The following is a 144,179-nucleotide window of genomic DNA, read 5'->3' as shown; positions in this document are numbered from 1 at the left end:
AAAAAATACGTGTTTTAGTTAAACCCTTAACTTCAAACCCAAGTCTTTAAGAATTGTATCTTAAAGACCTGTGTAAAATTTCTTGAAGATCGATTGAGAAGTTCTCGAGGTATTTTACCAACCGCACATCTCCAAAACTATTACTCGGATCAACTTGAAAATTTAGTACAAGAGGTGTTGTAGAATTTAATCAATAAAAAAAAAATCGATTTTTTGAAACCCGTAAACCTATGTAACTTCTTAAACTAAAATTTATGCTCTGAGCAAATCAAATCCGATAAAAAAATTACCAAAATAGCAGCGTTTTTAAAAAGAATAGGTTTTACCCCAAATTGTGCTCGTTTTTGGCTTACCAAATTCGAAGTTTGATCAGTTCAAAAAATCGATATATTTTAAACTTTACACTGGGTGCGCCTCTTAAGATTAACTTGAATTGATTGCACATTTACCTTTAGCAAATTTTAAGTTCGCGGAGGCGTATACGTAACTATATGCCTGTACATGTACATGTACCCAGGAAAAGAGACATGGGTTTTTTACGGATTTCGTTTAAAAGGAATATAAAGTCTTATGTCCTGACTTATGATTTAATTAAATTTTGTTTTTTTTTCTTATTTTTTAGTCTAGCCTATAATGCATGACTTTTGGCGTTTGAGGAATAAAAGTGTTGCGGGTTTGAGTAACGTTTGCAAAAATTAATTAATGATATCGTTTTTGTTTTGTTTTCTATTAATTGATATGCTGTTAGGCATCTATCAAAAGCTGAAGTATCAAATTATTACCATTAATTAATTCCACTAAGCATTATGTAGTCTTCTATATATATTTTTTGCCAATTGATTGATATTGATACTCGTATGATATGTTTTACGCAATTAATTATTATTTTTAATTAGAAAATGTAGCATTTAGTAACATTTAATTCCGCTCATTGCATTGGCTAATTTTTAGCACCATTTCAATAACATTACAAAAATCCAAACACTCAAATTTAACACACCAGTTTTTAACGTGGGCGCTCTCCTTTAAATTCCAGTAGTATATCCAAAAACTTAACGTTTTCTTGTTACGATTGTTTATATTTGGCGTTGCAATACCTCAGATTTCATTATTGTGCAAACACGACAGTCGAGCTGATGAGCCACTGCAGCCGCTCGAAGAAAAATACAATTTCGTAAGTTTAAAGTGGTTAAGAGCACACAACTCCACTCGGCAGTGAATGCAACAAAAGTTGATATGCCACAATGCACCACTACAGACAACAAGGTGTATGCACACAGTGATCAGGAAGATTGCACGGGACGCCGGCTAAAGAATAAAAACTTAAAACGTTGTTGTATACCGACAAAGCAAATGTAATACTTGACAAAATTTGAGCAAGTCTAGATTTCGCAGAAGTGTGTTGCAAGCGCAAATATTGAAATGCCACCTACGATATTGAAAATCCGTCTAAATATTTACAATATCTGTACAGTTACTCTTACGAATAAATACATTTCGAAACTCTATTTCTACACTACAATACGAGCGCTGGCAAGAACTTCCTTATTTACTAAGGAGCTGGCGAAGCAAATATTTGAATATTGACTTTCATTGTTATGTGCATTTTGCGCTTGTTCACATTCTTCAAGCATGGAAGTGAAATTTCTGTTTCATACTAAAGTGTCAGACAGTAAGTATGAAATGTGATAAGCTCCATTGAAATGCATTTAATGCTGCGCTGAATGCGTAAAGTAAATTGTTTTTCAATAATTTAACACAAGAACCGTTGTTGCATTGCGGAAGGCAAATTCGAGGAAAATCTTTGAAAAGCAAACATTTGAAGTTTAATTTATGATTTTTGTTGCTGGGTTAGCTTCAAAAACTTTTCAAAAATTGTTTTAGGAATTGTACGTTGATGGCAGTCAGGAACTGACTACCAGCTCGAGTTCCTTCCGGTTAAGTGGAAATTACCGTCAGCTGGTGTAAACTGTTTTTAAATAACTCCGTCGAAGCGTTCTACCCTTACTTTCGATTAAACTCGTACTTTTACAATTTTAAGAAAAGAAAAGGAATATAAAATTGTGGAATAAAAAAAAAATTATCTTCCTGGATTACAACCTATGTTTTATGGGGTTACATGGGTTTCCTCGGGTGAAAACAGAATTTGTTCAACAATTTTTTTATCTTTTATTACAATTTTTTATTATTAGAAATATATACATTTAAAAAAATTCTGATATTTTTGAAAAAAATATTTTAAACTCGGTCATTGCGAAGCCATTTCCGGTGTATCCTCCGAAAAAAGACGCGTTCGCTTTGGTAGCATAACTCTTTACGGGATCACCTAAAGTGAAAAAATACGTGTTTTAGTTAAAATCTTAACCGAAATGGACGAAGGAAAAAAAAACTGATAATTGAATTTTTGGCAGACAATTTTACAAAAAATGAAAATTTCAGTAAAAATTTCGCAACAATTTTTTATTTCAAATGGTTGTAATCGACAAAAAAATCTTTCGTTCAAATCTTTAAGAATTGTATCTCAACGACTTGTGTAAAATTTCATGAAGATGAGAGCGCACAAGTTCTCACGACTGTATCGCCGAAACTATTACTCGGATCAACTTGAAAATTTAGGATAATATTTTGGAAGTGTTGTAGAATTTAATAAGACAATAAAAAAAATTAGATTTTTGGAAACCGGTATACTCATGTAACCCTTTAAGGAAGTCCAGTGGCGTAGCTACAACTTCGGGCGCCCGGGGCCAAGGATGCTCTGTCGCCCCCCTTTATCTACCTACCTACAAGTTTCTTGAGGTGGTTCGAACAAAAGTGAATTTTTACAAAATATCTTCGATATTAAGTATATAAAATTTAGGAACTAGAAGCCACGCAAATTCTGAAGTTTCAAAATTCTCACAATACGGTTTTTGAGGAAATTGATAGCAAATTTACAAGACATCTTATTAAAAGCCATAGAAAAACCCATTTTCGGCCTATATCTTGTACACTTTTGACACAATTTGCAAAATAAATTTTGTAAAAAAATTTGTTGAAGTATTTTTCTGAATATTAAAAAACAGCGAAGATTATTTTGCCGCCCCCAAGACGTTGCGCCCGGAGCGACGGCCCCCTTCGCCCTCCCTAGCTACGCCACTGAGGAAGTCTTAATACGTGCATAATAACTATCTTTTTACATGCCTCTAAATTACTAAAAACATATTGTTACTACTTTTGTAGAGCATAATTTATGTATAAAACAGCAATTTATTTAAAAATCATTAGTACACATCATAATGACTCAACTTTTCTCATCCGCATAATAGAACTCACAAGGCTTTCCTTTCTGTTCAGCGTAATTATACAATAATGGTCTATCATTCAATAATGCAATGAAGTTGCTTAAGTAATCGTAATCGATTAAAAGTTTTGCCATTGACAGCTGCTAATTAAATGAGCGGCGATTGGGCCGTCGTGATAAAGTGCAAACAATTGCATAAGTGTAATAGATTTGTTTCTAAGTTCTAATTGAATAATAAACTCATTTTGACACCCTGTTTAACTTATGCATATAGAAAATGGTTGAAACATGGAAAGAGGTATTACTTAAATGTACAAAAAAGTGATGACTTCTTGGCTCGTTATTTCGAACTCTGCTCTCCTGTCAAAGAAATTACTTTGGAAAGCAACAACACAGTTGTATATACAAGGTAGTATGTGGTTACCGCATTAAAATGGTAGAACGTAGGATTATATTTATTTGATTATACTAGTATTTGTCATTAATGCCAGTGGTTTGTTCGATTCTTTTATTCCTTTTCAACTATTTTGAGTTTTGAAAACAACAATAAAGTTGTGTTGCTAAGTAAAGTGTAAGATAGCATGTTGAGACGTCATGAACGCATAATGGCTTGCCATTCTCTCATCATTTCATTATAACAGGATATGCGATTTAAACCAGTTTGGTCTTTGACTGATCGCCTTGTTGCCCAGCTCAGTATATGTAGTGGAAGAAAGAATGTTGAAACGTTATCAAATTGAAATAATTGCTTGTTATTAATTCTCCATTTGATTATAACACTAAATGCCATTTATACCAGTTATGTGTGCCATTTATACCAGTTGTGTGTTCGATTCGCCAGCATCCACTGATAATGGAGTATGTGATCGTCTAATTAAAGTGTTATGACATAACTTTATTTGCTATCTTTTTGATTATACCAATATAAGCGCTTTATACCTGTTGTGTGTTCGATTCGATATTCTAAAAGTCTTGACGAAGTCTTGCAGGTAAAGAATTTAAAGGAAGTCAAATATTTCGATCATAATGTCATATACATATATATGTATATACCCTTACTTACATATATGTATAACCAATTAGCATACTATACCTATGCTGACCTCGCCACATAGCATCTCAATTGAGACAGGGCAGCAGACACACATTTGGTCATAAGTTATTATGCATAACATTTCAACAGTACTTGTTTGTATTTGCATAAACATGTGAATGCTATTAATCATATATATTACATGTATATACCTATAAACATATGTACATGCAAACTTTTCGATTCAACGATTTTCTGACACTTCGCAAATTCGTTTATCGTCACAACCATTTAACTCAACTCAACTCAACTCAATTCAGCAATTTTCTGGCTGGCTTTCGTATAACAGTCGAAGTGTTGAAGAGTACATGCACTTGAATTCTCTTGCTTCTGACATTTTTTTGGTGCAGAAAGTTTTCACGCGTGTTTGTGTGTGAGTTTTTATAGCTGTAGCACGTTTAATTTCATTAGAGACGTCACCCACCGGAACAGACAATGTCACGTTCAAGACTCATTAAAACTTGCACGCAGATGTGCGACTTCTCCACAGTCCAACAGTGGTGTCGCGAGGCTGGGCACTGCGGTTGCTAAAAATGAGATGTTCTTATACACATAAATATATACACATGTATATATATATATATACATATGTATGCATTTAGGTCTATGGTTTGGAAAAAATATGTGATTGCAGACGGAATGTTGACGCCATTTTAATGACTTGCATTACTTACGTATTCAATTTTATGCCGTCTGGCATAATTAACATACCCTTGTGTATGTATATATTCATGCAGTTCGAAATTATCCGCCAGCCTTGGAGTAGTAGTGCCTGCAATTGCATATTTCTTGTATGACAGCATCACATTTATGCTGAATTTAATTCAGATATAATATGGATTCTTGATTTAATTGAAAAAATATTTTTTTTTAGTTTTGTAAATAGTCCGAACATTGGTTTCTTAAATTTCGCTAGTATTTTTAATTTTCTCTAAGGAATTATTTTTTCAAGGGTCCTAAAGCTCTCAATTATTTAAGTGACCATTTTTTTTATTACTTTACCACGTCACGTCATCCACCCATTTTGTCAAAAATCTCCAACAGAGGTCGAGGTTGTTGCTTTATTTAGATCCATATTTTTATACTCTTGTAATATGTTGCTCCAGAGTATAATAGTTACCTACCTAACGGTTTTTTGTATCACTTTAAAATAATCGAGTTAGATATAGGGTTATCAGGGTGATGAGACGAGTTGAAGTCCAAGTGACTTTTTGTCTGTCCGTCCGACAATCTGTGCTTAACTTGAGTAAAAATAACGACATCTTGATGAAACGTGAAACAATCTTGGTGAAGACGAGTTCTTAGATGGGTGTAATCGGACCACTGCCATGCCCACAAAAAACCTTTAAACGAAAACCTATAAAATGCCATAACTAAGCACTAATTTAAGATATAGAACAGTAATTTGGAACAGACTATCGCAGTGGGATACAATTGTTGAAAAAGTGAGTGTGGCCTAGTCATCTAATAGTTTAAAGTACATATCTCCAAAATCACTAAAGCTACAACAACCAAATTCGCCTACAGCAAATGTTATAAGGACTTCTACCGACAGTGTGAAAATGGATGATTACCTCGCCTACTCTCCATATTACGGTACCGATAAGAACTACTAAATTTTACCCTCGATATGATATAAGAGGGCTTTAAAGGAATCGTGGCCAAAATTGGGCAATGAGTGTGGCGCCGCTCCACTTTGCGTAGTGCATATACCGATTTCAACCCAATTTGGTCCTTGACATTGCTCTGTTATTTTTATGTTATAGTGTGAAAATGACCTAAACCGAGATACCACCACGGCTACTTTCGACATTATAAAATTTTCAATTCCATTTGATTCTTTCACTTTACAGTTTACAAATCAAGAAGGAATTGATATATCAGCACAAAATTTTGCACGAATAATGTATTTAAGGTGTGCCGACTTATGATTAAATCGAACCAAAACTGTTCAATCCCCTAGGTAACGAATATGTGGACCTCAGTATCTATAGTGTACTTTTTCGCGGTCTCTCAATCATATTTCATGCTTGCCGCCAGTCGATTCCGTTTTTATTTGATTTTCTTTGTATCATAACTAAAACAATCGAATTTCAAAAACTAAATAAAAAAATTTTCTTGGAAATTTAAATTAAGTACCATACATCTTCATCCAAAGAGTATCACATGTTCGACCAGCCACCATAATTGAGCAAGCATGCTGGATATTAATACAAGTATAAGCTCCACAAGTTTACATTCATCTATTCAATGCCTTCGGAATTTACCGTTATTCTTTATGCACATTAAATTCGCATTGAACTGGAACAAATGTGGCATGGAGTAATCTAATTGTGTTTTATGTATGTTTTTACTTTTATCTGTTGTTCGCGCAGCAGCAGGCAAGTAGCCAAATCACGTCTGTCTCATAAAATTTATTATTCGGTTTCGGATTTGGCTTATTGCGCCCATAAATGGTGTGAATGCTATCAGGTTTTCAAGCATTTCTAGCCATTTGAAAAGACCGTACGGTAAATTTCCCAAAAGTCAGGCGACTGTGAAGTGATAAGTACTCTTTGGTGAGTGTTAAACACACTTACTTAGAAAAGGTTGAATTCTCAGTAATACTTATGTATGTATATATGTATGTACACCTACATATGTATGCTAAAAGCATTGGCAAAGTGCGGGCATTTTTAGATATATAAATCTAAATAAACATTAGTTTTATTGAAGTTATACTTCTTATACGACGCCGGAAAAGGTTGCGATAGATTCTGGTTGCGCAACCTTCCATATAAATGTAACGCTAGGTTGCGCAACCTCGCTCCATCCATATGAATGTAACGCAACCTTGTCTGCATAACCAAATCATACTTAAGTCAACTCAACCTAAGGCCGCGGCCACGCAGTAAACGACTGAGCGATGAGCGGCTGAGCGATGAGCTGCTGAACGACGATTTTGAGCGACGTGAGGCTTTTTACTGAGCGACTGTTGTTGAGCGATTAGTTGCTAAAATGCCGTTGTCAAGGGCTGTACAACGTATATTACTGCTTGAAAATAGATATTATGTTTATAGAATCTTGCTACGTATAAAAAAAAGAAAGTATGGTGTTGATCCTATAAACCAAACAAGATGGAGGTTCGGTGAATTTAATCATTTATATCAAAATCTACGTAAATTTCCAGATAGATTCTTTCAATATGTTCCATGTCCGGTATTTGTTTAAAATTACATTTTGTATTTCTCCTCTGACTTCTAATTTTTCAATATTGTTAAACTGCCGCATAAATGGCAAGAAACTTTTAAAAAACTGAAGATCATCATCATCTTCTTCCTTATTTTCTATCTCAGCTTTTAAAATTTCCATTCGCTCCTTTTCAATTTGATTCAGATTCAAACTCGCTTGTTTTTCCCTTTCTTTTCTTTGTTTTTGGTGGCACATTTGTAGAGCAACTGGTGGAAACAGAAGTGCTGGTTTCAGGCATATCAACTGTTTTAAAAACAGAGTCTTCTTCACTTAGTAGATCGTTAATCAAAGTCGAATAATTAGGATTGCGACATTGATATTGCTCTGGTTCCAAAAGATTCCCATCCATAGGATCCGGAACAACGCTTTTTTTAATGAAGCTCATCAAATCATTTTATCATGCTAATATGTTAACAATCAATTTTTTTTATGAACAAAAAACACTCACCAGAACAACCACATATTTCTCCCAGTTTTTTTCATATGTTTTCAGTGATATTTTTATTTTTGAAGTCTTTGTGGCTATCCTGCCACAAAACCGGGTAGCTTTGCACCTCAGAAATAAGCATTTCAATGTTAGATTTTTCCATTCTTTCTGTTCGTCGCTCAGCATTCAACTGAAAATTAGAACATGTTTTAATTGTTAAGCGACGTCGCTCAGTCGCAGAAAAATCGCTCAGTCGCTCAGTCGCTCATCGCTTACTGCGTGGCCACTTCAATGGCATTCCATATGTTTTAATTTCGTCGCTCATCGCTCAGTCGCTCATCGCTCAGTGCGTGGCCGCGCACTAAGGGTCAATGGTGGTGTTGGTGGTAAGCGCCTAGACTGTCGCGATGTGAACACTGGTTCGAATCTCAACAAAATTTTTTTTTAAATTTTTTGCTTTTTAACATCGTATACTATACTAATAAATATTTTTTTTTTATTGTTTAAATGAGTTAATCCTTCCCCATCCTACCCGACAAAAACTGGCGCACCTTAAGGGCGAACACACATCACCACACAACACCAAAACAACTCACCACACCTGTACCCACTAAACGAAAAGGATGGACAGCAGGATAGAGACACATTCGACACAATTCGTTCCTCACATTCCGACCATCAACATTCGTCAAACACTCATCGCTGAGGCAAGTTCGCACATCAACTTTCTCCGACAAGACTTTCGCTACTACACTGCGCCGCGTCGACACCCCGTATATACTCATATTGACACCGATCGGAACAACCTTGCGCGCTTGCTCAACTTGGAATAAAATATCATCCGGATACTGTTTCGTCCGCTCGCCGTGGGCTTTACATTTAGATATTTTACAGATCTTGTAATTTAATGTAAAATAACAAAATTATCTTTGTTAATTAAATTAACTTATTTAAAATAAAATAGAGAATTTTTCTTGCCTCCGTTTAAACACTTACTAATAGAAAATAAATTTATTACAGCAATATACATATACATAATATGTATATACATATACATAATATTGCTGTGATAAATTTAATTTCTATTAGTAAGCAAAAAATTAAAAATAATTTCTGTTGAGATTGTAGCCCGTGTTTTAAAAGGAGGGAAAACAGTACAATATTATCGTGAATACCGACCACGAAAGAAAGCAGAGCGGGAAAAGGAGAAATTGGAAATGATAGCTGGCAGCCAACCGAGGAAGAGGAAAACAGCTGAGGAATATTAGAGAGCGCGTAAAAAGATTCAACGTCTGCTGTTTCATCAATCTCTGCGGGAGCATCTATAACTACTGATGAATCAACGATCGTCAATTCACCGATAACTGCTGAGCTTTCAACGCGTGTTGATGGATTACAAAAGATATATGGTTACGCTGCATATTCCCTTCCGCAACGAAGAGACAGAACTTCTTTCCGAATTAAAATTCCTTCATTTAGACTTTGCTTTATAAAATGTGAATTTAAGTTTTCTTTCATAGAAAATGTTATGCATTTCTGAACACCGCTAAGAAGTATAACTTCTTCCGCGCGTAGGGACTCCACGCACCTTTTTTATTTTAATTACTACATTGAGGCTCAGTACTTGTTAAATCTCAAGAAGTTTCTGTTGGAGGTTAAATCGAGGATCACCAAAAATATACCACAATGAAGAAAAATGTTTAAATACGTCTTTACAGTTTGGCTTTTATTTCACGACTGACTTATGCTTACATAGAATACAAAATGGAAGGATGTCACTTATACAGAGTTGTATTATTTGGTAGTACGATCTATTCGAGTTGTAATATATAGTAACCGAGAACATTTTCATCAGTTTCCATACTGCACATTACCATATCTCAATTTATATACAAATATTACATATACATATATATAATAAATATATATAACTTTGCAATAAATCTCTGTTAAATTCTTTAAAGTTTTTATATAGTTTGTTATATTATCTTTCGAACAAAATATTCTATTAAATATACATAAAATCCCGTTATAAAGAATCTCAGTTTGACATGCCTGCCTTCAATTGTAAACGCAGAAAATAAGTTTCGAATTTCGGAGAAAATACCTCTAATATTTTGCTAATATACTCAATGAATAACTTTTTCCATTCCATATCATTAAAAAAAATCCTTTCCAAAACACATACATATTTAGTTGGCTCTAATTTATACGCTGTTTTTCGGTATTTCAATTTTCCTAAAATCTGTTAATTAATTACGCAAATAAATTATTACTAACGGTGGCATACTCACATCAAATTATTCAATTAAAATGCAACATAAAATATCGCTTAGAGTAGAAAACGTAATAAACACGTGTAACCGCCTAAATGTATGCTATGTAATTATACGTTTTTTGTATAAGTACGAGTGGTACAACATGCCGATTTGCTTAGCACAAATATTATTAGAGACATTAAATTTTACGCCCGAGATGGTATGAGAGTCAGAGGTAAAAATTAGACAGTGAACACCCACTGCGCCCACTTTTAGATGAATTTACATATGTATGTATGTCAAGATCCGCCCGACCAAGCCGACCAAGTATGAGCATATTTAATAGCGAAATCCAATTTTGGACTTTAGAACTTCTCAAACTAAAAATATCAATTATGTTTCATTTTGAGGCCGGTCTTCGCGAAAAAGATGACAGAGATGCCATTTGCACTTGCAGAGTTGAAAAAACGGTTCCTTGTGATTTCGATAACTACCAGATAAGGAGTAAGTGAATCTCATGTATCGATGAAGCGCTTTGAGCCTCTCACAAATCTTCAAATTCGATTCGACTGAAATCTTGATACCCAATAAATTTTGTAGCTAAAACCGAACAAATGAGGAGAAAGTGTGGAGATATGCCTTTCTTTTCTCTTTGTCGTCATCTTTTAGTTTCTTTAACTATTGGTGTTGATTAACATTTTTATTTTCACCGAATATTTATTGCATAATCTCTGCTCTAGACATATTCTGGACGTGGAAATACTCGTTGCATATATGGGAAAGAAATGTAGTCGACTGTTAATTTCACTGCTGGGCTTATCAGAATCTGAAGGTAATAACCAAATGTGTTTACAACTAATTTAATTACACAGCGGTGGTTTTGGAGTAAGTCAAACAAAAGTTGCCCGAAAGATCTTAATACATATAATATATATGTATACAATTGTATATATAAGTATTATTGCATATATTCATGCTCATCACGCAGCTGGGTCAAACTGTGGCTGTAAATGACATGAAAATGTCACTTGATACCAAATGGTATTGCGATATTGTGATCCACATTGTAATTTTCCAAATTTCGCAACAATAATTAGCTGGAACTGTGTTTGAGAGATTTGACAATTTAAGACTATTTGAAATTTAACTGGTTGGGCTCAGATGTCCGATTTTGCTTATTTTACTTGCGCAGTGTTAAATGAAGAGAAGGAAGCCTGTGGTGACTCATTGTACTTTTTACGTTAGGCCGGCTTTGTCCATTTTTTTTTTGTTCCGAAAAGATGCGTATGCACATACATATTCACTAACTTACCAAAAAAAGTTAATTTTGTGAGTATTTCAATAACATTGCGGTTTTTCTTGTTAACAAAACAAACAAAAAGCAATGGAAAACATGTAAGGAAAGGTTAAGTTTGGATGTAACTGAACATTTCATACTTTTGCAGCTTGCAAAGGTCAAAGACAGGGAAATTCCTTCAGGTGCTGTAAAATTTTTGTATTAAGTGTCGACTTTAGTATCGATCACATTTTATATATTTATGCCAATATCACATACTATTAACATGACACATACTAAACAAATGTTCTCTGGATTGCATGAAGCACCTAACACAGCATCCCCAATCTTTCGGATGTTCGAAAATCTTGATATTAGTTATATATCTATATATATCTATATATCTATATATATAAAAGAAAGTTACACCATTTATAACTCAAGAACGGCTGAACCGATTTGGCTGAAAATTGGTGGGGAGGTAGCTTAGAGCCAGAATAAGGACATAGGATACCTTTTATCTCTTTATGTTAGAATCCAATACAACTCATAAATACAAAAATTATATTTTAAATCATTAGCATTTGTTCAAAAATCATATTTGTAAGAATCAATTGAATATATGCGTACAATTTTAAGCAGATTCGTCCCCAAAACTGATACAATTGCTAAGTATTAGGAATAGAAGAAAAGAACTGCAACCAAATATGCAGTGTAATAGATTATAACTGGCTCAATAATCAGGCGCTGAGTACGTACATCTCCAGCGTGCATTTTCCAGCCACCCTTTGCTTGGTTGCTTTTTTTATTATTTTATTATTATTTTTTTTTTTTCTTTTTACTGTTACGCACTTAGTTTTATATTGTATGTATTTATCTACTTATATGTATTTCGGCAATTCACTGCAGGTTTTTTTGTTGCCGGAATTTTTTTTCTTTTGTCTTATGTGTGTATTTATTGCTTTATTTAGCATTTACTTGGTTTGCTTACCGCAGTGTTTTACTGCACTTTTTTTTTAAGTTTTGTCACCACAATTCGTGTATGCACATTTAAAAGGGTACCCTTTTTATGTAGGATAAAATAAATTTTTGTTTTATTTCGACATTTTTATGAAGAAAATTACAATTTTTAATATTACAAATGTTAATAAAATTATATGTTGACGAGCGGGGCGGCGAGGATCCTAATACGGCTTGCCGGCACTGGCGATCTATTTTCCGCAGGATCGTAGTCGAATGTATAATCGCGGTAGAGCAGCGTAGATGTCGACCCGGCGCAGTGTTTAAACGAATCTGTCTATAGCGAATGTTGACGTGCGAATTGCCCCTTCCATCCCAATGTCCATCCTTTTTCTTGAGTGGTACATGTGTGGTGAGTTGTGTTGGTGTTGTGTGGTGATGTGAGTTCGTCCTTAGGGTGCGCCAGTTTCTCCCGGGTAGAGTGGGGGGAGGCTTAACTCATTTAAACATCCTGGGCCCCCTAGGCGAATATTTTGCCTAGTATTAAATGTATGTATATGCGATTTCATGTACATATGTATGTCGACGCACTGCTAGTGATGTAGCATGGCGACCGTCGGATATTTGGTGTTGGGGTTCTAATCATATTTACACCTTTGTGTAGAAACGGCTTTCGTTCGATATGAATTTTAATATACATACGTTTGAGATAAGCAACTTTATTTTGCGGACGACATACCGGTTTAATATGCTGATTATTTATTTTACTAGCGGTTATTTAAAATTTCTTATTTTATGGATTTGGTATATACATATTCTTTGCTTTTTTTGAAATGGTTTTCATTTATTTTTATATTTATGAAATATAGCGACGCCACGTCTTACTCAGATATGGCCAGAGTGCGTGCTCTTTAGCCTTGAGTTTGAGCTGTGGAATTAGAGGGTTCTTGCGAGAGAGTGGCCGGTTATTGCGAACGGCTTCATTAGAATAATAGTTTTTTAAGTGGTATGTTCAAGTTGTACAACAGACTCTCACCAACTACCCTTATGAGAAGCGCTAATGTAGGTGCGATAAGAGCTACCTTTGCTTTTGTTAAGTCTAGGTGCGTCACTGTATCGCATTGGGAGTATGGTGATCCCTTGACTTCCTTTTGATATTGTATGTATTTTGAAAATGTATAAAAATGTCGATTTTTCGACTTTTTGATACTATTGTGAATATTTTATTTTTAGTACGTACTAATTTGGCGTTTAGTACCCCACCTCCGCTCTAGGATTTGTTCAGAATTATTTTTTTCATTATTGGCGAAAGCCATCTTGGTTGGACGCGAGTCGTCCGGAGTGGTCATTGGCCTTCGCTGTTGCTGCCGTTTTGAACGTCGTTTACCCCCGCGGTTGCGTGGGGCAGAGTGTCGCCCGGTCTCGGGGCTGGTGATGCGGTGCAGCATAGTGTGGTGTGGAAGCATACACATTTGGCACACATAGCCGGACGTACACTCTTGTGTGGTATGCGTAGGCGACAGGCAACTCAGGCAATGGCCATGAGCCCGGGCAACCTGCTGGCGTTGCTGAGGTGGCATTCCTTTAAATATGTTGCAGTGTGGCAACCTGTGCGAACGACAACATAGAGGACATCTGATGCGAGGTAGCTCATTAGGTTGCGACGTCGGAGTTGCTCGAGTGGCACTGCGTGCAGCGGTGGACTGCGTTGTTGCCGTGATGGTTCGCGGCGCTGGTGTTGGGACAGCCCCCGGGCGGGGAACGTGGACAGCCGAACGGATGGTTGGCATTGGTGCTGTTGCCGCATCGATATCCATATGTATCTAGAGAAGAGTTATCATCATTAGATATTGGTTAAATATAGTGGTGAACTATGTTGCCACGTGGTATGGCATGAGTGAGATGCAGAGGTTTGCATCCTTTTATGTTATTTTTGGTTTTAATATATTATGGTTTGGCATGAGTGGGTCGTCATGTGGATCGACCCTTTTATGTTATTTTTGGTTTTACTAAATTATTGTTTGTGGTATATTTGGCGGTTTTTTTCGGTTTATTGTCGGCTTTTTTTTTTTTTTTTTTTTTTTTTCGGTTTACGGTTTATATATCGGTTTTTTCGGCTGTTGGCAAAAAGCATAGTTTAACGACCGGCCTGGTTAGTGTTCCAGTTGCGGAGATCGACTACGCGAATATGACCGTCGGAGCTGTAGTAAAGCTTCTCTATGCGGCCAAGCCGCCATTCGGTAGGGGGGAGACAATCGTCATTGATCAAGACGCAATCTCCAAGCTGAGGCGCCTTTTCTGGTGTTTTCCACCGGTACCTTCTGTGGAGGTCCTTTAAATAATCTTCTTTCCATCGGTGACTGAATTCATGATGGAGAATTTTAATTCGTTCCCATCTGTTTAATAAGGAGAGCGTCTCCACGCCAGGCTCAGGTGTGGCCAGGATGGGCGCTCCTTTAAGAAAGTGGCCGGGAGTTAGTGCTGTGAAGTCTGAGGGATCTTGCGAGAGGGCTGCGAGAGGCCGTGCGTTGAGAACGGCTTCAATTCTAGTTAAGAGTGTCGTGAACTCTTCATAATTGAATTTATAAGTGCCAGCTAGCTTCTTGAAATGTGATTTGAAGCTTTTTACGGCTGATTCCCATAAACCACCCATGTGTGGAGCGCTTGGGGGGATAAACTGCCAATTGATGCCTTGGGGAGCATATTTTTGAATAATGTCAGGTGAGACTTGTTTCATAAAATCCACAAATTGTTTCTCTGTGGCTCTTTGAGCTCCGATAAATGTTTTACCATTATCGCTCATGATTTTGGTTGGAAAGCCACGTCGTCCGACGAAGCGAGCAAATGCCGCGAGGAAAGCCTCCTTTGTCAGATTGGAACATAGCTCAAGGTGTACTGCTTTTGTCGTAAAACAGACAAAGACAGCCACATAGCCTTTCATCAGGGTGGGAGACCTTAGCATGGACGCCTTTATTTGAAAAGGGCCAGCAAAGTCGACACCTGTAGTGGTGAAAGGCAGAGCAAAGTTACAGCGTTCCGGTGGAAGTGCTGCCATAATCTGCGTTCTCATTTTCTGCTTGTGCATAGTGCAGACCTTGCACGTGAAAATGCACTTCTTGATTTGGGGCTTAAGGCGGGGAACATAGTACTCTTGGCGTACCATATGTTGCATGAGGCGATGTTCGGCGTGTAACATGAGTATATGGATATAATTGATGAATAATGTGGCAAATGAGGATTTCTCTGGTATTATTATAGGGTGGCGTTCATTATATGTTAGGCTTGAATTTGCAAGCCGACCATTCGCACGAAGCAGACCTTTCGTGTCTAGAAATGGATTTAATACTAAGAGTGAGCTCCTTTTATCAATCGGCTTCAGTTCTCTTAATAAGGATATGTCGCGGCTGAAATAGCGCGTTTGAGTTGATGTGATAAGGGCGATTTTTGCCCTTTGCAAGTCTTGGTGCGTCAAAGTATCGCCTTGGGGATAGGTTGCCCCTTTAACTTTATACTTGAGTCGCTCTATGAATCTGAGGATATAGGCGACTACTCTGAGTGCTCGGGGGAACGATGAAAATCGTGCAAGGATGTCAGCATCATCCATTGTAGTGTGATAAGTGGCGATTTTTCGACCTTCTGGGGCAATTATGTTGCGCATGGGCGATTGTGGCCAAGAATCGGGAGATTCTGTTAACCATTGGGGGCCATTCCACCAAAGGGTGGAGGTGGCGAGATGCAGAGGTTTGCATCCTCTTGTACCTAGATCCGCAGGATTGTCAGCACTGGCTACGTGTCGCCAAGTGGCTGCTCCTACTAGGTCAAGTATTTGAGACGTTCTGTTGGAAATATATGTTTTCCACGCATGTGGTGGTTTTTCCAACCAGGCTAGAACTATTTCGGAATCGGACCATAGATATACCTTGTATGTTGCCATGTTCAAGTGGGTCCGTACCATGGAAACTAGCTTTGCTAGTAACAGAGCGCCACAGAGTTCAAGTCGTGGTAGACTTATGGTTTTTAGAGGCGCAACTTTTGCTTTAGCCACTAGTAGGTGGCTTGTAGTTGCAATATCGCTTTGGGTGCGCACATATATAGTGGCACAATATGCCTTTTCAGAGGCGTCGCAGAAGCCGTGTAGTTCCACCTTGTATTCGGGGGAATAGTTTACCCACCGTGGAATTTGTGTCTGCGAAATGTCTTTTAGGTTATTAGCAAACTGGGACCATCTTTCTAAGCGAAGAGGTTTCACTTGTTCGTCCCAGTCAGTTCCGTCTAGCCATAATTCTTGGATCAGGATTTTCGCTTGTATCATAATTGGCGAAAGCCATCCTGCGGGGTCGAAAAGTTTTGCCACAGAGGAGAGAATTTGGCGTTTTGTAGTGGCGGATAATGCGGATATGGACTCACTCGTGTATGAAAACTGGTCCGATATCGCATTCCATTGGATGCCCAGTGTTTTTGTTGTACTTTCCTTTTCAAATATAAGGAAATTAGTATCCAACAAATGGTCTTTAGGAATATTTTTTAAAATATTTGGGTGGTTGGCTGTTATCTTTTTTAATGGAAACCCTGCGGTATTGAGGGCATTTATTACCTGTGATAAGGTATCGTATGCTAGTGGAAGACTGTGGCTTCCAGACAGGATATCGTCCACATACGTCTGTGTTTTTAACACTTGTGTTGCCAGAGGAAATTCTGACCTTGTGTCTTCTGCCAGTTCGTGGAGTGTACGAATGGCTAAGTATGGAGCACAGTTTACGCCAAAGGTTACTGTTTTTAATTTGAAGTCGCGTAGTGGACTATTGGCAGATTTTCGGAAAATAATCCGCTGAAAATCTTGATCATCTTTATGAACAATTATTTGTCGATACATTTTTTCGACATCCCCATTGAATACGTATTTGTATATACGCCAGTTCAATATGAGGAGCATTAGATCTGGTTGGAGTGTGGGTCCCGTAAATAGAATGTCGTTTAGGGAATTCCCCGAGCTAGTGGTTCTTGAGGCATTGAAGACAACTCGAACTTTTGTTGTTTTTTTCTCAGGCTTTACTACTGCATGATGTGGCAAGTAGAAAGAGTAATATTTGCCTGTTATGATTTTTTCACATGGGCTTACTTCCTCCATGTGGTCTAAATGGAGGTATTCTTCCAAGACACCATCATAATCTTGTTTTAGCTCACCTTTTCTAAGTAGGTTTTTTTCCATACTTAGAAACTGCTGCATTGCAGAGGTGCGAGAGTGACCTAAGGCGAGTGTGTCTGGGAATTGTTGTTTTAGTGGTAGTCGTACGACATACCGACCATTAGCTGATCGAGTAGTTGTGGCTTTGTAAAAGTCTTCACAATACTGATCTTCTGGTGTTGTAATTGAAATGGGGGGGAGTTCCTCTAACTCCCAAAATTTTCTCAATTGTGAATTGAGGTACTCGTTTGAGATTTCCTCAACTTGAGTTGTCAGTGCTGTGACTGGTTCCGCAACTAGTCCACTTAGGACCCATCCGAAAATGGTATTTTGCGCCAGTAGTGTTTTAGAAATTTTTTCAACACCTTCTAGTATAATTTGCGATATGAGATCGCTGCCTAATAGCAGGTCTATTTGAGCGGGGGTGTTGCAGTTGGGATCTGCTAGAGTCAGATGTGAAATCTTATCCCAATGCTTGCTATTTATTTGACAGCTTGGAAGCATGTTTGTTAGTTGCGGTAAGACAATAGCATTTGCTTGAATGCGCTTATCCGCTTGGGGAGAAATTAGGGTAATGGGGCATATTTTGTTAGAGTTTTGTACTACTCTTCCGCCCATTCCCGTAATTTCATAATTGGCTTGTTTTGTTGGCAATTTTAATTTATTTTGGGCCTTAGACGCTATAAAGGACCGTTGGGACCCTTGGTCTATTAAGGCTCTTAGTTTGAACAGTTCTCCTCGATGTTCGATGGAGACAACTGCTGTGGGTAGTAGTACTCTACTATGATTTTCGCTGTGTAGCGTTTGAGTTTTTAATGCCTTGGAGCAGCATGGTGTCTCTTGGCAATTTTGTTGCGTTTCTGTTTCGGGAGTTGCTGTTGCAACTAAACCCGTGGCTTTTTTTGAAAAAGCGCTACTTTGAGATGTGTTGGGAAAATTGTTTATGTGCAACATAGAATGATGCCTTTTGTGGCAATATACGCAGTTAAATTTGCTTTCGCAAGCATTGAGATTGTGTGAGTGGGACAAGCAGTTTGTGCAGAGTCTTTTTGACCTGACAAAGTTGTTCCTTTCATTCACATTCAATTTTTTAAATTTTTCGCAAGCTTTTAGCTTATGCCCTCCGGCTCGAAGGACCATGTAATGGTTTGTGGACCACCCTTTACGCACTCACCGTGTATTTCTTTCCAAAGTATAAAGACACAGATATATTTTAGATCTAACCCAAGAGGCTCGCCACTTCTTTATGTATAATAAATGCACTTTAATTTTTTAACGATTTGCTCACAATGATTTGGAAAAAAGTATAATCTTTAATTAACAAAAGGTGTATAATATTATGTATCAAATTAACGATAATGTTCGGGGAAATATGGTGGATGTTCGCCAAAAGGAAAAAAACGTCTTGATCGGACCGTTTAAATGAGTTAAGCATCCCCCCACTTTAACCGGAAAAACTACCGCATCCTAATGCTACATCTTAATTCACCACAGGATGCCACTACAATACAACACCAATACAATCCACCACACTTGCACCAAACCAACTAACAAAAGCAATGGACAACGGGGTAGCTGGCATTTATTCGTCCTAAACAATTCGACAGGTCATTCGCTACCAACTTTCGTTTACACACAGCGCCGCGTCGTCACCTTTCGCCAGCACCTCCAATCAATTCGATACTTATATACATATGTCCGTTCGATCATACGCGGCGCCACGAAAATCCCTCCTGCGATCCCTACGCGGTCCGGTACGCAACTTACCCGCTTTGTACACCTACGTACCTTCGTCGTACATTAATTAATATAAGTTAATATAAATTTTATATTATGATTTTTTATAAAAATGTAATAAACATTGTATTAAATGATTGTACATTTGAAAGTGAGCATTTTTATTAAAGAATAAAGTGGCTTGTACTTCGGTTTGCAAATTTAAGCAGCAATTTAACTATGGTCCTTCGAGCCTTACCGAAAGGCACCTCGGATAATTTATAAAAAAAAAAAAAAATAAATAAATACATATATACAGTGCCAAAGTGCATAAATGTGTATACACAAATTGTGGTGACAAAACTTAAAAAAAAAACAAGTGCAGTGACCCAAACAGAGACAAAAATGCGGTAGAAAAAATTTAAGAATATTTAAACATAATAAAATAAAAATCAAATTAGAAACAATAAAAAGGTGCAGTACAAAAACAAAAAAAAAAAAAGTGTGCAGTGAAAAAAGCGAAAAAAAGGTGCAGTGACCTAAGCAAAAAAAAACAAAAAAAAAACAAAACAAAAAAAACAAATGTAAACAGTTTCTATAACACTAAATACAAATATGTTAATACATACAAACATATGTATACATAACGAAAAAGTGTGCTGAAAAAAAGAAACTATTAAAAAGTGCAGAAGAACAAACCACAAAAATATAAAAAAGTCCAGTGGAACAAAAAAAAAAAAACAACCAAAGCTGCGGTACTTACAAAACCAAAACAAACTAAAAATACAAAACATAAATCAAAAACAAACACTATTCGGGCGCGAAACCTAGAAACAAACAAAAATGAAAAAAAACTAATAATCGGGCGCGGGCTAAACTTACCTACATAAATGCAACAACACGCACAAGGAGCCAAGCAGCAAGCAGATGGATACATAAGCACAGGAATTGGAACAAAACGAACAGGCATACTATACAAAACGTTTTACCCTACAAAACTAAAGTTAGCGTATTCTGTTCATCTACTATATCTTTATTATGCTTATTGGTGTTTAAAATTGGTAGTTTATATGCACAATTAACGATGAAAAACCATTCCGTTTGTTAGTAAATACGATTAACGAACATTTCGGGTTTAACTTTCGGGAAAACCCTGAAACCTTCTGGCATTATATATATTGACGTATATACTTAAACAAATAATAACTTTTTGCCTATTTATGCTTAGCAATAACTCTTCTGTTGAAAAAAAAACAGTAAGCAGCTTATTGACACACAATTAGCTCTCGCGCCTTTGCAAAAAAATAATTACAAGCATACCTCTTATGTTTCACAAAAACAATAGGCAGGATTGCATAAGCAAGGGCATAAACATAAATTAGAATCGTAACATAAAAAACAAAATAAGAGAATACAAAAATACAAACATATATGTATATAAACACATTTACATTTTTTCAATTCCGTCTCCGCGCTCTCTTCTCAGAGCGAACATACATACATTATATAAATATATTTGTACATTATAATCATACGGCAAAATCTGCCTGTGACACAAAACACAAAAATCTCAAAAAAAAAAAAAACGAAAGTTCAAAGTCCACATTTGCAACTATCCAGCAATACCTCTTGTTCTTTGGCACACAAAAACAAGCAGGATTGTGGACAAAAAGCTAATTGATCTCTCTAACGAGCTCTCAATCGCACAAAACATAAGTACATATATACGCATATAATACAAGTACACGTATTAGGGTGTGCCTAATTACAGAAAATTAGGACATAAGATATATAAATTAATTAAAGCGAAAAAAAAAAAAACATTTTTTTAGCAAGATAATCAAAATTCAAAGCTCTGTTTACCTGAAAGAGTATTCGGTTTCAAGCAATACTCTATTGCCTCATTTAAATCAGTTACACTGAGAGGAAAAAATTTAATTATTTACAGATAAAAAATTAAAATAAAATGGTTAGTGACGACACAAATCAAAACACACCTGGAGCTGCGCGCTCAAAACAGGTTGTAAAATTTATTTCACAAAGTGACAGTTTATTACGATACTGCACTAGATTTGCCTCTTCACCGATTCACGAAAACTCGGAATCGTTATTAGAAGTAAAAGGCCAAAATCTTAAAAATTTCTGGACACGTCTCCAAGCTGCGTATGACGCAATTCTAGAATCTGACGAATCAGATCTTCCGGAAAATTTTAAATCCTCGGCTTGCTCCAAATACGAAAACTGCTTAGACCAGTACGAGGAAACGAGAGCTATGATCTCCGATCAATTGAGATTAATAAAAGCAATTGCACCTACTCCACAACCGAGAGTAGAGCTGCCTCCAATTCAAAGCCAAGAGGCGAGTTCCGGCATCCACCTCGAGGTGCCGCCATGTGATACAGAAACATTCTATGGAGGTTATGAAGAATGGCCGTCCTTCCGGGACATGTTTACAGCCGTTTACATCAACCATCCAAAATTATCACAAGCGCAAAAATTGTATCACCTCAGATACAAAACAAAAGGTCAAGCAGGCGAAATAGTTAAACAGTTCGCATTAAATGACGACAATTTCAATTTGGCTTGGGGAGCTCTAAAAGCTAGATTTGAAAACGAAAGAATACTGGTCGACAAGCAAGTAACGACACTAATGAACTTGCCAAAAATTAAAAAAGAAACAAGTGTAGAATTCAGCAAACTAGAATCCACTGTTTCTAATTGTTTGTCGGTTCTATCGACACTTAATTTTCCCACAGACAGCTGGGACCCAATTCTGGTAAACATTTGCACCGCCGCATTACCAGAAAAGTCGTTACTTCTATGGGAGCAATCGCTCTCATCACGAAAAAAGTGCCCAACGTGGCAACAAATGAAAGATTTTCTCACCACCCAATATGAAATTGCGGAAAGGTTAGAAGAAAAAATAATAAAAAATAAGAACATTAAACACGACCTCAATGTAAGCTTTAATAGACCCCAAGCTAGAAGCAAAAGCAAATCAAATATAATTTTTAACAAAACACAAACGTTCACATCCGAACAGAGAAAACATATGTCGTGCGAACTATGTAAAAGAGGGCATAAACTTAAAACTTGCGAGAAGTTTAAAAAATTAAACATTAACGAAAGGAACAACTTTGTCAGATCAAAAAGACTCTGTACAAACTGCTTGTCCCATACACATAATCTTAAAAATTGCAAAAGCAAATTTAACTGCCTATATTGTCATAAAAGACATCATACAATGCTGCATTACAGCACATATCCCTCACCTCAAAGGAGCGCATATACAAAAAGAAACACGGGTTTAATTACAAAAGCAAATACCGAAAGCCAAAATACTAAAAATTGCCAAGAGACACCATGCTGTTCAAAGGCACAAAAATCTCAAACGCTGCACAGCGAAACACAAAATGGACTAGTCACAGAACTAGTCACCACCATACCAACTCAAGTTGAGTATAATAAAAACAAATACCTTAATTCACAATTAAGTGAACTGCAAACGTTAAGAAAAAATAAAACTATAAAAGATCAGTATTGTGAGCACTTCTCTAAAGCCACAACAACTCGATCAAATAATGGCCGGTACGTCGTACGACTACCACTAGAGCCACAATATTCCAACACTCCACAAAGTGGTATAAAAAATAAAGTTAGAGTTACCTCTGACAGTCCCTATATTAAAAGGACATACAAATTTTCGGCCCCGCAGGATGGCTTTCGCCAATAATGAAAAAAAAAAAACATTTCTGAACAGATCCTAGAGCGGTGGCAGGCGAGTAAACGCCAAATTAGTGCATACATAAACACAGAAAATATAACACAGTTGTATCAAAAAGTCGAAAAATCGACATTTTTCGTAAATGTTCAAAATAAATAAAATCTTAAACAAACTTAAGTTTCAACGAGCACCAAATGCCCAACGCGATAGTGTGACGCACCTAGATTTACAAAAACCAAAGGTCGTTCTTATCGTTCCTACATAAGCGCTCCTCATAAGGGTAGTGGATGGGAATCTGTTATCAAATTTTGACATTCTACTTCAAAAAAGTAGCTAGAAATTACCACAATACATTTCGAAATGAAGCCGTTCGCAATTCACGGCCATTCTCTCGCAAGATCCCTCTATTGGCACAGCCCTAACTCCAGGGCTAGGGAGTACCCATTCTGGCCACATCTGAGCCAGGCGTGGAGTTACTATCCTTCATAAGCCGAGAATAAATAAAGTCCAAACATTGCCGATAATACAGAAAAGGCATATAATAAACTACCGGTATGCCAAACCGATAAATAATACATGTAAACAACCGCTAGTAAAATAAATAAAAGCAAACAATTTTTTTTACTAAAAATAAATCGTCAAAACACGCAAAACGAAATTACTACCTCAAGCACCACTATTTACGAGATATAAAATACAAATTTATATTAAAACCAAAATAGCTTATTACAGCTAATATTCTGCAACCTCGGCTACTTCGCCAACAGTAAGCTGAATTACATGTATCACCTTATACAAAATACTAGGCAAAATATTCGCCTAGGGGGCCCAGGATGTTTAAATGAGTTAAGCATCCCCCCACTTTAACCGGAAAAACTACCGCATCCTAATGCTACATCTTAATTCACCACAGGATGCCACTACAATACAACACCAATACAATCCACCACACTTGCACCAAACCAACTAACAAAAGCAATGGACAACGGGGTAGCTGGCATTTATTCGTCCTAAACAATTCGACAGGTCATTCGCTACCAACTTTCGTTTACACACAGCGCCGCGTCGTCACCTTTCGCCAGCACCTCCAATCAATTCGATACTTATATACATATGTCCGTTCGATCATACGCGGCGCCACGAAAATCCCTCCTGCGATCCCTACGCGGTCCGGTACGCAACTTACCCGCTTTGTACACCTACGTACCTTCGTCGTACATTAATTAATATAAGTTAATATAAATTTTATATTATGATTTTTTATAAAAATGTAATAAACATTGTATTAAATGATTGTACATTTGAAAGTGAGCATTTTTATTAAAGAATAAAGTGGCTTGTACTTCGGTTTGCAAATTTAAGCAGCAATTTAACTACCGCAAAAATTCGGCTTTATTCCGATTAGAGAGCACTTAAACACTTCTCAGAATCAGATGTTCGTTGTTTTGGTTGTTTTTGTTGGAGGCACCTACTTTACTCATTTCGCCTGCTTTCAACATAGCAAATATCTTTTCAACGGTGGATTTCCCTGATGCAGACCCCAAATTCAACAGTATTTTCCCAAAAAAAGCAATGCTTTATTAACACACGAAATGCTTTATGATCCATTTTTTTGTAAACTAAAACAAGTTGCTTCACATTAATGCTATATCTCATTAACTAATAATTATAATCCAACTAATAGAAGTCATATAGATGGTAGTAGTAGTAGTATTATCTATGTATCAGCCACAGTGAAGCGTGGACGGGTACTCTAGCATAGCTATAAATGGGGTCAAGTTCATTTTCATTTCATTGAGATAACTCATATATTGTGCGGTATAAAGTCACCTAGAAGTACGAAAATCTTTATATCAGGTACATGGGAACTCAGGAAAATATTGAAGGCATTAAAGGTAATCCTGTTTTTAACCTTCGATTCATTAATAATAATTAAACTTCTCGCTTTTTACATCTCTCTTGATATGTCAATAGCTCTATATAAATAAATACATATATCTGCAAACTTTACAGCTTTATATTGCTAATAACCATCATAGATACATTACTGTCAGAATTTAGCAGATAAATGTACTTGAATAATAATTTTTTTTCCAATGAAGTACTTTAATATACAATTTACTTATACAAAAATACATACATATTTACTCATGCATATTTATCTCCGCAATAATGTTTCACTGCTGCAAAAAAGTTGTTTGCTCAACTTGACATGTCATTTTAACTAGACCACTGAAGTTTGCGATTTAAATTCCCCGAACATTTGTTAATTAATTACATAATTATTAAAGGTGTCATGCACACATCACATTATACAATTAAAGTTGAGCAAAAAACACCGTCGAGAGTTGTAAATGCAATTATCACTTTAAATCGCCTAAATATATGCCACGCATTTCTACACTTTCTCTCTACCCAACTTGTATGTGTGTAAAGTTCGTCGAATACGTTTACATAACAGTTCGATTGAAAAGTTTCCGGCTTACCATAGTAAAACACATTCTTTTGACAAAAATCGTTTCGTTTTTTATTTCCCTCAAAAGTGCTACACTGATCATAGCGACAATGCAACTTTTCGATATAATTTTTGTAGTACGATTTGTCCTTTTCTACAAAATTCGGTCTTGGTTTCGTCGATTACCTCTTCATTTTTCCCCTTCAAAAAGCAATATTTTATCAACACGCGGAACTCGTTTCTACCCATTTTTACAATAATAAAACTTACTTTTCACAAAATTCACAAACTAATGATCCGACAAGCGTCAAATTTATATTCGTACCTTTCAAGATTAGGGTTAACTAAAAATTATGGATCCACATTTTAATAGCGCCATCTATATGTCAGAGCGGGGACTTTTCATTTGAACTGTTGTTCATTTCATATTGCATTGCAGTGAAACCACAATTTAGCAAGAACTTTACAACATCAAACGTATATTCACGTAGTACATCAAATTTTTTTGGACATCTATTGAATAAAAACTTATGCAGATCTGCCTTTTCAATTTTTTTTTTTGTTATTGGTTTTTTGCATTACTTAAACTTAATATATATGTATGTGATATTTTTTTCTTGCTTTTAAAAACGATTTTTGTATATACTTTATCTGAGTTCCAAATTGTATTCCTTTTTGGCCATTCGGAAGGTATTTGAAGGGCACCACATCTCGATAATCGAAGAAAACTTTCAACATAACCTTGATTTTTGACCTGCGTTGATGTCTTTTTTTCGGCTCAGCTTTGCCACGATATTCCGCCGAAGACCTATTTCCAGATCGTAAGCATAGATCTAAGACTTATCGCCATCGACCCTCTTTGTATAATTTGTGGCAATCAAAAACACGTCCTCGCGACAAACAATTATCACCGAAGGTCTTTTCCAACATTCTGAATTGAATAATTTCACTCATAGTAAAAATCATGGGATGCACTTTATGTAGTTCATATAATGACAAACGTATACTAAACACTAGTGATTATTTTGATGTGGCCTTTGGCACAGATGTCACTGACAGTTATACCAACCTAGAAAAATAATGTCAAATATATTTGGTTAAATGAGCTTCTGCGCCCCCTCTAATACCCACCACACATACACACCACATTTTCACCACACACTACACACACCATACTCAACACATTGGCATCATGCGCATCATTTTTTTCATCCCACACTACATACCTCATTCTCAACACATCGGCGTGATGCCCACCACAGTACAAAAACTGCGATATTACTTGCATTAAATCTCTTGAAGTCCCCCTTACACAGGTATACTTAATGCAACATTAGTTTCGGTTTGCCACGCCATTTAGAAATTAGTTGCACCAATAAAAATAAACAAGAAATTACTATTGATTTGATTTAAATATGCGCACAGGCTTCAAAATCTATATTACTTGGCAAATAGTTTCATTCAATCTAACAACAATATGACGCTTACTATTGCAACACCTTTGCTTTTATTACTTGCACTCATAGGAATGCTGTTAATTCAGCAATCTGTGGTAAAATGATATTGCTGAAGTACTTGTAATTATGTTTTTATAACACTTTATTCTATTCGCAGGCTGGAAACTGCCGAGGGCGCGATTGGGATCCATCATGCAGAATATAATTTGGGAACAGCTGCTCACATAATAGAATTTTTAAACAAAACAAAATGTGGCAAAACGATCTTTTTACGAAAATAAATGTCTACCGGTTACTATGATTTAAAAATAAAACTATTGCAAATATATTTAGGATGGCAGTTAATTAAAAAAAAAAAAAAGGATTTAAACACAATCATTTCGGTAACGAATTGTTTCAATGTTATTGATCTTAGATTACCAAAATGGCTAATAATATTTCGTCTTTTTTGGTTTATTATGTTATTATTTCTTTTTATTATTGACTTTTTGTTCATTTTGTAGTAGATATTTACATAGTACTCTGATCAAATTGAAAGATGAATTTTTAATTTATATTACTGTAAGTTGGTAGCACTGTTAGTAATATCTGTGCTAAATTTCACGTCAAAATATTTATTGGTATTTGAGATAAGCGTCATTTTGGCTCTTAAAGTGAATTCTTCGATTTTTACTATATCTGAATTTATTGAACAAAGAAGTGGGATAATGAACCATCTTATACTGCATTGGTTATTCGAGATCATTCCGCCACATTTTCAACTAATATCCTGCCGCAACCACCGCATTCGCCTGATTTACCTTCGTGTAACTTCTGGGTATTCAGCAAATTCACATGACCACTCCAAGTACATCGTTTTGAGGATATAAAAGCTGAATCGAAGAAGGCTCTGATTGCCATCGCGACGAAGGATTTTTCCAAGTGCTATGATGACTGCAAAATTCGTTGGCATAAGTGTATTGCAGCGGGAGAGGATTACTTTGAAGGAAATGAATTGGACAAAATTCACCTTTCAATTTGATCACAGTAGTATTTGTGTGTGCGTAACAGACATAGATGGTATATAATAAAAAATCTATGAAAATTCCATACAGCCTTACTTAAAAAGCCGAATATCTCGAGAAGTATTAATGATAGAGATTTTGACCTCGGAATCGAGGAAATAAAATTTCCTAAAAGTTTGTCATGTACATAAATTTTTTCTATAGCTGTTGTCATTTACGAGATATATACAAAAAATTGCGAATTTTGTGGAAAAATCAGGTTTAGAGCCCCGTACTGGTGTAAGTTTCGACTTTGTAGCAATGGACACTTTTGTAGAGTGTTCAATTCTGAGGAATATGTGTCTAAAGTTAAAGCGATGCCATAAAATGCCTCTGAGCTATAGAAATTTAAAGATAAAAAATCACGATTGTGGTGTATTTTCAATGGAAAATTTTTACATGCCTTAGCCTTAGCTAATATTATATTTAGGAGCTCAAATTTTCAGGGATTTTTTTAAGGGTATTTCCAAGGAAATTTCATGATGGTATTGAAAAAGATAAATAGTTCAAAAAGAAAAAAAAAGACACCCTCATATATATACATATATTTATACAGACATATAAACGAACCGATCATCGATTTTGAATTGTCGAAGCTCTATTCTATATAAGAGATTTTTGTAGTATAAGCAGGGGTCGAATCGTTACATCCGTGAACGTATCACTCGTCACGTAAAAGTCTGTATTTCGTATTATGACATACATGATCGTAACGCTTACATACGTGATCGCAACGCTTCTATCGTAATCTGGCATGATGACACACGTGAACGAGTATATAAACGTATCCGTTCGTTCGAATCGTCGTTCGAACCCAAACTACCAATCGTAATATACAAATTTATGGAAATGTGAGCAAAATTTTTTTAAACTTTAAGTTTTTTATAATTTTTAGGAATAAAGAACATAAACAAGAAACCAATGAATGGAATATCTCATTAAAAATAAAAAAAAAATTATTTATCTGATCAAATTTTTGTATTTTAGTTGCCAATAAAAATAAAATTATCTACAAGGATAGGGATACATACATTTTTGAATTAAAATTATTTATTTGGTCGATTGCGGTGAAGCGGTTCGCTATCCCATTGTCCATTTCTTGTGTGTGATAAGAATCGCAATTTTTGAGGGTCGTAACTAATTGTAAATTTTAGGCAGATGTTATGTAATCCCTCACAAATGTTAGCAAATCTTCCACTTTTGTGGGCTAATACCTTCCTCTCTTGTCATATCTTCAAATACTCCACCGTCTTTTTAAGATTTCAATGCTTTGTTCAACGATACATCTACAAAGAAAATTTTATTAATGAGGATTCATAACTTTTTTTTTATACCTACGCTATTGCTACGATCTCCTAGCTACCTCCGCACTATTTTTGTATGCCCATTACTTTCACTAGAGCTCAAATAAAAGAACAAACATGAAGTCATTTTGATATTTAATTAGCTTTTGTTAGTTTATTGAAAATTTCGCAACAGTTTTGACAGTTCCACATCTATTGTGACCTAAAAATACGATCCGAAGCAATGTGGAATTTAAAAACTATTGTGAATTGAAAATACATTACGATCCGTTTGCTATCGTATGTCATAATGCCAATCACCGCATACGATTGACGTATCACGTAATTTTCTTTCGTATGTTTGCCGATCCGTGCACGGATGTAACGATTCGACCCCAGATTTTTTGTAATATTATTGAGATACAAAAAGTTCTCTTGTATACCAGTACATATTGCTTTATGACCTATTAGAAAGAAAGGGTGTGCTATATTTATCCGTTGGTAGTTAAACATTAATCATTTGAAGCCACTGCCAGATTATCTCTTTTTACTATGTTTGCCAAACTTGTTTTAACATCCATCCGTCTACTATATTTGGTTAATACTTGCATTCTAATGACGATTTATATTGACGCGTTGCTTCGTGTCAAGCGTTTAATTAAAAGTACAAATTTACTTATAAATACATATGTACATATGTATGGAATAATATTTCCCCACAGGAAAAAATATGTTTTTTCCTAATTAAACAATTGGCATTTGCGTTTAATTAATTGTATAATTACTAAAGGTGTCATGCACACATCAAATTATTTACTTAAAATTGCGCAAAGAGTGCTGGGTGGAGTAGAAAATGCAATTATCACTTGAATAGCCTAAATATATGCTATGTATTTCTACATTTTGCCTCTGGTCCATTGTAGCTGACTTTTGAATTTTCAAAATCGACATAAAAACATTAAGGAAGGATAAGTTCGGGCACAGCATGACTATTCAATATCCTCGAATAAAAGTCTGGTTAATATTTTCGGGTGTTGGCGCTTACACATTTGAAACACCGGTCTTTTGCGATGGTAAAATATAGGTATAGATTAAGTGGTACTCATGCATCGACAAACTTGTTGAGGGTCTGTTTTTTTCCAGTCATTCTGCTCAGTTTGCCGAAGGCGTGATGTCCATATCGAGAGAAAACTGGACAAATGGGCAGAAAGTGAGTAAATATGTTTTTTTCTTTTCAGTTACTTTGACAATTGTTTTTCGTATATAAAATTATTTTTATTTTTTTTTATTGTAAAGAAAAAAAATCACTTGATACTGCGTGAAAAGTAACTTAATAACGTTATGGCCGCATCAAATTTCCCTTACATACATTTAATACAAACATTAGTTTCGGTTTGTCACGCCTTTTGGAAATTAGTTGCGCTAATAAAAATTATCAAGGAAATAATCTTTGATTTTATATAAATATGCGCAGAGGTTTCAATATCGATATTACTTGGCGAATAGTCTCATTTAAACTATCAACAAAATGGCTTATACTATTGCAACACCTTTGTTTTTATTACTTGGACTCATAGGCATGCTATTCTTTCAGCAATCTATGGTTAGCATATTTGAACTAAGTATATAACTATAAATATAATTTTAAATTAAATTTTTTTTTTCTATTTGACACAAGGCCTGCAATTTTGAAGAGGACCCGGCGTGCGTATAACATTTGAATTTCTAACAGCTGCTCACATAATATGATAAAATAAATATAAATCCGAAATATATTCATATGTGCAATAGTGCCTGTTTTAATAAAAATTAATATTTTTCTAGCGAATTTTAGACTTTTCGATATAAATCTTTCAGGCGATTCTATGGATATAAAGCGATGCAGAGATAGAATTGCACTGGCTTCAGGTTTGCCAACTCCGCCAAATATCTCGAGAAGTATTAATGATAGCGATTTTGACCTCGGAATCGAGGAAATAAAATTTCCTACAAGTTTGTCATGTACATTTGTTCTATAGCTGTTGTCATTTACGAGATATATACAAAAAATTGCGAATTTTGTGGAAAAATCAGGTTTAGAGCCCCGTACTACCCTGCCGGTGTAAGTTTCGACTTTGTCGCAATGGACACTTTTGTAGAGTGTTCAATTCTGAGGAATATGTGTCTAAAGTTAAAGCGATGCCATAAAATGACTCTAAGCTATAGAAATTTAAAGATAAAAAACACGATTGTCGTGTATTTTCAATGGAATATTTCTTTTTACTATGTTGTCATGCACACATCAAATTATTTACTTAAAATTGCGCAAAGAGTACTGGGTGGAGTATAAAATGCAATTATCACTTTAATAGCCTAAATATATGCTTTGTATTTCTACACTTTGTCTCTGGTACATTCTAGCAGATTTTTGAATTTTCAAAATCGACACAAAACAATTAAGGAAGGATAAGTTCGGGTACAGCATGACTATTCAATATCCTCGAATAAAAGTCTGGTTAATATTTTCGGGTGTTGGCGCTTACACATTTGAAACAACGGTCTTTTGTGATGGTAAAATGTAAGCGATTAAGTGATACTCATGCATCGACAAACTTGTTGAGGCCCTAATTTTGTTTCCAGCCAATTTGCTCAGTTTACTGAAGACGTGAAGTCCATATCTAGAGAAAACTGGACAAATGGGCAGAAAGTGAGTAAATATGTTTTTTTCTTTTCAGTTACTTTGACAATTGTTTTTCGTATATAAAATTAGTTTTATTTTTATTTTTTATTGTAAAGAAAAAAAATCACTTGATACCGCGTGAAAAGTAACTTAATTACGTTATGGCCGCATCAAATTTCCCTTACATTCACTTAATGCAATATTAGTTTCGGTTTGCCACGCCTTTTGGAAAATAGTTGCGCCAAATTATCAAGGAAATAATTTTTGATTTTATATAAATATGCGCAGAGGTTTCAAAATCTATAGTACTTGGCGAATAGTCTCATTTAAACTATCAACAAAATGGCTTATACTATTGCAACACCTTTGCTTTTATTACTTGGACTCATAGGCATGCTGTTCTTTCAGCAATCTATGGTTAGCATATTTGAACTAAGTATTTAACTATAAATATAATTTTAAATTAAATTTTTTTTCTATTTGACACAAGGCCTGCAATTTTGAAGAGGACCCGTCGTGCAGAATATAACATTTGAATTTCTAACAGCTGATCATACATATAATATAAATCCCAAATAAATTCATTTGTTCAATAGTGGCTGTTTTAATAAAAATTAATATTTTTCTAGCGAATTTTAGATTTTTCGATATAAATCTTTCAGGCCATTCTATGGATATAAAGCGATGCAGAGATAGAATTGTACCGGCTTCAGGTTTGCCAACCATGTCTAACCAACAGTAAATGCGCAAGTTTACTTGTCGGACATAAAAGTTGGCGCACCCTGTATATATGTGCTCAAGCTGAAATGCATAAATTTCAATAAATTTAGAGTATGTGGCCCAGCACATTGCAGAAACGCTTTATTTTTACGATTATTTACAAAATGAGCTATAAACTGAAGTTGTTTGCTATAAAATCTGCCAACACATCGTCACGTGTAACGGCTAAGTGTGTGTGTGTATAACGTATGAATGTGAATGTACACATTTCTTTCATGCAGGAGGCAGGTTGGCAAGTGCGTATGTATGTATGTGCGTATATAACGGAATTTATGTACTTTCACATAATTTTCTAAAAAAGTTCACTTTAATTAATGTGGAGTACTTTTCGAACTGAAAAAAGTTGAGCAATACTAAAGTAGCACACCACTTCAGCTCTGATTGCGGCAAGTATTATATAAAGTGGTGCGAATTCTAAAAGCCTAAGGGAGAATGTGAAAAAAATAGAGGGAATCAGGCAAATAAATCAGGTTAGATTAGATATTGAGGTTGAGTGCTGCGACTGCAGTGATAAAATGGATCAGACTGGCACAACTCCGGAACCAAAAGTAATTGATACTTGAAGCTTTGAGATGCGCGATTTTTCATCTTGAGTTTTTTGAGTGTATATAGACTGAGATAATATCCTATAATAGGTTAAAGATTGAGTAAATCGACCTGGTTTTCGGCCAACATGAAAAGCAGCAAGTCAAAATGATAACCATATATATTAAAGTATCTCTTTAAATTCGAATATAAACAATAAGCCCTTTGAAGCATATTGAGCAATGAAAGCAAAAGTGTAACAAAAGTCATACTAACGCATTATTCTTAATATGCTATGCTTAAGGTTATTAAATATTGTAGTAATATGCTGCAAATCTCGTAAAATCCCTTAATATGTGATCATTGGGGAAACATCTTGTAAATATGTGAGTAAATAACTTCCTACATGTCATTGTACAATAACAGCATCATGTGATATTACATATGCATATGTCCATGTATAGTATATATGTACATATGTACTTCATACCTGAGTGTAAGTACAGATATTTGCTCCGTTGCATCGTGAAGCGTTTCTGAGCTTCGCTAGTAGGGCTGTGTGCAAGTGCAAGTCACAAGAAAGCGGAAACTGCACTCACCTATAATGGTGGAGCACACGAGAGTGGTTCAAAAAGTACGTAACTAAAATCGAAATCGATTACTACGCAGGATGACGTGACAATAGTCTGCGATCTCGTATTGGACTGAGACAATATGTATCTTCGAAAACAGAATAATTCATCTACTCTAAACGATAGCGCAACCTTGAGACCACTTCACAACAGTGCTTGTCTTTGGCCAAGTGCAAGCCATTGGGGGTTCGGTGTCATTATGTGAACGTTGACGACACTAGAATACACCAGAAATCAATTGATAGTCAAAACAGTGGACTTTATTCCGCGATCTTGCTGCGAAGAAGGTAAAGCCAGCCTAAAAGTTTTAACTATCGCCTGCTGGGATTCACAAGATCTAATCAACATCGATTACCTCTGACTTAAATACATATACAGGGGTTGTCTGGAAAGTAATAGCACTGTGTCGATTTAAAAGAACTTATTGAAACAATCGTTGGTTATAATTCTTTAAAAACTTTCAAAACAGGCTCCTTCTGCACCGTTGCAGCGCTGCCAGTGCTATTTCCAAGCATAGAAGGCGTCACGGAAGGCATTCTCCGGAATTGCCTTGAGAGTCGAGGTGCATGCTGCTTGGATCCTTTCTGTCGTCTCAAAATGCTTGCCTTTCATTGGCATTTTCAGGTAAGGAAACAAAAACAAGTCCAGGGGCGACATCTGGGCTGCAAAAGATTGGGATGCCGACCTTGGTTAAGTAGCTGTTCACAAGAAAGGCGGTGTTAGCCGGGGCGTTGTCGTGGTGTAACTTTCAATCGGTTGCGATGTTTTGTCGGACCCGATTGACCCTTCGTTTGAGTCTCTTGAGGTTTTCCACGTAAAAGTTGGCATTGACGGTTTGTTCAGGAGGAAGAAGTTTATGGTGGACAATGCCTTTGATGTCAAAAACCACAATGAGCAACGTTTTCACTTTGGAATCGCTCATTCTTCGCTTTTTAGGCGAGGATCATCAGCGACCTCTTTCCGGCCCTCCTTACGAGTTCAAGATGTTGGAGCATCGCTTTATCGAACTAAATTTCATTTTGTGTTGCCTAAATACTTATCGCACCGCCCTTATATGCGTGTTTATATCAGAATGTTGTAAAGGGGTATTTTTGTTTATTTTTGTATATTGCTGTAAATACCTTATCATAAATTTAAAAGTTTGTATTACATTATTTTTTGAGCTTACTGCGCTCAAGGAGACGGCACGCTAAGAGGTAGAATTAAACACAAAAATATAAATTTTGTAGTTGAATAAAGAATTTAAACATAATTGTTATTAATAATCCTAAGGCAGATTTTGAAAATGAACATGTGGTAAAATTCTGTATTATTTAGTAAAGTCCTTTCATTTCAAAAACGGAAACCAAAAAGATTTACAAAAATTAACGTGAACTTCATAATTTAGGTCATTTCTTCAGATAAAAAAATTGGTTAGATTCGCAACACATGTCAAAAGCAAAAATATGCAAACCCTTCTTGGAAATGACAAACTGATGCATCACTCCAGTATACGAACTGCGCAGATTATCAAAAGCAAAATTGCAAAATGCTGATACGCATAGGCGGGTGTCTTCTATATTACTATTCAAATGTGTGCATGTCTATTCAAATTGAAGGTAGTGCTTTGCATATCCTTTTCCTAAAATAATTCCAAATCCATACATTAGCCACCTGCTACACGTATTAAGTTCAATTGTTGGGCACTCTATTTTGCCAACTAAATTTATACAAGTTCTGATTCTGCTTCACCACTCACCTTTATACATACAGACACATATACATATATGCAACGGAAACTATATATGTATGTACTATATATGTAAGAACGTAAGCTTACATATCGAACCAAGTGAGAGATTGCACCCATTAAACGATTGAATTTGAATAATTTATGCCAACAAGAGGATTTCGGCAAGGCCATAAATCACGGTAAACACGTTAGATGCTCGTAGTATGTGTTCCTAAGGGTTTACCTGATGCAAACGGAAAATCGATGTGTTCGAATCATGACTGCTGAGTTGGCCCTCGTTAAGAATTTTGTGTGAAATCATTTTTTTTATTTTTTGCAACAGTTTGCAACTTGTAAAACAGTGCATATAACGGTAAAATATACAGAATTACGCATTCGTAAGAAAAACAAAAAAGAATTTGATGTAAGCTTAAGTTATTTTATTCGAACTTTGTTATCGTGTTGGTAAGTTTTTACGCTTAAATGCCTTACACAACATTTCGGTTTTATAATTTTGTTCGGTTAGCAGTTGTTTGCAACAACATAAGACAGGCGCCATACGTAAGTGGATACGATACCGATGTAGCGATAACATTAGCATGTAAGACAGCAATGCCAACCGTGCAAGGACATCAAGCTAGACGGAACGATAATACAAGTAGTTTGCTGCAAGATGCGCTTGACTGAGAACGAACTAGTGAAAGTAAAACTATTGTACAACCAGATCTTCCGCATTGAAATTTAACAGCTACGAAAAATACTAGAAGACTATATTGCGCAAAAGACCATAAATATTTCGCAGAACCATTCTCTCGAAATCTCGCAACGTCGACTCATCAGATGTCGTCATCGTCCATGCTTCTGCGCCATATAGCACGATGGGAATAATGAGCGACTTATAGAGTTTGGTTTTTGTTCGTCGAGAGAGGACTTTACTTCTCAATTGCCTCCTCAGTCCGTGGTAGCACCTGTTGGCAAGAGTTATTCTGCGTGGGATTTCGAGGCTGGCATTGTTGTCGGTGTTAATACTGGTTCCAAGATAGACGAATTATGACTGTCAACAGTGACGTGGAAGCCAAGACAGGAGATATTTCGTCTTGTTCTTGTTCACTACCAGACCCATTTGCTTAGCTTCCAGTCTGGAGAAGTAGAATTACTGGCGTGGTCGTTGAGGTCAATGATATCAATATCATCGGCGTACGTAAGCAGCTGTACACTCTTGTAGAAGATTGTACTTGCTCGATTAAACTCTGCAGCTCGAATAATTTTCGTCAGCATTAGCACGATAGGGAGTCGACTTGTCTGAAACCTCGTTTGGTGTCGAACGGCTCGGAGAGGTCCTTATCGAGCTTTTCGTATTGGCCGCTCTTACATGAGTTGTCCAAAGCAGCTTTGAAATCGACGAAGAGGTGATGTGTGTCGATCCTCTTTTTATATATCTGGTCAGTTGTTGATTTTCCAGACCAAAGCCACACTTATAAGGTCCAATCAGTTTATTGACGGTGGAATTTAATCTTTCACACAACACGCTCGCTAGAATCTTATATGCGATGTTGAGGAGACCCACGGTAGATGGCGCAGATTATGGGGTCTCCTTTTTTATGGATTGGGCAGAGCACACTTAAATTCCATGACTTTGTAAATTTGGAATTTCGTACAACATGTTGTATGGAGTAAACTCGGCTGTTTAGTGTTCATATTAGTTGCAACGTAGTAATTTACTTTAGCGATACTATATTGATTCGAAATACAAATATACAAAAGTTTACTAACACATCGACAAACGTGCTTACACATACGCATATGTTTTGATTAGTAAAAATGCAGACCAAAGCTTTATCTTAATACCACTCAATGCTGTGATTCGACATTTGCTCATTTTGGTTTTGTGTATTCAGGTAACTTTTGATTAACTCGAACATTTCTCTTCAACATTCCCCCTTCGAGGAGAACTGAAAGTGACTTACTTTCATTTATTTGTAGTTTATTCAGCTATTTTGACAAAAAAAGTTACATGAAAAGGCGCACAACAATCACGAAGCTAACTATCCCTGTTTGAATTGCACAATAATATTGGTTAAAAGTATTACAGTTAGATACTTTTTGAGTTTGTCAATGACTGCGGTGAAAAGAAAAATTTCCTTAAACCTCAGAATATTAAGAAGCAAAGTTAATGGTTTCTATTTTCAATGTCTTCCCATTTTATTTATATTTATTATATTCACTAAAATAATGAAAAACTTTGAGTTCAACAAAAAAATGTATCATTTCTCATTACAATAATAAATTCGTTTGAAAAAAAGGAACTGGAAACGAAAAAAGCAAGTGCATTTAAGCAATTTCATTAGAATGTATTGTAAAAAGCGCATTAAAAATATATACATACAAACATATGTATTTAATTATTAAACCCCACTCATTCTCACCCATCAGCGGTTTTCGAATAATCAGAGGTTTCCTTTTATGACCAGAAGAAAATTAAAAATATTTCGTCATTAAAATTTACCCAAACTTCTAAGTGGTGATTGTATGTAGGTGTGGGCGTGTGCGGCAGAGGGAATGTTGCGAATTGTAGCGGATAAAGGAAATTATGAAAATGAATTTTCCAAGCCAGTGCAATCAGGTTGCAGTTGAGTGCGTAAAATAATTTTGATTTCAATTCGGATTTATGACTTTTTTATCGTATGCTTATAATCCGTGAATACAAAAGCAAATGGAAAGTTTGCATTGTTTTGCATTCGGCGGAATTTGGGGCATTTCAATACCTCAGGTGCTTGCCAAAAGTTATTAGTTCAGAAATTTCGTGATTTTAATGAGCTCAACGTTTGTTCCTGCTTACAATAATGAAACGCGAAAAAGTTTTGCAAACTAATTTTCAAATTTAAACTTAATATGAATCACATTTGACTCATTATACCGTAGATTTGCTTACTTATGTTGTTTTTTTTTATTGTTTGACATTAGTACGGAAATTCGTGGCGGCAAATCGTTAGTTATTATTATTAGTTATTGTATATTTGCTATTCATTATTATTATTGTTTATTTTTTTAATAAAAAGTTAATACTGTTAAATTTTTACATTTTATTCCTTTTTCTTTTATAAAACTAACATCAATATTATTACTTTTTTATACATTTTCACAAAATTGATTTTTTCTTTTATAAAAATAACTCTAAATTAATTTTAATATTTTTTAAGTTACTTATTTTCATTTAAAAAAATATAATTTTACTAATTTTTCATTAGGAATGGCACGTACTTTCCAATTATATTTCTCTTCTTCTTCTTTATTTATCTCTGCATTTCTATGTATGTATGTGTGTTTGGCTTTGCGCCATAGTAAAGTTGAATATTATATCCGCATTTCTAAACACAATCAATTAAAAATGTGGCAACACTGCAATGCGCAGTTTCACCAACAAGCTGGTGAGTTCGTACTCGCTGAATCGTACGAATAGGCACAAAGCAACGCAGCAAGTTGACGTTTACCTCAGACGAGGCTATTCGCATTTGACAGTTGCTGAAAACATGGTGTGGAATAAACTACAAAATATTTCTGTAGCGGATAATTTACGCGTTGTGTAAAAATCATTGAAATATATAAATAATGAAAAACGGCTTGCTACTGAAATGAAAAATAGCGCTAGTATAAACGATTTTATGTTACCAAAACAAAGAACAGCTAGTGCTTTAAAATCAATCAGTGCTAAATAAAATGTTTCAAGTAATCGCTAAATCGTATGTTTACAAATTTTCTAGTAAAGTGGAAGTCGAAAAGTAGCTGATAAAAAGCTTAAAAGTGTATTGTGCAATAACGAGAAATGTAAATAAAAATGAAAACACAAATGTGTACATAGATCAGTGGTCGGCATTTCATAGCAAAATTTTGCAAACTAACTTCACACGTACGCTTACGCTCTATCGTTCAGTCGTTGTCGAGCCATCAACGAATTAACATCACGCAAGACCATAGCGCAAAACGAAATATGCCCTGCGAGAAATATTTTATGATTCTAAATGCCTTTGATGCCACGCAATGCCTTTATGTTCCAAGCCTTTTAAAGATAATAGGGAATATATCCTCAAAAGACAATTTGTTAATTTTCATTATACTATTAATTAATAATAAAAATTGCTTAATTTTAATTCCAATTTCTCACTGGGCTACTATTTTTTCGTGCTCACCAACACAGTGACAGATCCTCTCATGCCGACCACTGACATAGATAGTGACTGCGGCGCTACTTTGTTTAATGATTAGGTAAATAATATATATTTAGCAAAACAAATACAAAGTACGATTATTATGCACTCCACTCGAATCAGCTGGTACGTACAAAAAGTGTAGGCAACAAAGTTGCATATGTATAGGTAAATAATGGAAAAAGTGGAGGATGAAAATGCATAGGTTGTCGGTCGGGATGCTGCGACTGCGATACAACATTGTGTTTTGTGTTTTATATTTCAAGAATAGGTGTGATGTGTGGGCTTAGCTGATCTGCATGGATTGGCAGATATTCAATAAAGAACATGCAAGTAAAAACTTTTTACTTCAATATGGCTCCTGTCTGCCCCATTCCATTATATTTTGTTCCATGTCTGCTTATTGGGCATCTGTTAGAAAACTATTATTACTTGCCGGCAAAGTATACATATTTATATGTATGCATTTAACAAAATGGTGCATAATTTATAATACATTAATGATGTAGAATGTGTATTTGCATTTGATTTCTGTAATATAGTATACAAAATAAAAACACAATTTAAATACAAAATGATATGTTAGGAAAATATAGAGGTGGGTGTATTAAAAATAAATGTATAATTATGCACATATAGACGTATTTGGGAAAACGCTCTGAAATTTTGCAAACATACATTTCTCTCCAAAAAAATTCTTCATTTATCGGAACTGTCAATGTCGGACCACTTTATCTACTATGTATATCTGCCATACAAAATAAATGATCAAAAACAAGTGCTTATGTATATATGTACATATATAGAAATCTACTTGACACGATATCTTCACAAATTTGGTAGATATAAAGATTCGAAAATAATTATTTATACTCTTTTTAAGGTTTCCTTTTTATTATTGTTCGATAAATCTTTTTAAATTATCTAGAATGAATTCCTTCTTAAAAACGGTCCTACACATTGAATTCACTCGTCCATCTAAGGAAATTTAAATTTATTTCTTTGATAATTCTATTGCTTTAGCGAATGATAATCCTGCAAGCCAACTAATTGACTTATAAGTTAAATTTCAAAGAGAGCTATGAAAGATTTCTGTTTAAATGAAATTCCCTAAAGGCATAATGATGAAACCAGTAGAACCTTCTGCGTATATGAATGTGTAGGTGAGTTTCGGGTAGTCCAAGTGGTGTTCGTGACTACCGTTAAGTCTGCTGGCTTTGTTGAACTAGCTTAGATTCCCTTCGCACAATAGTCGGGTCCACGTAAATCGACAGAATTCTGCCGCTGCAACAACAACTACAGAAACAATTAGCTTAGATTGTGTTCACACACAGAATTTTTGGTTGCTCTTTATCGGCAAATTTTCTTTTTGAATCGCTCACTGCTTTCAAATGGCGACCCGAGCCTGATAATTTGCGTCGAATAATTCATTCCCTTTCATATTACATTATCAAATTGTTCTACCCTTTATGGACATGGTGCACAAACATATTGTTGGTTAGCTCATTTTATCCTTCATAATTATTAAAATATATCTACTATATTATTCATATGTGTACACAAATTTGCATTTTATCAAAGCGATACATTTCTACTACACCACAAGCAGTACGCTCTCTTCGTCGCCCCTCGTCTACAAAAAAAAAGCGGTTTTATGCGACAAAAGTATCCGTGTGTGAACTCAGTCTTAAATAACAGCCACAATAGGCGTTATTTCACGAGCACCTGCTTTGCAACTGCCAGTACCTTCTGGCATAGACCAGAACGCAGGAGATTGACTGAAATATGTGGCATTAAGCAAGGTTTGTATTGCTGCAATCATACGAATTCTTATTGAACATTGTCTATAGACATACATGGGGTAAAGTTAAAAATAGTAGCGAATGCAAATCGTCAAAGTTGTATGGAAGATACCGAGGTAGAAATATCCAGGCACTTTCTCCTCCATTGTCCAGGTAGTGCATACTTTCGGCGAGCCGGAGAGATGGCTGAAAATGATATGAGCAACCTCAACAAATTTGAGATAGGCTCAAAGCGTTTTGTCGTTTTTTGAGGGTCTTTATTAATTTAAGAATTAAGCAGATAATAGGCTGGTGTTTTGAGTTGTCCAAGTGAGATCCCTGTTGGCGCTTGTAACAGGATCGTCCTTCTAACCTTACTTAACAGTCACTGAGCTTATATTAATTCAAGTCAACAACAAATTAAAAATTTTCGACAGAAATTTAATTTATTATAAAATTTATGATATATGTATGTACATATATGTATATATATATATACTAGAGGACCCTCCTACGTTTTACTGTGGCTGATACATAGGTAGTACTACTAATACGATCTATATGATTTCTATTAGTTAGATTATAAGTATTAGTTAAGGAATAATCGCATTTTTGATGAAGCAACAAAAATGAATCAAAAAGCATTTCGTGCGTTAAGAAAGAATTGGTTTTTGGGGTAAAAATACTATTGAATTCGGGCTGTGCATCAGTGAAATCAATCGAGTCCAATCGATTGTCAGCCTGGTGGACTGCATATTAAGAAACGGTTCTCAAGCGTGGAAAGACAAAAAAATCGGCTGGCAAGGTTATGGCATCAGTCTTTTGGGATGCCCGTGGTATATTATTCATCGAATGATAAATGAGCCAGTTTTAATTCATTGCATAGTGTATTTGATTGCAGTTCTATTCTACCATTCCCAATATTTAGCAATTTTATTTTTTTTCAGGAAGGATCAGTTTGAAATTGTACGCATATACATATGTATTCATCGTTCCCGTTTAAATATTGCATTGCTCTGTGCAATGCTTCGAAAAGATTTCTGTATATCTCAAATTTTTTATCAACACTTCAGTTATGCCGCTATTTTTTATGCCAGACCTTTTGCGATTTTAAATTGCCTGTCAAGATATCCCCTCCAATAGGTAGTAGGTATGAAAAAAATGTTATAGCTATCCATAGATGTATTGAATCACCCAATTTATTACTTAAGAACGAACAACTCTGTCCACAATATAAAAACTTGATCCACAGATGTCGCCTTTTACTTTGGCATCGATTTCTTTAATGCACGTTTAATGCACGAATTTTGGATACTGCGATGGTAGCGCCATCTATCGGTCAAACATTCCAAAATTAACATTTGATTAAAAATACAAAAAATAATTTAAAAAACATTTTCCAGTGGACCAAATTGTAAATCTAAACCATTCTCGAATCTCCTTGAACATACACACAAAATTTTATCAAAATCGGTCCATCCGTTTAGGAGCAGTTCAAATGCAAAGAAGATTTATATATATAAAGATATTTAAATATTTGTTTATTCTTTTTTATTAGAATTTATTTAAGTATTTTAACAAGCACAAACAGTTCCCGCTGAATATTGCTGATTAATTTGTATTTACATATGTACATATAGCCTTCTTTTTTAAAAGCAAGTGTTCAGTAACTAACTTTCATCAAACATTTTTGTGTCTTTTTGCAGAATTTGTTGTCTTGCCGTGAAGCACCGTTATCAGCCGCGATTAAATGGTTTTTCCGTTTTTGTTTTGTTCTGCACGGCATTGTTGTTGTGATGCATTGTTGAGGTGAACCGAGAAATTGCCGTGAATAGTAAAAGCAAACGAACAAATAGGTGCAACACGTCCGATGGCACAAATTAGCAACGCTTGAACTGTGCCCGGTTGATGGCTGAAAATACCAAAACATCAATAAACACACAAACATCCACAATCACAGCCATTCACGAAATTTCGCATATCCACGCAAATATCGACGCATAGGTAGGCGCCCAGAGCGTTTATCATGCTGAGCATTTCGCATACAGAATTTAACATCGCCATCAACGGTGCCAACATCGATTACAACGACGGCGGCGCCGACGACGACGGCCTCGTCAGCGTCAGTGGTTGTGCGGCTGGAATAAGCTTAAATCGCATTTGAAAGAGTGGAATTTTCGCGATACAAGTGGCGACGTGACGGCGTGAATGCTTCGTTAGCAACGTATTTCGGAAAGCGTGCTGAGGACTTAATCCCTTTACCCTAACAAACAACGCAAAACCAACCTGCACGCCCGCATTGTTTCCATTCATTCGACGAAAGGAAAACATCCAAATCCGCCCCACTGTTATTGCCGCTATAAGCACAATTCAGTTTTCCATTATACCCATTTAACCTCTTTTTTATTAGAATTTACTGTACCGTTCGTCTCGACTTAAGCGCCGTCATTCGCATTCGCATTTACAGTTTTTCTTAAGGGGATTTGTTAAAGCAGCAGCTATAGCCAAAGCATTCACTTTAAATCAGTCAGCCGCTAGAACGTTACAACCGCATTGTTGAAACTAAAGTGTTGGTTCGTTCGTTCGTCGCTGCTTCGTTCGCGTGATGAAAGAGTGAAGTGAGGCGTTGATGGTGATGCAGACAGCAGCTGGCAGTCGGCATATTCCGTTGGTGTGGTGATAAAAATCGTACGTGTAGTTCGTGTTGCCTATGTCGGAAGATGCCAGTGGATATGCAAAAGAACGTCTCCGTACAAGTTGATAGTGATTTTGCTTTACTTCTGCCTAGCGGTGTTTACGAGATTAAGAAAATGGAACCACGCTCCAAAATACGAACAATTATCCTATTTTGCCTCTTTTTGGCAATTGCTGGTATTATTGGATTCGGTTACTTCTGCCAAGATCAGGTAAGTGATAATTGTACAGGGACAAGTCTTTTTTTACCGTTAAGTGCATTTAACGACTGCTTTTAGTGTATGGATGTGTGTGAAAGTGTTGACAGGAAGTGATTTAAGTGTGTTCCTTTTGGGCGTCGCTGCAAAATAAAATCGCTTCATAAATATACTTATTTATTTATTTTTTTGTATGAAAATTTATATTGAAATAATTTACTTCTTGCGTACTGTGTTTATACTCTGTGCACATGTGTTATTTATGGCTTCTAAATTTTTAAAATTCTTCTGCGAATTAAGTTTTATTTATAATAAAAATAGTAGTGTTTAAAAATTTCTAAATTCATCAGCTGCTCGTTATACCACTTATTCTTTTGTTTTTGCAATTTTTTTATTGATTTTTAAACATACGACTTATTTATATTAATCAGGAAATACTTTTGTAAACTTTATGCAGTTTTTTGAACGAAACTGAAACACAAAATATTCATAAAATTTAAAAAAATGTAGATTTGGAAATTTAACAAAAAAAGTCAGATTTGAAATGTTCAAAATAGTTAGTAATAATAATACATGGAGTATTCCAAAGTAAACAGGACTTTTTAAATGTAGCGCCCCCTGGTGGCGCCATCTATATGTTGACTGGTGCGTTAGAATCTGCTATATTTTTCAATTGTTCAGTGAAAATTTCATGACATATCATCATTGAAAATAATGGAAATGGAATTGAACATCTCCAAAATAACAATTTATTCCATTTTGACCGAACACTTGGGCTTACAAAAGGTGTGTGTATAGTTTGTTCCGCACAAATTGACTGACGACCAAAAATTGCTCAGAATCTGTCTCATCGATTGACGCTTGTTACCGAATGAGCTAAAACACTCATTCGACATGCTTTTGGACCGTGCAAAAGCTGTATTGAAGCAGAAGGAGACTTTATAATTTTTTAATTGCAACTCACAGCCCTTTTCTTCGCGGAGTGTCACTTATGATGGAAATAATGTATAACTTTTAACTTTTGGAGAGAACTGCGGAGAGTGGATCCACCCCAGATACCTGTTTACCTCTTTTTCAGACATCCCCGATAACAAAACCCACCCCTTGGCAGGATGTGGATAACCTCTTCAACAAACTATTCTTAAATGTTTCAGATCCGATAGTTTCATTCTCAAAATCATATTTTCTTTATGGAACATGTCTAGAATTCTTCAGCGCAAGTGGATTAAATAGGTTCCATGATTTTCCTCGAGAAAAATGGCCTATTTTAAATAATTTTTTTATAATATATATAAGTTTGAAATATTTTATGCAAAGATTAATTTTTTACTAAGAAACTTCGGTTATTTCGTTGTTATTTCCGGGGGTTCCTCGGAAATAAATAAGAAAAAAATATGACTGTTTGAAGTCTTGACCCATGTAACTCCTTAAATACGAGTAGTGTTATTTAGAATGCCCGCTTCCAGCTTTCAAAAACTACAGCCAAACCGAAATAAAATTATACCTTTGTGTTTTTTGACACTTGACACTTCAAGGGTTCATATCCCCATCCGATTTCTTTTTAAACCACTAAAAAATAATAGTGATCACTATTATTTCTCTCAGTGTGTTTCGACATGAGAAAACTTTGTATGAAACTACCACTAGTCGGGTTGTGGACCGACATTGCGCTTATTCATATAACATACATAAGTGGCTTGCACAGAAGGAAGCCTTTGTGTTAATCCCATTAAGATTTGCGCTGATTACTCGTAAGAGTATTATCAAGTTTACGGGAGAGCGAGACAGATTATTAAATCAACTCTTCTCGGCATTCTTTACATTTTTTGTTATCTACAAATATACATTTGTATCTCATGTGCCAGTAAATATCACTCACAGCGATTTTTCATTACTTTGCGCACTTGACAATCTAATTTGTATTCACAATTCGCATTAGCACCCCTCGTATACAAAGAAAAAAAAACTCGAAACAAATTTAAAAACGCTTTCTGTATCGTGCAACGTTCCTCGCGCACAAGTCTCTGTGCCCGGCTGCTACATTCATATGTGCAATTCTAAGTACTTTTGTTGTAGCTAATTTTATAATTGTATTTTCATTTTCCATCCTCTGCACCGCCAATAGACATTTTTAGCCAAATAGCTCAGACTCTTTGGCGTTGTGCAGTTTTCATTCAGCGCACAGTAGTCAACAAATAAAAAATTCCCCTCAAAGATCAGTGGAATTTCTATTTGAAAATTTTCCTTGCCTTTTCAAGGTCTCCACGCAGAAACAATGCTACGCTCTGTAAGCTCTTCGCATGGTTTTTCATGCCGCGTTCGGCTCCCAGTCTACGCGCGCTAACTGCCTTTTGGCTTTGGTGCGGGCAATTGCTAATGGTTTTGCTAAATTTGTAAATTTGATTGCCGAGTAGATCATAAAATTAATTGCCAAGTCAGTGGACAAGTTGCAATGTAGCGTGTGAGCAGGAATATGCGAAGTCGTCAAATTAAAATGTGCGTCACGCAGCGCTGCGCGTCGTACTGATTTGCATAAAAAGACAAACGGACGTCTATTTTGAACTGAGAATATACATATGTACATATGTTTTTATGTATGTGCGAATGAATATGCACACAGATTTGCTGCCGCTAATTGAATATTTTCTGTTTTTTTGCTAGTGCGCTCGTAGGCGCGCATGCCAACACGCGCGTGTGTACATTTGTGCTTAGGTAGCCGTGTACATATGCGGACGTCGCTGCTGATTCTTCTGGCTAATTTGCGATTTGATTTATGGCAAATGAAATGTTACAATTAAATAACATAATCCAATTTGAATTATAGTGTGCGCGCGCACAAACATGCGCCGGCAAAGCGCGCCGTCATCATCCTCCCATATATGACCATTGAATATAGTACCTACTTGTATGCATACATGTGTGTGTGCGTGTGTATGCTTGTACTGCTGTATAAATTTTAATTGAGTTGTTCGGTGACAATTGACGCGCGCGCTGTTCCATTTCATCTTTTCCCTGCAACGCGAACGCCCTCAAGCTGCTGTCGTCGCTGTCGTGAAAACGCGGCAGTTTGTCTCGTTGGTCGAATTATGTCATCGCGGCTAGTCGCGCCACACCGTACGCACTGCACTTGGTGTGGTCTGTGTAAAGCGAGTCGGTGTTTTTCAATATGAACAGCATGTAGAAGGCGAGAGACTGTGAGAGCGGGAGCGGAAGCGGGGCGAAAACATAAAATCATATTTGTATCGTCTATTTTTAATTCATTTATTTTTGTATATTTTATGTTCGTTTTAAATGCTGTTGTTGATGTGCTGGTCATCACGATCAACCTTGCAGGTATACATATGTGTATCTGTTTTATGTATGTATGTACATCAAGTATTTTATTTATGTCCATCAACTGCAATCCAGATTTAGCTTCTATTTTGTTTTCAGTTTCCAACATAAATTCAATAAAAGCTAAACTACATACATATATTCATATATACTTAAGTGTTGACGGTTGTAGAAAATTAAAAAAAATAGAAGTTAGTGCTTTCTAGTTTTTTTAAGAGATAAATTGAGTGGAATCGACTTTAAATTTTCTATTGAAAATCTAAACAATTTAAATCATTAAAACATAATTAGAAATAAATTTTTTTAAATTATTGTTAAAGTTAAAGTTCGTTTATGATTTAATTATAATTATAAATTAATAAAAAATACTAATTAATTAAGTTAATTAAGCAATAAATTAAAAAAAATTATAATAATTATGTTACTTTAATTTTTTTTTTAACAATTTATATATAATTATACCATAAATTAAATAAATTAATGAAAAACAATTAACTTAAGTAGTAAGATTAGTTAATTAAGTTGAGATAAGTTTATTAATTACTGCTTAAATTAGTTATTTTTCATTACTTTAATTAATTTATAATTATAAATAATTTGTTAAAAATGTCAAGTAAATTAATTATTAATTAAATAATGAAAAATAATTATTTTATGTAGTAAAATTAGTTAACTAAGTTAAGTTTATTAATTAATATTGAAATTATTTACTTTTAAGTATTTAAGGGGGTATTCTGCTCTAGAAATCAAATTTGGGCAGTTTTTTGAATTTTATTTAAAAAAGAGACAGGTGAAAAAAATGGCGCATCCTGGTGACATTGATCCTGACTCTCCTGGGGGTCTGAAAAAAAATCAAAATAAATTCTTAATCAGTAAGGAAACAATTTTTTTTTGGAAAATGGCGACTGCCTGAAAATAAAAATCATTTTTTACGCTTTTTTTTTGAAATTCCTGAGTTTTTTTTTTAATATTAAAAACAAAGGATTAAGGATTATATAAAGATAAAGGATTATATAAAGAAGGTTCACACAAAATTTCAAGTAAATCGGTTGTATAGAACTTGAGATAATGCCGTGTGGAAAAAAATAGTTTCGAAAAAAACGCGTTTAAAAAAGTGAGTCTACCTACCTAACGGGCTAGGTACTGCGTCACTAAAGTAACTGTAGCTCTTAAAATAATTTTAGTTTTTAAAATTCCCTTATAGGATATGTTCTTAAGGGTCTAAACTTTAAATATATGAAAAAAAAAATCGAATTTTTGAAAATTCTAGAGTAGAATATCCCCTTAAATGAATTTATAATTATAAAGAAATTGTCAAAATATGTTAAGTAACATAATTATTAACAAAAAACTGCCGTTATAAGCTAATACCTTCGTTCTCAAGCCGGTTTGTAATTTTTTGGTAAATAATAATTAAATCACAACTTAAAGACAACTACATTTGTATAATAAAATTTAAAACCACTATCTTTTAATTGAAATATAATCAAATAAAATTAATTGCATTTTTTATAATCAAATAAAATTAATTGTATTTTTTTATAATTAAAAAAGTTAATTGTATGTTTTGTTGAATTGCTATTATTATTAATTTCTTTTTTATTACTATTATTATTATGTTTGATATAACATTTTTTTATTTTTTTTTTTTAAGACAACTTCGAACTTGTTTCTGAGCACTTATTTGTCGCTAATAAATTATCAATTTTGTTTTCAATCCGGTTTTTAATTCGCTCTCCACTCAATGAGTACACACAACACAGAAGATAGTCATTAAAATGCAAATGTGCTCAGACATACTTACCTGGTTGTCGAGCTGCTTCACTTAATTAATATAATAGATTTAAAGTAGCTGTCAGAAGTTTGAGAAACAATCAAATTAAGCAAGTAAGTAAGCAAAGTACCATAAAAATTTAAGTTGAATATTTTCAAGAGTTTAGCGCGGATTTGTTCGCCACCCGCTTACAAGTTCATGTGACGGCTGTTCTTCGCATTGAAATAGAGATTCGACTTTTGTTTGAAAATCCATCTACAAAAAAGATCAAGCTGCTTGTTCGACAGCTATGTGAGAACATATGTTCGCCATGTTTTACATAAGTATGTAAATTTTAAGTATTTTATTCAAACCCTTTACAGATAGCATTGCCTTGAGGAAACCCAAAACAAACATTTCATTCTGACAAATCTCTTATAAGACAATGTGTTTAACATGTGTTGGTAAAACGCTAAGCTGGAAAGGATTCATAGAACATACATATGTATGTGTAGATATAGTGAAGAAGCCTTGTTTGCAGTAGATTTTTGTAGCATAATTATGGGCAAGGCTTAAGATGTATTGTATTTGAATCGCTTGAATTTCAATTTGTCCATTCTTACTTGTTTTTGTGAATAAGCTAATAGTACAAATACCGTGGTCTAACCTTCAAAAGAACCTTCAAAAGACACGTGACCGACAGTTCATAGCTGTTGAATATTTGTTACTTGAGATATAGCACTTTGAATAATGAATGGTTAGAAGGAAAATTCGTAATAATGAAACTTTATTGGTGAAGCGCGTAGCCTAGCAACTATTTCTACATGGTTTCTTTAATGCCATACAAAACAGATGAGTACCACTGGCGCCTATATCGAAAGTAATGTAATTTTTTTCTAGACATTTGACATTTTTCTCTGTTCACAGACCTTAAGAGGATGGTCTTTGCAAAGAAATCGTCTTGACTGAGGCATTTCTTTTAATTTCACACTCAAAACGCTTTCAAAATCGTTTGAATTATGCTGAAGAAAGTAACATTTCAAAGAAAACATACTGTTTTGTTATTATTCTTAAGAAATATTATCAGCACGCTCACTTGCAACATAAAAATAATAAATTTGATTAAAATTTTTATTGCCGTACATTTCCTGCAGAAATTTTATGTGGCGAAACCAGAGAATTTCTAATTGTACTTCCCCATACGCGCATTACACATACCTTCCTCCCCTCGCGCGCATTTACATACATACATACTTACAACTGCACTTAACATCATTACGTTTTCTAAACATACAACACAATTCCTGGACAAAGTCATGCCGCTGTGCCGCCAAACAATTGCCGCTGCATGCGTGAGCTGCAAACCAAATCCCTCGCCGCAATCAACACAACAGCAAAGAGATGTTGTTTAATGGCCATGCAAATAAACACGAAGATTAAATTCAACAAATAATGGAAAATACAGCAACAATAACAACAATGGACGTGTGCAACAGCAAAAAGAGCGAGGGAGGAAGAAGAAAAAATTGAAAGTGTGTCGATAACCTGGCTAATCCTGCCAACACTAGACTGTCTCACTGCTTTGTTTTGCCTCTACATTTACCTGTGTGTGTGTGTTGGCCTGTGGTTTAAAAAGGTTGCCAACTGTCGAAAGTGGCGTGAAACAAAACACATCACAGAATTTAACAATAGAACACATCCATTGCCTCGAATTACCTTTCACACTCGGCAATGCGACAGATCTTATCGAGCGCCGGAGAGAGCAATGCCAGTGCAAATACAAATACCTATGCTACCTATGCGCCTACATACACACACATACATACATATAAGCATTTATAAATATATACATATGTGTGTGTAAATATGTAAATTTGCGAACATTCGTTGTAATGCCATACAAGTGTTAGGTGAAAATTATCACATATGACCACTTACAGCCACGCATATTACTAACATACATATATACATACATACGTATGTATTTGTATATGCACATGTGTGTGTGCGTCTGTCAGCACGTGCGTGCATTGATAAAATGCTAAAACAGCAAACGGCAGGAAACCAACGCGTGACAAAAATTCTTAAATCACACGAATTCAGCTGGAAAATCCGACAACTCGACTCGAGTGGCCTACCCGAAGCATTGGGCCAAAGCAAAGCAAAAATATGTCTATATGTATATGTGTGTGTGTGGATGTAGACAGATATGCGAGTGCCAATGTAAAATGAAAATGTTCAATAACTGTAAGCGTTTTGTGAAAGCACACACACTCATATATGTATGTATATGCATTTGGCAATGAGCAGTTGGCCAACATGTTAATTTGTGTGTTAATTGCCAAAGAGTGCCATTTATGGTGAACAGGAAAATAACTGTATGAATGGCGAGAATGGTAATGGCATTGAACTCACATTGCAAAATGTTTTCAAATGTTTTCCATTCAAAATTACATGCATATGTTTGTATACAGCATATAACTGTAAAAAAAAATAAAATAAAATAGCTAATAGTGAAAAATAATTATTTGTAACGAGACATTGTTACTTCTGAAATGTTGTCCACAATCAGAAAATAACAATGAAAATGGCAAACGAAGTCCCAAATGTCCAATCGTCATGTCATTATAATGAATCCGAATTTTTGTTTAAATTATTATTATTAATTAAAATTGTGACTACAAAGGATTCACCTATCAATGAAAGGAGGAAAATGCGTCGGTGAGCAGTTTTGCAAGCGGTGGAGAGAAAATCTGTAATGAAAACCATTTGTACGGATCTTATGGTCTTATGCCACAGCATAATGGAGTTCGTTACTTTTTCAATTTACAAACATCACACTTCAACCCCGCTTGTAAGCGACGACATTCAACCCACTTGAGTAGAAAATTTTTCAATAAATATAGATATTGGTGTTATGAAGCGTCTTTTGTCACGCATTCGTCGTGCTCGACCACAATACCGTGAAGCAGGGTCCTGGCACCTGTTGCACGATAATGCGCCGTGTCATTGATCGACGCTGGTCACTGATTTTTTGACAAAAAATTCCATATTAACCATTAATCACTCACCATACTCACCTGATCTGGCCCCCTGTGATTTTACCTATTTTGAAAACTTCATTTGCCCATGAAAGGACACTGGTTTTAGGACATTTCAGCTATCCAAACGGCGGCGACCGATATTCTCAAGACCATTCCGAAAAATTACCTTAAACACTCATTTGAAATGCTAATTGACCGGGATAAACGCTGTATCGCAGCACAAGGAAACTACTTTGAATAAAAAAATATAACTTTTCAAAAATATTAATTTTTTGTTGTTTTTTTTAACAGTCCTTTTTCTTTCTGTTTGCTGAATATTGAACGCAGGCCGCAATACGTCGCAAGAACCAAACCATTATTTTGGGTATAATGAACTAACACCTGTCAAAAAAACCAAATCTGAAAAAAAGTATTACCTCATTGATAACTACACGTCTTAAAAATCGCGCTTTATTCATAATAAGCCATTAACAGTTGAAGCACGGAAACTTCTCGGAAAACATTACGTGTTTGCTGCACCGATCAATTTAAGATCAATAGACCACAACGAGATTATGTACATAGCTATATGTAGCAAAACTCATTTCGTTGAAAATATTTTTGAAGTGTTGCCACCTATTTGTATATTTTTACTCAGTCATATTAATCAAGTTGATGACATGTTTACCATGATTTAATTATGTACTGTTGTTTTTGGACTATCGACATAAATTTAATAATTGAATCATGATGCTAACATATTCAGAAAGTAAGAAAGAGCGAGAGGAATTTGGTGCAGATTTAAAAACCGATGAAGGATTTCTTACAGGACGCTGTAGGCTGCACAAACATCTGCTCAGGATAGGAATGAGTTCTGAAGAAACGTCTCGCTTTTTTTAAGTAAAGCGCGAGACACATGGTGACTAGGAGGAAACTTGCGTATCTAGGACTTATGCAGCTGAAGCGAAATCAAGTAAAAACCATCAACCCCTGAAGAATTCCAGATTCTCTCTAGATGAAGTAATATGAATAGAGTTAGATGGCACAATGGACCAATGGTCACAGTACACATCCGCCTACAACAGAAATAATTTGAAACATACTTTGGAGACTTTGAACGAATTTATCCGCAAACGTTAATGCATTGAAAAGTAAAGCCACAAACGAATTGAGGTCAGTTTTCTCAATTTTACAATGCGATTTGAGATTGCAGATTTCCTTAATTCCTCAGTTTTCTCTTTGATCAGCCTTCTCGCAGATCAGTCGTCTCTTTGAAAAATAAAAATAGATTTTTTGGAAGCATCTTGTAACTTTTACTACCGATTGCAGGAGAAAAATATAATAATTTCAATTACAATGACAATGACAGTGACAATTTATAGTTGTTATAGAGCGTAAGGAGCAGGCTGGTTTCAGACCCCATTGCTCATGTGTCGATCACATCAATACTTTACGAGTGATTGTAGAGCAGTCGGTAGAGTGGCGAACTCCTCTCTACCTTTGCTTTATCGATTTTGAAAAAGCGTTCGACACGCTCAAACATGATGCGATTTGGAGAGCCCTAATGTGCAAAGGAGTTCCGGAAAAATTAATTAACCTAATAAAACAGCTGTACTCAGGAGCTAGTTGTCGAGTAAGGTGTGGAAATATTTTAAGTAGCGGCATCCAAGTTAGGACTGGTGTCAGGCAGGGGTGCGTGCTATCACCCCTTTTATTCAATTTGGTATTGGATTTGGTGATGCGACAAGCGTGTGCGACTAATAGAGGAATATCTTGGGGTTTAAGCGGTAGCCTTGAAGATTTGGACTATGCGGATGATATATGTGTGTTGTCGCATAAATATTCGCACATTTCCGTGAAATTTGAAGCTGTCAGTGATCTCGCCGCACAAACTGGACTACTTAAAATTAATATAGCGAAGACAAAATTCATGCGCATCAACACAACCGAAGCGCCAAACCTACAGATCGCAGGAACATGCCTCGAAGAAGTCGACGAGTTTTGCTATTTGGGTAGTATCATATCTAAAAACGGAGGATCAGCAGCCGATATACGAAACCATATATCCAAAGGTCGCGCTGCTTTCGGGATGTTGGATAAAGTCTGGAGATCCACACATATATCCATACGTACGAAGCTAAAAATATTCGACTCAAGCGTGAAATCCGTTACATTATGTGGCTGCGAGACGTGGAATATTGCAGCGAATGGTTTACAACTGCTGCAATCCTTTTTTAATCGATGTCTTTGAAAAATTTTGCGGATATTCTGGCCTAACGTTATTAGCAATACTAACCTCTGGACCGTAACCAAACAGCTACCGGTCCACATCGAAATTCGACGTCGTAAATGGAAATGGATCGGCCACACTTTGCGTAAACCTCACGACGACATTAGCAGAACAGCGCTAGATTGGAATCCGCAAGGAAGCCGAAGGCGTGGAAGACCAGCCAACACCTGGAGACGGGAAGTCGAAGCAGAAGCACAGAGAAGTGGTTATTCTTGGAGCGAAATTAAATTTATAGCTGTAAATAAAATGAATTATAATTTGTTTATTGAGGCCCTATGTTCCACCTAGGAACTACGGGAAAATATATATATATATATAGAGCAATTAAAACTTTGACCAGCATGCGACAGGCCTTAAGCATCTTCATTTAAGTCAAACATATAGTGTTATGAAGGACTTTCGCAGTATTAGCCTAGGGTTGAGTTTCGGGAAAGCTGCTACGAATTTCTCTGGCTTCCCCGCTTTGTACCTACCCTAATGTACCCAAATACCAGCAATATTACTAAATAATTTATCAGCTTGTTTATTTTTCTTCTTTCCCTTTTTGTTGTTTTTATTTTTTGAATAATCATGTGGCAACTCAAGCGGACTGCAAAACAATGAGCAGATATGCCAGCAAAAACTGCATTCCACCCGCACATTTGCTTGGCGCATGATTCCGTTTTAATGCCTAACATTTTGCCATTCACACACACATATATACCTACATATCGGCCACATGTAACCATGTTGCAAATGCATATATATGGAAATATCGCAACCAAAATTTTCCTCATCTGCAATCCCTTACCCCCCTTAAATGTAAATTTTACATCGATTTGCTATGTGTCAGCCGTTATTTACCCAGCTATTTACATACACATATACATGTACATAGTTATATACATACATGCATATGTATAAGTGCTCGCCGACATCAACGTCACACCGCAGTAGTAAGAAAACAGCATTTTAGAAATTTGCAAATTTTTTACTTCCAACTGGCTCGCTTGGCAGCGTTTTTATGTGGATTTTGGCAACAGTTAAGGATTCAACCGCAATTGCTTGCGCCTCACTCACACGCGGCATAGTTGGACGTTATGCACTGCGTGGTCGTATGTCGCATTGTATGTGTGTGTTTTCGATAAACTAACCGTCTGGAAAATTACGAAAAATTGGAAGGTAGCTAGTAAATAAACAAAGAAAAATAATAAATAATCAAAAACAACAACAAGAAAGTCACGCGCGTCACATGATTCTCCTTGTTGTACAATCTGTCGATTAAATGTTTTGGATTTATTTGTTTCTTCTCGAAAGGTGCCAGAAAAATATAGTATGATGACTCAATTATTGAATCAGCAGTGCTACAACGGTTCTTCACTTTATACGCTTTTGGGTGTTTTTCTAAGGTACTATATGGCAAATTCGAACCAAGCTAGCATTGATCCATCAATATAACTTCTTTTATGGGCTCAAGATACCTAAGCTCGCGCTGCATTCCTCGTTTTTCAATCAACTGCTTTTACCCAAGTTTTCCAATATCCATGTAGACAGTTCCAGATTTCATTTGATGACAAAGAGTCCGAGTTAGTATGCGATTATTTAGAATGATTTCTTGTGTCAGGAGTGCACTTGGATCTGATGACATGGTTTACCCGGAGGTGAACCTAATCCCAGCATAATAAATTTTCTTTGCCTAAAAATTCACAGATTGTCCGCAGTCTATTTGTTTTAAAAATATAATATATGTGTATATGTATATCCATATCTCAAATAAAAATTCAATTGAAGCGAAGATACGGTTTTTGATGAACATTTTATTATGGCGCCATCTAGTGAGGAACATTTTTCAACCGCCAGCTCTTTTCCTTGGCATTAATTAAACTCGGAAACAGCTATGTGGGCTCAAGTATAAGTATGCCTTTCTTGCGAGAGGAAGTATTGATAACTTAAGCTTAAAGATCAAACATTATCGGTTCTGAGTACTCAGCAACAGTAATAAGTACGTAGTCTTCTTAAATGCGTCAGCGACATCTAGTGAAGAACATTATTTAGTGCTTGAAGCGCATTGTAAATCAACCAATTGAATTAGGGAGGTACATAAATCTTTCGAGAACACCCTCACATGTCCCGAAAGTTAGAGTAGACTTATTAAAAAGCAAAAAATTATGCTAAAAATCATAAGAACGATGATTATTAAGCTATGAGGATATTAATGCTACGACAAACTCTAGGTCTCTAGTAGTTATTTGGATTATATGGATATCCTGAGATTTTACAGGCTTAATTTAAGGGGTTACATGTGTTTACGAGTTCCAAAAAATCGATTTTCTTTTATTGTCGTATTAAATTTTACAACATCTCAAGAATATTGTCCTAAATTTTCAAGTTGTTCCGAGTAATTGTTTCGGAGATACAGTCTTGAGAACTTGTGCGCTCGAGGTTAGCTGGGCTAAGTGCTTTCGCCTTTAAGTACGTTATTCTCAAACCTGTGTTTTTGAAGACGTTTGATAAAATTTCTCGAGAACTGCTCAACCGATCTTCATGAAATTGTACATAAGTTTTTGAGATACTTCTTAAAGCCTTGGACGAAAATTTTTTTCGCGAATTTTAACTGACATTTTCAATTTTCTTTGTAAAATTGTCTGCCAAAAATCCATTTTTCAGTTTTATTTTTCCAATTTCTAAGTTAAGGTTTTCACTAAAACACGCAGGACATACAATCCAATCTTACATTATACAAGTTCTTTCATTTAATATTTTATGCGGTCAGTTTTGACAGTCTGCTATCTTCTCATATTACGAGCAACCAAATGAGAATCCTTTCGTAAATTCCGTTAGCAGCATATTATTGTTGTTGCTGTATTGTGCAATCACCCATTTGCCAGTGCTATCAACATGGCGGTCAGTTCCGCCAGCACCCGAACTGTAATGTGATAAAGAATTTTAATTGGCCATTAAAAATATGAAACCATTTCGGCTTTCATTAGCCGGCGAACGAATATTTATGGCTTGCAATGGCGCGCTCGTTTGTAACGCCTGTGGGTGTCGGCCGTTTTTTGTGTGCAGTCAAAATCATTTCCACACAAATTCACTGATTTGCTTTCCATTTCCATGAAAGGCCAATAAATGGTTTGCTAATTTAGGCAAATAATTGCAAATGAATAATAGAGATAACTATTTTCATTGGAAATCATTGCCGTCGATTTGTAATTTGGCTCGTTTATAGATGTTCGCAGCCTGTGATGTAGTAAATAATTAATGTGCAGCGAGTTGCAAAAGTGTTTCGTGTTTCCGACGTTTTGTTATCAATTTGAATTTTGCATATGTGCAATAATAACGGTATTGGTAGTATATATACATATACGGTGTTTTGTAAATAATTGTTTTGTTTTTTGCAAAGAAAAATCTGAATTATACGCCACTTAAATTCAAATGATTAAATTCATTTGCTCTAATCAAAAGCTCTTTGTTTTGCTTCCACGCCCTTGCGCCGCAGTAAACTCAAATTATTTGCATTTTTGCCTTAATTTCGCAATATTTAAATATTTTTCTGCTATGCGCGCCGCAAAACTTAACAGTGCTGTGCAGCCTGAATGAATATTATTTCAGATTATTTAGAAAGCAAATACTTTCATTGTACTTGTATATAAAATACTCCGTTGTTAGTTTTGTTGATTTATTTTCATTTAAAATTTTGAAATATGGCAGTGTTGTCAGTGGGAAGCAATGAAAATATACAAGCACATGTTTTTAAATAATTACAGCTATTTCTGTGCTAGAAAATTAAATTATTAAATTCTTCACATTTTTCAAAATATTAAAACGAAATTGAGAATTTATAAAAATAACACAAAACATACAAAAAATTTTACAAAATTTTAATACGATTAAACTTGAAGCGTTGATTTTTTTGAAATTTCCAATAAGTTGATTGCATTGCACTGCTGCGGTAATTTAAATGCACTGATAAAATGGCCGAATAATTCATAAATAGTTATATACATAACAAGTTTTTATTCCTATCGAATTTCAAAAAGGTAGGAGTCTCTCACAAATATGTTACGTATATGCTTTCCAAATTGCCGAAGGCTTGTTACAGATCATGCTCATTTAACGTTAAGTTGGTTGAGCGCAGAAAAAGAGAGAGAGAGAGAGTGTGGGATAGAGAGTGTAAGGAGAGTGAGACGATAAAGTGTTGCGTTTTATTGCCGTTGAGTATATTTTCAGGCAAATATTTCCTCGATAACATTAGGAATTAGACAACTAAACAGGTATTTCCTCCATAACATTAGGAAATAAACAACTAAACAAACAGGTATTACTTTCTTTACCAAACATAAACGTTAGACAAATGTCAAGAGGGTCATATTTTCGCTCATAAAAAAAAAATTCTAAACTGATTTAGATCTAAATTCGTGATAATTGATTCGGCCACCTCCATCCTTTTCTTCATTTTGACCATTTGAAACGACAACTTTTTGAATGCGCTAAGCATGTTCTGAATTTAGTTCTGACGATTTAGTTACACATTTTGCTCTTTAGTAATAGCTTTCAAAAGAATATTTTAAGCATCTCAACTCATCCACCTTCATTTTTCACCATCAAAAAATTTGGCAGTTATTATCATCCAGAGCATCGCTTCAACTTCCGAAAAAATTGTTCTGATCGGACTACTACAGCATTTAGCTGCCACACAATTGACTGATCCAAGGTCCTTGTAAAGATATTCATTAAATTTTCCACAGATTATTATCGAAGGCATACAACTAACTGATCAAACTGAAGTCCCTGTCATGGTATATTCATGAAATTTCGCACAGATTATTGTCGTAGGCATTGCTACAATCTCCGAAAAAATTGTTCAGATTGGACTACTATAGCTTAGAGCTGCCATACAACTAACTGATCAAACTGAAGTCCCTGTCATGGTATATTCATGAAATTTCGCACAGATTATTGTCGTACGCATTGCTATAATCTCCGAAAAAATTGTTCCGATTGGACTACTATAGCATATAGCTGCCATACAACTGACTGATCAAACTAAAGTCCCTGTCATAAAATATTCATGAAATTTTGCACAGATTATTGTCGTAGGCATTGCTATAATCTCCGAAAAAATTGTTCCGATTGGACTACTATAGCTTAGAGCTGCCATACAACTGACTGATCAAACTAAAGTCCCTGTCATGGTAGATTCATGAAATTTCGCACAGATTATTGTCGTAGGGATTGCTGCAATCTCCGAAAAAATTGTTCAGATTGGACTACTATAGCACAGTGCTGCCATACAAATTGATCGATCAAAATCAGAATAAGTGAATGTTTGTACCGTGTTAGGCTATTAAAAATGCACTACCATCCTTAACCAAAAATTTATTGGGATCGCTTCAACGCCAGAGCACTCGATTTTTTCCTAAGAAATGGTTTAATACTGAAAAAATGGTTTAAAAATACCTGTAAGTACAGGAAAAAATTAAAATAAATTGTGCTGCATTCACTTTTGAGACCATGGTCTGCACATTGTGTAAGAAAAATGAACTAAAAAAATTGTTTAATGCCATAAAATTCACTTGCACTAGTACACCTAAATATTTGCTTTCAATTGCCAGCGCTTAGCAACAAAACTCCAATGGGAAAGTGCGTTAAACCGCATTCAGTGCGATTGCCGCCCTTTAATCTCCAAAGCAGACAGTTAGTAAGGTGTGGCGGTGTGAAACCGCAGACGCCGGGCAACAAAAGCCAGACAAGCTGCTCAATTATTCAAGCACATATAAGCAATACAAAATCGCGTGCAATGCGTGCCGAAGTGCGGCTGCAATTGATTGCTTATACGCCTTGTCCAACCTATGTGTTAAACGTAATAGTCTTATGAAAAGTAATTGTAAAGCTGTAATTACTGAGTTTTGAGCTTTAAAAAACAAGGGGGTTTTAATTATTATATTCTGTAAAAAAGTATAAAATATGAAAAAATAATATATTGTTTTTACATATATTAATATGCTTTTTTATGCTTGAGCGTCGCGCAATTTGTGTGGGTAAAAACATGCCCCAAAAATGTATGCATACTTGTAAGTTTGTATTGTGAACCCTGCTATATGCAAATAAGGTTCAGTTGGTGCCGCGCTTCGTGACATCTTATTTTGAGGGTCATAAATGTGATTTTAATTTGTGCAGTGGCCTTGAGTCTTGTGCTAAAATTTTCCACTTCTTTTGTGAGGGAGGCAAAAATTAATTCATAACCAAAAAGCGAAAAAGAAGCAGCAGCTTGCTAGCAACGCCCGCGTTCCAATTTCATTTGTCTTTTATTTCAACCTTTTTGTCATATTTGCCATGACAATTTAAGCTCCTTACCAAAGCTCCTTTTCATGAGCTGGTTATGTTTACAGTGCCATTGTGCTGCAAGAAAGCTTAAACAAGCATACAAACAAACATTTGTTTCTTTCGAAAATTTTCATTATGTATTTTCAAGTTTGCGTGTCATGCAGCTGTTACTTGGAAGCTTAATATTTCATTAACGGTTGCGTAATTTATAGCATGAATGTCGCCACTGTTGGTTATTTTTATTTATTTGAGCATTTTTTATTTAGAAAAGTTTCACGAAACAATATAAACATGCTCAGTGCGGTAGAAATTCTATGACAACGTTGCAACGTAGCGAAACATGTTCTATGCCGCCTTTTCTCTCATTTAAAATGCGTCCTTGGTGATAGAAAAAACGTCGAAAGAATGCAAAAAAAAAATGAGCGCAGTTAAAAATGTAGTTCGCATGCGTCACGTAGAAAAAAGTTTGCGCTCAGAATTGCATAAATTTTCGTATAAACGCCTGCAAATATGCAACGCAATATGCTGATTGATGTATGCGCGTGTATGCTGCTGCACAAGCGCCGGCAGTTATGGGTATAATACTGGTATTAATGAACAGTGTTGTGCCGCATATGAGCAGAAACTGTTGGATTTTACTGTTCATGAAAATTAAAAAAAAATATATTTTTAAATTTCTGAGTTTGTTAAACTATTTTTAATAAAAGAGAAGGGTTGCCAGCTTATTTTAATTGCGGCGTTTTTCATATGTGCAGTACGGATATTCACAGCAGGACACTATAACAAGCATTATTTGAAGAATATTATTTCATGGAGTTGCCACCTTATTTTAAAATACAATTTGTTCGAAAAAATATGCCTAGTCGAGTTTCCACCATATTTGAAAATATAGATATTTTTTTTTAAATATGCTTTGTGGAGTTGCCACCTTATTTTAAAATATAGATTTTTTTAGAAAAATGTGCTTTCTCAAGTTGCCATCTTCTTTGAAAATATAAATATTTTGAAAAAATATGCTTAATCGAGTTGCCACCTTATTTGAAAATATATATTTTTTAAAAAATTCGCATAGTCGAGTTTATTTTACTATCAGTAAAACCATCTGTATACTTTCTAAGGCATACGTTTACTTAGAAGTTTATACATTGTGGCCACTTTTTTTGAGACATAAAAAGTAAATATTAATATGAAAGTAAAGATTGCTTTACAAGTGTAAAATAAAGCTTAGAAAAGACGGAGCTTTTGCAAAAAAAAATATATATTACAACGTTAGATAATAATAATGCCCATAAATTATCATTATAAAAATTTTTGTGACCTGCGATCTTTAGGTGATAGCATTGTTTTGGCCGCATAATCCAATTTTTAATTTTTTTACAATATATCGTGTATTCATGCCGAGAAAGGCTTATATGGTAATTGAAAGGCTTCTGTCTTTTAATTCTTTAGTGTAATTTTAGCCAATTGTTCCGGCCAATCTGACTTCTTGTTCTAAAATACCTTTTTTGCCGTCAGAATGTGCTCTTTTTATAATACCCAACTCCATATAAAATTATGTTCTACTATTCTAAATTGCCTTTATTTTGCACAATACTGTACATCCATATGTACATATTTAACTAGATATGCGGCTAAGTGTTGGTGGTCGTGCATATGCATGAACTAACACAATTCATATGCTGCTTGAGCTGATATTTGCGAAATCGACGACGCATGCAAATTAGTTGTTGGCCCAACTAGGCAGTGTTGGTTAGCGATGAATATACCTAGAAAGTGTAGATTTGTATGTGTATGTGTGCATGCACTTATTCATATTGTGGGGCTGGGTTTCTAACTGCATGTACCATATACATACATATGTAATAAACGAAAATTACGAAACTTTATTCCAACTAACGTCTCACTCAAGTGTTTGCTGGTAAATTTTTTCATATTTTTTACACTCTCTTAATTTGAGCATGAAACGGTAGGATTTGTAAATCCAGGGCAAAAAGTGTTTTGATTTAAGTTGAAATTTAACTCGGTAACAAATTTTTATGTAAAACCATGGTGATGCTGCTGATATAAACGGTAGTCGTCATCTATTCACCACTGTTCTACTCGCGCTGTTTTTTCTGCTCGTTCAAGAAATTGCTTGTTCTATTCATTACAGGCAGCGGTTTTTATTTCGGCTCGTCTTCCAAGCGTCAAATTTATGCCTAGTTTCGTCTGTTATCAAAATCTACAAATATTAATTTAAAGATCGTTCTAAGTGGGTTATTTTTTTATATCATATGTTAATTCATTGTTGCAGTTTATAATTGCAAGCAAAACGGTGTCGCTCATTGATTCTCATACTTAATATCCTATACCTTAACTCGCCACTATACAAACGAGCATATCCTTTACGCTTGCTAATACAGCCATGTACATACATATATTTGTTTAGGTGAGATTGTGTGTACATATGTATGTATTTACAAAGCCTGCGTGTAACTTTATTTGATATATGGCTAGCGAGAGCTAGCGGTAGTTGGCCAACTAACATGCAGCGTTGTTCCCTAGTGGCAAAATTTCTACATTTGTCGTGTTAAAACACTAACTGCATTGTTAGTTGTGGTGCCTGTAATGACCCGTGGAGCTTTCCGGCGATGTACTCGGCGCAACATTTGCGGCTGCAACGAATTGTGGTAATCACTTTTGTGAACGCTTTACGAGAAATAGTTAATTTGGTCGACCTGTCGCCGTTGGGTGGTTGCGGTGCAATGTTGCGTTTGTGAGTTCAAATACTCGCCATGCTATCGGTTAGAATTTTGAACCAAACTATAGCTTAAAATTAATGCAAATATTATAGAAAGCATATATTTTCTATTTTATTTGAAATTAAAGATATGATAGAGAAAAGTGAACATCGAGTGATTTGGAGTTTAAAAGTTACTTTTTGTATACTTAAACCCAACATATCATGTTCTAAACTACTAAATCAGTCTAAAGACCGTTCCGCAGACGCATGCTTACACACTCTTACCCTGGTTGGGACTTAAGTTAAGAATTTCTCTGATGCGATTGGCTCACAACTGAAATATTTTACCATAGCCAGACAAAAGTTTTATGCTCCGAGCTTCCTTCTTGGAACGTTGGCAGCTCTATTTCAAAATATGCCTAATTTGATGACTTCGAAAATATTTGCCGGACTGCTTTTAAAATCTTATAGAATATACATATATCCAAATAATTAGTCATATCCGTCTGTCTGTACATCTGTCCGTCTATCTCTATGAAATTTTGCACACGTACTTTTCCCGAAAGTAGCTGCTCTTTAGTCGGAACCGCCGATATCGGATCACTATAGCATTTAGCTGCCATACAAAGTTAACGATCGGCATCAAGTGTTTGTATGGAAAACTTTTTCATTTGACGAGATATCTTCACGAAATGTGGCATGTATTATTATCTAAAGCGCCAATGCAATCTCCGAAGAAATTTTTGAGATCGTGCCGCTATAGCATATACTACCCATTCATATTGAACGATCGGTATCAAATTCTTCTATGGAATCCTTTGTATCTGTGATGGGTATTATGGCTTCGGTACAACCGTAGTTAACGTTTTTTCTTGTTTTAAATTCACTTATGGCCTATTCAAGTTAAAAAAGACAAGCATTTCTAATTCAAACAAGGCATGGAAACCCTGCTTAATATTTTACGGGCATCTTCATATTCCAGTGAAAATCAATAAAACCTAGTACCGTATTACGACATAATTTTAATAGCTAATTTTTAAAGAAAAACTCACTTCCGGCACAACAAAAACTTTCTTTTTTTCTTTTCCTTTGGTCCTACGTGTCAAGAAAATCAAATAGAATCAGATAATTATTAAGAATCAAATAATACAGCTAACATAACATACCACTTGTGCATGGGTTCCTAAATTTTAATGCCATGACAATAAAATGAAAGGGCAATCAAGTCAGAACAATAGAATTTATGCCATAAAATTACCTGCAGACAATACTAGTTATTATGAAGGTGCGTGTGTAAGATCTCAGTGTGTGCATAAAGTATGAAGGTTTAATGGGTATGTAGTCCCCGAAAATTTGTTAGGCAAGCACGTTGATGGGAAATTCGAGCGTGACGAACATTCTTAATAGCAGGTGATGAGTAGAGGGCGCATATTGTCCGTTCTTTTCTTGGCAGGTCAAATCGCATGAAAGCGAGTCGAATTATTTTAAACCATAATCATGTGTTTAAGTGAGATGTCTTTATTTTTTATAAATTTTCATTTGCCGAGTTTCGTTACTCTTACTCTATATTTTTGAAGTAATCTGTTTCAAGAGAATAAACTAATTTGAGACAGGTTTCAGGCGCGTGCTTTCAATAGAAACCTTAAATGTCTGTTACCTGCTAAGAGCTGCAAGCCGATACTACATACATATGTATGTAAGTATCATGCATACTTCAAGAGTCAGCTGCTCAACATTTGCCTACATTCGCCTCAAATGTTTACCACATTGTAGCACTGAATGTTATTGCAGCTGCTTACATACATACGCACCGTCTCGTATGAACATCTGCTGCAGCCTTCATATATACATACGTACCCTATATATGTACTTGTGGCTGTTCACTGATCGCATAAAAAATTTACGCTGCTCCAACAAGAAAGAGGCCGGCGCAATAATCATGAAAAATGAGATCAAAAAGTTAAAACGACCGTCTAAGCATAAGAAATCCCGCAATAAAGCATCGAATATAAACTCACATAAAATTGTGAGGCGTTTACATCGTGGCTACATTCAAAAACGCGCACTCGTAAGTATGTACGAGTATGTACATATGTGAATCGGCATATTGAAGTGATCGCTTTGATCGCTAAAGTGGAAGCTATTCATTATCTTCTGCTTTTTTCTTTTCTTTACAAGAAACAAATTTAATTTTCTGTTTTATTTAAATTTTCAAAAATTTTGAGTTCAGAGTTCGAAAATAATAAATTATTTAGTTTTATTTAAGCAAAAATACTTAAATAGAGAAACGTTGCGTTTATGTTAATATGTGTATGTGTATTTATGTATTTTAAATAATCGTTAAGTTGTAAACCTTTAGCACGGGCGTAACAAATTTGAAAATATGGGCGGTAGAGGAGCAGGAAATTCAAAAATATCAGTATTCTGTGAATTTTGTGCCAAGAAAGATCAAGCATGGGCTCCCTCATCCTGTTTACTCAATAACACTTTGTTTAGAAGTGCTCACTAAAATAAATAAATTATATTTTACCTAATCGTAGTCTCGAAATTTTTGCACTTTAATCGAATTTACTCACCTTTCGGTTTCTTTAGGGTTTAAAAGGGTGATCCGAGTGGAGGTACCTTTATCGATAGCCTTGTTTTGACAGATGAGGAGTGGGTCGTATCAAGCTGTCATGTTATTTTTGTTCAACATTGTTTGGAATGTCATCATGGAAAGACTCACGCCTACACAACGTTTACAAATCGTTCAACATTATTACGAAAATTCATGATCGGCTACGGTCTACATAATCGGCTTACTATTATCAACTCCATCACCCAACTTGAGACCCAGTATTCATTATTGGATAATATTTGACCGAATATACCACGTCCAGCGTGCAGTACAGAAAATATAGCAGCCGTAGCTGTGGGTGTACACGAAGACCGTGAATAATCCGGGACGTAGCTGCGGCCAACATTTAAAAGAGATAATCTTCAAAAAATAAATGCCAAAAAATGTTCGAATGATAATAAATATTCCCCATTTAATTAGAAGTTTCTGTGATATTTCTTTAAAAAGATGTTTTAAGCTTTTAAACATTGGACAATGGAATCCTGCGAACCAACGCATAAGACTTTCCCGCCGTTAAAATGTACACTATTCCACCATTTTGGATTTTCGCCATGGCACTTGAGGAATAAAAACATGACTTTATGAACGAGAAAAACACCTCAAATAATACATATATGCAACCGTCGACGTATAAAAAAAAGTTGTCTTGAAATTTCCTTAAACTGTACCAAAAAAATAATGTAAAAAATTCCTTTAAACTTATGCTCGGCAGTATATCGTTAGGTACAACGCTTTATTGAGACTTTTCCGAGCACGCAACAAAAGTTGTGCTTGGTAAGCTTTGAATGGCACCCTGGGTGGCAATGATATATGATGTCTGTGCTGCTGCTGTGCGCCACTATATGAATTCGTGCTTGCTCTTCCACCTTTAAGCGTTTCACGAGATTGGAATTCTGTTGCGAAGGATGCGTTTCTAATTTGGTTACAACCATTTTTCCTTCCTTCTCTTTGCATTCTTGCGCTTTTTACCTCATTTTCTCGCATTGACATTTTACTGCTCGTGCTGGCAGAATAGACGCATTTTAGCGGAAACGAGTGGCGGTTGATAGTCTCATTAGCATAATGGAGTGCGGGAACTTTTAACCTTCCCATTTACGCGTGTAATTGGATGCTTTTTTTGTTTTTGGTTTTGCTTTCGCTTGTTTGCCTTTGCATTCCGCAAGCACTTCTCAGGCGACGCCGGAAAACATTTATTTGCATTTGTGCGGTTTAAAAGTTTAAGTTGCGAGTTTGTAAACATTAAATTAAGATTGACAGCAGGCGAAATCGTTGAGTTTGCTGAATTCATTAGGTCTTTTGTATTTGTTTAAGCGCATTGCGCAGAGAAAAAATCAATTGTTATAGTTAGAGTCGACTGTATTGTGAGGTTAGGATCTGTTGAAACTTGTTTGCACTCCTGAAATAAATCAATTCATCCAGTTTGACAGTTTTGCAGCAAAAATTAGCTTAGTGCATTTGCAAAACATGTATATGTATGTATATAGCGACAATGCAATTCTTTCCATAAAAGAGTTATGTCTAGTTCGAACAATATAAAAAGATGTTTTGACGTTGTTAAGTTAGTGAAAGAATACGTCTTGAGTTTAACAAACATTTTTGAGATTTTTCTTGTAACCGAAGAACTGTCAGTAAAACAATACTATTGATTAGGCTTTCAAAAATCTAAATTTCATGTAAGGCAACACTAGAGTTCTTCGACAGTAGGGACCCCAGCTAAAAATGCTCAACATTCCAGATTTAACAATTATATATTTTCCCATACACAATAATTTGCAAGTGGTTTACAATTATTTAACTCCATGTAGTTTAATGAGAAGGAAGTGCCGCATAGAATGCTAATTCTACATACTCTAATTATAAATGATTGTGAACGACAACAAATTCACAGAATATTTTGTATGCGAATCAACACGTACCTTTAGTTGTTGTGAACACTAATAATTACGCATTCTAATATTGTCTGTGCTCACCACAACCATCATTGTTGTTATTGCACTCTCGAATATGTTTATTTCATATTGTTATTGCCCCAAACGCGTTGTGTCGTTCGAGCAATAATTGCTTGCAAATGCATTCAACATATGCAAGTACGCACTTAATTTATTTACTGAATGGCAGCGTTCACTTCCCGTTCATCCCAAGGGTCGACAACAATTGACAGGCATTGTCTGCTTATGCCCAAGCGCCCTGGTGGAAAATACATTTGCACGTCAGTGTACTAGTGTGTTCTTTGAATAATATGAAATTGTATTCTCTATAAAATTATTAACTCTTGTCGAAAATGTCCATGTAGAAGCAAGAAATTTAAGCGAACAGAGTATTGTGATTGGTGTAGTCACTTTAGATTATATGTATTCGAATATGCTAGTCCATGTTTATACCAGTTTTAAGCAGTTTTTGTTTATATCAGTTCTTGTTATACACCCAATCGAATTTATACCAGTTTTATAATTTTAGACCTTTTTTACCAGTTTGTATTATACCAGTTATGCGTCAGTTACGACAGTTTTAATAGTCCCGTTTACGTTTTTTATACCAATTTTGTTATACCAGTTTATAGTTTTTATTGTACCTGTTTATAAATTATATTTTACCCGCACTTGGTTGAACTTTGAGTGGCGATATACATATGTATGTACATATGTATTTAATTTAGATTTTTTTGTTTTATTGAATTACTTAAATCACTGTACCTGATTTATAACGGTTTAGTGTTTTTATTATACCAGTACTTGTTTTTACCGGTTTTGGTTTATACCAGTTTTGGTTATACATTTAATATGTTTTATACCAGTTTTATAATTGTAAACTGTGTTTGATACCAATTTTTATTACACCAGTTATACGCATATTATGCTAGTTTTACTAATTCAGTTTACGTGGTTTATACCAGTTTTTAATTTTTATTATACCAGTAAATGATTGTACTTTGAGTCACGATATATTTGGTTTTATTGGATTACTCAAATCAATGTATGTGATTAATACCAGTTTATCGTTTTTATTATACCAGTACTTATACGAATTTTTTATTTATTTTATTTTTCATCGGATTACTTAATTATTAAAAATTTACCATTCATGTTTAACTGTTTCTTGTCAACGAATCCATCGTTCTTCTTCGTTCAGTTCTAGATTACACTTTAGTTCAGTGATTCGAAAATTAAAAAATGCATTAAAATACGTGTTTCTATAAGATATCTCTCTCTACCAGTGTGCAAAAATATGTCATAACATCTTTAACAAAAAAAAAATAAAATAAAATAGTTTGGTTAGGTAAAATAAAATAACAAAGTTTGACTGAATCCGCGCAGACTAAGCTGAGAACGATGAAGTCTTAATAATAAATAATTAATGCTTTACTGATTACTTTCCGTAACTAAATTAAATCTCATACAATATTTTCTACGGCTAATATAATACGAGTATGTGTTTTGAATATACAGGTTTCCACACCTCTATTAGCAATATAAACTTGACGTATACCTGTGCACATACATTCAATGCTGGTGTTAAGGCATTTTTATCTTTACACCTATAGTATATATTTGTTCCCACAGCCCGCTTTGACTCTTAAATGCCTATACGATTAATCTCGCTGCCAAGTAAATGAGCATAGAGACGTTGATTTCATCGTCTCACTTAATTTTATTTTTTTTCACGGGCTTGCTCTGTGGCTACAATACAATTAATTAATTTGCGGCATTAATTTTATGAGGGATACTGTAATTGCACAAGTATGCAATTAAGGCTTCCCCAACGCAGAGTAAAATAAACTTGTTGATTTATATACATATGCAAGTGAATATATATGTAAACTTATGTATTTATATTGCGCAGTGCTCGGTATTTTTTGTATTTGTGAACTGGAATTTTCTCTTCAAAATAAATTCCATATTCATATTTCTCACATATTGGTATGCTTGTGATATATGTGATATGACTTATTATCAATATTGCCAGTTATTGAAAATATGTTTTAAAGCTATTTAATTGCCTCTCCTTTCAGGTATGTGCTATAAATCAGTTATGGAATGTGTGATATGTAAGTTAATTATTCAACTTTATTTGAAAGTATTTACATTTATGTACTTTTAATATTTCGCATTTTCAAGAGAAAGCCAACATTATTAAATTCTTGAAATCAGATATTTGATTTATTAAGTGAATAAAATAATAGTAATAATAATGTAATAAGCAAGTCTAGATCCAAACGGTAAACTAATTAGTAAAACCTTAAATTTAATATGGAATTTTTATTATGATTCGAGAGAACACTTATCGAAAGAGCATTTATTTTTTAAAGATTATCTCATTCATCCACCCATTAAGTGCAATTTTTGATGACTTGTTCGAGCATTTCAGCTGGTAACTGGCGAATAACACGCGTGATGTTTTGCTTCAAGGTCTGAATTGAAGCGAAATTGTCCGCATAGGCTTTAGACTTCACATATCTTCGCAGGAAAAGTCTAACTCTATCATTAAGAGCATGAGCTTCAATTTTAGGCATCAAATAGACGGTCATCATGGCGTGATAAAGGTCGCCATTGCCGATTATGTTTTTACCGGCATCCTTTTTGAAGAAATCTAGACCGATGATTCCACAGGCCCACAAACCACATCAAACCGTGGTTTTTTCTGCATGGAATGGTAGATCTTGAATCTCTTCGAAAGTGCTCTTTGCCCCAAATGCGCCAATGTTGCTTGGTTACATACCCATTGAACCAGAAATGGGCCTCATCGCTGAACAAAATTTGGCTCGAAAATGTCGATTTTCTCGGAACTTTGCATGAGCCCATAGAGCAAAGTGATGTCGCTTGGGGGAGTCGAGTGGCTTCAGTTCTTGCACGTTATATTTTGTACGTTTTCAATATAAGATCTTGACGTGAAATGCGTCAAGTCGTTCCATACGTCAGTCCGAGTTGATGCGAACGGCGCCGAATCGATTATCCGCGGTCTTCGTGTACGCTTTTAGCTACGGCTGCCAAATTTTATTCACTGCGTGTTGGACATAGTCTATTCGGTCGAATATTATCCAATAACTAATGCTGGGGCTTAAGATGGGTGAAGGTGTTGCAAGTGAAGGTAATGCAAATGTCAAAAAAAGGCTATTGAAAAACGTTTCCCGTTATAATATAAATGGGCTGAGGGCCTTTACATATTCTTCTTTTAGACAAAGCCATTAGCAAAAGTATTTCAATGTGGAAAAATTGGTTAACGGCGTTTTAAAGCGCGTTACGAAACCAGAGAAAGGTTTTTACAACGTTATCGGCTAATTACACTAGTTTACAGTCATTTTGCGACTGTGATGTTACTTGCTAATTTTGTGTTGTTAAAGCTGAAAACTCTGATAGAACTCTTTTAATAGTTTACATGCAAAAGTGGAACTGTATTGCGATGTGTAGCGAATAAGTCGTCTTCAGACAAACAAATGATGGTTTGAAATCCGGTTTTTAAGCTCCAATAACTTATTAACTCGATTTCGGTGACAGTGAAAAATTGATTTTTGTGATTATAGAATATTGTTGTTAACTAAATGACTTCGCATTTATTTTGTTGCCGGTTTTCTTTCTTTTCTTTCTCTGCTTTTTCAAACTTCTCTCGCCCATAATTCTTGAGAAATGTTGGTGTATTGTCTGTAAGCAAAGCATTGCAAATATTTTGACGCCATTAATTTGCATAAGAATGTAGTATAAGTATATTTGTAGATATGTACATATATAAAATAAGTGTGTTGAACTTTTTGTTTGTTACTTAAAAAGTAAAAAGTTGTTAGCCAAAACAAAAACAAAGAGCTGAAGCACCGCTTAATTATTATTGGCAAAAATTCGAAAAAATCTTAATGACGTTAGTCCAAAAGCGAATAAATTATTCTTGCAATATTAATGAGTATTGGAATGTGTTTACTTTAAATTTTATTAAAATGTTTGTGAACTGAAAGCTGGAATATTACTGTAGGCACCATATACATATGTACATATATTACAAAATAATTCAGTAAAGTGTACATTACTTTAATATAGTATATCTCTGTATGCGTGTATGTCAGCGCATCCTCGTACTTGTTAACCCTCTTTCTATCTCATGAGTGACGTATTTCATTCTCCTGTGACCTGCAACTGAAAGTTTGAGCACATTCTTTGCTTTACAAGCTTCATTATGCTAATGAGCTGGTGGAGTGTCGCTATACTCGTCGTTTTCAGCAGCATATACCTGTAGTCTAAATAGGGCAATGGAATGCACTTTTACGAAAGTTTAATTATACTGGAATAAAAAACTAAATCTCGCGTCTTCTAAATCGAATAAGTAAAGCGTTAATTTAATACCCTTTAAAAATGATGGAGTTTCCTTACAAGAAAAGAATTTGGATCGTTCAGTTTGTATGATAGCTATATGATATAGTAGTCTGAATTGAAAAACTTCTTTAGATATTGTAGCGCTGTCTTAGAAAATAATGCATTATAAAATTTCGTAAAGATATCATATCAATTTAAAAAAAATTTCCGTTCAAGAACTTCATTTCGATCGTTCAGTTTGTATGTCAGACATCTGCTATAGTGGTTTGATCCGAACAATTTCTACGGAGATTGCCTTAGGCAATGTCCCATGCCAAATTTGTTGAAGATATTTCGTCAAATTAAAAAGCTTTCCAGATAGACACTTTATTCCGATCGTTTAGTTGGAATGATAGGTTTCGGCAAATGAGCAACTTTTTAAGTGTATGAGGGACTTGTTCGAGTATATAAAGACATACAGAAAAAGGTGCATGGCTAAAATGACTCATGAAGTGCTGAGTCGCTGATAATTTAGATGTATATTTTATAAAGTCTCATATGTTTTTGTTTTGGTGTCGTCGTCAAAAACTTAATATACCAGGAGTTACAACTGGCAACTGACAACTTCATCGTAAAGTTTGATATTTTTGATGTTATACATACTCACAACGTTTTGACGTACGGCCGCTACTTGTGTTGTCTACAGTAACTTGAAATATTCATCTCAGCAAAAAATGGAATTGAATCGTGAAAAATTCCGCGCTCGTGTTGATTGGTCGAGAGTACTCTCGTCGCTATTTGAAAGTTCAGATCGTAAATGAAAATTTCTAAATAATTGATTTACATCTTTTTAATTCTTAGATTTCCGGATTATTATCATTAAAAAAGTAACATACTAACTTCCAAACTTGCTTCATAATTGATCATGTCGAGCTCTCATAATTCATCGGTGATGATATTAATAAAAGCTCTGCCCATAGAGTTAGTATTAACTCTCAGTTTTTAGCATTCTCTTGAAAGCTCAAACAGCTTCATCATAAGTATATTTATTTGTAAAGAGTGATTTTTTAAGAGCTTGATAACTTTTTTAAAAAAAAAAACGCATAAAATTTGCAAAATCTCATCGGTTCTTTATTTGAAACGTTAGATTGGTTCATGACATTTACTTTTTGAAGATAATTTCACTTAAATGTTGACCGCGGCTGCGTCTTAGGTGGTCAATTCGGAAAGTCCAATTTTGGGCAACTTTTTCGAGCATTTCGGCCGGAATAGCCCGAATTTCTTCGGAAATGTTGTCTTCCAAAGCTGGAATAGTTGCTGGCTTATTTCTGTAGACTTTAGACTTGACGTAGCCCCACAAAAAATAGTCTAAAGGCGTTAAATCGCATGATCTTGGTGGCCAACTTACGGGTCCATTTCTTGAGATGAATTGTTGTCCGAAGTTTTCCCTCAAAATGGCCATAGAATCGCGAGCTGTGTGGCATGTAGCGCCATCTTGTTGAAACCACATGTCAACCAAGTTCAGTTCTTCCATTTTTGGCAACAAAAAGTTTGTTAGCATCGAACGATAGCGATCGCCATTCACCGTAACGTTGCGTCCAACAGCATCTTTGAAAAAATACGGTCCAATGATTCCACCAGCGTACAAACCACACCAAACAGTGCATTTTTCGGGATGCATGGGCAGTTCTTGAACGGCTTCTGGTTGCTCTTCACCCCAAATGCGGCAATTTTGCTTATTTACGTAGCCATTCAACCAGAAAAGAGCCTCATCGCTGAACAAAATTTGTCGATTTCGAACATTTCGAACCGAACACTGATTTTGGTAATAAAATTCAATGATTTGCAAGCGTTGCTCGTTAGTAAGTCTATTCATGATGAAATGTCAAAGCATACTGAGCATCTTTCTCTTTGACACCATGTCTGAAATCCCACGTGATCTGTCAAATACTAATGCATGAAAATCCTAACCTCAAAAAAATCACCCGTTATTTCGGGATTTGCCAACACTAGAGTTGCAATCTGGCAACTTTATCGTAAAGTTTGACATTTTTGATGTTAAATATACTCTAAAAGTTTTGGCATACAAGCGCTATCTTTTCTACAGCAACTTAAAACATTCTTCTCCACCAAAATGAAATTTAATCGTTAACATTTTCGTGCTATTATTTTTCACAAATTTCTACGTAAATTAACTCTTTAAGAATGCAAATGAACTTAATTAAATTTTTGATGGTGAAGCTTCGTCAAGAACCAGTGGTTATCGATGGTATGATTAAATCAAGTGACGTTGTAGAACACTCCAAGATGAATTTCTTGAAGGACGTCCAGAATCAGTTTTTGTTGTTCCGGAAACTATTGATGCTATGCGCAAACTGATATTGCAAGATCGTCATACGATCTATTAGTGAGATAGAGACAACTACAGGCATTAGTGGAACTAGCACACATTCAATAATGCATTAACATTTGAATGTAAAATAACTTGTTCACGATAGATCCCACACAATTTCCCAAACGTTCCAAAAGAGGACTCGTGTCGATTGGTGGCGAGAAATGTTAAAAAAATACGATAGCGGTGCTTCGAAACATGTCTAGGACATCGTGACAGTTGATGAATCGTGAATTTACGCTTATGAGCCCGAAAGTTAAGTACAGTGCACTGCATTGCATGAGCCGAATCCAACAAATGTTGTTTGTGCACGAAGCACTTCCAAGCAAAGGTTTGCCTGTTTCTTTAAAAAAGCTGAACATGTCGCAACCATACCATTAGAACAACGCAGAACAGTAAATTCCGAGTGGTAAAAACCCATATGTTTGTCAGTTGTCGTTCAAGAAATCAAGAAAATCGACCGACGAAGAGGGATCACTCTATACCTCGGCAATGCGAGCTCTCACTTCAACTGAAACAACTGTATTTTTGAGCATACAAAACATCGATTTGATGGGTTATCCACTATATAGTCCTGTGACGTGGGACCGAATGACTTAATATTTTATAGGGGTCCAACATTTTTTTCTAACTGCGTGCTGGGCTTAATATACCTAGCTTAAGCATTAAAACCTAATAAAGGGTTAAGCGTCACAAAAAGCTATTCAAGAATATTTTTCGAAAAAAGTTATAAAATTGCTCATCAGAGGGCTAATTTATAAGCAAAAAAATAAAATTCACATTTAAGGGTTAACATTTAAAAAGAACAAAGTATTTAGTGAAACTTAAGTAAGAAGGCTATACAAATGTTATAACAAAAACAAAGGAAAAATCGACTTTACATGACAACAGTCGGCAATTTAGAAATTGTATGCCGTTAATTCGAAAAGCACAGATAAAGATGCTCGACTTTATTGCTGCAAATAAATGAGTTTTTATGCTCGACGGCATAACTATTGCTTAAATGGTGAAAGTGATGTATCGAGCAGGCATTAATTGATTTACGAGTGTCGAAGCTGCCTGCCAGTTGGAGTTTGACGCTGCGGCGCTAAGAATTCGCAATGAAACATCGCGGCAATAACTGCGTTAAGCTACATTAATGTCGTAATAAAGGCACGCACGTACATGTATGGAAGTGTGTTGCCGTGTATGTGCGCGTGTGCTTGTGTGCGTGAATTGATAGCTAAATTAGTAAACTAATTGGTCGCGCAGTTCACTGACTCAGCGTTTGACGCAATGCCCCCTAGAATGCCCACACGCCGGCTATGGCTGACACTTGAGCAGCGGTAAAGGCGGAACAATGCAAAAACAACAACGACAGGCAACTAATAAATGCGTAACAAATGCTTAATGTAGCAAATTACAACGGCATTTGCAACTTGCTGCAAAAACTGAATAAATGACGAATGATCACTCACGACGCTTGCTGTCGGGTGACAATAAAGTGCGTGCACCTCGCTTTTTCTCGCGCCTTTGAGCGCGAACTCGGCGCTATTAAAATTAGAACTAATGGTCATGAGGCCATTGAACGATTCGCAAGCTGAGCAAATGTGCAACCATTGCGTGTTGTTGCTGTAGTTGTTTGCATTTGTGGCCTCGTGCGTGCAATATTGCCCTGTTTGTATATTTGTTTATACATACGTACATATTTATTTATATTTGCTGTGTCAATGCAATAAGCAGATGTAACTAAACGCATCTAATTAGTTGACACAGCATTCGCAAATACTTCCCGTTTGCATTATTAGTTAGTGTTAGTGTAATCACTCGCTCGCCGGCTTACATCCATTCTGCTACGCTGCTAAAGGCAATACAATTGTTGCACATTGTTTGCTTTGGGGTGGTGACAACAGTTGCGAGCTATTCATCGCGCCATAATTTATGCCGCACAACGCATGACCGCGCTCGGTACAGTCGAGCAGTGTCAGTCCACGTTCTTGTCGCTTCTTCCTTATCATACTGATAACTTGCATATACCTTTGTTAGATACTAGGTACATATATTTCAATTGATTTGCATTCAAGAGGGATTTGGCTTTGCGTTGCATTTATTGCATTTCAATGATGAGTTGGCAATATGTCGCAATCTGCTGGCAGCCCATGTAGTGCTGAATGGTTGCTTGCTGAAAGGGGCTTAGAGTGAGGTAAAGCGACTGTGAGCGTCATTGATATTTCCTCGACATTTCTATTTATAATATTTATATTAATAATTAATATTTTCGTAGTGAGAGATATTTTGAATAAATCTATAAAATCAGTCGGCAAATGCCTCAAAGAAGGTAAGACTGCTCCTTTTTGGGTTCAATGAAGATTAAACTTGAGAACCCTCAAAGAAGACTAAAGAGTGAATTTCCACCATATTTTATGATAATTTAGACAAATGCTTTAAGTTATTAGGCTTTCATAGCGTTTTGCTAATTTATACGAGGTGCGTTGAAAAGTAAACAGGACTTAAAAAAACAGAACAAATGATTTTTTCGGTCAAATCAATTTATTTTATTCAAAATAGTTTCCTTCTGCTTCAATACAGCTTTTTGCACGGTCCAAAAGCATGTCGAACGAGTGTTTTAGTTCGTTGGCCGATATGGCCGCCAGTATGCCGATGCAAGCTTTTTAAATGGCCTCTACGTCTGCAAAACGCTTCCTTTCATGGATAAATGCATTTTTCCGAAAAGGAAGAAGTCGCACGGTGTCATATCAGGTGAATAAGGAGAGTGGTTAATGGTTAAAATGTGATTTTTAGTGAAATAATCGGTCGCAAGCGTCTTTCGAATGTTGGATTCTGAGCAATTGTTGGTCGTCGGTCAATTTGAGCGGAACAAACCGTGCACACACTTTTCGTAAGCCCAAATGTTCGGTCAAAATGCGATAAATCGATGTTTTGGAGATGTTCAATTCCATTTCCATGAATTTCAATGATGGTTTCGACTGATTTTTTATGAATTCACGCACAGTTTTGATATAATTGCCGGTGATCACGAATTTTGATTGGCCCACATGTTGATCGTCATTTATGTCCTCACGACCACTTTGAAAACGTTGAAACCACTCGACGCACTCTACTACGGGATAGGCAATCATCGCCATAAACTCGTTTCATCAATTCAAACGCTTTGGTAAACGTTTTACCAATTTTAAAATAAAATTTAATGTTGGCTCTTTGTTCGAAGCTCATTTTCGCACCGATAACACAAACATACTGACACTTAAAACGCAATAACTTCACTTACAATCAATGAAATGTCTTCACTGGGCAATCGATAAAGATAGCAGATTCAAACGCACCGGTCGACATATAGATGCCGCTACTAGGAGGCGCTAGATTCAAAAAGTCCTGTTTACCTTGGAACGAACCTTGTAAGTTCAAACACAGAAGTTCTTCTTTTCTATGACTTCACAAAGCACTACATACAGGTATAGCAGTCCACGTGCGATCTCTCTGGTTCAACGTTCTAACCTAACATAACCTAATGTTGTCTTTCATAAGCTCTCGCAAGAAGTTTCTTTCGATAACATCTATTCATGAGCCGCAAATTTCTGACCACCGAATGAACATTTCATGTTTCGAGCCCCTAGAAGCCATATTTGTAAAATTAATATATTCCAAAAGTCATCATGCATTTCTGACAAAACATTACCATTACTCTAGTGATAAGATAGTTCCGAGTGATTATTGTGTGAATAACAGTTTCAGGCCGTTCAACCACATAACTAGGAGGCAATGTGGCTCCTTATGTTCTGATGGTTTCTTCCTGTGAATGGTCGTGAAAATTCTTACACGTATTTCTGTCTTTATATTTTTTATTATATCGGATGTCTTCGCCCAACGTTTTTATTCTCTCGCCACATGTTTCAATAATAATAACTTTCACTTAACGGTTGTTTGTAACACCTAAAACTAAGAAAAAGGGACGAGGCAAGTTGAAATCGGAGTGAATTTCTGTTTTTCCGTCTGTCAGTCCGTCCATCCCTGAATCGCAGGGGAGAGGAGCATCTGTGGGGGACAATTTTTAAAAATTGGGTGTGGCCTGCTTTCTAATAGTTTCAATGAGCATATCTTAGAAACAACTAAAGCTATTTCAAACAATTGGTGTGAAAATGTTTTAAATCAGATGATAACCACGCCCATAAAGACATAAAAAATGAATAAAAGCTTAGCTTGGTTCAGCGCAGAAACCAGGAATTTCAAACACATCTAAATGTATTTCGGTATTATATTAATTAATTGCATACCTTAAGTAATGTGAAACTGCTTTCAATTACTTTGCAACTACGGAAGTACTCATTATTTTCCGCAAATTAGTTTCAGTTTCTAGAATAAGTGCCTTTCTAATCTCATTTCACACCGCGCCTCGGCATTTTCCCAACTTAACAACATTTGCGCTTTTGATGGATTTGCTCCCTACACTAGTAGGGCTTACTTACGTGCATGAATTCCTCAACAGCGGTAGGGGAACTTAAGAGCCTAACGTGTTGCTATGTATGTGTGCGGGCGCATTTTCCGGTTTCATTGCAGAATTTTCCCGAGCAATTCCCAAAGTTGAATTTCGTGTTCCAGTTGTTAAATGTAGCAACGGAAAACGTCAACAACAAAAACGACGGAAACGACATTTTGTTAACTGTAAACAATGCTGCTGCAAGCGTGAAAGGATATTGGTGCTTCATGGCTGCATTGCTGCAATGCTGCAATGCTGCCATGATTCTTGCAACCAAAACGCCTGTGGCACTGCAGTCACTTTCTCTGTGTGTGTGTGGCACAGTCACATATAATACAAATATTTGAACTTTTGCACATAGCACGCAACTGTATTTAACATTGTGTTTGTGTGCGATTGAGCGCATTTGCGCTTTGTCACGGAAATGCAGCAATTCTTCTCATTGGGACGCAGTCACTGCATACAATATTTGTATTTGCATTTCCATTGACAATGTTTAGCAATGGAGAGCGAAGCGCTGCATAATTTGGGCAGACATTAAATCAGGGAATTCGCGTAATGTCTTAATCAAGTTTATTCGAATGCGTTACTGAGCCTTCTCTTTTAGTTGACGTTGCTTAAAGAAAATTGTAAGAAAGTAGTTGAGAGTTAGTAGAGTGTTTTGTGTTTGTTGAATGGTTTAGCATTATTGCACTAAAAATATATTTACATACTTTTTTCAAGCAGGAGCTTACAGTAAAGAATATTGAGAAAGTGTACTGAATACTTAAAAGTATCGTACAAATAAAAAAACGTACTCATAACCTCTCTCATGAACCATAATGTTACGTATACCACACGTATCACCATCAGGCTATATTTATGTATATATGTATTTCTTGTAATTCAATCAGTGTTGCTTTTTATGTCAGATTTTCTTTCAGATTTCCAATAAATTTTTCCGTAATTATCTGCATTGTAATTGCATAAAACCGCTGACTCATGATACTTTTAAATTTTGTTGCTCTCAAGTTTCAAGGTTTCATAAATTCTCGTTATGCCTTGTCTTGCCAAAGCATATTCTGCATACTTTTATCTTGCAATTAAGTTCTTTCCTGTCTTGTCATGTAAATTTTCGTACCGCGAAAGTTTGTGTTGTATGCAGTGAAATTTGAGATAAGTTACCGCGTTTCTTTGCTGAAACTCGGCTATAGAAACATTTTGTGTGCATGAAAATTCAACTTAAGTTTTGGGATTGTTTAACGAAGTGTGGTGTGGAATTAAATTTGAATCATAAAATAATGCTTGATATTTATACTCGTAACATATATATGTATGTATATAATATAATTGTAACAAAAAAGTAATTGAAATTATTTTTTTTTCTTTTGCTTACAGGTTTGTAACCCATTTTGTTTACATGAATGAACAAACGACTACAGTTCCTTCAGCCCTTCGGTATGCATGTTTTTAATAAATAAAACAACAAAAAGCATTGATTTCGGCTGCAGCGTAGCTATAATACCCTACACAGGTGCATCTTTATAGCATAAAAAGTTATAAGAGATATTTAATTTTATATTTATCGTTCAGTTTGTATGGCAGCTATATGCTATAGTAGTCCGATTTGAACAATTTCTTTGGAAATTGGAACGAAGCCTTGAAAAATAATTCATGCCAACTTTTGTGAAGATATCTTATCAAATGAAAAAGTTTTCCATACAAGCACCTGATTCCGATCGTTCACTTTGTATGACAGCTATATCATATAGTAGGCCGATCTGAAAAATTTCTTCGATGATTGTAGTGAAGCCCTAAAAAAAAGTCCTTGCAAAATTTTGTTAAGATGTCTTGGCAATTAAAAAAGTTTTCCATACAAAGCCATGAGTTTGATCGTTCAGTTTCTATGGTAGCTCTATGCTATATTAGTCTGATATGAACAATTTCTGTGGAAATTGTAGGGAAACCTTGGCTAATAATCCGTGCCAAATTTTGTAGGGATATCTCCACAAAAGAAAAATATTTCCATATAAGATCCCTTGTTTGATCGTTCGGTTTGTATGACAGCTATATCATATAGTAGTCGGATCTGAGAAATTTCTTCGGAGATAGCAACAATGCGTTAGACAATAACATATGCCAAATTTCTTGAGCGTATCTCATTAAATGAAAAAGTTTTTCATACAAGCACTTTAGTCCGATCCTTTCTTTTAAAGGGTCTCCAGCGTTGCCCTCTTTATTTGGTTTAAAAAAATTAAGTATTAAGTAAGTGCCATTTTCTTTATACTTCCGATGTATATTGTGTATGAATTTCAAAATTCAAACTTATAGTCAGTTCTCACCAATTCCATACATTTCCTAAAGAAGTGGAAACCTCATAAGGCTTCGATTTTAGCACTTTGATGCAACAAAGTGCACAATTCATGTTAGCAGTACATTTCTCGATCAACTGTCTCGCTTTCAGGAAATTACTCGGCCATTCTTACAGCTTCTATGAATTCCATTGAACACGCTGTCACTTCGCACACATGGCAGGTATCATGGGCAACGCTTTGACAGAACGCTTACAGAAAATGAAATCGTCGATATCATTACCGCAGTACGTGTTAGTTGTACTACGTACCGTTAGTCGATGCCATATGCAATATCCTTAGCATTGCAAACGAAGTAATGAGTTAGCACAAGGCTGCAGCAATAGTGTCATATGTGGTTACGGAAAATGGTTTCAATTTTGCATTTGCACATGCAGTACATACATATGTATGTGTATCCGTATGTGTGTGTTTTAATTCAGATATCAAAAAAAGCAAATAGCAAAAATTTTATGAACTGGAAGTATAATTAATTAGGAAGCGTTGAGCTTGACATTTTGCTGGAAGCGCTACAAATAGTAAATAAAATTGAAACCGAAAATAACAGTAATTTCAAATGGCAACATGAGCACACATACACACACTTATACATACATGCCAAGGCATTCATTTAAGAAATTGCACATTTTTCGTTAAAATGAGAATAGTAAAAATGGTTTGTGGCTCATTATGTGTCGCTTCTCCACATACATATACGCACACGCATACGAGCACTGAAACATGATTTATGCGTTGTTATAGTTGGTTTTGCTGCATATATGTACTATGCACAAACATGCCGACGCTTGCAGTCGAGCAAATGGCCACATTTGCGTTGAGCATAACACCAGTCTAACGCTGGGGCCAAACTGCAATAATGCTTGCTGCTCGAATGCTTTCACCCAGCGCGCTGCTACTGCTAACGGTGTTGGCAGCAAAGAGTTGTGGTAATATTTGTGGCAAACAAACACTTTATGGGAAGTGCTTAGCGCGCTGCTTGCCAGCCAACCAGTAGCTATGGTCGATACTAGCACTAGTACATACTAAGTCGGGAAAGCGCAACAAAACGGGAATAAGCAAGCGCGCACAACATAGCGCTGATGCTATTTTGTTAGTTTACCAGAGCTGACATACTGACAGGTACACACACATACGCTCACACTCGCCGGCATGCCTATATAGCGTATATACAGACATATGCACAGGCTGCAGCATTTTCGTGCAGCTTTACCATTACATTATTGCCTCGCCGTCCATTAGTGTAATTCATTTTGTTGAAAGTTTTTGCCTGTCGCTCCATATGCACTCGTATGCGTCCCATATACGCTTATATATTTGCGATATTTCACATTTTAATAAATAATTGCATTATAATGTAAAGTGTAACGATCAAAAAATAGCCTTCATTATTATTTAATAGGTTAGCACTTGTAGAGATTGCCGCGTTGCACTTAACAAGGTTACTCATACGCCACAGCGGCTTTCCCACTTGACCACCGTTCACACATTTTTCTGTTTAATAAAGAGTGCGGCAATACGAATGCTATTGAATTTCTATCCAGACAACAAAAATGCGAGCCTATATATTGATAAATAAAAAAATGGCCTACCTTTCAACGCACACATAAAAATTATTTGGCTTCGTCATCAGTATTGAATTCAGTGATGTTTTTGCAGTAGCCTAAACAGCTGCGTGATTTATTTGCGCTTTTGTCTATTGACATGGCATGACAGTAGCGTACATTTGAATACAATTGTTTACAGCAACGAGAAAATCTGTTTGGTTTTTGTTGAACGGTAGTTTGCTCAGCTTTACTCGCAAATACATAAATTCAGTTACTGCGTTTAGCAAAAGATAAATCGTCAACCGGAAAAAATAAGGACGAAAAATCGAAAAAGGTTCAAACTGTGATTTATGGCTAAACAAGTGAGGTGAAGTAGACTCGTGCCGTCGGAGTGAATACCAAGTAGTGTGGTTTTATGTTATTTATCTGTGACAAGTGATAACATTTTGATGACACTTCATTATTTATACATAATTCTTAATATGGAACCTTATTTTGTATCAATAAAAAGCATTCATTCTTCGCTCTTAATATTGTTCAGCTGAAAAAGATGAAGAGCAAAAAATTTTTTGGGTTGAGTTATACGTGTTCTTATAATAAGCAAATAATTTATCAAAAAGATATTCATTGAAACAATCATATTCAAATGAAAATTAAACTGCAAGCATGTCTTTCCATATTGGCCTGGTAGGTAAAAAATTGTAAAGTTCCACAATACTTTCAGATGAAATTGTATTTTAACTTCGGATGTGGCAAAAAAGTTTTTGAAGAATGGTAAATGGTGACGGGTCGCTGAAATGCATATAATTCGATTTTTTCCGGTGCGTCACAAATTTTAAGTTTTTTTTTGAATTTTTTATAATGAAATAAAACAACAGAGAGTTTCCAAATGTTTACTATATATTAATTAAGCCTGTAGCTATAATTAAGAATTTTTTTTTGTAAAAAAGTTTTTATTGTTATATTTGGACATCAGTCACATTTGTGATGAATCCACCATTAACATTTTAAAAGCAACAAATGGAACCATTTTTGAAACAACCGTGTAAATAAAAATAATTTCCAGAAATACACGTTTAAAAATTGGGGTGTGTAGGCGATGACCTATAAAAACCTTACTTTCTCACATACAAAAAAAAATCAACTTTTTTAAATCGTCAGACGGCATGACGCCCTTCAGGTATATAATTTCCGTATTTGGAGTGAGAAAAAGATTGAAAATACTTTCCTGGCTTCCTTGTACTCGTATTCAAAATGGTTATCTTTGAGAATGCTATAAGTCCATAATTTACTAAAAATGAATCTCAGACTATCGTCATTGACAAGCACTAAATGATTCGGGTTTATGTTTTCGTTCCCTACATTAAAATCAGTCACCTAGCAACTTTATAGCTCTAGCTTTACTGTTTTACCTTATATCGAAAAATACGTCTCTTATTTACAGGCTTATGTAGGTCATATGATACGATTTCGTTTGATTAAGAATTTGTGAGTGTATGTCAAACGACAAAAGGAAACCAAAATTCAAAGTTTGAACCTACGGAGTCTTCATTGGACCATCTTCTCTTCAAAAATCGTATAAAATTCTAACTGTAGAATTTGGTGGTATAATCAGTTCTTTCGTGTTTTTCTTTTTCAAGTTGTATTTGAAATAAAACTTATGTTACAACTTAAGAAAATATCGTTTTTTTTATATAGGGTGATTTTTTAAGAGCTTGATAACTTTAAAAAAAAAAAAAACGCATAAAATTTGCAAAATCTCATCGGTTCTTTATTTGAAACGTTAGATTGGTTCATGACATTTACTTTTTAAAGATAATTTCATTTAAATGTTGACCGCGGCTGCGTCTTAGGTGGTCCATTCGGAAAGTCCAATTTTGGGCAACTTTTTCGAGCATTTCGGCCGGAATAGCCCGAATTTCTTCGGAAATGTTGTCTTCCAAAGCTGGAATAGTTGCTGGCTTATTTCTGTAGACTTTAGACTTGACGTAGCCCCACAAAAAATAGTCTAAAGGCGTTAAATCGCATGATCTTGGTGGCCAACTTACGGGTCCATTTCTTGAGATGAATTGTTGTCCGAAGTTTTCCCTCAAAATGGCCATAGAATCGCGAGCTGTGTGGCATGTAGCGCCATCTTGTTGAAACCACATGTCAACCAAGTTCAGTTCTTCCATTTTTGGCAACAAAAAGTTTGTTAGCATCGAACGATAGCGATCGCCATTCACCGTAACGTTGCGTCCAACAGCATCTTTGAAAAAATACGGTCCAATGATTCCACCAGCGTACAAACCACACCAAACAGTGCATTTTTCGGGATGCATGGGCAGTTCTTGAACGGCTTCTGGTTGCTCTTCACCCCAAATGCGGCAATTTTGCTTATTTACGTAGCCATTCAACCAGAAATGAGCCTCATCGCTGAACAAAATTTGTCGATTTCGAACATTTCGAACCGAACACTGATTTTGGTAATAAAATTCAATGATTTGCAAGCGTTGCTCGTTAGTAAGTCTATTCATGATGAAATGTCAAAGCATACTGAGCATCTTTCTCTTTGACACCATGTCTGAAATCCCACAATATGGGCGCGTGCGCAACGTATGCTTAATATAAAAATACATTTTTTGTATATAATCTAGGATAAGTTTGCAGGGCACCATCCTAAATGTAAGCAACATTTCATAGCCCAGACATGTACCAAGTAAAATAATATTTTGTTTCAGTCACATGTCAAGTTTTCTAACATATTTTTGATATAATCCTTTACAAGTTGATGTGTGATCATCCTAAATGTAGGCATCATTTTATAGCCAAGACATGCACCATGTACAATAATGTTATGAATAAATTTTCGAGTATTTTAAAGTAATTGTGATTGTGATTTTTGAGAAGTATGAAGTGGATGAAGTGAATGTAAGTTATTTTACACATTTCAAATATTTTACGATGGAAGTTGACGCCTTGTTATTATAAGTCCTTGCTTAAAAATATAAAGTTTTTTTTAGTTTTTGAAGCAAATAAATTTATTAGAAGTAAAAGTATATTTATTTATTTTATTAGAACATATTTTTTTTAATGCCACTAAAATTTTGAAAGTTGTCTATTATGAACATCTGCTGGAATATATGTCCTTAACATTCTTTTATACATAAATTCGTCTTTGAGCTCAAAAATATCCAGCCAATCTACTCGCAGCCTGAAGTGATAAAATCAAGCATGCTCCATCCATAAGCACACTTTATTCCAATAATATTCAATACATGCTCTCTTGTAATGGTAACAACGTCTGGTTCACACGCACTTGAGCATGCATACATGCAAGCATTTCAACCGCAATATGAACACCCGAATGCAGTGTCGATAAGTTGTTGTTTTTGTTCTGAGTTTTAAAATTTTATTTTAGAGAACAATGCTTCATAACCGCTTGGCTGCCTTGACTAACTTGTACAGTTGAATGGTTTAGCGGATGTGTGACATATTGAATTGCTGCACGCACACTTGCTTGCAACACAAATTGTGACAGACAAGCCGAAAAGTTTACGCTCAACTTCCGTGCGTCAGCAAATAAATGTAGAGCCATGTGTGCGTATATGCGCATGTGGATAATATCAAACGTGAAACATGTGTGCATATAAGGCACGAGCAGCCTGTCAAAGAAAGGTGAGCATTTCAAAGTATATGTGCGGAGCATATATGTATATGTATATATACATATGTATATGTGATACTTAGAATTTTAAACGGTGCGAGAAAGTGTCTTTGAGTTATGTGTGTGATCAGCATGGGACTTGAAGTCTGCTGCAGTTGAAATATTGCAAGGTCTGCTTGTAAATATATGTGTACATATATATATATATATATATACATTTCATACCATGTAAGTTTGAGTTTGTGTTCGTGCTCTGTGTCACATCGTCGTGTTCACGAGCTTTTGTAGGTTTGAAAAGTATGCAATATTTTACAAGATATTGCCACCGTTCGCTTGCCATCCCTCAGCATTGTCGAACGTGAAGCAAATACAATACCGAACGGAAGGTATTCAGCGCATTTGTTCCATCAACCCACAACACACTCGCACATTCGCTGCGACGACATATTGTCTAACTGCCAACTGTCAACTGCTCGGCTGCTGCTACTTTGTCTTCGGTGCTTTCGCAAAGCACTTCATCTGATTTGCCCTTCTTGCAGCGACGGCGGCACAAAGGCCGTCAGGCCAGATGTTATATTTGTCAAAGGTGGCTTTGCCTTTTCCGTATGTGCTCTACAGTGTCCTGACTTTAGAATGCTTTTGTTCATGTTGTTGTTTTTATATTGCAAACAAAGAAATATAGTATTAGGGGAGAAGAAAATATTTTTATTGTCAAAATAGCTTAGTGATTTTTATTGCGTTGGCGACTGCTGTCACCCAGCGACATACACATATGTGTCTACATGTACTTAGTAAGTGTGTAGAAGTAGTTTATACTTCCCGAGTGTACCGCGTACCCAGTTGCCTTCGTTTTCTTCTTTTTCTGCTAAAGTGCAACACTTAACTTTTTTCTTCTTTTAGTTTTCGCAATCTTTTGTATTTCAAATAGTTTATTGTCGCAAGCAAACATGTCTTCGATATGTTTCAGAGTTCCTCAAAGCAATTAATGTTCTCGCATTGTGCTGTGGTTGAAGCCTTTCGTAAAGGGTTTAGGTATTTTCAATATCTTTCAATATTCTGAATTTATGTTTAAAAAATATCACACAAAACACTTTGTGGGGGAATTTTAAGCAAAAGCTATTGCATATTGCATAATATTATTATATAATTTACTTATTATCTTACTTACTTATTATCTTAAAATCTATATGACCCTTTAACGTCGTTTGCACTTAAATAGTTCTCGCACTCTGCAGAGTTGATTTGTGTTCAGAACCACATCAGTAGAAGGAGTTACTGCCAGTAATTCGTTGTAATGGTTTGCTAGGTCTACTATAATATTTATTTTTGAGTATTATGTCTAATATGGTTTCGCCTTTTCAACGATAATATTTTCCGATTGATTTTGAACAGAACAACAAATTACAAATTAATTCCTCGGCACGTGATATAGGAAAACTGTATTTAATCATGTTCTTATTTTAAAAACAATATCTGCTCAGTCTTAATGCCAGACTATAATTATGTTTTACTAATTCCGATTCGACTATATTGATCTAAACGAAAACTCAATATAATAATTTTTTTCATTCGCAGATACCTGATGTACTTATTATTTTGTCCAGCCATTTTTTCAGTCTTTTATTTATTTGATTGAAATTTAAGTTCCTATTTTAACTATTATTACTAATATTTTTATTTTTGTTATATAAGACATACATATGAAATTAAATGTGATATTATTTTTCTTTAAATATGAGTAAAAGAGAATTTATTAGACTTTGAATGCTACAAAAATTTAAGCAACATAATTTGAGTTCTGCTATTAATTTTTTTATATACAACTTCTCTCGACTATTTTAATTCATATATAATACTTAAAAAAAATTATACAACATAAACATTTTATTTAACATCATCCTGAATGTAGGCAATATTTATTAGCAAAGACACACACCATACTTAATTATATTATTATTAAGTTTATGAATTTTCTGTAAAAATTGAGTAATTTATGTGTGATATGTAATGGGGAATGTATGATCTATCTATATTTTAAATATTTAAAGTTTTTAACTGTAAAACTTTGATATTACAAGTATGTCTTGATAAATATGTAGAACTTCTCTCATTATTATTAGAATTATATAACTATATTAAATTATGTATTTCTTTTAAAGCAATATCTGCTGAGTTTTAATGCCAATTACGCAGACTTTGGTTTCGATTCGACTAGTTTGATCCAAATAATTAAACATAATAAACTTGTGCAACATAATCCTGAATGTAGGCAATATTTCTTAGCGAAGACACACACCATGCGCCACTAATTTTTTTTATTTTCTAATTTACGACTGTTTTGTAAAAATTTAGTTTTTTATAAACGTTTGTGCAATGCCGTTGTGTATTGAATCTATATTTTAAATATTTCTTGATTAACTTTAATATTTTATTCTGAAACAAAATTGGAATTTCTTCTATGATTATCAGAACTAAAAATATTTACTTTAATAATATTTTTGCTCGCCAACTAAGCTGTTGGTTAATTAAATTCCGCCAAACCTAGTTGGTATCAAATCTATGCAACAACACTAACAAAAACAACAACAAAGTAAGCGTATATATCTAGAAAATGAAAGTCATTCAAACATTCGTTCAACCACTTATAGCCCATTTTATTGCATGCTAATAAATTTTAAATGGAAAATCTCAACAACTGTCAGTTTCTACGTCATTTTACAAATTTACATATAAATATAAGCGAGATAATAAATATCGAGTTTAATTTATTCAATTAAATACGCATTGCTAATCGCTTTATTGAACGAGTTTTTCCATTTGTGTGTATGAATTCTCATTATGACGATAAAACGCTCAAAGCTTAGCGAACAAAAAGCTCACACATATACTTATATGGCACAATGCATAAATTCATATGAATTTTATTTGTACTCATGAAGTCAACAATGCTAATATATGTATAATACATACATACATATATGCAGCCGTTTAGTATGATTATACACGTGTGCATACACTGGTATTTATATTTTCCACTTTTTAATGGCGCGCATAAAAATGCCAGATTTATGGTACTTATGGCCGTGTCTAAAGCTTTAGGATTATGAGCAGCATTGCATTTGTGTTTTTCAAAAAGGCTCCCTCGAATGCGCACATTTTTTAATCACAATGAATTTTATATTTCGGCTGCATAAATTTCAATAGTTCAGCGGATTAGATGCGCTTATATGTATATGTATGTCTTTATTTGTCACATTAGTTTTGGCTATTTAGCCAAGCTTGAACGAATCCTATTACGCTGCTTTAAAAATAATTATTCTTTGAAATTTGATCATTTGTTGGTAATCGCCTTTACAAATGTTTTGCAATGTTTTTACAAATGTTTTTGTTTTTTTGTTTTTTTCAGACTGCGATCATTAAGCGTAGGGTACGAATAACTGTGTGCCTAATCTCATAATTTTGGGATTAGAGTCTGAAAATGCTGTGAAACTCGCTAAGAGTACTCTATTTCTTATTGACTAACAATTCGCGGTAGCGTCTGAAGAGATTCAGCAGATTTTTATCAAAGCTTTGATGACAATAATAAGATAATATTTCATTTAAAAAAAATGTTTTCACACAGGAGCTTCTATAATTATCCATATACAAAACCATGAAGAGATATTTGTAGTTGTTCTATCAAAAAATTGAAGAGATCTCTTACACTTTAAGCTTAGGTTACCTTTTATATTTCGGACAGTGACAATCTCGCAGCTAACAACTTTATTGTAAAATTTGACACTTTAGGTCTTATACAAACTCTGAACGTTTTCGCACACGAACGCTATTTGTGTTGTTTACAGTAGTTTAAAATATTCATCTTGGTCATAAAATGGAATTAAATCGCAGACAGCAACAGAGCATCGGTGAACTTAATTCACTTTTTGGCAATGAAAATGAAATCCATCAAAAACCAGTGTTTATCGATGGTATGGTGAATTCAATAGAGGTCGTGGATCACTCCAAGATGAATTTCAAAATCAGTTGTTTCGGAAACTACTGATGCTGTACGCAAAGCGATATTGCAAAATCATTATGTGACCGACTGTCGAGAGAAATGTAAAAAAAAATTCGATAGCGGTGCTTTGAAGCACTTTTATAACATGGTGAAATGCGGAGTATACTTTATATTTACTCGTATGAGTCCAAAAGTATACAGAAGTCGGACGAATGTTTTCAAATGAGCCAAATTCAACGAAAGTCGTGCGCGCTCGAAGCACTTCCAAGCAAGTGGTTGCCTGGTTTTTGGAAAAACTTTTGGGCACTCTAAACATCAATTTGATGAGTCCCTATAGTCCTGACTTGGCACCGAATAACTTCTTTTTATTCTCGTTTTCTTCGTATAGAAGGGAATATTTCGTTTGTTTCTTATAAAAAAATTATTTACCAACTTGGAAATTAGCGAATCGAATAAACAACTGGCATAAAATATATTTACTAACACATAGAGATGCCATAGAACTTGCACTACGAAGTTAGTTTTCTCTGTACAATTCTTGGCTTAGAGCTAAGATAGAGCAAGCAATCAAGCAATTTCCTCCAAGGTAAGCTAGTGTGTCCATCACCTGACCCACTTAGTGCGCCATTCAAATAAGCAGTTTATCGATTGCAACTACGGCAAGTTTGTTTGCCTCTTCGAAACCTAAATCAAATTGTCAATTAATTTGCGAAATTATTACTTGTGAAGACGATTGATTGACTTGATTCTATTTGGCATTACTCAGTACTTTATTTAATCATTTTACTGATGGGTCTTGAATGCACAAGTGCAGTGATTGCTGGTGAGTAGGTCAATGTGTAATTGAAATGCATGCAAATTGCGAAATTATCTTGTATGAAAATAATGATTTAAGATATTTGCAACGTAATCGTTTGCTACTAGCAATTAAATAAATCAAAATTGCTATTTTGTGATTGATTTCTATTTGCTTCGGGGCAGTTTGTACAAAGTGCATACTGAAATACATATATTAAGTAATATATTTGGTATACAAAGTAGCTTGCTGGAAGTGATGGAACTCAGAATGTGTCTAAAACTATTATATCATTATATTATATTAAAAAAATCATAATTCCTTTCATACTTAGTTTATACAATTTTTATCGTCAATAGGTTAGGCTTGTTAGCGAGTGGCAAACGAACGTGGAACACAGCTAAAAGTTTCTTGAAAATGTTTAAGACGTTAAAGCGGTTCTTATACGCCAAATCACACCGAAAGCAACGAAAAAAATATATATTATAATATATAATTATATAAAAAAGTTGTATAATTTTTCCATGAGACTCAAAAGCAAATGGCGGTTGTGCAAATTTCGTTTTTTGACAAAGGAAAAACACGATCAGTCAAATTCTAAGCCACTAAGTAAAAAATTAAGCGAGCTATGTACATGTAAACTTCGTTAGCTCATTCCAGTACGCCTGACGTGACGTCTGACGGGATTAAACTTATGAAAAAAGTAGTTTCTTAATTTTTAAACCTCGAGGTGCAAGCCTCCAAGCGGTAAACATATTTTTTTAGAACTTCAGAGTGCCGGACATCCTAGTACTTGAAATTGTATAAACCACTTTGTTCCCGGTCACTTTGTCTAGGGTCTCTTTCTTCACAGGCGCGGTCCACATTTGCAGACGCTTAAAGCGCTTCTCTCATACTTTCCTCGTTGTACTGCCGACAAAATAACTGAGTTACATTAGCGAGTATTCATTTGACACTCGCTTGTAGGATATCTCCTCCACCCCAAGAATCCATATGTCTACATGTCACCACAACGAAGTAAATAAATAGCGAGGAGTTCTTGCTGTCACAACGTTCGTCGCTAGAATTAGATTTAATGTTCGCAGGGCAATGCCCTCCTTAAATGTGGACAAATGCGCAACAGCCATTGCTTAATGGCGACAATGGTGTTTTTATGGTGCATTTTCTATTATTTGTGTACACTAAAAGCAGCCTTAACGGCATGTGTCTGTGTTGTTGCAATTTAAATGCAATAATTGTTGCAAACACAATAAATTTATGCAATTTAACACATTGCATTTATTTGCCCACAATCCATGAGCACTTCCCGTTTGCTGCAATGGTGTGCGTTGCTGCAGCAACAACTGACAATCATTGTGCGCACTGCGGCCCCGTTTGGTGCGGCATAAGATTGTGGCAGTGTCGTATGCGCTCGTATAATTTATGCCACACAACGTGTGAAAGCGCTAAACTTTTGCACGCAGCGTTTGTCAGGCTCATTTGACAAGCCGTCAATGCCCCAGCGCTTAGTTCCATTTCCAACATGCATTGAATTACTTTTGAGAGGCATTAGACTTGACATTTGGCTTCTAGTATTTGTGCGTTGAAGTGCGGCGTGGTGAAGTGTACTGATGCGCTGTGACGGAGCCAAAGGCGTGCAAATAGAAATACTGTCGGCGCTGTTGCTCAAGTAGTTCGTTGTTCGCTGTTCGCTGTTGGCTGTTGAAATTGCTGTTGGCATTTGGCGCGCAAGCTTTGACACTTGAAGTTGTGCGCGGTGAAATGCTAAAAGCCAATTATGTATTGACAAACACTTTAAATGCGCTTGACATATGTCGCGACATGAAGTTGGCGCATCAACAATAATTTTATCAAAACAATAGCAATTGAGAAATGCCAGTAGAAGTTATGGAAGAATTGCTCTTTAATATACATAAGAAAGAACAAAATGTGGGAGGAAGAATTTAAAATGTAAAAAGTTGTCTAGACAATTCTTAACATAATCGTTACTTGTCAGTTAAGATTAGTTTCAGAGTGGCTCTAATATTTTTATCACAAATATCGAATCCACCAAATCGTTGGTAATTAATATATCTTAATCCTTCCATCCTTAGAATACTGCCTTTCGCGCCACAAAGGAATTTCGAGTTAGGAAATAGCTGATACGATTGCCAAAAGTACCATCTCTCTGGCTACCGAACACTACAGGAACTACTTGAATCTCTAAACACGATACATAATGAAATTTCCGAGAGGTCTAACATACGGATCAGACTGAAATATAATGCCTTAAGTACATGCAAGATCGCCGAGATCATGAGCTAGATCCCCGCAGAAAACACGCACGCGTTTTACTCACACAGTCTGGAAAAAACTGTAGTATGGTTGTTGGCATAAAGGTCACAACATTCTGCCATGGCATTCGAGCATTAGTAACGACGATGCTTGCAGAAACTGCAGGGAAGTAGGCATGAGAGTGATACTGGTACACCTCCTATGCTTCGGTTCAACATTATCTATAAGACGTCCTAGATATCTATCAGCTCGCAGTTTAAGGATGTCCTTTGATAACACTACTTTTAAGAGAGATATCGAGCTATGCTTACTCTTATCAAGTAAATTGAAGGCATCTGTTTCTTTATTAGTGTACAAACCGCTTACGTGGTTTTAGCCGAGTTAAAAACAGCGCGCCAGTCGTTTCTCCTTTATGCTATATGGCGCCAATTCGAGATACCAAGTGCAGCCAAATCCTTCTCCACCTGATCTCTCCAACGGTGTGGAGGTCTTCCTCTTCCTTTGCTTCCCTCGGCGGGTACTGCGTCAAATACTTTCAGAGCTGGAGTGTTTTCGTCCATATGTACGACAGGACCTAGTCAGCGCAGTTGCTGTCTCTTGATTCGCTGAACTATACATCGATTCATACGTTGTTGACATCGTCGCTGCCTCTGCACCATATAACAGGACGGGAATAATGAGTGAAGTAGCACCTGTTGGCAAGAGTTATTCTGCGTTGGATTTCCAGGCTGATACTGCTGGTGGTGTTTATACTGGTTACAAGATAAGCGAAATTATCTACGACTTCGAAGCTATCACTGTGTGACAAGAGAGCCTAGTCGCGAGTGCGACGACTTTTTGTTTGATGACAGGAGATATTTCGTATTGTCCTCGTTCACCCCCAGGCTCCTTTGCTTTGCTTTCTTATCTAGACTGGAGAAAGTAGAACTAACGGTGCAGTTGTTAAGACCAATGATATCAATATCATCGGCGTACGCCAGCAGCTGTACACTCTTTTAAAAGATTGTACTTGCTCGATTAAGTTCAGCAGCTCGAATAATTTTCTCTAGCAATAGATTGAAAAGTCGCACGACAGGGAGTCGCCTTGTCTGAAACCTCTTTTGGTATCGAACAGCTCGGAGAGGTCCTTCCCGATCCTGACGGAGCTTTTGGTATTGATCAACGTCAATGTACACTTTAGTTTTACGGGGATACCAAATTCAGACATCGCGGCATAAATGCAGCTCCTTGTCGTACTATCAAAAGCAGCTTTAAAATCGAGGTGGTGCGTGTCGAATCGCTTTTCATGGGTCTTTTCCTAAATTTGGCGCATGGTGCATATCTGGTCGGTTGTTGATTTTCCAGGTCTAAAGCCACACTGATAAGGTCCAATCAGTTTGTTGACGGTGGGCTTGAATCTTTCACACAATACGCTCGATAGAACCTTATATGCGATGTTGAGGAGGCTTATCCCACAGTAGTTGGCGCAGATTATGGGGTGGCCCTTTTTGTGAATTGGACAGAGCACACTTAAATTCTAATCGTCGAGTATGCTTTCGTCCGACCATGTTCTACAAAGAAGTTGATGCATGCTCCTTATCAGTTTTTCGCCGCCGTGTTTGTATAGCTCGGCCGGCAATATATCATGCCAGGGCCCTTTGTTCTTCAGACGGGTAATTGCTATACGGACTTCTGCTCCATCGATATCGATTGAAAACTCAGGTTCGCCATCTCCTGGTGTTACGCCTTCACTGTCATTTAGAAGGCTGGAGAAGTGTTCCTTCCATTATTATAGTATGCTCTGGTTCTTTAGCAATGGTTAATAGATCACCTCTGGGTGTTTTACAAGAGTATCATCAATTATATTCTTATTATTACCACACATATTATACTATATAGATATATATTCTATTTCAGCGGAGTGTTAACTTAAATAGCATGAAGCTTCTTGAGATATACTGTACTTCAACACGCTATAAATCCTCTATCCTTCAAAGTGATATTAAAATTCTGTGAACATGTTTCACAATCTTATAATGTGTACTTATGTATGTAAATACTGTTGAGGATATGTATGTCAGACGGTACGCTGTGTGTACACATCGTGCTTGGCGAATGGCGAATGTACATTTCGTCATGGTTGACCACAAATTAAATTACATAGCAGTGTGTAAAGCATAAGTCGAAAAGTCAACAGCAATGACAATGAGCGCACGAGCCCAACAAAACGAGGACCACAGCGGCAACCTGCGGGCGGAGTCAGCTGAAGTGGCTGGCGAATGAGAAAACTGTGAGCGGGGGAGCATTGCTGTACACTCAGCTACATAGACGCACACACACATTCGCACGCAAATGTGGACTGAGCAATGGATTTGTTAGGGATTTGCGTTGCTCAGCGGATTGAAAAGGACACATTTTTCAGTCGCCAACGACATGGAAAAATCCCAGTTAATGGCATTAGCTCACTACACATCTACATAGATTGTTTGCTTGGTTGTGTATCGCTAGGCTGTGGGATCTACTAGTATCTGTAGTGCCTTCCCGTGCTTACTAGCCTGCTCCGGTTGGATGTACGTGTGTAGGTGTACATGTGTATGTGAATGGAATAATTAGCGCACTTTCTCCGAGTGTAGTCATCATTGTAATTCTTTAAATGCTTGCTCTCGTTAAATGTTTACCTCGATGTTGACGAGTTTTTGCTATTGTTTGGAAAACTTTTATTAACAATAGGCGTCCGTTAGCTTAATTAGGGTCTCTTAAAATAACACCGAGCACTTAGCGTGGAAAGCGTTAAAAGCAGAGACTAAAAGAGATTGCCATTTTAAATTATTTACACACATTTTAATTACATTACCTATTGTCTGTATGTATTTTTACCCTCAAATATCCTTTTTATGTGTTTTTCTGCTGATTAATTGACTGATTGTCGTCCACCTTTTTAGACTTTGTTTGCCTACGACAGAGTTAAGTACTTGTAAGCCTCACGGCTGAAATCACAATTAATACCTGGGTCGCACAGCAGTGCTAATGCCGCAAGTGCTTCGCAGAATAACTAAAGCTTCGCGCAGTTTGAACTTTTAACAAACGAAAGGGAAAATATAAAGATATATGTGAGTACGAGAGTTACAATTAAATTAGAGCAACATTTATTTGCTGAAATGGAATGGCTTTTCTCAAAATCGCCTGTTTGAAAGGTTTTTGGTTTTTCTTTTCAAATTTGGCATCATCATTGTTGAAATATCTAGCAAAAACTTTTCTCGTTTTTTAAAGTTCTACTTACTCTTCTCCAATAAAACTGATACATATGTATGTACTCCAGCTGAACTTAGACAAGCTTGTTTGGTCTGCCAAGCAAATCCATCACAAGATCATAGTGTGATTAAGTATAACGAGAAAGTTGTTCCAATAAATTTAAATAAGTGTACTTATTTATCAACTGTGCCGAGGACGCAGTCGGGATACTAGTCACACTCTCACATATGTATGTGGCGGTTACAGTACGAGATAACAGCAAATCGGATTTGCTTCCCTAGAAGAGATGACTGCGAGTGTACTTCGACTCTGAGATGGTAGTGTAGGGACTATACATAAATTCTCTCTACTATCATTGTTTAATGCAGATAACCTTACTTTCTAGCCATAGTAAAATTAAGCCAAGGTACGCTCTATCTTCGCCCTGCCCACGCTAAGAATATGATGAAATTTTTGTCAGAGTGAGCCTATGACTAGGAAGTTGAAGTTCTACCACAGTTAATTTGTGATTTGGTTGGACTTAAGCTAGAATATATAATGGTACACATAAGCTAGAATATATAATGGTACATTTAGGTAAATATTTCCTTCTTCTAAGATAATAAAATATTATACAAGGTGCGTTCCAAAGTAAACAGGACTTAAAAAAAAACAGAACAAATGGTTTTTTCGGCAAAATCAATTTATTTTATTCAAAATAGTCTCCTTCTGCTTCAATACAGCTTTTTGCACGGTCAAAAAGCATGTCGAACGAGTGTTTTAGCTCGTCGGCCGGTATGACCGTCAGTATTCCGGTGCAAGCCTTTTGAATAGCCTCTACGTTTGCATAACGCTTTCCTTACATAGGCAAATGCATTTTTTCGAAAAGGAGGAAGTCGCACGGTGCCATATCAGGTGAATAAGGAGAGTGGTTAATGGTTAAAATGTGATTTTTGACTAAATAATCGTCCTTCGAATATTGGATATTGAGCAATTTTTGGTCGTCAGTCAATTTGTGCGGAACAAACCGTGCACATACCTTTCGTAAGCCCAAATGTTCGGTCAAAATGCGATAAATCGAAGTTTTGGAGATGTTAATTCCATTTCCATGAATTTCAATGATGATTTCGGCTGATTTTTGATGAATTCATGAACAGTTTCGATGGCATTTCCGGTGATGACGGGTTTTGATTGGTCCACATGATATAGATAGCAGATCCTAAGGCATCAGTCGACATATAGATGGCGCCACCAGGGGGGACGCCAGATCCTGTTAACTTTGGAAGACTCCTTGTATATACAGTAAGCTTTAAGGTAACATAAACCACTATTCGGTGTGCGACTTCGATAAACAAAATTTCTATTGGAAAGGCACCTGAATGTAGCAAGTTATTCATGTTTTTTGGTTAAAAACTTCGGTGAGTGAATGAACATGACTTTTGGTTTTGCAATTTTTAAATATTTTCTAAAATTGCTCAAATTGTCAAACCACAATTCAAGTTTATGGATTTCCTGAACATTGGAAGTCCCACAGTGTACAGTAATATGAATATGTATTTTATTTTCGTGAAAAAAGGCGTTAAAATGCCACTCACTTGCACCAAAAATTTTTCAGAAATAAAATAGGTAAGAGCTTTCAAAGCGAGTCACCGTAATTATGAAGTAGCTGCAGGCAATTTAGTGTGAAGTTGCAAAATAGTGTCACTTGGAAACGTAAACAAAGGAAGAATGGCTGAAGTGTAGAGTGCACTATTATTGTAGGGACGGACATTGTTATTGCTTGCATTTACCACTCGGCGTGACAGGCATTTTTTCGTTGTTGACAGTCGTGAAAAAGAGGTGCTGACAAGTGCAAAAAAGGAATTGTGTTGGACTGCCGTAAATAATAAATACGAGCACGCTCGCTACTGTACATACACGCATACATATGCACATACAAAGAAGACATCTCTGCACATTTATGAAGTGGCAGCGCTAGTATCTGATGACGAAGCTGAAAGCTTAAGTGACAGTTCGGCAGTGAGTAAACGTCAAATGGCGTCACATTTTTATTGAGTGAAATGGTGTTTGGTTTGTGCAGTGCTTTAATGCTGGTAAGGCTGGTAACACCGCAAATACTTTTTGTGTATAAAACTGTTACTTTTAAACTTCATTTCATATATACATACCAATATATAATTTCATTTCCTGTTGCACACAAGTTTTCCTTGTTACCGCTTTTTGAGTCTTCTGGCCACTTTCCAGTGTGAGTAATTATGGAAGTTGACGCTTTTCGCCGCTTATTTTTGTAACAAAGCGTTAGTGTGTAAATAGAATGTCCACCAAAAAAACAAAAACCAAAAATTGTTTTGGTTGACGGAAGTGACCCTTATAAAAGTTTTACGATCGGAAGTTTAGTGCGCAGAAAAATATTTCACAAACATCGCTTAAGCAGGAAATGTCAAAAGTTACTTTAGAATAACATTAAGTTAAAAGTGAAATGTGTTTTTCATGTTTATTTTCATCAAATTTTAATTGTATTGCGAGCAAGAACAAAAATATTTGTATATTTGTACCATGAGCAGGGTATATTAACGTTGCCACGAAGTTTGTAACACACAGAAGAAAACTTCGGAGACATATCAGTGTGAGGAGCTGAGTCGATTTAGCAAAATAACACGTTTTTCAACTTTCAGAGATTCATATCTTTATCATTCCTTTCAAAAGATTTTTCGCCTACTTCAATGTTTTACTTTTTATTTTTGAAAAAACTCACCAAATAAACAAAACTCACTATGAATAGCTTACTGCCATATCTGGTGACAATTCATCTGCCAACCGTTACATCGGTCAGCTCTTATCTATAACGGCGAGATCAAACAGAGTTAACCTCAAAAATAGTTTTATTTGCTTTGAATCATTCACATAATATAAATTTGTATGTGTGTTTAGTCACATTGTAAGTCATTAATAAATTCTACAAGCGCTATGCATAAATATAATTAATTTGTGTCGTTAATTAAATGTGACGTTTTGTGCTGTAATTAATGCTCACAAAATATTACAACTCAACGCAGCTGAACATTACAGTTATTAATTTGCGCATTTAAATAGATAATACTATCAAGCAGAAAGTGTTGAAAGGAATTTCTGCATGTTAATTAATAACAAGGGTGATTTGTGACAAACACAGGCATACATATTAGGGTGTCCATTATATACCAAGTTTAATGTTTTTTTGCAAACGAAGAAAAAAAAATTCCATGTTAAATATACAATATGGGGATACTAAAATGATTTACGCATGGTTTAAATTACGTCTGTAATAATTAATGTTCTTAGACTTAAATAAATAACTCACTAAATAAATAAATATTTTTTGTAAGTACCGAAACTGAATCGAGGTTGCAAAAAAAAATAAACTTGAGGGAAATAATGGACGCCCTAATGTATAAACATAAGAATGGATTTAACCGCCGGTTATTGCGTGTGCAATTATTTAGGTTCTCTATTTTATTTTGAGTTTAGTGTGAATTCTTGCGTTTCTATGTAATTTAAATTTGCTTCAATAGTTTTCAAAAGGGATCTCTGAATATAAATTCGTTGCTTGGTTTAAAGAATTTTGCATTTTCAATTCTTAAGTGTAATAAGTTTGAGGAAAAAATGCTTAAATAGATTAAATGTGATGTGAAATCTTGGCTTAAGTTATATTGATACATTTTCACTATATTATTTTCAACTACGCTTTCTGTTTTATTGTTGATTTAATGTTTTCTGATTTGCTTTCTCTTTACAGGTGTGTATTGAATATCATTGTCGTGAAAATTGACAACATTGTATTTGCAGTGATGATTAGGCAAGTAATAGTGATAAGAAAAAAATTCCTATGCAATACATTATATGTATATTTTAGGTTTGCAGTTACGTGTGGAATACCTCAGAAATTCTTCTTCTTAAAAAAAAACATAAAACAGATGGCAAGCCTTTTCAAAACTATTTTCTTTTCGAAGCCCCCTGAAAACTTATTAGTTTGTTATTGTTATAATATTTTTGTATTCTAATGATTTTGAAAACAGTTATCAACTTGGATAAAAATTAAATTTAGCCAAGCCTGTTAAATCTTTATAGCTTGTGGTTTTTTCATAACCCGTTATGTATACCATATATTTATACTCTGAAAAGGGTATATTAAATCTGCCGCAAAGTTCGTAACACCTAGAAGGAAACGTCATTTTCTCATCGAAAAGCTTCTCACTTATCAGAGTCGTTGGTATAAGTGCAGTATAGCATATATTTGCTATGTATTGTGAAAAAAAGGCCCGAAATTGTAAATAAAACGCAAAATATTCAATTATTCATCAATAATTATTTTGTCGCCTTCAAAGTGGTCCCCATCAAATGTAATACACACCAACGGGTTTTCCAGTCCTCGAAATAATTTTATAAGCATTTTTTTAGGTTGGCCTTCAGCTCCTTCAGCGAATTTTGTTTTATATCTTCGACCGACTGAAAAGGGTTCCAAGGAGCGGCAATTTCAGTTTGAGGAACAAGAAAAAATCGCACGAACCAAACTCTGGCGAATATGGTGGTTGATCAATAGCATTAATTGCATTTTTGGCTTTAAATTCGATCACAATCGTGGCTCGATTGATGGTGCATTATAATCGTGTAAAAGCCATGAATTGTTCTTCCACAATTCCGGCCGTTTTCGACGGATATTCTCACGCAAACGCCTCAGTACAGCCAAATAGAACTTCTTATAGGCCGTCTGCCACTCCGGGACAAATTCACCATGCACCAAACCACGAATATCGAAAAAAACAAGGGGCATCGCCTTGACTTTTGAGCGGCTTTGGTGTGTTTTTTTTTGGTTTCGACTTGTTTTTTTCCCTCCATTCCGATGTTGACTTGTTTGTTTGTCATACTCGAAAAGCCATGTCTCATCGACTCTTCTTGAATGTGGGATCGGAATTCGTACGATCAACCATGTCCACAGAAACACTCAGAGACAGAGGTAAAAAAATTCAGCTTTATCGGAACGAGTCGTGTTACGCGTTTAATACCTAAAATTTCTACCAAATTTTTCGAACGGACTCTCGAGAAATGTCGAGCACTCTTGCCATCTCTTTTATACTTGCCTGACGATTTTCGAGCACCATATCCTTTCTTTTTTATATTTTCATCAGTTGATTCATGTCTTCAACGATTTCTCGATCGTCTTTGAAGACTTTGTATCACTCGTAGGCTTGTGCTTTGATAAAGTTGAATCACCGAAAGCCTTTTCCAACATCGTAACGATTCCGCACACTAAATTTGGTTAGAAATACAAAATTTTAGACAAATTCTTTGTTCGATATTTTTATCCATTCTAAAAATCTCAACGCACAACTGAGGATTACCGACTTAAGCAGCTGCTGTAAACGAACTGGTTGATAGATCGCGCGTTTTTTCTTGTTTTAGTTATACTCGTAATTTGTCAACAAGTGATAACCTCCTTTAGTTTATTTTTTTTTTAACGCTCCACGTATTGCTCCGTCTCTAATCAAATCGTTCATTATTCAGTTGCTCCGTTCATTACCATTGTAAGGCATTTTGATTTCATCACACAATTTTGTTGCAATTTTGTGCAATTTCACTACCAAACGTGTATGTTTGTTTTTAATGAGCTTAAGCGAGTTACATTAAGTATCACTTAACTTAAAGCGCCTGTAGTTATGCTATAAATTTCAGTATTGTGCATTTTACGTACAAGCTCCTCTTAAGTAGACACTTTAACAGTAAAACGCCAATCAGCTTAAACCCTGGTTAGTGTTATATGTGAAAAACTACGCTGCCTCTCACGCATACAACTTATGTTTCCAAACTTTTTCAAAAATTTTGCAACTCAATATAAACCCATTGAAATTCAGGATTGAGTTGCTCACGTCAAACTTTGCTTGTTACACACGTAATTTATTTACTTATTTTTTCTAAGCCAAGACCAGGCTTACAGCACTTAACTTGGCTATGAAGCTTGTTATGCGCGATATTCTGCTTGTTTAGAAAACATGTAATAGACTTTCAAACTCCACTTTGTGATGTGGCGTTTTTTCACTCTTTTTGTTTTGGTATTTTGCTGGCAACATATTTTACACTTCACTTCATGCGGCGGAAGCAGAACGCAAACTCATTGTTGATATTTACACCGAGTGAAAAAAAGTTTCACACACATCCGTACATACTTACGCTGGAAAACAGTTGCAGGTTGGCTCTAACTTTCATAAATGTGTGTTGTTGTGCAACGTTCCTGTAGTTGTTGTCGGATAAAGTAGCTTTGATATTAGTGCGTATGTATGTATTGAGGCGAGTGTTAAAAGTTTGTCATATTTTTCGTAAATTTTGACATTTGAGTAGGATAAATAACTTTTTATGTACTTGTTTATGTTTCGAAATTGATTCGTATATATCAAAATACAACTACAACAAGTGCTAAATAATACCCACGAATAGCAGTGGTGAAGACGAATTTTGAAAACTAGCAAATTTTGATTGTTTTTGGCTTAAGTTTGAGTTTATTTTACATTTGTTGAGGCGGTTTGTTTTAGCAACGGCTCATTGTTGAGTTATAATACATAAGATTAAATTTTTAGATTCTAATTTTTTTACATAAATAATATATGGTTTTTGTTAATTTAAGCGTATCTGTCTGTCCGATGCTGCCTGCAAAATGTCAACAAATGTAATTTGTAATATAATCGGAAATGTTAAAAAATATTGAAACTTCCGTTCTAGTGACCGCTTCCATTGTGTATATATGTCTGCATATACATAAATGCTTACTATAAATATATGCATTGAACATACAAATACATATACACATATAAATATACATATGTATATTTTTATATTATCAGCTTGTTTATTTACATACATACATATGTACTTACTTCATTGTTTAATGTGTTGCAATCATTTATTTGCTCAAACACGTTGCTCATACGCCCTGTACGCCTGTAAGTGTTTTATTTGGATTTTGAGCTTACTGTCGTCCATACATGGTTATATTGAGCTTATTGCGACTGTATTGCATGCTTTATTATATGGGCCGCAAATAATCCGTTTAAGCCGATAAAATGCTCTGGACTTTCTCACACAGACAAATGTAGATATGTAAGTACATTTATATGTGTTCACAAAGACACTTTATGCTAAAATTGATTGTGTGCTATTGGCTCAGTTGTCAAAGGTGATTGGTTCATGCTGGTATGCTTAAAGATTGATGTCATTGAAAATTTACTTATATAACTGTGCTCAACTAAAAGTACACGTGACAATTAATCAAAGGCTTACACTTGCGTGCACACACATACATACGTACATATGTATGATTTGAGGATTATTGATAGAATTCGTGTAACAAATTCTGTTATTGGTTTTGTGTTGCAATTGAAGTGTCCAATTGGCGGGCAAAATGTAGGTCGCAATTTTTGTCTGAAACAAAAAAATCAAATGGATAATTAATTTTCATTAGTCCTTCTTCTATGTGAACCTAAAAAAACCCGAAAAAAACGCGAAAATCAAAGTTTTTTTAGATTTGAAAAAAAAAAAGTTGCATTTTTCACCAAAAAACCTAACTTCAATTTACTAAAAAAATAGTTTAGAATTTTGTTTTCAAGAACTTTTTAGGTTCACAGAGGAGGTAATAAGATACTGAATCTAATAAGCTTTGGTTTTATACGATTGGTTGAATACTTTTTTTTGTAATTTTGCCCGCCAATTTAGAAAAATCGTAAAAAGGAAAAACCGAGAAATCGCGCGTCAAAGTTTTCGCTTTCTGCCCAATCGCTCATATATCCGCTAGACGCTCGGTCACTATTTCCCTTCTAGCTTCGCAAATACTTCGAATTCCACTTTAAAACTTTGGAGGCATATTCTTAGATTATTTTTAAAGAGATTTAAGCAAAAAAAAAAATAATCGATTTTTTGAAGCTTCTAAAGTAGGCTTCCCCCTTAAAACTATTGTAAATAAGTGTTGCCACCTGTTCAGCACTGTTTGCACATCAAAAGTTCTAAGATAAAGAAATTATTACAATGTGGGTATACAAATATTTTGAAGAGTTGAACAATTTTTTGAGTAGTATTGCCAACAGTACAAATAAATAGTTGAAACTTATTTTTCCAAAAAAAAAAATTTACAAAGTTCGCTGTTTTGTTTAAAATAAAATTCTTCAATTCGTTTAAAGCTTGCTGAACCGCATATTAACTTAGAATTCGAGAAATGATTTCAATGCAAACAAATGTTGCGTATAAAATTATATAATTTCAAGGAATTTAAAACTTCCATGGTTTCGACTCCAATTTTTCAATGAATTTTTTTTTAAGAAATGGAAAATTTAATGTGATATTGAAACTACACTCAAATTACAGAAATGATAATAATTTTTGCTTGACTTTTTAAGTAAGTTTTTTAAAAATAAGTTATAAAAATAATTTTTTTTTCGAATTAGTTGGCAACCCTTTATATATGTTTGTATATATTTCTTTTACTTATTATTTTTATTGATGTTGATCAGTTTTCTTACTAGTTTCAAATAAGTACTTATTATTTTTATATTTTTTAACGCATTTGGCAACATTGCAAAGTCATATTTAACGAAGTTATACTCCGGGAAATATTATTAAAAATAATCGTGTGTATTTATCTAATAGCTATTTTTTAATTCTCGCAAAATGGCATTTTTGTTTGCAGAAGTTTCAAATTTTTACATTGGCTATGTTGCCAATTTTCACGGTTTCATTTATTTGAATATTATTTATTTGTATACAAATTTATCTTAAAATATTTTATATAAAAATATCATTTAAATCAATTTTATTGTTACCCTGTGTTAGAGAATCCAATTGCCGAATATGTGGATTTCGCGGGTTGACAAAAATTTCTTTTTATTTTGCAATTTATTCAAGTTTTTCCGGAAAATATATATATTGCTTATATCTGAGCTTTAAAACTGATAGCCAATCATTCTATTATCTTCCGCTCATATTTATTAGTGACACCATTTCGCATTTCGAATTTCGCATTTGAAATTTCCATTTATCTCTTCTCATTAAATTGGCTCGTTTGTCAAAAGCAAAAACAAACAGAAGCTCCGGTAATTTCTGTGCGAAAGCAATCCAAGATTAAATTGGGTGTGAAAAGCGAAAAAGCAAGCAACTCAGCGCGACCCCCAATAAAGTGCAATGCTAACTTCCTAATTTACACAGTGAACTGAGATGAGAATTTATAACGCCTACATTTAAAGAGAGTGTGTAGTCGAATAAAGCCAAGGAAAAGAGATCTGCGCGCAATTGTTTCGCAAGTCAACCGGAGGCATGCTAATATTGGTTGTGCTACAGAAATTGGGCGTAAATTTTATTTCTACTTAAATTAGGCGAATTTTAAGTAGCTGCTTTTCTTGCGCGCCAACACACACAAACAAACGTATATTTTGCTTTATGTTTGTGCAGTTGTGTTTGCATTAACTGTGTTGTTGTTTGTGTTTGTGTTTGCCTGAAAATGCGCGCGTGTGCTTGCCTTTGCCTCGCCTGTCTCGGGCTTTAATGTTCTTTTGATTTGGAGTTTGTGTTTGTATTTAAGCTATGTTTGACTGGGTACATATGTACATACTTATATATGTATATTTGTATGTATATCTATGCACTCTTGTGTTACAAACGCTTTCCGAGAAGGCGGCACTTTGCAGCGCTATGATCCTTTGTGTCGTAGGTGTCGCCGGCGCTTAGGAAATTAACTACGCGCCTATTTTGTATGCCTACATTTTGCATTAGCGCCCTGCAGGCGCGTTACACTCCATCCACAGTCACACATACTTACACTCATACATAAACACAGAAAATGTATAAAAATTAAGGTTCACTTCGTTCGAAAAGAAGAATCACAAACGCAGCTATGAAATCTTTCCTGACTTCTGCCTCACTTCTGCTGTTCCATAAACGAGTTTTATTCCTGCTGCTGCCACTTTTGCTGACTCTTTTGACTTTCGCTTTTGTGCACTTATAATAGGACTCAAGGCAGTTATGTTTGTATGTTTTAGGTTTGAAAAGGAAGTTAAATTATATTTTTCTAGGGATTTTTTTATGTCAAGCATCGCTTGAGTATTGGAGGTATTTTTATAGTACATGGTGTTAACATTCTGATTAAGTCGCAATTTTAGTTTTTATTTTCACGATTTGGTAACCGATAGGAGGGTTATTATCGAGCTTATAATTCACAAATCTTAGGCAAGCTGCAGAAAATGTTCACTAGGTTTCTCGAAAAACAAAATCGTTGAGAGGTAGGTAGTGTTTCCCGAAAGGTTTTTAAACAAGTTCCGAAAGGTCCCAAACACAATCGGAATTCTATCCGAAAAAGGACTATAGTGATAAACAAACATTTTTAAAGCAAATTGTAGAATTTTCTTGTGCTTGGATAATAACGGGTTTTCAATAAGGACGCCACAAAAGTAGACCTGCAGGGACTGCAGACGACGCCATATTTTCATGGAAAAATATACGATCCAACCACGAGTCGAAATTAGTAAAATTTACTACCGAAATTCGGGGTCAGTGGCCTCAAATTTAAGAGCGAGTTTTTCAATAAAAGCACGGTAAAATTGTTTTTTAATAAAACCAAAACGGTTTGGGATATCAATGAAATTCTTTATCTCAGGGCGTAAAAATAGAATTTCATCGTCAATTTCAATTTAATTTTAGCCTTGACATTGTATCATATAAAGTATGTGAAAATATTTCCAACAACAACGACATGTCTTCCAATTTTATTGTACCAAAAGCTGCAACACGAGATTGCACGCGTTTTAAACGCAACATAAACGCTAATTTATCAAGTGGCAGCCTCACACACCCCACCCTAACACACAATTTACAAAGTGACCCTCTTTTCTTTGGCCAAGAAACACAAAGGCTAGCGAAAGCAAGCGAAACAATAACCAAGATGCGAGCACAAAGGCCAATTGACCTTCTGCAGTGCCAATGTAATAAGTTACAGTGCTGAGAGTGTGTAGTCAGCTGGAAAATATGCAACAGCGGCGGAGAAATAATATGATGCAGTAAAGAAAAGCAAACCAAGCGAATAACCAGCAAAAAACGGAATATGAAAATCGAAAAAATTCAATAGACAATCGACCCAGGGATTACCCAAAAGCTTATGGGTACATATAGTTATACTTATAAGAAAGATCATACCCTGTAGGAACAGCGTGTTTAACGTATTTTGGAATTTTAATCGACTTTCTAGGGTTACAAAGTGCGTTCTTGGGTGGGCTTGAATAGAAAATTATATTTTGAGAAAGTATGTATAATGTCAAAGTAATAAAAGTTTCTCAAAATGCGTATCAAATGTAAGATTAAAAATAGCTTGGAATATACATGCAACGTTCTAGTTCTGAACTGGTTCCACTTTCACCGATGTACCTACTTTCCTACTGGACCTGCATGTAGCCAGCTTATGTTAATGTGTATTTTTTTAGGTTTGCATGTCATGCTTTTCTCGTATCAATGGCATTGTGCGCTACATAACCTTTAACAGATAAATTCTCACTTTCACTTTGAAAGCAAAAGTTTTATGAATATCGAAGATCATCAGGATAATGCAGGCCACTTACCACTGTTACATATGATGCGAATATATACTATGTATGCCTGCAAGTATTAACGGAAAAAATATTTAACATACACTCATGGATATCAACATATACATACATACAGATGTAGATTGACGACTTCCATGTCATTCTCCAATCCTACAGCGTCTCATAAATTCTCTATCATAACTCTCACTGACACGAGTATCCTGTGCAGAAAATAAAATTGGCATATGCTTATTCTTATTTTCTTTTTATTATGTGGACAACTCGTTTATCTTGATGCGAGTATACCGTTGTGCTTGTAATATGACCCGCATGTGGAACTCCACACATACAAACATATATCGGTATCTTTACCCTGTTATGTGTATTCTTACCCAAAATAATGGTGTTGCATAAACGTATAGTGAGTGTGAAGCAATTTGCTTACACGCACACATATGTACATAAGTAAGTGTGGTACGTAAGTTACATATATGTATAGTACATCTAGGGTCTACTCATGATCCGGGTGTAATTTGTGGTTGTCATGTCAGCTTTGGAATATAATCCTTTGAAATCTGATGGCAACTGAAAAAAGGCAAAATAAATGATGCTCCCCCCTACCGGCTGTGAAGCATTTTGGCCATGTAACACATATTCCACCTCAATCTGCAAACATAGAAGCTGCTTACATATGTAAATTTGCGATTTTACACATACGATATTGGGTTATGGCACGCCAGCAGTGCAATCATAAGTACTTTGTTTGGTAAAGATGACGTTGAAGTTTTATTTATGCTGTCAAATAACTTAAAATAATAATACTTCTTAACGACAGCAATAATAAGTGTAAACATTTTATGACTTTATTAAAATTACTGCCAAGCATGAGATTATATCCTTTGCGGATAGTGGCAGTTAGAATTATAAGCCTAAAGGAGGATATCTAGAGATTGTGAGGAAAATTATCTCAAGTTAGTCTAATGGTTTATTATGGGTTAATTTTGCGACCTTTCTCAGGCAATACGCGTTTATTTAGTTTTATATGCAGTAAGAGTAAGAAACTAGAAAATATTTGTGGGCTAAACAAAATGAGAAGTGCACTTCTTCTAAAAAAAAGTTTATGAAAATTGTAATACAAAATCTGTCAGTTGCGTGTTAGCTTTGAGGGACTACACGGGTTTTGAAAATTTAAAAAATAACGGCCAATACTCATCTACTAAACGATGAAATTGGATTTTAGTTGAATCCTTCGTCTATTATGCTGTTCACCACGAGCAAACGTTATTAGCTGACAATGGCTGAATTTCAAAAAATTTTGTATTAAAAATTCCCAAAATATTTATTCCAATGTTGCTCTTTGATATTTTCGAAAGTTATATTATTAAAAATTAATTTATTTGTTACATTAAAAAAAGCGAAAATAGACATTATTTCGGCCGTAAACGTAACCCCTTAACTCTTAGATAGATATTCAATAGCAGAATAGTTATAAACTAGAAATTTGGTGTCAGCTTAGTTCAAAACTTCACTTGTACTATAAATACCTCAATACTTCACCAATTTTAGAAAATTATAAACTGAAGTCTATCAAAGGCAATGACAATAATATTCCGAATTATATGAGACAATACTTCCCTATGACCCGTGATGAAATTAGCTTGAATCACTTTTCTGTATCAGTCTATATGTACATACGCGAACTAATTCCTCAGTTTTCGTGATATCGTCCTGACGTTCTGCACACGTCCTTTTCTCAGCAAGAAGCTGCTCATTTTTAGAAATCACCGATATCGGATCACTATAGTATACATATATCTACCATACTATCAGAATTAAGTTTCTGTATGAGCAACTTTTTTAGTTGACACGAAATTTGATACATATTTTAACTCAAAGTACCGAAAAAATTGTTCGGATCGGATTGCTAAAGCATATAGTTGCCATATAAACTGACCGATCTAATTCAAGCCTTCGCATGGCGCAATTTTTTAGGTTGGCAAGGTGTCGTCACGAAATTTCATGTCGACCATTATCTGAGTTACCACTATGTTCTCCGTATAAATTATTCAGATCGAACCACTATAGCATAAAAAAAGCAGAAGAGGACTCTTACAGCGATAGTACAGTAATTAAAGAAAATAATAGTAGTAAAAAATGATAGGTAACTGAGAAACATTTTCGCACAGGGTGCATCGTGTGAAATGAAATTCAAATATAAAATAAATCTTATACACTGCCACGGTTAAATAAAAAAAAAATATATTTTTTAGCTTGATGCTATAAAAATGACCCTGTGAAGGGTGTAATAACGTTTTTTATTGTATTTATATATTTTTAAATAACCAACATGTGTGCGGTGTATAATTTTTTTCTTTGAAGTCATCTAGATCTGATTGCAAACAATCGTTTTTGCCTTCAATATGGTGGCGTTCCGTGCATTGTGCCACGAAATTTTGTTGTAATCGATCGATTTTAGAAATCGCTTATGATGAAGTTTATACACAAAAACAATTTTACAATTCCCAATCTTTGATTATGTAAGATCAAAATCACCAAGAAGTGGCAATTAAACAGAATACTTTTACTTAAATACTTTCAATTACATATATTCTAAGTATAAAGCATTTTAATGGCAATTTATCTCGGTGGTCCAACTAGATTAATAGCTACTTCATCGTGATTTGATTTTATTCGTTGTAACTGTTTATTTCCTCTTCGATCGACGCGTAAACATTGCAACAAAGCAGCGGCGCAGCAAAAGTAGTTTACATTTGTGTTGATTGCGTATCCATTTGATTTTAAATAGGCCAAAAAGTCAAGTCAACACAACAAAATGTATACAAACGAATTGTGTACACTAACTAATTATATCACTTTGTTTATTTTCGCCCTGATTTTCCACATTTTCACTGCCGCCCCCTCTTTCTGGTGGCTCACAGTCCAGCTGCAGTGTGGCCAACGGGTGCCTGCTGGTATTCGGCTTAATTAAATAATTTATTTTGCTATTGTTGGGAATTAGAGCGCCATACACAGGCCATTGGTGCATTGGTGCAATCGTATTTGGAATTGTGAGCTGACAATGATTAGCAATTGAAATGAATGCTCATAAATTGGGCGCAAGTCAGTTCAAAGCAAAGTGCTGCGACTTGCAGTCTCTGTTGAAGCGCATTTGTGTAAATACATTTGATTATTTCTTATTTTATTTTATTTTATTTTTTAATACAATAATAATATATGTAGATTTCGAAGAGAAAAGCTCACGAGAATGTGCGTAGCTATGATAAGCAAGCTCTTAAGGAAATTTCCAGAAAATAAGAAATTATTTAAATCGCACAATGAACAGCTTTTCAATACCGTAAAAAAGTAAATACAATTGGTTGGAAAATCCTCCGCGTAAGCTCCTTACAAGTACTATGCATACAGGTATTCTTAAGGTTCGCACCTACAAGCTGCAACCTATCGATTACGGGATAAGCTCAAGTAATAAAAGAAAATCGCCAGCATATTTGTAATATTGATACAATTTCGCAATGTAGCAGTATGTTTGTTTGTTCATATGGTATGAAATTTTGCAAGGGCATTTATGTTTGTTTGTTTGTTGTTGTTATTATTGAAATTGCAGCTTATGCGCTGGAGTGTTGCTAGGATTACTCTTACCCCATGCAAACGGGCCGCTCAAATTGCTTCATACTAAACAGTATTTATTTATGTTCTTATCACAACGCGTCAGCGCTGACCACTTGCATCACGTTCGCAGTATGTGCACACACACACATGCATATACATACACAGTTCTATTTAAGCTGTAATAAAATATACTTACGCTACTACATTTTGCTGCCAAGGAAGCATAAATGAAACTTGAGTAAGGAAGCGCTAAGTTCGGTCCAGTCATCATAATGTTTGTCTGTTTGGAAATTCAATAATTGAGAATTTGAAGCGGCCGACGCGATTTTATACAAATTTCACTATATACATAATCTTTATTTTGCCGAGCAACTTAAGCTGCAAATCCATGTAAAACTAAATTTGACCCAGACTGGTCCATATAAACTGCGCGCGCAACCGAATCGATAAAAAATCTTTCCTAAATTTGTATAATCTTCTAAGATGTTCTTGTGAAATTTGATCTCCATACTACTTTGAACAAAAAATAGTAAGAATTTGTTCATAATTTTAAAACTCTTCATTTATTCTACCAAATCTGTGTCGTCCCCCTCAATCCCCAAATCGCCATTGACACCAATACACTTATGCCAACGTTTTTTCCAATCCTCGAAACAGTGGTTAAAATCAATTTTCGGAACAGCTTTCAATGCGCGTAGCGATTCACGCTTAATGTCTTTAATCGGCTCAAAACGGTTTCGTCGGAGCGGTTTTTGAGTTTGGTGAATAGCCAGAAGTCACACGGAGCTTAATCAGACGAATACGGTGGTGGCGACACGATTTTGGTTGAACATTAGCGAAAAACCTCACGAGAAACAATGCAGTACGCAACAGTGCATTATCGTAGTGCAAAAACCAAGAGTTGTCGGCCCAAAATTCCGGGCTGTTTTTACAGCTTCGTGGAAGCGACGCATAACACTCAACTTGTATTCCTTGTTGACAGTTTGGTCGGTCGAAAGGAATTCGAATTGCACCACACCTCGATAATCGAAGAAAAGTGTCAACATAACCATGATTGTTGACCTGCTTTAACGTGTTTTTTTCGGCTTTCAGGTCGTAAGTGTACATCCAAGACCAATCGTCAGTAATAATACTATTCGTTTAATGAGATCATTGTAGTCGGGAAGCATTGTTTCATAGACGAGAACGCGACTTTGTTTTTCAAAAAATTTACTGATTTCGGAACCAATCGTGGTTTTAATTTTCTTAGGCCCAAATGACCTTTCCAAATGGTTGTCATTGATCCTGCCGATATTCCAAGGATACCAAGAAGATCTTTGGCTGTTAATCGTCGATTCTCAAGTACCAATTCCTTCATTTTATTGACATGTTGACCATCAGTAGATGTTTATGGCCATGCTGGTTCATCGTCAACGAGCTCTCGACAGCTTCTTTGAATTGTTTCTACCAAGAAAACTTGCTTTTAATCAAACATAAAGCTATTTGGCTCGCCTTCTTTTGGCTCGAATTCTCCTGGGCCAAAGAGTCTACGTCTATGTCCGTTTTCTTAGTGCATAGTACATAATCTACATGCGAGGCAATTTGTTTTTTTTTCGTTGCTGGCTATCATTTTTTCTACTAGATTTTCCGGATTGAGTTATCCAAGCTTGATTTATAATATTATTCGTGCTTCTTTTCATCGACGGCACTTAAAAACCGTTACGACTTGCGTAATCTAGTGGCTCGCCTCCGTAAATATATGCAGGACTTTCTGTTTTTCCCAATGTGTATAGGTATTTTCGGGAATACTCCTGTCTGGCGAGCATTTGTTAAGTGATTATATATCTTTGCTTAGTTTGGCGATCCATCTTCCTTTGCGCTCCTTTATCCCTAGTTATCTTCTCTCCTTTGTAAGTAGATCTATTGGAATGACCCACTTATCACCAATTATGCGGATTTGGATGCAGTGTGGTATGCTGAGACGACTCTTAGGGCTGCTGTGCTCTGCATCTTACCAAATACTCTTTGCCAATATTTCAAGTTGAATGTATCGGACCATATTTCGCTGTCATATAAAAGAACTGACTGTGTTGCGTCTATGAACAATTTCCTTCTACTTGCAAGCAGATCTTCGGGCTATATCTATAACTATCTAAATTCATTCCCAATATTTTCATGATGATTGGTGACAGCGCTTGTGTAAACAAAACTATAAAACGCTTCTAGTAGGATATTGTGCTTGGGTGTAAAAATTATTCTCCCTCAACACAGTTGTCATACTCTTTTGCGTTGTGACTTGCTATGCTCTTGCGATACGTACACTCATTATTTGTGGTACATACGCACACATTGAAAATTGAAGAGTTTCCCTAACTTCATTTCCGCTTTTTTATTATAATTGGTTTTTTTCTTTTTTGCTCAGATATATATTTTTTCTCCTTAATATGTACATACAGTTTCGTTAGCAGTATGGCCACACTTAGGTCACCAAGCTGACATCTCATTTTTTGAAAACATGTGAGAGTACATGCAAACGCACACTTAAGTGGAATTGGTTTTTGCTTGGAGTGAGGTATAATTTAATAAAGAGAAAGTCACCATTTTACCCAACAACTATGAAAGTGTTCCGTACGCGGAAGTATAGTATGCCAGGCGGTTGATAGAATATTTTATACCGTAAATATGTTTATTTTTAAATAAATTATTGACTTTACGGTAGATTCCGGCATTTTTTGAGTATTAAGAAATACTAATAGTAAATGGGAGGAATAAAATTGCTAAATCATCGTGTGATAAAATGTTCATGTCGTACAAGTAGAAATGTTTATACAACTAACCAGATAATAACGAAATACCTACCCATACTTACTTGTTTCACATTTTCTGATTTCTGACTCGATCAATACAATACAATTAAGTTCATACGATTCATTAAGGACATTATTTCGATTCTAATTGCTAGGCTTCTCGCAATGCTCGAGTCACCAAAGGAAAATAGAAACACTAAGTAGTAAAAAGCTGAAAAACTCTCACGGAAGTATTAAAATAATTTTGCCAAAAAAATATAATAAATGTGCCATCCAATCTTTGAAAAGTAGCGAATCGAACAAGCAACTGTTATAAATCGCATAGCCAGAGCTAGAAATTGTCTAACTAACTCTACTAACACTTTAATGATTTGAAAATCTCTTAGATCGAACTTAATGTTGTTTTCGCTCACACATTTTTCGAAAAGAGAACATAGCAATTTTAATAAAGTGGTGAGCAATGGCGAATTGAATACCAACCATTTATAGTACTTCGTACTTGTTTAAGTTAAAGTTAAATTTATGTTTTTCAATATCTATGTTAGAAGGCTGGGAGGATAGCAAATGGTAAAGTAATAATACACAAATCATTGATATGTATATAAATATTTTTCATTAATTGAAGGCCTAATACGGCATGGAAGAACACCGCACAGACCACCCACAGACAGCTTTTACGACGATTATTAAAACCTGAAACAAAAAAAAAAAAATAAAACTCATCATTTTACGTGCACTTCTAATTCTCTCTCCACTTTAAGTATTTAAATTTTATATTTATTACTCGGCCTCGCATTTAAAAATGGGCGTGACTTTGTTTGCTATTCTAACACTTTCCGTTAAGTGGGTGGATTACCGATTGAGGTGAGATTGTTCGGCGCAGTGTAAACATTTTGCGGCGCTCACAAATGAGGTGAATAAATGATGTTAATTATATTATTTTTGCTCGGCTGTAAAGCGTAAAGTTCAATTTGCTAATACGCCGTTTAAATAAATAATTGGGTGTATTGATAACTTTGCTGGTTACGAGCTGGTTTATTTAAGAGCGATTAGCAGGATTAATGAAGGGTTGAAAAAGTTTGGAGTCTTGTTTAAAAAAAGTCAGGTCGCTAGGTGGCGCTGAGCTGAGGTATTTATAAAGTCTGTATTTATGTTCCGATATTTTTAAATTTTATACGACTTAATATTTTAAATCAAGTGTCTTTATACCAACTTAATTTTGTGTAGCATACGGCAGACAGTTTTATATTTCTCTGAATATACGTTATTTGATATCGCAGAATAACTGAGGCTTAGCTCCATTAGAAGTGTTATAAATAACAGGAAATTGCAAAGTCCCCGGCCTACTACAATAAAAAATGTTTAGCCAAAATTCATTTTTTATTGAATATAGTTCCGTTTTAGGGTACTTAATACACTGATTACAGCAATCCTCCAACTATTTAATACCATTTTTGTGGTACAATTTGTGCTTTGGTTCAATATTATCTCTTCATTCGAAGAAACTCTTTTCTAGCGAACATTATTTTGAGGTCTGAGAACAGGAAATAGTCGCTGGAGGCCAGATCTGGAGAATATGGTGGATGCGATTGCAATTCGAAGCGCAATTCATGGAATTTTGCCATCGATATTACTCACTTGTGTCACGGTGCATTGTTTTGGTGAACTTGTTTCTTTAAATGCGACAATTTCGTTCTGCAAAATGTTCAATAGTCGCTGTTGACCGTCCTTCCTTTTTCGAGGTAAACAATAAAAACTATTCCATGCGCATCACAAAATGCAGACGCCGTAACCTTGCCAGTCGACTGTTGCATTTTTCCATGCTTTGCAGAGAGTCCCGTGCAGTTCACTTGGATGACTGTCGATGGAACTTCGGAGAGAAATGGTGAACCATGTTTCATCCATTATCACGCATCGATGCAAAAACTCGGGTTTATTACGCTTGAACATATCCAATTACTGCTCCGAATCATCAAGTCGTCGTTGTTGTTGGTCGAAAGTGTGAACTCGCGCGGCAATCACCTTGCACGTAGCTTTCTCATATCTAAACATTCGTGACTGATATGACGTACACGTTCAGTTGATATCTTTGCTGTGCCTGCTATAATCTTACAACTTCACTTTAAGGGCACCTAAAATAATTTTGTGTGCTCTCTTGGACTTCCATTGCGTTCTCCGTGTTCGGTGCCAATTTCGCCTCGTTCAAACTCAACAAACCACTTTTCTACGGCTGATTTCTCTGGTGCAGAGTCCAAATAATGTTAATCAATCCAAACTTTGGTTTTTACAGTGTTTTTCCCGCGAAAAGCAATATTTTATCAAAACTCGAAATTCCTTTCCATCAATTTTTTTTTTCAAAATAACAACAGTTGCTTCACTCCAAATGATATAATTCGCCAACTAATAACCTGGCAGCTGTAAAATTTATACATGCCAATTCTGAATGCTAGGGCTATTTGGAAATGATATAGATTTAATTCTAGTAGCACCACCTAAGTGTCAGGCTGGGGACTTTTCAATTGACCAATTGATTACCTACTTTCGCGTATTTCGTTTCTTGTTCACCGACAATTATAAGTAATTTATGTGCTATTCTCTAATAAATACAAACAATTTACAACTGAACATTGTAACGGTTTGTTGACAACAACCAAAATGGGCTCGAAACCGCACGCTGCCACAACAAACGCATACATTTCGGTTACCAAGCAAAAGTAATAAAATAGCAACTTTTAAGCCACAATGGCCTCTTTAAATACCACAAGCATTCCGTTAACTTCTTGTAAGCGTAACGCCGCGCTTCAGTTATCCTGAGATCTTTCCGCTAAATTCTTTAGTCGTTGTTGTGGCATTTTTCGGCATCCTTGGAATTCATGCGCTTCAACACCCACAAATGTGCGCACCCCTCCTAACGCCGTTTCAAAACCGCTTTGTCTGCCAACTCTCACCCATTTCGCTTGAATGCCAAAGTTTGTGTTGCGCGCTTGGGCTTGTTGGATTCAACGGTTGCTTTGGTTGCTTTTAAAATATTTTCGAAGAAATAAATATGTAATGCTGTAGCCTTACACCAGCTTGATTTTTATTAAAATGCGCGCTGGCAGATCTCTATTGCACACAGATTTTTAGAAAATTGCTATTTGTGCCAAGTTTCTATGTGGCTTTGTGTATGTGTGTGTATTTTGACTTGGCCCAATTGTGGTTAAACATTTTGGCTTATATATTTCTCAATCCTCTTTTCGAAAATACGTAATTCTTGACCATATATCGTCCAATGACCCGGCATAACCTGCTGCTCAACCGCTAGCGCAGCTTCTTCGCCCACATATCGGTTTTTCGTAGCGCCCAAATGCCAAATGCCAAAATGTGCTGTGAATTATTTATTTGTGTTGCTAAAAATGTATACATACACATATATTTATAACAAAGTAATATGCTTATGGCCTTTTGTGGTCAACGTTTACCATTTTCTATTTATTTTCCTCTGGCTTCAGTCCAAGTTAACCGAGCACACACACGTCTGCCACATATTGCTGCCTGCTGCATGCAGTATGTCCAAATATTTTCAGTTAACTTGCCATGAAAATTTTTCCCACTCTCGCACCGCCACATGCAAACCTATTATGCTTGTGTGTGTGTGTGTGGGTTTTTTTCAAATTTATTATGCTACCTGCATTTATTATTTATTTACTTGAAATATTGAATGCTTATTTTTTGTTTTCTCTTACAATGCTGCCTTTTAGCCACTTTTCGTATATACTCGTACTAATCTAATAAAATACAGTTTTTAAATTATTTAGGCATCCATTATCTTTATCACCGAAACCATAATATTGCATTTGCATTTCTTTGTGCATTTTTTTATCATTTCATTGAGGCTTTGAGGCTTTGCATAAAACATAGTCGCACATAATATAAATTCAATTTGATATCTAATCAATTCCGCTGCTACATTTTACACCTCAAATGGGCAATCATTGCTCACAAAAAAACCCGTTTGCATCGGGCGCACATTTTCATGAATAAAATCATTTACATTTTAAATGCGCCAGCAAATGGTGCAAGCTTAACGCATAAATTCATAAAGTGAGTTTATATATTCATAACAACAACAACTTCATTTACATATAAATGTAATAAATTCGTCTAAGTTGCATTTTGTTTTTGGGCTCTCTTGTTGATGCTTAATAAAAAGTAAAACACAAAAAATCATTTTGCTTTGAATGTGCAATATTATTGAAAAGGCATCAATAAATGGAGGGTGAAAGCACAAAAAATCATTTTGCTTTGAATGTGCAATATTATTGAAAAAGCATCAATAAATGGAGGGTGAAAGAGGTTATGGAGGACGAATGAGCGCTCAGTATACCCGACAGCACGATGGTAGAAATTGCCAAAAGCACTTTATTTGTTTTCTAAATATGCAATCAAAACAATTTTCCGTTTTTATCATTCAATATTTGTTTATAGAAGTGAAAGTGATTTGAAAATCCAATAGTTTTATGAATTTGTGGTTATAAAATTGGCGGGGGACGACGGATTACCAGCCAAGCTATTCCAATACGGCGGCAAAGTACAGACAAGGTGCATGCATCAGCTTCTTTGCAAGATATGGCGGATGAAAGCAATGCCGACGTTTGGATACAATCCCCGGCACAATGATATCATCATCTGAGGAGTCGGCTTTAGGAGTGTTCGAGAGAAAAGTTTTTCGGAAGACATATGGTCCTTTACGTATTATCAACGGCGAGTACAGCAGTCGGTGGAACGATGAACTACACGAGATATTTGGCGAAATTGACATAGTTCAGCGAATCAGGAAGCAGTGGCTGCGGTGGCTAGGTCATGTTGTCCGTATAGAAGGGAACACGCCAGCTTAAGACAATGAAGATTTTCGATTCAGTCCGCCGGTGGAAGTAGAGGAACGGGAAGACCTTCACTCCGTTGCAGAGATAAGGTGGAGAATGAATTGGTTGCACAAGAGCGCCAAAGAGCGAAAAGAAGAAACGACTGAGACGCTGTTGTTACCTCAGCTATAACCGCTTAAGCGGTGTCTACGCGGGTAAAGTAGGAGAAGAACATTGGCATTTTAACTAACATCACTGTAAAATTATAGATTAGTTAGATCACTATAACAGAGCATTTAACACTTCGGTAAATTTGCTGAAAAAGTGGATTTAGGAGAAAAGTAAAGAAGAAAATTTCTCTGAGAATGCCGAGCGTTGGAACAAATGGGCAAAATCCTCTGTGTGAGTTCTCGTTACAAAGCTTTCCGATACTAAATTACTAGTATTAATAGACAAATGGAAACAGCTTGTGAGTACCAATGAACTTTAGATGTATATGGCGATATCCAAAGAGCTCTCGTGCGATTGTGTATAAGAAAGGGTAATTATTCGGAAGACTTGAAAGGAAATATTTTATTAAAAACGTTAAGAAGTATATTGCCTTATTTTTTGTGTTCGGAAATCACTGAATTATCAAACAATTCTCTAATCAATATATTCATATATGTATGTATGTATATGCCTCATGTACAATCATACATGTTATAAGCTTTTGTTTCTTTGCTTCTTCGCTAAATTTTGGTTCGCATATTTGTTTCGACACTTCTAGCATAGATCATTTATGATATGCGCATACAAATCGCTTGATTACGAACGATTGCTTTTGCACCATTCGGAAAGTTTTGATTTGCATACACACCCACATGAGCGAGCTTATTTATAGCTTATATGTCTTCTTCACTTGAATCTGGTGAATAGTGCCAAAAGCCTCACCACTATGATGCTGTTGATGGGGTAGGCGGTTTTTAAGTTTTTCGTTGCAGCAGAAAGCTACAAATAAATAAAATTTGTTTATAAAATAAAGTTCTCTCTGGTTTTTTTTTTTAAATATATTTTTTTACTTGTTTTCTACTGGTTTCTTGTACCTTGTTATAACCATAAGAATTGTTTTCGAACTTGCTATCACATATGTTTTGTCAAAAAGTTCGTCAACCGTCACAAAGTAATAAATATATCCGCTCAATTTGAATGACAATAAAGTCATTGTAGACCGCGCTGTTTTATGGAATGCAATAAAGTGGAATTATTTGAACAAAGGTGCACAAAAGCTGCAAACAGCAACACAAAAGATTTAAAAATAAATATATATTTTATTTTGGTTTCGAAATTTTTAATTTAACTGTGAAATTCCTACTCAAGTTTTTATACTCTTGCCACATGTTATAAATATATGTATATTGGGTAGTCGAAAAGTATTTTCGTATTTATAATCAAACTTCAACCTATTTTTTTATATTTAAACTAATAAATAAATAGACCAAAAGCTACCATTTTGGTCGACCACTTGTTGCCATTTTTCCATTGGAGACATTATTCCAACAGTGTAAAACTTTCATCAGTGTAAATCGAAATTTCGAAATTTCCAGAATGGAAGTAAGCTAACCATTGTTGTGCTACACGAACTGATACAGCATCGTCTCCGTAAACTTCCCAAATTTCATTGGTGGCTTGCGTGGCATTCTTTGCTTTTTCATACAAAAATTTCAAAATATAGCGAATTTCTTCATTATTTTCACTAATTTTCGAACAGCTGTAACTTTTTTCAACTCCAAATATTAGTTTGTAAAATATCTCCCTTCCGCCTATTTGCCTTTTGAATTTTGCGGCTACATATAAAGCGCTACAGAGCTCGTATTTGGTAATACTTTACATCTTAGAAAGGTCTTGACATAACCTACAAAACGACGCTATGCATGATTAGTTTGGATATTGCGTCCAACAATAGACGTGTAAACATGGAGTTCACTAACGCCGAAATTCGCGCTATTTTAAAGTTTTCCTTCGTTAAAGTCAAATCCGCCTTGAAAGAAGAAACCTTCCGTGAGATTACTTGAGTTTTGTGGGATGGTACTCTATCACTTCGAACTGCGGAGAAATGGTTTCGACGATTCAGAGCTGATGAAAACGACACCATGGATAAGCCAGCCGGCGGAAGACCTGTGACGACGAATACCGATCAAATCATGGAAAACATCGAGTTAGACCGGCATGTGGCATCTCGTGACATCACTCAGAAGATAGGAGTTCATCACTAAACCATTTTAAACCATTTGCAAAAGGCTGTATAAACAAAAAAGCTTGATGTTTGGGTGCCGCAAGATTTGACGCAAAAAAACCTTCTGGATCGAATCAACGCCTGCGATACGCTGCTGAAACGGAACGAACTCGAAGGCCGGTGAATTGTTCCAAACAGTGGCCAAGCCAGGATTGACGGCCAGGAAAGTTTTGCTGTATGTTTGGTGGGATTGGAAGGGAATCATCCACTCTGAGCTGCTCCCATATGGTCAGACGCTTAATTCTACCATCTACTGCGAACAACTGGATCGCTTGAAGCAGGCGATCGACCAGAAGCGTCCAGAATTGGCCAACAGGAAGGGTGTTGTATTCCACCAGGACAACGCCACACCACACACTTCGTTGATGACTCGTCAGAAGCTACGGATGAAAGGTTTTATCGCATCCACCATACGATCCGGACATAGCGTCAAGTGATTACCACCTGTTCCTTTCCATAGCGAACGCCCTTGTTGGTGTAAAGTTGAACACAAAAGAGGCTTATGAAAAGTGGCTGTCCGAGTTCTTCGCAAATAAGGAGGGGGGCTTCTACGAGGGGGATATTATGAAGTTGCCGTCTAGATGGAAACAGATTATCGAACGAAACGGCGCATATTTGAACTAAATCCGATCACTGTAACACTTTTTATAAAGCATTCAATGAATAGCAAAAAGGCGGAACGAAATTTGACAACCTAATATTATTATAAATATAAAAAAATAAGTTGAAGTATGATTAGAAATACGAAAAGACTTTTTCGACTACCCAATATATAGTAGGAGCATTGTTATGCTTAAGAATTTTATTTGATGCAAATTCTAAATATTATTTAAGCGCTACTTTATTGACAAATTCAAATTTCTCTGAAGATTAAAGAATGATATATAGTATATACTTTAAACTTTACTTCTATTAAACTAACTTTCCTAAATCTACTACTTTTCAAGCTATAATAGTTTCGATTACATCCATCCGCATATATATTGCATAACATTATAATTTTAGCAACAACAATTACCCACTTTTTCCTACAATTATCTCGTTGCTCAAATTGCTTGGCCCATTAAAGTGTGTGCACGCAGAGAAGCAAACTAATTTCTTATCGCATTATGCGCCATAAATTGTGCGATAAATATGTTTGTTCCGTAGAACGTAAACGTAAGGAGAACTAAACAGTGGAAACACACAATAAAAACACAGATACCGAATTGGTTGAATTTAGGCAGTGATGCGTACTCATAACTCTTGGACTGAAATAATATAACTTTAGCAATTAAATTAATATTTATGTGCTTGCAGTGTTCTGCCGCCAAATGTTACGTTCTCGTCCAGTTGTTTTGCACTTGTTTACGATTCCGAGTGCGTTGTTCTCTCAACGAATGTTGCATGAAAAAATAAACAAAAATTTAGTAAAATGAATAAATTTTGAATGAGGAAAACTTTAGGCATTAAATTTCCAACATTCCTAGCGCGTCTATCCCAGTATATTAAACTTGTATAACAGTATATAACAGTGTTGCTATCCTTAATTTGGTAACTTTAACCGCGGTTTGAACTTGTAGTGCAAAGCAGCTTGGAAACACATTCTAACATCATATTAAAGAAATGTTATAAGATGTCCAAGTTATGGCTAAATGGGATATATTGTAGAAACTGGATTTTATTGTCTAATTTGGACATAGTTTTTTCCAGTTTTAAAGACAAATCTTATTCTGCAATAGTATGAAATGTTCAGTTGATAATTTGAAAATATTTATTAAACTCTTTGGTGAATACGAGCCGCCATTACACACCTCGAGTTGATATTTACTAAACATTCAAATTCACAAAAACACTTTCAATTTCTGAAGCTTTCTCGTATTTACAGTGATAATAAACCACAGAATGTCGAGACAGTTTATTTCGATTGAGTACACCAACACACATTGTCACACATAAATCAGTAGACACGTAAAGTACATGTCACTGACGATTACACTTTTCGTGTGCAATAAAAACAAATGATAAGTAGCAACAATGTCTTTACTTAAACATTATATTTTATTTATTTAGTTCACATCTTTTGTTTTATCTGCTCGCTACTCAGTAGTTTGTGCCGGGCAAACCAAAGCAAACAAAAAAGTGACAATCTGAAGACATATAGCTATCAAATTACCCCCTCCACTTTGCCGCTTTCGTCTGTCTCCTTTTGTTGGTTTCAACTAAACTTAACCATTATCTTTCTGATTACTTGCGCTTTCGCACAGCATTGTTGGTTTTGTGCGCGACCCACGGGAGGCATGATGCTTGTGTGTGGCGAAAGACAAGGCAATCTCCCATTGCGTACGCTTTGAGCTGGTTTAACGGCACAGACGTCAACTGGCGAGGAAAATGTACTTGTGACTTTGTTTTATTATTTAACATATCACAATTGGTGGCAAGTACAGTAAGTCGCGTTGGAAGTGTACTTTTATCGCATATTCATCACATTTTATCTGTAGAGAAATTCTTAAATAGTTTAATGCGTGGCTTTGAAGTTACACTGTGCAACATATTGCGGCGCACTTTCATGCGGTTAGCCACCTATTTGGGTAATGTTAGGAGCTATTTTGGTTTTGTGGTCCCAATTGTGTATTGATATTCGCCTAACAACATGTTAATATTTTAACCCTTTAATGCTCAGCTATTTGGATAAATTATGATGCTGTTTGTTAATAAAAAAACTAAAAAATAAAATTTTTAATTCTAAAAAATACAAATTTAAAAAAAAATTAAAACAAAATTGTAAAAAAATTATAAAAACAAAATTTATGAAAATGTTATAAAAAAAGTTAAAAAAAAATGATAAAAAAAATTTTTAAAATTATAACACAAAGATTATAAAAAAAAAAATCAAAAAAATATAAATGAAAATTATTTTAGAAAATAAAGCCTTGAAATCTTTTTGTTTTTTTTTTTTTGTAAAAAATTATTTTAGAAAATATAAAACAATGAAACTTTTTTTATAAATTTTTTTTTAGAAAAAAGAAAGAAAAGAAAAGAAAAGCTTTGAAATCATTCACCACAGCACTATGCAACAAATCTTTTCATATTGCAGCATACAATCTACTTGTATCTATCGAGCACTTCAAAAGTAACTGTGAAAAATAGAAAATCCAGAATTTCTTTTGTGACATTTCCCATGCGCAAAATATGTTTTTTTTTTATTACTGATTTTATTGCCACATATTTATCCATCCATGCTACTTTAGTCACTTCCTTCCTGGCTAACCTATCCACTTTTTTTACTTTCAAGTGCTTTTTAGCATTTGCCTTAGAGTGATTTCCAAAAAAAAAAACAAAACTTAAGTCAGAAACATACGAAGTGTAGAATTGCGCATCACTCAATAACTGTCAGAGTTGACAAGTGACATTCTCATGTGTTCACTGTTTCGCTGGTTCCTTCTTAGCATGTGACAGGAATTGTTAAGGTTCTACAATGTTGCAATATTGCACTCAAGCTAAACGACACGCATATTTATATTATTTTGGCATACCCACAAGGAAAGCGGGTTTAAGTCCTTTGAAGCACATGCCATAAATTCATATGGAAAACATTCGATTTCAACTATTTAAAAAAATGTCACAAAATTTCCATTTTTTTGTAAAAATGTCTGCCAAAAATCCAATTTTAATTTTTTTCTTTCCTTCAAGTTCTAAGTTATAGTTTTAACTAAAACATGTATTTTTTCGCTTTAAATGATCCTGTAAGGATCCTGTAAAAGCGGGCGCATCTTTTTTCCGAGAAGTCACCGGAATTGACGTTGCAATGGACGAGTTTAAAATATTTATTTTTTTTTTCCGATAATTTTACTTTTTGTTAGCGAGAAGTTGAACAGCATTTTCTGCAAGCACCCCATTCATATATTCCATACTTTACTTTATGTACTGTATGTGTGTATATATGGTAAATATTTATCTCTATAATGCTTTTAGCTGAGCGATGTCTGAGCGTGTATGTGTACCATGTCAGTTGGCATTTCTGAGCAGCATGCTTAGATGCGGTTCTCGTTCCGTTGTATCGGACACATTTATTGCATATCCTGTCGTTTGTCTGCTCTAAAATATTTCGTGGAGAGCTAACATATTTGTACAGTTTATACATATGTATGTGTCAATCGTGTTGTGACTTTTAAGATAACTTTACACCTGTCATAAGATTTGTCAACGATTTTCAAGCTTAGAGCTTTGGTGAGGTAAATTATTTTCTTTTTACTCATGTTTTGGCTCGTTACCGGGAACGATAACCACATAAAACGGCTTAAAATCAGATTCTTAAATGTTGCTCGTTTTATATAAATTATGGGTCGTTAATTGACTACTCAAAAAATCGTATGGATCAGTAGAAAAGAAATAAGTGATAAAATTGCATAGTACTAGGTAGATGAGGAATATATCGGAGCGGCTAACTCTTAATGATAACAAGTTTCCGAAATAATCGTTCAGTCGATGAATGTTGGCTCACTATTTTTGCCCGCAAGTTCATAAAAAATATATTGGTGGTTATTGGTTTCAACGTCACACTGCGAGTCAAACTTGGCAGTTCTTGCAACAAACATTCTCTAAACGTCTAATATCAGAAAGACATGGCGTATATTAAAGCTAAATTCTTTGTTTTATCACTCGGAATACTTGAAACCGTATTGGCTAAAAGCGGCCGTTTGGTAGAAATATTCAAAGCACAAACTTACTCGTATAAATTACATATAGTATATTCGTTAGATTAAGTTTAAGCTACTTCTTTTTGTGCGCTTCGTATTCTGAAAATTGGTTGATAGACACCTCTAAGAAATGCTTGTAACAAGAAGGCCGTCCGCTTAACGGTTTTCTATTTTATTCGATTAACAGACAGAAAACTTCGTATCTCGTTTCCAATTTCTTCTTTCCTAGATTTTGTAGGAAATTGAATGCTTCTCAAAATGGCTTCGTATAGTTTTTTCGTTAACCTAACCGTTTAGAAGATCTTAACGGTTGAGGCTGGCAATAAAAAAGTTTCCATATAAGAAGTTGCAACCCTACAGATCCATATCTCAACAAGTAAGGAAGAGCTAAGTTCGGGTATAAGCAAACATTTCATAATCTTGCAACTTGCAAGGATGAAAGCCAGGGAAGTACTTTCATGTACTTAAGGCTTATGGGGTCTAGAGCGAGTTTTGACCCGATTTTATTCATTCGAAGCATAAATTACTCACATATTGGCTGATGTATGCGCTATAAAGTGATCCGGAAGTTCGAAAATCTTTATATTGGGTATATGGGGCGTTACTTGACGTATTGATCCCACTCAACCCATTTTTGAGACAGGAAAGGAATCTAGCTGAATTTCAATTATACATCTCATACATTTACCGATATTTTCGGTTAAAAAAGTCAACTATAAGCAGTGAGTGCAATCTAATATTCAGTGCCTAGGGGCTTGAGAAGTTTTATTTCGGTTCTAGCAGTTTTTAATCATAAGGTGTCACACCTCAAATGCACTATTCGTGCAAAGTTTTATTCTGATACATTTATACATTTTTGATTTACATACTGGAAAGCGAATATTTCAAATTTAATTTAAACTTCAGTTATATGAGAAGTAGGCGTGGCTGTAGCCAGATTTTGCCTTTTTTCATGCTGTAATATAAAAATGTTAGAGGAATGTCACATACCAAATTTGGTTGAAATTTATCAGGCGGGTTTCGAGATATGTGTTTTCACCTAAAATTGGGCAGTGTCACGCCCATTATCTATGTATACATTTTATAGGTTCTCCGACGTTTCCTTACGGTTGTTACAAATTTTGTGGCTAACTTAATACACATTGTTCTGGGTATAAATATCTTAAATGTAAAAAGCTGTTGAATGTTGGAATAGCGGCTTAAAAGATGGCGCACCCTGTATATGTAGTAATCTGTTTAAAGTTATGGGGATTGTGGCTTCTTGGCACAAAAAGTAAGCATTTGGGCTTACTATTTTTTTATTTAATTCTTTTGTGTTTCTTCTCCGACGAATTCTTAATGTGATTTGGAGGCAGGCTTTCAACTTTGGTAAATGCGATAATCTACCAGTTTACGCTTCAATGATCAGCTCAACGTGCTTTTGTTTTGCTTTTGTATGTATGTATGTATGTCTGGATGTACATATGTATGTATGCATTTCTCTGTATTAAGTGTAAGCGTTGCCAAGATTTCGTATTCCAAAAAATTAGATAAATGAAAGCATTTGAAGCTGATATCTCGCTACAAGAGCCAAAATTTTATGAATGGTAGCTTTTTGCCGACCCAATTGCGCAGGCGAGTATGCTAAATATGCCTACATGCTTACACAGCGATATATAGATGTACATATGTATATACTTGATTATGTATGTATATAAAAAAGCTCGCAGGCAATTCACATTAAGCTTGTTAATTAAAAATTCATACTCATTCGCATCATCAGATTGATGCACGCACGCACACACACATATACCATGCACCAGCGTATCGCCGAAATCCTTTTTACGTTTCGTTAAGCGGAAAATGAAAGGAGTTAATTAATTGCAATGGCGATACATTTGTACGCCAGTTGATACATTTTGTGTATTTCAAGCGCTTGAGATTTCATTTGATTTCGTTTGCATGGATCAGCTTGGAAAATCCAGCCAATGCCTTAATACCCTTTCCGATGATGTATTCCGGTATGAAACATCGAACATCCGAAAATCCTGTTATTTACACACACACATACACATGCATGCGGTTGATTGCAGCTAAAATTTGAATTATAACCGAGCGCTGCTTTCATTGAGTGAGTTAATTGAATTTCAGGCGCTTCGCATTTCGCATTACGCACGCATTTGTTTTGGCGTAATTGCGAATTTTCGAATGCTTTATGGTCATATTTGTCATAAATTTACGTAAACACGTGTAAATATCAACATATCGAATATTTTAATCTATCTCTTATTTTAATGTTATTTTTCTCTCATTGCTGTATATCAACAGGTCTGTGCGCTCTCGAAGCGCGGCATGATGCTACAACCGGATATACTGGCCTACAATGAGGCGATAATGCCACCACCGGGTGCCGTGGGCGCTGCCGCCGCATCGGGTGTGGCGAACAATGCGTACGGTGTGCACCACTATCAGCATCAGTCACATCAGCCGGGTGGTGGTGGCGGCGGAGCCGGGTCCGCCATGGCGCTGGCATCCACATCGGCGATTAGCGCGAAATCAATACAGCAAAATGTAATTATCACCAATGCCGGTCTCAGCTATGAGGATGTGCTCAACGATGATTTTCAATTCGATATGGACGGGCATGATGTGATGGTGTTCCTGCATATACAAAAGACCGGAGGCACATCGTTTGGACGACATTTGGTGCGTGACTTGGATCTAAAGGTAAGTCAAATGAGCAGACACAATGCACAATTTCAAGCACGTGTTGGCAATCTATATACTGAAGTGGATGGGCTTACATGTTTCTACATAAGGGTGGTACTTAAAAGTTCGTTGAATTATTGAATTTTATTTTTTGGACTCAAACGTTAAGTTGGTTGCATCACAAAGTTTGTTTGTATAAAATATAAGTATTATGTGATTAAATTAATTCTTAATCGAATTAAAATCGAAGTGAAACTGAAATGTCGCGGTTGTAAATTTGGCTGTGTTTAACACTGCCGGTTGTTGTCCAGGCTGTAAATTCGGTTGTATGCATTGATAAAATAGCAATCGGGTGATGAATTTTAATCATTAGAAAAATTGTAAAATGAAGAACTGAAGTAAGTTGAATAGCTGTGCGAATGGCAAAAAACTGGTTTCTCAATTACAATCTTAATATACATACTAACTTAATTTGACAGTACGAAAGGCTACTAGCTTTCTATTCTTGATTTGGTGTTTTTTACTTGAAGTTTGACCTCTTGCCTTCGGATTTATATATTTAATAAAATTCTCATTGGAAATGTATAGTACATCTTTTCTGTACCGGACCCTTGGGTTTAAAAATGTCCATACCTCTTTTTAAGAACCACCTTTATATGTTTATACATATGTATGTATAGCCACAACAATCAATGTATTGAGTTTATTTTTATTTATTTATTGATTCATATAACCATATTCGCGTGAAATCAAATCAAGGATTTGTGACAATATGCCAATACAGTCGGGCGACATGTTCCCTACATTGAAGGAATACACATGAGTATGTGTGTGGGTGTGCGCCATGCTTCTGTACCCTCTCACAAAAATCAAGATTGCCTGTGCCATGGATATTTCAGAATTGTTGCAATCAAAATTGGTTACTTATTGCAATTTCAGCTTATAAGCCATGCCACATGTTCGAAATTGCTTAACATTGTTTACAATTACATTACAAATAAACGAAACGTGTTTACGCATACATAACGGAGATATACTTTCGCAAGCACTAACAAATCTTCAACTGTTTTTTGTATGAAGTATGGCTCAAGGCACCTGTATGTAACTTGGGAAGAGCGCGGTTGTAAGCTAAATGTTGTAAGAAGCGTGTGGATTGTACTCGTGAAATGTAGGAAAAAAATTAAATTAATTTGGTTCTTACGCATGTTGCCTTTTATATTTTGGGATTAGAGAACAAAAACAAATGCTTTTTTGCTTTTCAAAATATTTTCCTTTAATAATTATGTACTATTGCATCAATTTTCGAAGCACTTTATCCACTTTGATTGAGTTATCTCCAGAACATGCGTTCTGAACGCATCAAAACCCTCATCAGGTGTTGAAAAACCTTTATCTTTTACGTAAGGGAAAGAATTAGTCATTTGGTCCCACATCAGGACTATACAGCCGACCCTTTTTTTTAAGCGATCAACAAATTGAATGTATGCTGGTCCCACTTATTGCTTATAGTTGTGTGTATCTGACGATAGGCCGCATGACGATCTTGCAATATCAGTACGCACCCAGCATCAATAGTCACCGACACAATAACTGATTTTGGACGACCTTCAAGACGTTTTTCTTAGAGTGCTTTACAACCACGATTGAATTCACCATCCCATCGATAAACATTTTGTCTTGACGCAGCTTCATCGCCAAAAAATTAATTAAGTTCATCTACATATACACTTTTAATGAGTTAATCTACGTCGAAAGTTGAAAAATATAATCGCACGAAAAAGTTCGCGATTTAATTCCATTTTTTTGTCTTTTTGGATTTCTATAAGAGTTAATTGTGTGAAAGTTTTTCAGGACTCTTTTTTAATTTTTGCGAAGCTGTATTAAAAAAACTTTGAAAATGTTTTGAGATTCAACTTTAAATTAGTGAGCTGTGTCTGTGTTTGATCCGAATATGTGGCGGATAATCTAACCGACTCATGGTTTGGTATGAGTTTTACATACGAGCTACAGATCTACTAGGTTTACGTTCACGAAGATTAAAAGTCAAAAAGATAAAGATCAATATATAAAGAGATATATTTGGATTTACTCGGCAACACATATCTCAAAGAAAGCCAAATTCTTGCTATTGTAACCAGATTTTTGTTGATTTCTTGTATAATTGATAGTTTTTTTTTTACCAAGTCACTGAATTTGCTTCGGAAGAGCCGAATAAACGAAGTACAGAAGGTTTCATGAGCCTTACAGTGCTTCCTTCTATCATAACTCACTAGCATAAACAGCAGACTCTCGGTCTCCCCGCTTTACTGTCAGAAAATAACCTTGACTTTGACTTGACTTTCCAGAAAGGCTACTTAAATTATATGTATGGGTGTCATACACATGTAAATAAAGTGTGTGTTTTTATTTGAAGTTGAAATGACATCTTCTGACATGACAATCGGGCATTGCGGTCATTTGTATGCAATTCGTCGCCTCGTTGTTATGAACTGTTGACAGGATGCAGTGAATTATAAATAATTTCCATAATTCACGAACATTGCACGTACGAAGTTGACAACAATATCCGTAATAAATTCCAAAGTTTAAGTTCAGCAAATTGAACTCCGGGAAGAGCTAAAGCGAGATGAAACCACTGAATTGTTTACACATGCATATGCACATAAATACCTAAATTACTGGACATTTACGAACGTTGTATACAGGCTTTGCATATTTCAAATATAAGTACTTCCATAAACATAAGTTATTCAAATGAACAACATAGTCATGCTAATTTCATTTTCTATTGCGCCTTATAGCGACCCTGCGAATGCCAGCGTCAACGCAAGCGTTGCTACTGCTTCCGTCCACACCGCAACGAGAATTGGCTGTTCTCACGCTACTCGACCGGCTGGAAGTGTGGCCTACACGCCGACTGGACGGAGCTGACCAGCTGTGTGGATATCGAATTGGACAAGAACGAAGGCGAGACGGCCAAACGTCGATACTTCTACATCACACTGCTACGTGAGCCCATCTCACGGTATATGTCCGAATATCGGCATGTGCGACGCGGTGCGACGTGGAAGGGTTCACGTCATTGGTGTTTGGGGCGTCAAGCCACGGCGGCGGAATTACCACCCTGTTACAAGGGCAAGGATTGGTTGGATGTGGATTTGGATGAGTTCGCCGCGTGCGAATCGAATTTGGCGGCCAATCGACAGACTCGCATGCTGGCCGATCTGGCGTTGGTGGGCTGTTACAATAAGACTGCTATGCCGGCGCACGAGCGCGACCGCGTGATGTTGGCGAGCGCCAAACGCAATTTAGCCGCAATGGCATACTTCGGACTCACCGAGTATCAGAAGGTACCACTTACATATATACCATATACAAGTGTATTCGTTAAACAAAATTTTATTTTTACAGATTTCGCAGTATATATTCGAAGAGACATTCAATCTTCGGTTTGCGATACCATTCGAACAACACAATACAACAATATCTGCGTCGGCGGTTAACAATCTGCGACCGGATCAGAAGAAACGCATCGAGGAGTTAAACAGCTTGGATATCGAGCTATATGCCTTTGCAAAGAATTTACTATTCCAAAGGTACGGTTCGTCGAAGTAAGCTAATACATTATTTCAAATCGACTATTTAACTAGCTTTGGTTGGAAATCTTCGACTTAGAGTTCGACTTAGTTATTGGAGTTCTACAACTGACTCAGAATCGTATCGTGATCGAGCGAAATCAAATTTTTTGTATAATTTTGTTGAACCCTCTCTGTCGGCTTGTAATAGCAAACACAATATCACGGTAGTGGCAGAGACGGACTGGAAGCAGTTCGCGGTGCTGTAGTAGTAGTTGGAAGGTATCTAGCTAAGGTCCAACTTTATAGTTAGGTGATCGTTGCTCTTCAATAGCACAGCAGTTAAATAGGAAGGGGAGATTTAAGACTTCAATTTAAGCAAATAATTTTATTTTAATGAAGATTAAGGTAGTGTCTTCCCATATTGAAATATCAAATATTATCAAGAAATTTTGAGATTTTAAAAATGTTTTACAAACAGAAATTTCTCAGTCAAATTTAGCATAAAATAATGCCTACAGAATGAAAATAAAGGAAAAAACTAAGCAAAGCATTGGCAACATGATACGATATTTTGAGGTTATAGCATAAACGAATATATGTATGTATGTATATTTTTCAACAATTAATTAATGGCAAAAAATTATAATTGAATATTTAGCTACCGTAGGCATTAATGTGCCGAACTTATTCCATAGCAAAAAGTGAGGTTATATAAAACGTAGACTTCGACCGCACCTAAACTATAACAATCTTCACGAGGCCATTTCTTATAGCATAAAATAATATAAAAATATCTTCATTTTGATTTTGAACGATTGATTTGATATTTGGAGATTTTAGCGCTGTCTTGTACAATAATCAGTGCCAAATTTCGTGAAGATAACATGTCAAATAAAAAAATCTTTCCAGACAAGAACTTGGTGTTCGTAGCAGCTAATGCTGCAGCGGTCTTATATAACAGATTTTCCATCCAAAGCTATGTTCTTTAAAGATGTCAAAATCTTGAATTAAAAATGACTTAAAAATATTAATTTTACGACCTTCTTGCATTGCAGATTCGAGCGACTAAAAGCAAAAGACAACGATTTCGAAAAGCGATTTGCCAATTTGGGCAACATCTACTACAAACAGGGTGTTACTGAATTCAATTGGGACAGCAACATCGATGACACACTAAGCACCGATCATTGAGCCCAAACGCTGGCAAACACAATAGCGTATTGAGGAAATCGTTATGCAAGCTATATATGTATGAATACTTATGTCTGGCTACATTTATTGCATAATTGCAAAATGGACTTTACTTAGATTTAAGCGTACATTTAAACGTAAATATTAGCGGTAATTCTTAGGAGAGTCTACAACTCTATATATTTATGGAAGCTGGTAGTATTTGCTAGTTTAGACCCGCTGATTTGTTTGTAATCGGTTCTACTATTTATGTGTTGCTATTGTAAATATATTTCTAGATTTTTTTTAGCGCATTTTAGTTACGGATTGAGTGTCACAATTAGTTGCAAGTTAATAATATTCGAAATTAATGTTCGACATGTTTATTGATAGTCATATGGTTTTACTGTTAACTTTAAGAAAATACGAGTACGCTAAGCCAAAATTAGTTTAGACATTAATTATAAGCTTAGCATGTAAACATTGAACGAACGAAGAGTATTTTTGTTTATTTTATTAATATAAAAAAATCAGTTTCTATATGAATTCCTACTTTTATTTTATATAATACAAAGTATTTACCTATTAGTAGGGGTGGGACTAATGTAAAGCTAGAATATCAAACGCAAACGTTATTATAAGCGGTTTCCGTACGCATTCACCGACCCAGAAGAAGCATTTACCATAAAAATCTTACTTAAATCTCCTTTGTTTGTAACATTGTTTTTGTAAATACCGTACCATGCATTTTTCATCCTTATATTTGATTTGTGGCCAAATTTGATACCGATATTGATTATGTTTTTTGTTGTTTTATTAGTCAAAATATTTATATAAGACAATAACAAATTATAATTGAAATTGTAATGCTTATCTAATTATGATTGCTTGTGAAAACACAAACCAAACACTTTTACAACAATAAAATATTGACAGCATAAACAAGCCAAAATTAACAGAAATCCAGAAATTTGAATAAATAAGTAATTACATAGCATCTTAAGGCAATAAGTCATTGCGAAATTGCAAAACATTGCAACGTTGCAAATAACTGTATGCAAATGTCATATTTATACATACTTACATACACACGCAAACAATAAAACAACCAACAAAAATATCACTCACATGAAATAGAGTTAAAAATTGCATTAACAAAAAAAAAAAAAGAAACAAAACAAGAATGTTCGAAAGAATATCAAAATACACTATGTGTTAATCATTTTACTTTAATTAATGCATTTATATCATTTACTGTACATGTATGTATATTGTGCCATTCTGTAGAAATTATTCATTTTTATACATCATCGATATCATTGCGCTTTAAAAACTATTGATTATTGATCAAGTATTTACCAAAAAGAGTGCAATTCAAATAATTTTACGCATTAAAACGCACTAAAAAAACATAATTATAAATAAATATCGAAAATAAAACGAATTAGTTCAACAAAAAATATTTGTAACGGTATTTTCTTATTTTGTGCAACACGTGTAGTGTCGAGTCTCGCTGTTGCTGCTGTAAAATTAACTAGTTATAAGAGATTTTACGATAATAATGTACCAGCCCTAACTACTAGACGGTCCGTTCCCACGACAGTCGAGTCTAAGTAACCAGAACGTACCAAACGACTGAATTTTTATCCTTATCCTTTTTCATGCAAGCAGTCGAAAAATGGCTTTGCGCTAGTATGAAAAATAGGTGCAGCAGTTTAGTTCAATTTATATTCTCTTAAAAAGTTTAAAATTGGTTCCTGTTCTGAGTTGCGCTTAAACTGTGGACTCTTTCTGAACTGCTAAACTGTAGTTTGCTTGGAAGTACTCCTCTGCATGCAATATTTCGACTTTAACACAATTTTCTTGACAGTATATAAATATTAACCTCTTTTCCTAAATTTATTGAAAATTCTTTATTCTCCTAGAATGTTCGACGTGTTTGCAATGTTCCTACTTTACTGTTTAATATGTGCGGAGACTTAATCAGTAAATACTTGTGAAATTAAAAATCATCTATTGAAAGTATAGTAATTGTCTCCTTAAACGAAGCCATGAAAATTTAAGATTGACTCTCAACTGTCAACTGTTACTGTCAAAACACTAATAGCGTTTTCTTTCCTCGAGGAAAATGTTGCCTCAATACAATGCAACATTATACAAATTATCCACTACACCCTGCAAAATGTTCAATTTCTTAAATTATAAAAGAACAAATAATTGCCCCTGTTATAAATCAGCTGTAGCATTGTTTTGGTTCATAATTACTACATACTACAATATAATAAATTTTTGAAACTGTAATTTACGAAACTAATGAAAAAACGCTTTTCTTTTACTTCGTTAAAATATTCTGAAAGTTTTAGAATCCATAAATGAAAATTCACGGGGCAACTGACTGAACTACATACGTATTGAGAAAATAGAAAATGTTGAATTTTTGCCTTTTTAGCAGGCAATACGAAAATAACATGCCATTTGGACAGCCATGGCATAGAGCAGTATATATACAACATTTTTGTTGAGACATGAAAACGCTATAAGTGTATTTCTGCTTTTTTCCCCACCATAAATAAAGAGATAATTTCCGTATGGCCCCTAGTAAAAAGGTCAGTTTCAAATTATTATTATTGTGTTGAATAATAGAAAAAATGTATATTCAACTAAATTTGAAAGAACGCATTAATTATGGTTAGGGTAGGCAAGTTTGGTAGGCTAATGAGCCATGATTGCACTAGCTTTTGTTCTTTCTTCAGGGGGCCTATTCTGTAACTCGATTCGAAAAAAAATTTACTCGAATTCGGATTTTGTATATTCTGTAACTCGATTTTCGGATTTTCAAGTCAATTTTCGGATAAAATATTCGATAGCTTTTGAGTTGTAGAAAGCAAAAACGAAAATTGTACGTATTTATTCTGGCACAGAGTGGTACAACTTTCGCATAATTATAAATTAGATCCGAATTTCGAATAGAATACATTTTCGAATCGAGTTCCAGAATAGGGCCCCAGGTGAAGTTTCGTTACGAAGTCCATGAGGAGTAGTCATCCTTTAGGATTCCTGCGATCGACGCGAATTTAACATACTTTGCGGCCTCACTAACCTCACCATCTCTTCTAATGTCTGATACCGTGGGAGAGCTGAAAGCGTAAGCTTGCGAATGCAGGACAAAGATGCTCCTTTGCTACCCTGATGCCTTACTCTTGACATTTTCTGCAGTCTGTTGGTTTTAGCGACACTCTCCACTGCTGTCCTGCTTTCCAAGATACCTCTGCTCGATATGCTAAACAAGGTTAGAACCTTGATTGACTCTGAAGTTGGCTGCTCTTGTATTTAAGGCTAGCTCCGCAGCTTCCCCAGTAGCAAAGACTTTTGCTTGAAATTTACTGCAGCGGTCCGGCAGTCCGCAGGTCCTACCGGTTAGGTTAGTTTATACTGGCTGGCTATCACGCCATACATAGATCTACTGGTCCTTAGTAATGCTAGATATATGTTAATTTTAGTTTGAGGTGAAGTGTTCGTCATGCAGAACGTCAGCGCCTTTTAAGTTTAAGAGCGAGTTGATATCTACTTACGTTTGATACTTCGCCTAGTTCCTTGATCTCCGAAGCTTCAAGATACTTAAGGTTGAGGTTGAGGTATAGATAGTGCTGGGCACGGTGACTTCGTATTCCCTGTACTTGTTCGGTCGCCCGATGGATTTCATCAGCAGTTTCGTTTCCCGGAACTCCCTTGTGGCCTGGAATCCATTATATATCAGCCGCTTTCAGGCAGCCGTGCCTCTACTGCTTCCCTGCTTCTAAGGACATTCTCTGACGTAATGTAATGTGAGATTAAAGCTGGTTAAGTGAGGCCTTTGTATTTCCTGAGAAATCTATCCGTAGTAATGCATATATTTTTTGATAAAATCAGAAAGTAGAGATTTCAAGAAAGAAAAATACTATCGACTTTGTGAGAATTTTCTATTGAAACTAAAGTCCCTTACTGATATTAAGTCAACATAAGGTGAAAATCTACAGGCGCGGATCCACGTGGGGGAGCTGCGTAGAGTTCCTCCCCAAAAGTTAAAAGTTATATATTATTTCCATCATAAGTCACGCTATATATATTAAATCAAAAATTGGTGTTTTTCGGACAATAAAAGCCTTAAAAACCAAACATTGTGTTTAAAGACAAAAAAAAATTAGTTATTTGATTTTTCACATACATTTTGAGGTTATGGGAAAAGGTGTTAATACACAAGTTTTAAATGTCTTTACTACCATTTGCCATGTATTTCAATAGAACTCGTAGACTTGGCGGAAATCGAGATAAAGTCCTCCTTTAGAACTCAACCACCCCTCCTCTTCCCGTACTAAGATCGTCTGCAAATTATTTTCCCTTTCAATTTTGTTATTTTATCTGCCTTTTCCGATGGGAATCATCTTTTTTTGTCACCTTTCCCATTTTCGGAGGCTTCAGCACCGGCCCAAGAGACTTGTGAATCAGATTTCCGACTTCTCTGCACGCTATGTTTGAGTATTACGTTCTTGTTGAAAAATATTAGATGTTAAAATAAGACGAAAGGTATCTAGCGCAGTTAGAAAACGCAAGAGAGTCTCTTTTGAATTATGCCAGTCGACGTGTTTTATACCAGTTTTTTGTTCGATTCGTGGCGAATGAAATCCGCTATCAAAAGTTTTCTTAAGAAGTTTGTTGATTGGAGTATTCGATTTTACGCTCTTTCAGAATTATAAAAAAATTTGATTTGTGAACCAAACAGTAAACAAAACAAAAACCATTAGGAGCAATACCAAAGCAATTAAATTTCGACGACTTGTTTGCATTAGATGAGAAGTGAATGCAATGTCCGAATTCATTAGCATATTGAGTGTATGCATTAACCAGTTTTTTTAAATTTCAGCGAATTCAAATTCTACTTTTGCATGACGTTTATTTAAAAGGCGAAATTATTGCTTGCTTCCAAAGGCAGCAGCTATGGCGCTGTTTTGGCATACATACAAACACGTGCTTACCGACATGCAGTGATACAGACGTACATAAATACATATACTATATATGTCCATACTTACATATAAATGTGCTATAAGTGAGTAAACTGCACAACGCCTTAGATTGCGTTGTTTTTTTCTAATAAACATTTGCCGGTCGCTAGCATAGTCTCTATACAGGTACATATATGTATGTACCTTTTTGTGCTTCGGTTTTGCGCCGTTGCTAACATTTTTCTGCTGCGTTGTTACTTTTCTAACAGATCAAAGAGCCAGATGATGTTGCATTTATTTATTTATTTAGTAATTTATTTCCTGAATTTGTTAAATTCCAAACCCGCTACCACCTCAGCGAGTGACACCTGAATGTGTTGCTTGACTGCTTCGTTTCATTAGCCACCCTGTCACTGTCACCGCTGGCGTCCGTTATGTGGTGTAGTGGTGTCATTTTATGTGTTTTGGTGCAGACTGTGGTGCCACCAAAAGTAACACAACGTACCGAGTGAGAACAGGCGCTCAGCGACGAGCGCAAGTTTATACTTAGCAGTTGCTAGCGAGAAAGTTAATTTGTTTATTTTCGCGTTTCAGTCGCTAATCTAAAGTCACATGCATTGAGTCCAACGCCGGCTGATTGCTTGCAAATAATAAGTATACACATTCACACATACACATCTAAAATATGCCAAGTCTAACAGACTAATAGAGAACAATCTCCAGCTTTGTCTGTAGCATGCCTTGGAGTGGGCAAAATCAGCACGTTTTCATAGCGAGTGCACCCCCACGGCGAGCGCCAGTCCCCCTATACCTATTTGTGTATAAACAAGCCAAACAAAACTTAAGTATGTATGAATGTATGTATATTTGCTTACCGTCACTGCTTTGTAGCGCCTTTAATCCACTTTTCTACAGTCACTGCCTATTTTGCAGCTTCATTAGAGTTTTCGTAGGCTTTCACCCTACACACGGCGTGTTCAGCTATTCACACAGATAAATACATTCAGAGCCAGAGAGGGAGCAGAGAGAGAGAGAGAGAGCGAATTGCTCATGAAAATATTGAATTATGTAATTCAAACACAGTAATACTTGGCATAAAAATATTTTATCTCCCTAAATTTCAAAAATATCAAAAGTTCCTACCTCGCTGGAATTTAGCTGATCGTAGTGTGTCTTCGCTTCGTTGTTGCTGCCTTTGCTGATGTTTCTTCTAATAATTGTCACATCACTTGTGTATTTGATTTTGCTGGAGACTGGGTGACATTGAGCCCGGCTATTCCCCCTAGTATATAAACTGATATAAAAATTGTTGTTCAGTGAGGTGGGTTTGTTATAAAAATTTCAAGAAATGTAGCGCAAAACTGACTAGTGTCAAAGGGGACTATCCTATTGTGACCTAAATATGAAATATAAGACTTAAAAAATGAGATACAATTTGTTATAGAAGATTAAGAATAAGAATAATTTAAATAAGTCTGTGCTTCTCAAATGTGGTCAGTGGACCATTTAAGTATACATTTGCGGTGAGCTTCACTTTGTAACATTAAGATGCTCAATGGATGTGTGATAGGTTCTATGGTTCTCTTCGATTCAGGAAGATTTTTTTGGTCTATAATTTGGAATTTGCTTAAGTATAGATTTTCAATAGTCTAAGTATGAGCATTCTGTTCTCGAGGATGACTCAAAACTTCGCTCAACCTAGAACCTTAACTTTACGGGGACATAAAATAGGCGAACGATACAACAGCCGTTGTGTTTTTATGTGAGTACTTGCTTTTGAAAGTATTATTTGATTTCAATTGGGTCATCTTTTCTACCTTGGACGGGTTCCAGCTCGACCTAAAACATCTGCAATGCGAATCCACACTAAACTGAATTTTCAATTCTATCTGCACTTAGATTTAAATCAGAGGAACCATGGATCTCCCCAAAGGGCCAAAGCCAATGAACAGATTGGAGCAAACTTCAAGGGCTAACTGCTTCCCGTGGTGCCAGATTTAAGTCTCCGGTCGGACCTTGTAGCTTTTACTGGTTGACTGGTGACACTTGTCGCTTGATCTTCAAATTTCTTTTCATTAGAAAGATTCTCTCTCATTCAAAGTTTATAATATCAGTTCAAACTGGGTTAGGCGAACGATACAATGAGATAAATAAAACCCAAATATTTGAAAAATCATTTCTGGTATTTGAAAAAAGTTTGGGGGCATCAATTTACTACACCAGTTTGGTGGATTGATGTTTTTGGTATAAAATCATTTCAAACTACGGCGAATGAATATGAGCGCGTGAGGAGAAAGTTCTGTACAGTGATATAAATTAAATTAATCGAAGAACTACGGGAATGAATATGAGCGTGTGAGGAGAAAGTTCTGTACAGTGATATAAATTAAATTAATCGAAGACATTTTGAATGTTTGATTTGAATATTTTGTATTTTTTCAAAATCTCTACTGTCTCTCATAACAAATATTTACTACTTTACTTATACATACTTATATATTCTCTGCCTTTTTCATCATCGCTTTGGTTCCACTACGAAACAATGTCTACTGTCTATTTAAACTTCCACAAAAATATTTATTCCGCACATAGCTATGTACATCATTCACACAGTTCATATTGGCATGGACCCCGTTGGCCGTCTGCTCGCCTACCGCCAGCTGCTGCCGCACCTTAACCTCACAACTTGCGTGTGCTCGCTTTCGAATCACCACAGAGTAACGCCATGTATTGAATAGGACCAGGCCAGCAGCACCGATTGCAGCTCGAAATATAATTGCACACTTTTCCAAGCAGTCGTTGCAATTGCGATCAGCCAACCGCCGTCGCGCCGGTTTCCCCGGCAGCACAAATTAAAAACTGACAGCGCTGCAGAAAATGCGGCACAGCTGTAAAAACAAAGCGGAAGACAACGCATGGAAGTATGTTGGAACCATATGTGAGCACATGAGCGTTATATGGAGCGCCTGCTGTATTCATACAAATACTATACATATATGTTTGTAGACATACATGTGTATATATATAGATAGTGGGTACAACTGTTGCTCATGTCTTGGAAAGAATTTTACAAATAAACAAGCTGAGTTGAAGCGACCGTCGGCGCGTATGATATCTCATGTTTGAATCTACAGACCCAGCTATGGCCAGTGGACACTCCCAAACCATTCTCGTGTGTACTTCCAACCGGCGGCGTTGTTTGATAGCTTAACGCATTTTCACATGGCATTTTCGCGCCTCCAACGAACAGCAACAAAAACATTTTAATGGCACAACATGAGGTTGCAGAATTCAACGCTTTAGTGACGTACATATGTATGTACATATGTATGTAGTAGAATGATGGAGCCTATGCCACTTGTAGATATGTAAACTTGTTGCTCTAACATTTGAAGGCGAATTTGTGTTTAGAAAAATACATGAAACCCACTTTGAAAAAAAAAATATACATATACCTCTTCCTCTATATATGTACATACACATACATACATACATTTATACCTCTATATGAATATAGTACATACATATGTACCTATTCATCTAAATCAAGATGACCACAGTGTAATAAAGCAATCAACTCGCTTCACAATTCTTCGCTATTCACAATTTCCATTGGCCGCCGTGTCGTGGCATGTCGGCATCAAGTAACAAGTTGTACTGAGTGGGTACAGGCCAACAGCAACGAAGGCAAGCAAATTTACAACAAGTACCCGTTTCGCATGCTTACATACGTACATTTGTGTAATTGCAATTCTCCCGCCACCCCAAAGAGCTAAGGTTCCGTCACTGCAATTCAGTTGCAGTTGCGGGAAAACAACGCACATGTATGTATATGCATACATGAGTGGCCATGTACGAGGGTATACTGATAAGTAACTCACTTAATACTGAAGGAAAAAATAGCAAAAATTTTTATTTCTAGTTCAGAACTCAGTGAATCAAACGTAACTACCAAAGAATAGTAAAAATTTTGGATATTTCCAAATTATAAAATGTGCAAAATGAAACCCTGAATAAGGTTGACTTTAGTGTTAAGGCTGTACAGTCTAACATTACCGCTTGATTTAAGACTTTCAAGTATCTGTGCTGAAACGTCATCTTCAAGGTAGGTAATATATTATGTATACGTTTTATGAATAATGTATGACTGAAGCCTCAGCTGTTCTTTGTACACCATAACAATATTTTAATATTATAAGTGAGTCTGAAATGTAAACAGAAAATATTTAATCTTATGTCTCAGCAATACATACTATGTATCATCCTCTAATAGTCACTACCTTATCGCACTGTACTCGTTCACCAATCATTATGCGAGGAAGAAGTACTTGAAGGCGATCCGAACAAATGTATCGCGATCCGCTAAAAAGAAGGGAAAGGTCGATGT

General features: G+C 35.5%; 1 protein-coding gene and 4 long non-coding RNA genes across 8 annotated transcripts; 4 read left to right on the top strand and 1 right to left on the bottom strand.

Moving 5' to 3' along the window:
• Nucleotides 1-26,907: 26,907 nt before the first annotated feature.
• Nucleotides 26,908-27,346, top strand: LOC125776433 (uncharacterized). The gene is made up of 2 exons (XR_007421705.1): nt 26,908-27,157; nt 27,220-27,346. It is a non-coding gene; the product is annotated as an uncharacterized LOC125776433 (long non-coding RNA).
• A 3,296-nt stretch (nt 27,347-30,642) lies between these two features.
• Nucleotides 30,643-31,216, top strand: LOC125776432 (uncharacterized). Its single transcript, XR_007421704.1, has 2 exons — nt 30,643-30,991; nt 31,067-31,216. It is a non-coding gene; the product is annotated as an uncharacterized LOC125776432 (long non-coding RNA).
• Nucleotides 31,217-32,118: 902 nt separating this feature from the next.
• LOC109579871 (uncharacterized) lies at nt 32,119-32,680 on the top strand. Its single transcript, XR_002184010.3, has 2 exons — nt 32,119-32,464; nt 32,538-32,680. It is a non-coding gene; the product is annotated as an uncharacterized LOC109579871 (long non-coding RNA).
• Nucleotides 32,681-39,208: 6,528 nt separating this feature from the next.
• LOC105230846 (heparan-sulfate 6-O-sulfotransferase 2) lies at nt 39,209-136,118 on the top strand. 4 transcript variants are annotated; one of them, XM_049448264.1, is made up of 7 exons: nt 39,209-39,558; nt 39,928-39,958; nt 43,388-44,587; nt 129,682-130,080; nt 132,864-133,412; nt 133,474-133,673; nt 134,696-136,118. In XM_049448264.1, exons 3-7 carry the CDS (start codon nt 44,402-44,404, stop codon nt 134,829-134,831), a joined length of 1,470 nt encoding a protein of 489 aa, XP_049304221.1. In that variant the 5' UTR covers nt 39,209-39,558; nt 39,928-39,958; nt 43,388-44,401; the 3' UTR covers nt 134,832-136,118. The 4 variants fall into 4 exon arrangements, with proteins under 4 accessions (XP_049304221.1, XP_049304223.1, XP_011210141.2 ...); XM_049448266.1 differs by having other exon boundaries at nt 39,210-39,558; nt 133,474-133,658; XM_011211839.4 differs by lacking the exon at nt 39,209-39,558 and having other exon boundaries at nt 39,928-40,026.
• Nucleotides 104,727-138,752, bottom strand: LOC125776434 (uncharacterized). Its single transcript, XR_007421706.1, has 3 exons — nt 138,383-138,752; nt 104,912-105,024; nt 104,727-104,848 (listed from the first exon to the last, which is right to left on the bottom strand). It is a non-coding gene; the product is annotated as an uncharacterized LOC125776434 (long non-coding RNA).
• Between the last annotated feature and the right edge of the window lie 5,427 nt (nt 138,753-144,179).

The sequence above is a fragment of the Bactrocera dorsalis genome, chromosome 2, assembly GCF_023373825.1.
Source record: "Bactrocera dorsalis isolate Fly_Bdor chromosome 2, ASM2337382v1, whole genome shotgun sequence".
Lineage (NCBI taxonomy): Eukaryota > Metazoa > Arthropoda > Insecta > Diptera > Tephritidae > Bactrocera > Bactrocera dorsalis.
Note: the sequence above shows the minus strand (reverse complement) of the source record. Positions and strands in the feature narration are given on the sequence as shown.

What these genes read in the sequence shown, in the direction of transcription:
- LOC105230846 (XM_049448264.1), top strand. Translation starts at nt 44,402, where the DNA reads ATGCCAGTGGATATGCAAAAGAACGTCTCCGTACAAGTTGATAGTGAT. An exon ending in GTTACTTCTGCCAAGATCAG is followed by an intron (nt 44,588 to 129,681) that starts GTAAGTGATAAT and finishes GTATATCAACAG; the next exon opens with GTCTGTGCGCTCTCGAAGCG. An exon ending in CAAAGGTACGGTTCGTCGAA is followed by an intron (nt 133,674 to 134,695) that starts GTAAGCTAATAC and finishes CTTGCATTGCAG; the next exon opens with ATTCGAGCGACTAAAAGCAA.